Below are 144,179 nucleotides of genomic sequence, written 5' to 3' on the forward strand. Positions count from 1 at the left end.
GTCGTTGTTCGGCCGAAGGATTTTGTTGCCGCAGGGGGGCAGAAAATTCGGCCAGATTCTGTTTTTTTTATTTCAGCATCAGCAACAAAAAAGACGAAGAAAGACAGGCTTATCAAAATCGCTTAATTGATTGATATTCGATTGACCTTTTACCAGGCAAGTTGTTAACTTAATTTACAGCGTGCTTGACATGAAAGGTGCGACAACCGCGAGACGTTGGTCGCGTAACAAAAAAAAACCCTCTGGTTCAACCGGGCAACAGGTATCAGGTATATTTTGGCCTGTCCAGTGCTCTTAAATCTACACGCGGTAATGCTGCAAAAAAATGCACTTCTGGGATCCTTTTGTGCGTCTTTACGGTGTTCGTTCCGATCAGCATTGATCAATTTTTGAGCTGAGGCATGCGGACGAGTTATTAAATCAAGTTGTACGGTGTCTAACCGAAACAGACGACGGACCAACGAAGGAGAAGGTGGGAAGTTAAAATGTGCGACAGCACTAAACGTACATTAAGCATCATAATTTAAAAGCGATATGTACCCGTGTGTTATCATAATTTTACATTTTTATTCAATAAAATGCACTTAATTCTGCATTAAAAGTCAACAAAAGAGCATGAATGAGACTTGAATGACAATCGTAAATTAAGCAAACACCAGTCGAGTCTGAGAATACATGTTGCCTTCATCGAGTAGAACTATATTTTCTCCAATCAGGTTCTGTGAAATTAACAGCGTGAAAGATATTATTCAGTGTTAATTAGAGCATACTAAATATTTGTTCAAGCATTCAGAATAAATCACATACTCTGACAAACAGTTAGTATTCATTATCTATATAAATAAAAATGTAAGGCCAAATGTGTTGCTAAGCGCGAAACCCGAGCAAGGAATCGTCCGATTTGAGCCATCTTTATTTTGATGTATTCTTTTCTGCCCGTAGTTCAATGTTATGGAAAGAAAAATCGGAAAATTTCCGGAGAACTCTGAAGGAAGGTCGGAAAATTCGGAAAATTGATTTCTCATATGTTTTAAAATTACATCATGATGAGCGTTGTCGGTCCATTCAATGTTTGCGATATCGAAATTGATCTTTGTTTGAAAGTGGATTTTCAGATAAAATAACGTACTCCTATATCTTCTATCTTCTATATCTATATAAATAAAAATGGAAGGCCAAAATGTGGTGCTAAGCGCAAAAGTGGTCAGTTGCTTATTTGGTAATTTAACTTTATGCTATTGGTACCGTATTGATAGTAACCTTATATTTGAAGAGTTCCATGACTTTTAAGTCACCCTGTACTTCAGGAGAGTTGTTTTTTGTCTTTATTTAAGAGACTTTCAGCCGTAGGCTGGCTCGTCTTTGCGGAGAACTGTTGCATATCAAAAAAGAATTAAAAATAGAAGTCGCTTTGCCATTTGGCCGTAGTGCGGATCGTATTTGAGGATTTTATCGTTTTTTCGTGAACTTTAGTTATTAGTGTTATTCGACGTGATATCTTCGACAAATCATCAGTTTAGACGACGGTTCTCCATGATTATTATGGAAAGAAAGAAATGGATTATCTCCTAATCACATCACTCACCACAGTAAATACTGATTCTAACCTCCCCAACTAACCAGGTATCCCTTCCTTGATAAACGCTAGGGAACCACGCTTTAGAGGCGACTCTTCTGGTATTCGGGCGGCGAAAACTAACATTCCTTCCCTTCCCCTGGTGACTGTAAGGACGTGGCCGACGTCGTTATTGACTATTTAATGTTCGAATCACCGAAACTTGCTACTCCCAAGCGTCATTCGGTGTGTTCTTTGTGCAATCTCGCTGGTCAATCACGGAGAGCAACTACGAAGTGTACAGTCTACCCAAGCTCAAGCACAAGCTCAAAATAATCAGTGGCGGATAATGACTTATAATGTTCTGTTTAGTAATCGGTCGAATCCTACTAAACATGAAAAAAAAAGTTGAAATTCTGTATAAACACATCTTGAATTAGCGGCTCCGCAAAGCTTATGCGATTGAGCCTTACAAATAAATAAATTGGGAAAAACATGTTCTGTTTACTGAAACTGATAGACCTTATTTCATGCTGCTTTTCAAAAGTTCCCTTCGTGGATTTGAAGTCTCGTTATACGAGGCGTTCTGTGTTTCTTACTACGTTTTGGTACGTATGGGAAAATTTCCATTATGACTTTAGGTGAATAGACCCAGATTATTTTATCATGTACCTACTATTTCAATAATGATTTTTAAAAAATTGAAATAACCAAGATAACGCAAAAAACTATCCCATTTCGCATGTTATGCGGGTTCGAAAACACTAATAAAGCCGAAAACGCTGCCAAATTCACAAAAGCTCTCTTCCGGCGAAAAAATAAATATAAAAATCAATTGCCCTTCTATTATTTCGGACATTAACTGAGAAAATAAACTACAAAATATAATTGAATGGAACAAATTTTACTTAAATTCTACTTTTATTAACCCATCTACAAAAGATATTGTACGCACAGACAGAGTGTCCTTACGGCAGTTGGCCGGAATCTCACCCATGGCCGAAGAAAAAATGGATGTCGGCATGTTCTTTAGCTCGTTCGTGGCCTTGACGAACAACTGCTTCTCCGTTTTAGCTACAAAATAATTGTATTAGGTCCTCCGTTTGACGTTCGTCCAGCTGAGAGCGTTGGGAGGGTTAGCGGTTAGCAAACAGAAAGGTTTGGGATGTAAAATGAAAGTCTAAAAACTGAAGGTTAATGTAGTCCTACGTTAAAATGAAATAAAATAAAATATGAAAACATGATTAAATGCCTATGGAGGATCTGCTAAAAGAAAACAAGGGTTTAAAAAAGATAAAAGCGTTTCCAAGATGACCATACAGATTTTTAAGTTGACGAACGACCCAGTACGTAAAAACCCGATTAAAAAGTGAAATAAATGGTTATGAAGGATTATCGATACATAATCAGAGAAGTCGTTGATAACGTTGACATATCGAATGTCATGGAATTTCATCGAATGTTTTGAGTATGAAAACATGACAGCAAATTTGTTCCAAAATTGTGGAATTTCAAACATAAACGGGGGCACATGGAAGTTCCTCAGGAGTCACTAAATGAAGTCAACGACGATGCAGAATTACCGCAACGATTAAAACGCCGGAAGATACTCAAGAGCGGTCGAACGAACTGTTTTCATCGATTTTCATGGCATAGCGCATCATGAATTATTGCCACGAGGTCAAAAAGTCAGTAAGAAATACTACATACAAGTTCAACGCCATTTACGTGAAACTATTAAAACAGGTATAGCATAGACTTTTGCACCTAGATAATACACCTGTTTGAGAAGACTTTCGAGGATTGAAAGAAGCGCTGGCACAAGCGCAAAATATCTAATGGAGACTATTTTGAAGGCGTCAATATTAATATAGACGAATAAAACATGAAATTCCCGTTAATTTCGAAAGTTCCTCAATTTGCATGTATTTTCAATGCTTCTTTTTCTTTTCGTTTGTTCGCGGAGGCTTTAAATCTTACGATTCATTCGTCTCTGAATTTGCAATACCGATTGCCTCAGGCATCTTGGTTTTCAAGTCTGTGTTAGGGAACAGAGTTCGGAGGAACAAATGTTCCCCCAACATGCATGTATTTGCAATGCCGATTTCCCCAGGCACCTTGGTTTTGAAGTCTGTAGAAGTCTGTAGTTTCATATATTATTTTATTCATTTCCACTGTAATGAATTACTATGAAGTACCCAAAATGATTGATGCAAAACTCTCGTTAACCTAAAGTTATAATCCTACGTCAAAAATCCTGACTTTAAATATGCAAGAAAATTGTGATCTTTTCTATTTTGACTTTTTCCAATTTTATTCGATTAAGATTCCGATGTCAAATAAAACATCCTGATTGTAATAAAAATCAATTATATATGTTTTTGTGCAACTTAATGTAAAAATCGCCTGGCAACAGCGACAACCGCACCCGGCAAAAATACCAGATTTGAAGACATGGCTTCATTTTGAAGACATTTCACTTACTGTAAAGACATTTGGTTTTGTGAAAACATTTTGAAGACTTTATGCATCAGGTAAAGACATTGCAGTATTATGGTGTATTTTACTTCAAAATCTGGAGAATTTTATGCAGTCTCGGGCTCAAACTATTGCAGACTTCACAATATTTTTTTTTAATTTAATTGAATAACTAAGATAAATATAAAAGCAAAAAAAAATAACATCATCACCATAGTCTTGAAATGGAAAACACACGGACACACATACACACAAAAGACAATAATTTCTTCGTTTTATGAAATAATGAAATAATGATGATGGTCACCTCAAAAAGTTTGAGCTGTACGAGTTCTGTTGTTGTTCTTTATGTAACAATTATCAAAATAACCAGTAAGCACATTGAAGTAAAAAACAAAACAAACGGACTGTTTTTATTTCAAACATAGATTCCTAATTGAAGAACAATTTATGTTATCAACTTACGTATTTATTCCATGGCATGTCGAGAGAATTTCCAACCCGGGAATACCCTAGACCGATCGGGAATTGAACCCAATGCCTATGTCGGTGACCGGAATAAATCGCCACAGTAAACAACTGCAACAGAAACAACCGCTTAGAAAAAGTGTAGTAGGCTAGAAATATTTGGCGCGGGAAAAACATCATGTGCCTCACATTTCTATTATAAATTTATTCTCTTGTTCTCGTTTTTCGAAATTTATTCTGAGGACAATGTAATGGGGACGAAGTCCCCATTTGGCGAGGATAAGGAATCGAGGCGGCCCATGCCGCCAAGATGACGCAATCCGAGTCCACCGCCGACCCGCCGTCGGAAGCGGCGGTGTCTCGCACGCAAACCTGGGATCCACTGATTGCCCGGTTAGTTTGAAACATAGGATACGATCCTTTAGCAATGTCCGACCGAGCTCTAGCGAGCGTCGGACGGTATACGTCTGCCCGGGGCGTTACGTTTGCCTGGGGCGATACGTTTGCCCGGTTAATTCTTGTTTTGAAATACAATACCGCGCCACAATATTTATAGCCTACTACACATTTTATAAGCGGTGGTTTCTGTTGCAGTCGTTTTCTGTGGCGATTTATTCCGGGAACCGCCTATGTCAATATTAGCCATGAACTTACAAGGAAAGTCCCGCTTTATCAGATCCCCGGCCACGGTCTGCAATTGAGATCGTTTCCGAGTTCTAGTAGCTAAGCAAACCCAAGCCTAATTCTAGCCAATACTTCAGGCCCATCACTTTACATATCCCAAGGCATGTCAAGAAAATTTTCAACCCGAAAAAATCCTTGACCGATCAGGAATAGAACCCAATACCTATGCTTCACTGGATACCCGACAACGGTCTGTTAATCGTTTTCGAGTCCAGACAGCTGAGCAAACCTAAGCCTAATTCCAACCGATACTTCAGGCCCTACATTCAATCTGGGATATAGACGTGTCAACCTGAATCTGCAATGAGATCTGCCACAACACAGAAAAGTCTTGATATAGAAGATGAATTTTTCACAAAGGAATTCCCGTTTCACTGGATACCCGACAACGGTCCGTTAATCGTTTTCGAGACCAGACAGCTGAGCAAACTTAAGCCTAATTCCAACCGATACTCCAGGCCCTACATTCAATCTGGGGTATAAACGTGTCAACCTGAATCTGCAATGAGATCTGTCACAACACAGAAAAGCTTTGATAAAATTATCTGTTGAGAAGATGAATTTACAAATATTCCGATTGAGCTATCCCTAGCTTACCTCAGGTTTCCACATTAAACCCCTTGGAATGACTTTATTTTATTCGATCAAAAATTCTTTTGCTTTTGTACAAACGTTTCTCTATGTTTGCAACGCGCGCAGGCTCAAACTATTGCAGACTTCACAATATTTTTTTTATTTAATTGAATAACTAAGATAAATATATAAGCAAAAAAAAATAACATCATCACCATAGTCTTGGAATGAAAAACACACTGACACACATACACACAAAAGACAATAATTTCTTCTTTTTATGAAATAATGATGATGGTCACCTCAAAAAGTTTGAGCTGTAGGAGTTCTCTTGTTGGTCTTTATGTAACAATTATCAAAATAACCAGTAAGCACATTGAAGTAAAAACAAAACAAACGGACTGGTTATATTTCAAACATAGAACAATTTATGTTATCAACTTACGTATTTATTCCATGGCATGTCGAGAGAATTTTCAACCCGGGAATACCCTAGACCGATCGGGAATTGAACCCAATGCCTATGTCAATATTAGCCATGAACTTACAAGGAAAATCCCGCTTTATCAGATCCCCGGCCACGGCCTGCGATTGAGATCGTTTCCGAGTTCTAGTAGCTAAGCAAACCCAAGCCTAATTCTAGCCAATACTTCAGGCCCATCACTTTACATATCCCAAGGCATGTCAAGAATATTTCCAACCCGAAAAAATCCTTGACCGATCAGGAATTGAACCCAATACCTGTGTCAGCATTAGCCTTGAATTCACAAAGGAATTCCCGTTTCACTGGATACCCGACAACGGTCCGTTAATCGTTTTCGAGACCAGACAGCTGAGCAAACTTAAGCCTAATTCCAACCGATACTCCAGGCCCTACATTCAATCTGGGGTATAAACGTGTCAACCTGAATCTGCAATGAGATCTGTCACAACACAGAAAAGCTTTGATAAAATTATCTGTTGAGAAGACGAATTTACAAGTATTCCGATTGAGCTATCCCTAGCTTACCTCAGGTTTCCGCATTAAACCTATCTGAATACTTACATTAAAAAAATAATTGTTTTTGCATATGTTTGCATATTTTAGGCATATACTATACAATAGGTTAATTGATCAATATCTATTCAATATATCAATAGATCTTTAGATCTGTCTGATCAATAGATCTTTCAAACGACTACTTCACAAATCGAAGGCTTTCCGGTTACATACTTTTTCAATAATTAGTTCTATGGATATGGTTTAAGTTACAACCAACACTTCTGTGGCTGCGAGGTGTGCTGATTACGCGAAAGGAATGGTTCCTCTCTGGCGTCACCAAATGTGGCTGCCAAAGTACGCTGGTTACGTGAATGGAAAAAGGAGAGGAAGGCCTTTACTGGACGCTTTCTGGTAGTCCAGGTCACCTAGAGCACATAACGAGTCTGAGCCTACTGATGTGATCCGGTGGTACCGCATCACTTGAGGTTTTGGCCGGGCGGAGCCAGATAGGAAGTAGAATGGAAAGCGAAAGGTAGGATTGTGGTGATTTCAATTTTTTTACCGAAATGATTCGGTCTTTTGATACTTACTACAGCTCCGTCCTTCTTCTTGTCATTGGTCCTTCGTGGTGTACTTGACGGGGCTCCCTCAGGCTCCTCGTGGTGTATCCTTCATGGATTTGATATCTTAATGAATGTTGCTCAGAGGGGCGAGATACTGTCACGACGCTTCTGCGTTCGTCGATTAGTTGAGAGTGTTTTATCTAGTGAACATTTTACTCTTTTATACAGGAATTTTCCCTACATTGCCTACTTGTGAGGTCTTATCTACCTCAGAAGGATAGTACATAAGAGACAGAAAAATAATGATTTATTCCCAACTAGACGGGCGAACAAGCGGAAGATTATACGCACGCAGGCGCAAATATGATTATCCTCTGTTTTATTGTTTTTATTTATTGCACTCGTCTTGCAATCTAAACATCCTAGTGCAGCGATAACAGTCCTTTTACGCCTATTTGTTGGGCCTGCTTAAGTGAGCTATTAAGGATTTCTCCCGTCCTTAGTTATTCACTATCGGAGATAGGCTCCGATGCTAAATATATATCACACTCATCGCATACCATCGCATCGCATATATTTATTGCCCTCATCGCATATTGTGTATATTGTTTTGTGCTATCTTCTTATTGTTTTGTTTTACTTCTCCTATCCGGCGGGTTACCGCTAGCCAGAGGAGTTTATGATACGTTTCCTGTACATTTATGATAGAGCGCGGTCTAACCACACGCTCTACCGCTATGCAATGAATCACGCTTGCAAATCGTGATCCTTGCGGCGACAACTTCAAAGTTGAAATAAACAAATTGAGTTATCACAGTTCCGTTTTGGAGAAGAACTGTGAACGGTTTATCAAGCCAATTATCATTTCTTTTTATCTGAACTCATAAAAATTAGTTCGCAGTTGCGCAATATATTCTTTTTTCACATTTATTGAAATAGAATTCACTTCAAATAAAATCTAAGTTTTAGAAAATGCACTATGTAGCACTACCAACTAGAATAAATATTGAATAAGCTACCAAACTTTATTTAAAAGCAAGTTATGAGTTTTAGTTACCTTCGATATGATTCCTTGATGATGATGAACTATTTTGATTTTGTCGTTTTTATAGTTGTATTAGTTGAAAAAAAGTTGCAATTTTTTTTACTTATATCTGTAAATAAAATCAGTTTGTTTTTTTGTGTTTGCTAAACTGATTTCAATGTCGAGAAAAAAATACCTTTTAGATAACTCGTCTTGCTCAAATTTCTGTAGGGGATGGAGGCGGGACCATTATCAATATAATCGCGAAGACCATTTTCGTACCATGTAAAGACATCTGAAAAAATCACCTGGCATCCATGGTACCCGGAGCACGATGAAGATTCATGTGATGCAGATATTCGAAGCTACACAGAAAATCACTTCGCTAACTTTCAACAGAAGAAAACGCTAGAAACTGACCTATGTTATCTGTCCGCTGTAGTAATGATTAAATGTAATTAAATGTAATGATTAATTATCAAATAAAAATTCAGTCTAGAAGTGACATAAGTTCATTGAATATAAATGCTTCCTGGTGGTAATTTCTTCTGAACGACTAATCTTACTAAAACTGCTGGTTAATCCAGTAAATTCCAACGGAAACAACATTGAAGCATGCAGCATAGATATATTATCCAGTATCAACGGGGAGTACACCCACATTCACCAAATGGCTCCCAAAAAAGCAAACGACTACATCGAACACCCTAAGAAAAGCTTTATTCCGATCCTCCCAACAGAAACCAGACCGAAATCGAAAATGAAAGAAAAACAAACCCTCCTCTTGCTCCTATATTTTTCCGCCAGCTGGCCCTGTTGTGTTTTTCTTGCATTTTCAATTTTGTTTTCATTACGCGACGTTATATTTTCGCTCGGTCTTTCAGTGAAAACGAAAACTAGATAACAGGATCCCGAGTGTCCATGCGATAGAACCAACTAACACCCATTGACAGATCCGAACGAAAGCCGAACTATTACATATTATGGTATTGTAGTTATGTTAGAACATATCGAAACAAATGTAAATGACCTGGTGGGATTATCCACCGTGCGTCCCCGTTCTTTAAAATATTAGGAAACATTTTAAAGCTGTTTTCCTAAATTAGTATTGCAATGCAATTCAGTAATGGAACTGATTTATTACATTGATCACAGGTTATTTTAAGACTGATGTATCACTAATAGTGTATCCAAAACTGCGAGACCATATTTATAATGCCAAATACGAATACGCGTGCATTACTTACGATAAGTTATGACGCATATTGGTAACAGAGGTGACTAAAAAACTTGGCCAATCTCTTATCTTGTATTCTTCCGAGATATCCAAAGTAATATTATAAAAAACACTTAAATGTTTTATGTGTATTTCAAACACAAATCGAATTTAAAAGTGCTAAATTTGATACACTTGTGTTGGAGTGTTAATCGGTTGTAATGGTGACAATGAAACTTTTCGCTACAGCAAACACATTCGCTAAAAGATGCCGCAGACAGAAGAATAAATACAGCTTAATTTTTTCAAACGTGCGATACACAGTCATAACTATCATCGGTGCAAAACATCCTCTCGCACTTCGACCCACACCTGTCGCAATGTTTCCAGCGCCGCACAAAGATTGCAGCTCCCCACAGCCCGGCTCCTTCATGTGTGTGCGTCATTCTCGCCGATGGTTTTGTCGCGCGGTTACCTCCGGTCGGCAGGCAGAAGCCGGTTCGCGGAAGAGAATAAAATGTCTAAAATAACAAATCGAATGCGCATGGGCAGAACAAGCGCGTCCAAACGAGCAAAAAAGCAAACAGCTTCGCGGTAGCCGATGATGGCCAAAAAAATGAGCTGAATCTGCTGCACAAAAAAAAAGTGGACATGTATTTTGCATTGGACATATCGACTGCACCCTGAAGATGTGAGTGGAGAGTGAGATAACCACATGGAATGAGAGCGCGAGTACAGAACTGAGATGTGCAAATACCACGATCCATGGGGAGTATTATAGTGGGAGCGATAGCGAAGCATACCTCTCAGAAGGAACTCGCTTCTCCTATCGGTCCAAGAGCACCTGATATTATTATCAACAAGGCTCAGGGTGGTATGCAGCAAAGTAGGGGAACTTAAGGTAAGACGCACCGTGTCGGTAAAATGCACCACCATTAAAAATCATGGAAAACGCCCTAATTGGCAGGATTTTTCTGTGCTTAGAACTTTCTTCTGACGTAGGACTACGTCGTTGATTTCTATATAGAGGGGTAATTCTACGAAAAATTAAGGGATTTCAAATGCATACTACCCAAAATCGTCATTCGATATATGTTATACTATATACCATTAGATGGGAAATTCAGCAATTTTTTTGACTACAACACAAGCAATGAAGATAGTAAAAGAAGTAAACAATTTAGCGAATTAAGTAGGTATGTTTCTTAGATTTTACTCGCAACAAACAACATGTTTGCATACAATTCGTGCGTTAGCCTCCATGGTAGAACTAGTTGGCCAAAAAGATTGAAAGAACGGTCATTGTTGACGTAGGGCTACGTCTAAACGGAGTATATTGGGGGTAAAATGGAAACCTAAACACAGAACATGCAGGAAAAAAAGAAAGATTTCAAATGCTTATAACTCGAACATTTCTTACTGGATCGGGAAGATGTTCGCATCAATTGATAGGGAATTTTTCTACGCATCTATCGCAATTAATAAAATGTCATTTTTCATTAGGAAAATCATTGAATAACTGTAAAATGTTAAGCGTTATCTTAACGCCCCAACTGCCTCGTTTTGATTGGTCAGATTTACGGTTTCCCCAACACAGCCATCAAAATCAAGCTGCCTTGGGGAAATCGGCATTGCCAATATATAAAACTATGGGGACTTTGGTTCTCATGGAAATGTGTTCCCTAACACAGACTTCTAAACAAAGCATAACAATAATATTCAAAACTGGCATTGCAAATACAAAAAAATGTAATGGGTTGTATCTAGGACACGACCGCAGTTTTCGACGTAGAACTACGGAATTATATTATTCAATCCACTTGTTTATCACTTCGGATATTATTTTAGAAAGCATCGACATTTTTTAATATCTTTTTAGCAATTTAATTTTTTTTATTAATTCAGTAGACTCGAAAGAGTCGAGTAGTGTCGAAAGCTATCAGCACTTTTGGTTTATTTGGTTCCACTCGCATCAGACTTTCTCCTTCTCACTCAGATGTTGAAACAAAACTATGAACTCTTTTGCTCCTATATTCCGCTTGAGATGTGATCGAACCCCACAACATACAACAGAAAGGTTACCTTACTGGAATTTGAAAGCATACTTTCATGAAATATACGTCTATCTAAATAAATGCAGGGCATAGCTATATTCAAAAATTCTGGATACTCTTCCATATCCGCACTAGCACAAAAACTTCTCGTATGCTGCTCTTCATTGTCGTAGCACAGCTGGATACAGAGGGCTTCCTCTCCTTGAATCGAGCTGTGCGTGTATGTGTGTGAAATCAGCATTAGGCATGAATGATATCCGCTCGTTGTGTTATGCTAGCTCACTCGCATCTGTGTTTTCATTCTATTCTATTTTTGGTTTCCGCCTCTAGCCCTGAGAAGAGCCCTTGTGGAATGAAGTCATACTCCTCCTTCATCCGACAAGAAAACAATCCTCTCCCGCTCGACGCTCTGCGGCAACCATGTTGCTTCGATGACCACCAAACGAGAAGTGGTGTGGCTTCCAATCTTGGATGGCTTATTTAAACCAAATATGTTGAAAACTGACAGAAACGAATGTATCAGTTGCTCGTTATTGACAGCTCTGTTCGGGAATGCACACAAATTGGCAGAACAAATGTATGGGAAAATGAGAATGCTTCCAGTTTTCATTAATTTCAACCGTTTAGGCATTAGTGGATTGTACTGTATAGTATATCAAACGAATCTTAGAGAATTTCCGATTCCATTGGTGTGTAAAGTATCAGAATTTGTTCGCTGCGGACATAGTTATTAGCGTAAACTTTATTTCACAAAAACGTGACCTGTTTTCTGATTTGGCACCCTTCCTGAAAGACGTAGTTCTACGTCAAAAAGTTGGGGGTATTTTTGTTCCGACTGAAATGTGTTCCCTCAACACGTGGGGAAATGGCATTGCAAATTCCGGCAAGTTGGGAGTATTTTTGTTCTGACTGAAATTCCCTAAGGTCCCCCGCAGACTGCCTTATCGGCCGTCTGTTTAATCAGTACTGACTAGCTTTGACCTACGACGATTTTTTATTGGCCGATAGTTCAATTCGCTCCCAATCCGCTCTCAATTTTGACATCCGACATACACGCCGAGCGAATCACTGAGAATGGGATGCACCCAATGCTTTTGGAATCTCTTTTTGATTTTCCTTCTCCGTTGTTGAACGATGATTAAACAATATGCGTTCGACGTACATGTAAAAATCGAAACTGAATGCCTGAAGTTCATCAAATCAAGCTAATTCGCGGTTCAAGAAGTATATACACTTGAGAGATGCAAACTTCAGAGGGGAATGTAAAATAAAATAATCGTTTGATAATTCTTCCATTCACATATTTTGTCCTAGGACTGTAATTAAATTTACTTGTAACGAAGAACCTAATCTATCACAATGCATGAATTGACCTTACATGGCATTTATTCAATCTTTCTACTAACCAAACAATAATATTGAATTCAATTGAAATCGGAAATTGTTTCATTCATTCAAAAATTTAATCAACACAAACAATTGATTGCTAAGCTAAAGTAGTCCCATGTCAACCTTGCGTTTATATCATAGATATAACCCACCCATTTTGTTTTAAACCGGTAGTTCGCTATGCGAACTGATTCCGAATGAACTGATTACGAGCGAACTGTTTGGAAACGAATGATATGCAGCTAAACTGAATACTTGTGGAAAGCAGATTGTGTTTAACGGAACGTATCAATATAACAAGAACGCGTGGAGAAAACAAAAAACACAACGATTTTGTCATTCACGAGCAAAGTGTATGTAACGCGTGACTTATTTTGTAATATATGCTTAATTTTGAATTTGAAATAAAGATTTCATCATTACAATTGAAATCGATCCTCGAGAAAGCTTTCAATTTTCAATTTAATGTATTTTTTCCACTTCATGTGTTATTTTAGGTTGGGGAAAAATTTATCCATTATTTTCTCGGTAGCGGGCTTAAGTGATCATTATCACGCGTAATATCGATCATACAATTTTAAGTCTCGGCTAGTTCAGAGGCTATTAATCATCCCAAGGTCCACTCTTCACCGTAAACAAAGCGGACTCACGATACTGTAGCTAATAGAGGACTCGATTGTACAATGGTGAAAGTGAAACGCAGAAACGCATCGTTTACTACCCTTATTTTCTCTCGCACGGAACTTTTCAAGAAATACTTCTTTCAAGTACCGACTCCTTATTCACTTTATGATGCGCTATCTTCGACGGTTCGGTAGCCAAGAAGTCCGTCGATCCTCCTCTACTTTCCATTTCGACTCCTTTCTTTCCAATGCTCTTTTTCCTTTCATCTCTCTTCTCGTAGTTCTTCTCTCTCTAGATTTCCTTGTCCTCTTTGGTTCATCATCCTGGCCGGAAACTCGTTGACTCGTTAGTTTCGCATTTATGTATTTTTTTTTTTTGATAGCATCCTTCGTCTTACAGGTGAGTATGGATGTTAAGTGTGTAAGTATTGGTTTATATATTTATTTAAACTTATAGGTTCAAATCTCATTACCTTTTATTCTTTTTTTTCGTTCCGGTTTCACTAGCGAGCAGTAACAGAATCTATTGCTAGAGTTTTTCACCAATAAGGACTAACCCCCCTATGATAGAGACATTATGAAGCTATCTTTGGAGTGGCAAACAAATTTTACAACAAAACGGTGTATATTTGACCCAAATCGGACAATCCGAAGTAATTAAAAATTAGTTTTGAATTTCACTCAAAAATAATGGATTACTTTTTCTCCCAACCTAATATTTATATACTTTCTTTTTATTAGAAAAAAAATCCGGAGAAACTGTGCTGGGATAATTCATTAATGGAATAAACAAATAATTTTCTAGTGGGAAAGAAAATTGAAAAACTGTATTTTCGTTGCTTTCAATTCTTTGTTTCGCTTATTGCGTATAGGTATCATAATGATAATCATTACTGGGATGTTTGTAAAAATTTAAAATGTCGTAACGTGATTTTTTCTCCGATAGAATTTTTATTGAATATGATCTTCCATCGAACCTATGTTGAGTCACAACAGAAAATATGAAAAATTGTCGGGTGAGAAACATTTTTACATACAATTAGCGATTTTTAAAGAAGAAGCACCTTTCCTTTCCTATGTAATTTACAAAAAAATAATTCCGTGCAAAATAGAAAATGTTCTATCTAATCTAACGATATCAATACCAGGACATGAATAGTTGTGAAGCTACCTACGTATATTGGGATCCAGCTAACGCTCAATGTTCAAAAACGGCTCAAAAGAACTGGTTCACTCAGGTGAACGGTTAGCGAATGAGCCATTCATCAAAGTAAACTGCTCTGCTCATCTCTACTCCATGGTTTGGTTTCCTTATTCGTTCTCAAATATTTTTTCGTGACGGACAAGGTGAGTAGGTGTATATCAAGAATTATTCTACATTTTCCGATGGTAATCACTTATCAGGATCAAAGGAGAGGAAATCATTTGGAAGATATCCACACTCTATTATCTATTAATGTTTCGGAAAATTTCGGACATCTTATCAAAAAGTACTAATGGCTTTATTCAACCAAATCTTCTTGTTAATTCCCCTTTCTCTGCCTTATAAATAAGCAGCACTCGTTGGGATCAGTTGACTCGGAATCCACGGTCATAAGATATCTAATCTGCATCACCGGTCGATATAATTATTACAAGTCCCCACAGGCAATGTTTCAGGCAAGTATAATATCTCCGAGGCAAGCTGGCTACTTAAACTTAAGTTTAAGAATGCATTGTAATGGCTTCTTCTCGTATTCAGCTAAATGGAATAAACTAAAGAAAAAAGTCGACTGATCGATTAAATTTTTTGTAAGGACTGGTTGATTAATAAGGATTTATATGTACATTTATGAACATCGATACATGAAAACCAGATAATTTCGAGTGTTACGTGTTGATGTTGAAATATCTATCTATCTGATTTTTATCAACGGTTTACTATTGAAAATAGACAGGATTGATAATTAATGATTCGGGATTCTTTCTGCCAATAAACTCTTACAATCCGTTTGAAGTTCAGTTCAGCTCATATGACAAATGGTTTTCCTAGAGCCACCATTTCGAGTACACTCATACCTCGCTATACGACCACTCTTTATACGGCATTTCGCTATAACGGCCCTCTTCAATTAGGGCATGTTTTCGATTTACGGTCTAAAATGTTTCGCTATAACGGCAAAAAAGTTATTTTCGACGTCGATATACAAGTGATTCTTTATACGGCTTTTTGCTTTACGGCCAAGTTTCGTGGAACGTATCTAGGCCGTAAAGCGAGGCATGGGTGTATTGAATAAGTTAGATCTACAAATTTGTGAACAGTTGCACAATCTCCTCAAAGTCCTACATCAAATTTCGGTCCATGTCTCTAGGCTCAGGCCCTTCTGATTTTTTCTTTAAAAGTACAATTAAATGTATTTTAGCATCGAAAAACTAGCTTCATTAAATAGTAATATATAAAAAAAACTGCATGATTTCATGCAATATTAGCCGCTTCTGTCATAAGATTTTTGAAGCAATTTTCATTTATTTACAAACTTATTTAAATTTTGGAAACTTCAATACACTCTGGATTTTTATCAGAGCTATCGATTGAGTTTGAATAAAAAATTGTTAAAAAATCATTTTTATATCAAAATGCAATTTTCGAATCCATCTCATAATGGGGCACATCACTCCAGTATAGAGATTGAAAAAGAGTCATTGTCAGTGTTATCAGATATTTTCTGCAATTGTCCATTCCAGCAATTTCGCGATTTTAGTATCTGATCACGCCGAATTTTAAATGTGGGAGTCCAAAATCGAATTTCTTCTTTCGGTTTCCATCCTGCAAATTTTTGCCGTGGAAATATACAAGTTTTCCGGCATTTCGCTATAACGGCCCTCTTCAATTATGGAATCTGCAGCTACGGTGAGGTGCTGCCGCTTGTAGTGGTGACATGTTTGATTGCTTGTATCAATTTTGAATTGATCAAATTTTGATCATTCCACCCTTTAATTGTGACGAACAATTTACGCGTGATCGGGTACCACGCCAAAAAAATCAAAAATGTTACTGCATTCCTGGTCGTAAAAAGGTCATCTACTACATTACACAGCACATTTTTTATTTACTTTATTTACTTTTATCATTGGCATAATGATATGCTATCATTCAAACTAGCTGAAACCGAATAGCCCTAACAGTTATGCCGCATGACACACTCCTCTCCAACTATGTAAACGCACAGGTAACTTCGCGGACATACCGCAAATCGCAGCAGAAGGATCTCAGTTCTCCGTGCAGCACGAGGTCCCCCCGCGAGTTCCAACGCATAAAAAGGGGACACCCTTGATGCCATCCGAGACAGGAGAAAGAGTACTGTCGACCTCAACATCTCGTGCTCATTCTCGCGAAATTCGCAACACACTCAGGCGCGGGATGTTTGACGCGTTCGCGGCTCCAAAACAACCATACCAATATTAAAATAGAAAACAGAAATACAGTTTGTAATGTACTCTTTATGCGTTCAGTCGTCGGTCTCCACAGAAACGTTATTATTTTGTTCTCAATGTGCGCCAATTCACATTGCAAAAAGAGCCAGGAGCTGGCACTTTGAGTTTTTCATGCATTTTCTTTTGTGTGTTTGAGAATTTCCCTCCCGTCAACGTCATTCGCTGAGTTTTTCGCTTCTGTTTTTCCAACGTGACTAATGCACAAAGAGTTGCCACGGAAAATAAGAAAACCGTCCCTTGCAAAAGAAAAGTCTGTGGAAAAATAAGTTTTCTTTTGTTCGCGAGTGAATAATTTCCTTTATTATTTTTGGGACCATCGTGGAAAACAACAGGAACAAAAATTAATTGTGTAAATAATCCAAACGCTGAAGAACAGATTGGGAAAAGTTTCTTGGAACTTGAAATATTAAAAAAGGACAAAAAAGAATATATTTCGGATTTTTTTTTTTTGAAATGAGGAAATGAGGAAATATAATCATGCTTTGTAATGTAAGTAACATTACCGGTGGAAGGATCGATCGCTGAAAATTGTCTGGATGTATTTGACGACAAGAAAACAGGATTTGTGCACTCCACTGCAATTCTCAACAATGTCATCGACTAACACTCTCGAAGTCCTCGAGAAATGTGAGAACATCAACAAAGTAACAAATATTCTGTCGCGGAATTTTGTATAGCTTACATATACAGCAAGGATGGAGTGAGCTCCTTCTCCTAGTCTCCAGTGCAATCGGATTTTTAATTCCCTCTCTGTAGAAGCAATGCCATAAAAAATGTGAACGAATCCAAATAACACAATTGTGCAGCTATATTTCTATATTGTTGATTTACTTTCGGTAACTTTCGGCCCATGAAAAAGTTAATCTTTCGGCAACAATTTTATTGAGTTATGAAAAACTGCACTTCCATATAAAATGGACTGCAAAATGTGTAAACGCATGTTTGGAAACATGTAAATAAAGTGAAATAAGGTTTATGGATGTTCAAAAATAATAATAAAACTAAAATTATAAGTGTGTAACAAAGTTCATCTGTAAACAAGCTAAATTTAGCCATTTTAAGCATCTTCAACAGTGTGAACCAAACCAGTAGGACAAAACTCTTATGTGCGAAGCCGTGAATCCGAAGAACGAGTTCAGCAAATATCGATCTGGTGTATCAAGTGGACAAATCAGCTGATGAAAGGAGACGAAGCAGTGGAAGAGGTGAGCACAAATTTGCATTTTTATCCAGAACCTGAATTAGAATCAAAGTAGTGGTACTAATCTCGAGAAAAGCACCAGCATGATGGCTTAGAATTTCATTATTTTTTAATTTCCGTTCATCATCTGAATATTTTAGACATGGCACCTAATTTTTCAAAATTTAAAATGCTACGTTCGCCTACCGTTATTGGTTCTAATTAGCATTAGGTTATTAATAACCAAACGAATGTGGCTCTAGATTCGTTCTACAAAAGAAAAAGGCAGCTCTATGTTCGAATTCGGGATTCAATGAGCACGCAATAAAATCGACCAACATTGAACCAATCAAAAACTAAATATTTGTGGCAATTTTCCCATCATCGACAAAACGTTTTCGCCTAAGGTGTTGAGTTATCCGGTTCGTTATCACCGATAGCGGTTGTGCTTTCTATCCTGAGGCGAATGAATGTAGATTATTGAAAATCTACAGAATGATATTGGGTTAATCAATGAAGGGAAGAACAGTATCGCATATTGTCTTTCAGATTAAACGCTCACGCAACAAATTTTAATAACTTCTACAAAAGTGAACCGATTTTTATTGTAAAAAAACGAAAATAAAGCTTATTTTAGGACATTTTCGATGTGACCACCCCTTTTTTCGATAACGCGTTTTAAACGGCGAACCAAATTCTTCATGCACAACTCTAACATTACGACTTCGATGCTGTTGAAAATCTGAGTTATTTCTTCTTTAAGTTCCTTCAAATTTTGTGACTTATTAACATAGCAACGGTCCTTACCGTACCCCCAGAGGAAGTATTCGACGACGAGAAATTTTGAAATTCTTACCATAGGACAAAGTTTCATTAAGGCTTCGGTTGCTCGAGTAATACAATTTCACTATAAAAACACACGCTCTCGTAAATTGTACATCTTGACAGTAAAAACCATCCGATCAGACTGAACGAGTAGCCGAATATTATCGAATATTATTATATGGGGAATGCAATGTTATCATCGACGGAGCGAAAAAAAAATTATAAGGAGCTGTTCGATTTTTTGCGTTAGCGTTTAATCTGGAAGACCCTGTATTTCAAATACGCGAAAGTGTATTTCATTCAAGGGGCAGTTCTAACATATGATTAAAGAAGTTCTTAAATTGAGCATAATCATGTATTTTGAGCCCTATAAAATGTAAGATTTACAGTTTCTACCGCATAATTAACCTATATCTGTAAAATATACAACGAACAATTTATGGTCAGAATTATTTTTACTTTAAAAATCAGTGATGTATAATTTTGTGAGACTTTGAAAGTGGGACAACATCTATTCATTGTTTTGTAAACTTCAGACAACTATTTACTAAACAATGTGGTTCAATATGTTGTTTTCAAATAAAACACAGCTCCCCGTATAATTCTACTTCGTGCTCAAAATGTAGTTCTTATTTTTGCATGTATCACAAAATTAATTAGTTCGGCGTTCTCCGTCTTCTATCTCTCTGTTTGATCATACAGAACAATCCTTGTTCTTTACATCTACACACTCTGCCACGGGAGCAATCAGTTTAGGACCACCTTCCCTTATATGTTTCAACTCCAGATTCAGAGTAACAACCTCCAAAGAATCACTGAAAATTCCCTGCTCCATTCTCTTGTGCACATCAACTGGAAACAGTCAATTGCAAATTCGATCTCTGTTTTGGTTACATTCGGGGCGTATGACTGTAGTTTATTTTAAGTTCGTTTAATTCGAAATTAATGCTTTGCAATGCCTACTACACATGTTAAAACAATGTTGTACTTGGACACGATCTTGGTTTTCCTGAGAAAGAAACACAAATTGGCATCATGTATATAGTTTATATTAGCCAGGAGCATAATTGATAGTTCGGGTATCCTTTACCCTAATTATTATCTCATTACGTGTGTTTCTTTGCCATTCAATCACTGCGAACGCTCCAATTGATATACAATTTATACTGTGGGCATATATGAATATGTATGTTTTATTGAGATAATAAAGAATCTGATTGAAGATAATGAAGATAATATGGATATAATAATCTTCTTTCGGGAAATAACTCAAATTATACTGTTGAGATACCACCCGGACCAACATCAAAACATACATCCCTGTAGTCAGCACTGCGTATAAACAAGCAGTACTGTCAAATGTTCATGCCATAGGAAACAATTGGATTGAACTATAAGAAAACAAAGTGTTTAGTAGAGACGTGAATTTCCTAAATATTTTTGACGTAGGATTACGTCTTTCGGGAACATATTGGGGTACAAATTGAAAATCGAAAATCGAGCACATCGTGAAAATTGTCCAATTTCAAACGCTGATTGCTCAGTCATTTCATGATGGATTGATGAAATTTTTGCGTCAATCGATTCCGGCACTCCATAGCAATTTTTTACATTGTATGAAATAATATATGTCATGAAACTAACATCAAACAATTGAAAAATCTCAACTCCTGTCCTAACGGAAATACCCACTTATGATTGGTCAAAATTGACGACACATGCGGCGGTTCCCTAACAGAGACATCAAAACCAAGCTGCCTGGGGGAAATTGGCATTGCAAGTACATGAAAGTAGGGATAGCTTTTGTTCCCACCGAAATATGTTCCCTAACAGAGACATCAAAACCAAGCTGCCTGAAGGAAATCGGCATTGCAATTACATGAAAGCAGGGGGAGCTTTTGTTCCTACCGAAATGTGTTCCCTAACAGAAACACCAAAACCAAGGTAACCGGGGGAAATCGACAATGCAAATACATTAAAGTATGAGAAGCTTTTGTTCCTACCGAAATGTGCTCCCTAACAGAGACATCAGAACCAAGGTGCAATGCCTATGCAAATATATGCAAGTCGCAAGCATTTTTATATTGCAAGTAAGGTGAGTGATACTATCAATTCTAGCAAATAAAATATAAATTTGGAACTTTAATATTGGTTGCCTCGTCAAATTTCATATCAATGAGCGATAGTGTGTTGTGAAAAATTTAGCACAAGTGTAAGTGTAAAATTGTACATGGTAGTAGTTGTGTTAAAAATGTTAAAAATTAGAAACGATTCATTTCAATTTTCGTAAATAATATCCAAAGTGTGTTCCCACTCGAGAACGGGTCGTTCGGTTAAAGCTGTCTGTTTTGTTGTGTTCATTTTCTCCCAAGAAATGTTCGTACGGCGAGAAAAATTGGAAAAGTGAAGAAATATTCGAAAAAGAGATTTCCCATATGCTCTTCATATTGTATTAGGAGTTGTTAGTCAAATAAAAATTCGCATTGGGTTGAATAAAAGGTTGAATAAACACTCAGAAAGTAAAAATTATAAAAGAAAATTATCTTTTCCATTTCAAATATGTTTTCTATATACAGTAGAACCCTGATAATCCGCGGAATAGTCGGGCTAGCTCACCGCGAATTGCGAAAATCGCAGATAACGCAATGAAGGGCTAAAAATTAGGTGCAGACACAAAAAAAGATATTTAAGCATCGATACAGAAATCATTAAACTATCCATCTGTAAGGTCGTTCACACTAGTGATAAGATAATGTAAAAGACATGACCAAAACAAAAGAACAAGACCCTACCGCTCACTGGCAAATTCCGGGAAGTTCTATAGAATTACAAGTGAACTCGCTTTCGCGGATCCGCTCGCTGATAATCGAGGTTCTACTGTATTAAAGAAACATGTTTTACTGATGAAAAAAATGGATAATTGTGTTCGGTATTGATTATTATCTTATATTGCATGAGTGAGTTTTTTTTCTTTATTTCATTCTTACATAACACAGGAGGCATCTCGTCTAGGGTTACAGAGGGCGGTTTTCATCATGTCTCATTTGGCATCTTCTTCAGGGTCCCCAAATCATTATCAAAGAGTTCAAATATGAAATTCTTCAAGCATATCCAAAATTAACAGATATCCTAACGGAATCCTACGTCAACTATGCGGTCGTGTCTCGAACACAACCTTCCTGTGACTTTTTCTCGAAATTATTAAATTGCATTAAATGAACTCGATTGCAAGACAGTTACCGCACTATACGTTCGTAGAGGTTTGGTTGATAGATACGTAGCAGGAAAAAACGTGGACTACTCATGTGAGTTCTTTATGAATACTTTTGTAAAACAATACTCACGTTAAATAAATTTCAGTTTTTGAGCTGTTTGTACCACAAGCTTCAAAAAATACAGTTCACCTAAATTCTATCCGAACATACTCAAAAAAGGAGTACAACAAGAAACAGACGTAACCTCGAAGTAGACCCGGACGAAACTGCAAGTAATTGTGCAATATGTTCACACCCAGATCACGACGAAAGTCAAATGGTATTTTGTGACTCATGCCAACGATGGTTTCACTTTTCCTGGGAGGAGTGACTTCCGCGGTAGAGTACGACGATGACTGGAGCTGCCCTAATTGCCTTGAAAAGGTGGTGGATCCTGGGAAAGAAGACATGGATTAAGCGTTGAAAGTCGCTGCTGAAAAACGAAAGCGTATGAGAGAAGATATGGAAAAGAAATTAAAGCTTGCGCAGATGGATATCGAGCTCGAGAATGAAAAACGCGTTATGCAATGGGCGATAGAGAAGAAAATTTTAGAGATGAAGATAGCCACCGAAAGAGCCTTTAACGAGAGAAGGGAGGTAGAACGTAAAAAACTGCAACAAGACTGGGACCAGCTCGTATAACAACGAACGCAAGAGTTGGAGAAGCGAGCGAAGAAGTCCAAACGCAATAAGGCACGAAAAGAGGATATGGAAAATCCTGAAGCATTTGACGTCGGACAGCCAAGTAATTCGACTCCAAAGGCGCAACCTGGAAGCTCACGGGCCCCCTTTGAATCTACGCAGTTGCAGGAAAAACCGAAAAATGATCAAAATGCACGTCTGTTGTGCAAAAAGAAAGGCGATAACCAGCATCATGATGTCGATGATGACGAATCGTGCACATCCGAATCCAATTCTTCTGCACACAGTGACAAAGAAGGAACAGAGAAAGCTGAAACGACAATACCGACGAAATCACAACTATCTGCACGCCAGTTTCTGTCCCGGAAACTTCCAACGTTCACCGGGCGGCCGGATGATTGGCGAATGTTCTTCAGCAGCTTTGAGACATCGACGAAAGCTTGTGGATCCTCTTATTTGGAAAATTTAGCCCGTCTACAGGAGAGCTTAAAAGGGGCCGACTTTTGCTACCCGACTCCGTACCGAAAGTTATGGAGACTCTGCGAATGCTCTACGGACGACCAGAGCAGCTTCTAAATACACTTTTGGCGAAAGTTCGTAAATCAAATCCACCGAAGTCGGACAAACTGGGATCGTTCATTAATTTTGGTGTGCTTGTGCAACAACTCTGCGACCACCTCGAAGCTACGAATCTTGTGGATCATATGGTCAACCCTATGTTGATCCAGGAACTCGTGGAAAAACTTCCTGCAAGTACCAAAATTGATTGGGTTCGATATAAACGACAAAGTGGAAGAGTGACCTTGCGAACACTAGCAGATTTTTTGTCAGATATCGTCTCCGCAGCGAGTGAGATAGCTAGTTTGGTGGATAACACTTCACAATCTTCGGAAAACCGGAAAAACCGAACGTATTCCGTGCCCGATGTGCGGTCATACTAATCACCGACTACGAAACTGTGAGAATTTCCGTAAGCTGAGTGTTCATCAGAGATGGGATGCGGTCGAAAAGTGGCAACTGTGTTCAATTTGTCTGAACGCACATGGAAAACCAAAATGTAAGCTAACCATACGTTGTGCAGTAGAACAATGCGGAGAGCGTCACAACACCCTACTTCATCGAGTAGAGGAGCAGTTTAGCAGCAACACACATGGATATGCAGCCAGAAACTCGATCCTATTTCGCATGGCACCAATCATTTTGTCTAACGGAGACAGATCAATAGAAGCAACTGCATTTCTGGACGAGGGGTCATCTTATACATTAGTGGACAGTTCGATAACCAAGCAACTGAAGTGCAAGGGTACAACACAACCTCTTCGTGTCACGTGGACAGCAGGAGTATTCAGAATGGAGAAAGACTCACAGAGACAGAGTTCACCTGACAATCGCAGCTCGAGAAACGCAGTAAAAGTTTGTTATCCAAAACGTACACACGGTGGAAAATTTGAAACTTCCAGTGCAGACATTACGATTCGAGGAAATAGCAGATAAGTACCGACATTTGCAAGGTATACCCATGATGGATTATGATCAGGCTACACCGATGATTCTTATCGGTCTCAAGCATATTCACTTGTTCGCCCCGTTGGAATCACGTATTGGACGACCAGGTGAACCCATAGCAGTTCGCTCGAAATTAGGTTGGACCGTCTATGGCCCAAAAGACGCAGAGGAAATTGGAAGCTTCGTTGGACAACACTCGTGTGTGGGTCTAACTAATGAAGAACTACACGACCTTCTTAAGGCGCAGTATTCACTGGATGAAAATGGCATCTCCGCTCAAATATTACCAGAATCTAAAGATGAAGTAAGAGCGCGGGAAATCTTGGAAAAAACAACAGTTCGAGTTGGAGAGCGGTTCATGGTACTACATGCTCCCCTTGTTCGGCCATGTATGTGAAGGACAGAAATGCTGAGTACTTCAAGGATCAGTTTCCAGATGCTTGTGATGCGATAATCAACAAGCATTACGTTGATGATTATTTTGATAGTACAGACACCGTAGGCGAAGCGGTTCAACGAGCTTCCGCTGTACGATTTGTCCATTTGAAAGCTGGTTTTGAAATCAGAAATTGGGTTTCGAATGCTCCCGAATTTCTTCGCCAAATTGGCCAACCTGAAGGAACAGAAAAAGTTTGTCTTAATTCTTCGAACCTAGATCGTGTGCTGGGGATTGTGTGGGAAACCAAACGAGACAACTTCACTTTTATCCTCAAAGTGCGGAATGATTTATCTCCATATGTGTACAAAGAACGTGTACCTACTATTTAAACACATCGTGCTAAGCTGCGTAATGAGCTTGTTTGACCCATTGGGTTTCATAACACCGTTTACGTTTTTTGGAAAAGTTTTGATACAAACCCTTTGGAGATCAGGATGCGATTGGGATCAAACTATCAATGAACAATCAGCTGTAGACTGGAAACGCTGGACGAAACATTTGGTGGACGTGGCGAAGGTTGAAATCCCAAGATACTATTTCGGTGATGGTCTGATGCTGGATTACAGTACATTACAGCTACATATTTTTGTAGACGCGAGCGAAAGTGCGTATGGAAGCGCCGGTTACTTCAGAATAATGGCGGGAGAAGTCCCTCGTTGTGCATTCATTCAAGCCAAATCGAAGGTAACGCCATTGAAGCTTGTATCAATACCTCGACTCGAACTAATGGCCGCAGTCCTCGGTGTTCGGCTAGCAGAATCGATCAAAGCAAACCACAACTTCCTTGTAATAGATGTATTCTATTGGACCGATTTTAGCACCGTCCATTCTTGGATCATTTCCGAACAACGAAAATATAAAAGCTTTGTTGCATTCCGAATTGGAGAGATCATCAGTCGATCAAAGCCTTCGCAATGGAATTGGATAAGGGGCAAAAGTGGCAACTCAATTATATCGAGTTTGATTTACGAAAGCGCACTTCAAGCTCAAAAGAAACGTGTTCCTGCTACCACTTTCCGACGTCGTCCTCCATCACTTTGGTGGGACAAGGAGTGTTCAAAGGTCTACCTTGAAAAATCATCCGCTTTCAAAAAATTCAGGAAAACTGGATTAGTGGAATGGTTTCGAAAGTACCAAGCTCTAGAAGCCAAACTAAAAGGTCTGATTAAAGCAAAAAAGCGTGGATATTGGCGGAAATTCGTCAATGGTTTGTCAAGGGAGACAGCTATGAGCACTCTTTGGAATACGGCTAGGAGAATGCGTGGCTGAAACCATACAAATGAAAGTGAGGAATACTCTGACCGTTGGATTTTAAAATTTGCAAGAAAGGTTTGTCCCGATTCCGTTCCTGCACAAAACGTCGTACGCGACATTCCGCTCCAATGCGATTATGAGAAATTTTCGATGGTAGAATTCTCAATTGCCCTCCTCTCATGTAACAATTCAGCTCCGGGGTCGGACAAGATTAAATTCAACTTGTTGAAGAATCTTCCCGACTTGGCGAAACAGCGTTTGCTGAACTTGTTCAACAAGTTTCTGGAGCTGAATATTGTCCCGCATGACTGGAGACAAGTGAGAGTGATAGCCATACGAAAACCCAACAAGCCGGCTTGCGATCACAACTCGTATAGGTCGATTGCAATGTTATCCTGTATTCGTAAATTGTTAGAGAAAATGATTCTACTTCGTTTGGACAAGTGGGTTGAAGCGAACAATTTGCTGTCAAATACGCAGTTTGGCTTCCGCCGAGGTAAAGGGACGAACGATTGTCTCGCGCTGCTATCTTCTGAAATCCAAATCGCATTTGCTCGTAAAGAACAAATGGCTTCCGTTTTTCTCGATATCAATTCAGTTTCCATGGAAATTCTCTCAGAGAAACTTCATAATCGTGGACTTTCGCCAATTCTGAATAATTTCCTGTACAATTTACTCTCAGAAAAGCACATGTTTTTCAATCATGGCAGCTTGAAATCTTCTCGATACAGTTTTATGGGCCTACCACAAGGCTCCTGCCTAAGCCCCCTCTTGTATAGTTTTTACGTCAATGATATGGATGATTGTCTAACTAGAAACTGCACGCTGAGACAACTTGCAGACGATGGAGTTATTTCCATCACGGGTACTAATCCCGCCGTTCTGCAAAAATCCTTGCAAGATACCCTGAACAACCTGTTCACGTGGGCTCTCAAGCTGGGTATCGAATTTTCTACGGAGAAAACTGAAATGGTCGTTTTTTCTAGGAAGCACGAACCCGCCAAATTCCAGCTTCACCTATCCGGTAAAGCGATCAGGCACTCGATGTTTTTCAAATACCTTGGAGTATATTTTGACTCTAAATGTACCTGGGGAATATACATTGCGTATTTGAAACAGAAATGCCAGCAAAGAATCAATTTTCTCCAAACAATAACCGGAACATGGTGGGGCGCCCATCCAGGAGACCTCATTCAGTTGTACAAAACAACGATATTATCAGTGTTAGAATATGGCAGTTTTTGCTTCCGATCAGCTGCCAGGATTCATATTCTCAAGCTGGAGAGAATACAATATCGTTGCTTGCGTATAGCAATGGGGTGTTTGCATTCGATACATACGATGAGTCTCGAAGTCTTGGCAGGAGTACCCCCGCTTACTCTTCGATTCACAGAATTATCCTACAGATTTCTCATCCGTTGCAAGATCATGAATCTATTGGTGATTGATAACTTCGAAAATCTACTCCAACTGACTCCTCAGTCAAGTTTTATGTCTTTGTACCATGATTTCCTTACCCATGAAGTGCACCCTTCACCGGGCATCTCCAACCAAGTTTGCTTCCCATACTTTTGCAATTCCTCTGTCAATTTTGATCTGTCCATGCGACAAAAAATCCATGGAATCCCAGATCATCTACGCTCCGATTCTATTCCGCCGATATTTTCGGCAGAATATGGGAAAGTTAGATCTGATAAAATGTTCTTTACTGACGGTTCATTCATAAACGGGTCCACTGGCTTCGGCATCTTCAATGAATATTCCAGTGCCTCTTTCAAACTCAAAGATCCTTGTTCCGTGTATGTCGCTGAACTGGGTGCGATATACTACGCACTAGGGATCATTGAAACATTGCCCATCGACCATTATTTTATTTTTTCAGACAGTCTCAGCTCAATAGAGGCAATTCGTTCAATGAAAGTTGATAAACGCTCATCTTATTTCCTACAAGAATAAGACATCTATTGAGTGTTTTGGTCGAAAAATTATTCAAGATTACCTTAGCATGGGTTCCCTCTCATTGTTCGATTCCGGGGAATGAGAAAGCGGACTCGCTAGCTAAGGTGGGTGCTTCAGAAGGCACACTTTTTGAAAGGCAAATTGCTTATAACGATTTTTTTCACATTCCTCGTCAGGACACACTCGTTAGTTGGCAGCGCATGTGGAGTGAAGATGAGTTCGGTCGCTGGTTACACACGATTATCCCTAAGGTTTCGACGAAAGCTTGGTTTAAGGGATTGAATGTAGGTCGTGATTTCATTCGCGTGATATCTCGGTTTATGTCTAATCACTACAACCTAAACGCGCATCTCTATCGCATTGGGCTCGCAGCAAACAATCTTTGTGATTGTGGCGATGGCTACCACGACATAGAGCATATTGTCTGGTCGTGTATCCGGTTCCATGCTGCTCGCTCTCAGCTCTCTAGAGCACTGAGAGCAAAAGGCAGACAATCGGATATCCCCGTCCGGGATATCTTAGGTAGCCGGGATCCTGATCTTCTGCTTCATCTATACCTGTTCCTCAGAAACGCCGATGTCAACGTTTAATGATGTTTCCTTCGTTGTGTCCCCGTTTCATATCCCTCCTATCCGATCGATAAACTTTTACTTAGTCGCGGCAATACATACACACACTCTTTACAGATACACGGGCCAAAGGTTGTGCAGTCCACTGATCATTCAACAAGAGCCAAAGGTTGTACCGCTCATGACAACTCTACATGAACTGATGTTTGCGCCGGCTAGTGACCTGGATTCTATCCTGGATTCCTCGAGTCGAGAAGACGCACCACGCTAGATATGGGGTACAGACTAGGGGGCGTTGCTGATTAATGGTCAGCTGCATCCCAATAGGAAGTATCCCGTGTCGGGCACAGGTACAGAGCATTGGAGACAGCAACATCACAATTACGAAAACACTTGTAATACTAACCTCGATCCAACCGCGAGTAATCGGTTACATATTACTAACATAGTTATAAGGCGAACATTGTCGAAATATTGAACTCCCGGCCTCGTCAGGTTGACGCCATATGAGCCTTAATAAAAATATATATTTTGGATAAAAAAAAGGGGCAAAGGCAACGTGGCGGACCATCTAACAAAGTGGAAGGTTGGTCCACACATTGGAGAGGGAAGTCCTAGGTTCCGAGGACCAAAATTTTTATATGAATCAAGTATGGACTGGCCGCAGTAGTTACCAAAAACATCGAATGTACAGGAGGAAATGCGAGCAACGTTTCTACTACATACGATTGAAATTCAAGGATCACTTATGGACGTTTCAAGAATTTCGAAATGGAACGTGCTGATCAGAACACTCGCATGTGTCAATCGATTTATTTACAACATTCGTGCGAAATGCAAGGGCAAACCAATCGTAGTAGTTCCAGCTACATCGAAAATTATAGCGATGGCGCTGATACCGTTACCATCAATTCAAAAATCGTTATCAAGGGAAGAATATCAGATTGCGAAAAGGATCCTCTGGAAAATGGCGCAAGCAGACGGATTTCCAGATGAGGTGCGAGTTTTTACCAAAATCCGGCAGGACGATTGCAGTAGTTCTATGAAAATTGAAAGGAGCAGCAGTTTATTTAAGCTCTCTCCGATTATGAACGAATTTGGAATCATTCGAATGGAAGGTCGAACAAAACCCGTTGAGTTCATTCCATTCGAGCTTCGTTTCCGATTGTACGTCCGAAAGGTCACCTGTGAAGTCACACGTAATTTGAATGAACATTACCATCATAAATTGGGACACGCTGGGCGAGAAGGAGTAGTAAATGAATTGAGGCAAAGATTTTACATCCAGAACATCCGCATGGAATTGAGTAAGGAGATGAAGGCTTGTGTTTGGTGTAAGATAAAACGCTGCAGACCGGTAATTCCAAGAATCCTCCATTGCCAGCACAAAGAGTTACATCAAATCTACGTCCCTTCAGCTTCACAGGTGTAGATTTCTTTGGACCAATTATTGTTTCAGTAGGACGTCGATCGGAGAAACGATGGGTTGCGTTGTTCACGTGCCTGACCACAAGAGCAGTCCATCTCGAGGTCGCACACAGTCTTTCTAGCCAATCATGTTTGATGGCGATTCGAAAATTTGCTTGCCGTAGAGGTTTTCCGCTGGAATTTTTCTCCGATCGAGGAACACATTTTGTCGCTGCGAGTAAGGAAGTGATGAAGACCATTGTAAAGGATTGCTGCGAAGTGTATACTGACGCGAGAACGAATTGGAGTTTCAACCCGCCACATGGGTGGGGCGTGGGAACATTTAGTTTGGTCTACGAAAAAGGCATTGTCAGTTTTAGATGATGGTCGACGACTGACTGACGAACTACTGTTAACTGTCTTGGCCGAAGCAGAAGATGTTATAAATTCGAGACCGTTATCTTACGTCCCGCAGGAATCCGCTGATGGAGAAGCATTATCGCCCAACCACTTTCTGCGAGGTTATCCATCGAGCGGTGCAGAAGGCTATCCAGAAGCAGCAGACGGGCAGTAGCGTTACGTGATCAATACAAACGATCTCAATGGTTGGCCAAAGCATTTTGGAAAAGATGGCTATTCTAACAGCCATCTTTTCCAAAATGCTTTGGCCAACCATTGACTTGCCATTGATCAACAAGAGGAGTAAATGGCACGAAGAACGAGAGCCAATTCAGGAAGGAGAAATAGTTTACATGGCCGACGACGATAATCGTCGGAATTGGTTACGGGGAATTTTCGTGGAAGTCATCAAAGGACTAGATGGCCGCATTAGACAGGCAGTTATACGAACTACGAAAGGAACATATCAGCGACCGGTGGCGAAGTTGGCGGTACCTGAAATTAGAAACCGTAAATCCGGATGTTGCCAGGAGTTTTCACCGGACGTACGGGGTGGGGCAGTTAAGGTACCACCCGGACCTACATCAAAATATATATCCCTGTAGTAAGCACTGCGTATAAACAAGCAGTACTGTCAAATGTTCATGCCATAGGAAACAATTGGATTGAACTATAAGAAAACAAAGTGTTTTGTAGAGACGTGAATTTCCTAAATATTTTTTCTCGAATTTATGAAATTGCATTATACTGAACTCGATTGTAAGACAGTTACCGCACTAAACGTTCGTAGAGGTTTGGTTGATAGATACGTAGCAGGAAAAAACGTGGACTACTCATGTGAGTTCTTTATGAATACTTTTGTAAAACAATACCACAAGTAGTGATGTCTAAATTTTTCATTTATTCGATTATCGATTAATCGTTGGGGAATTTTTATATTCCTATTAATGAATATTCGATTCATTCGAATAATTGGTTTTCAATATTCGATTAATCGAGCAAATATTTATTTTTGTAATAATCACGTATCACGTTGTCATTCTGGTCGCGTGGTCTATCGGATTGTCGATGTTAGAAGGATGGATATAAAAATGTTCGATTAAAAAATTATATAGCCTGATTCTTAACCTAAAAATGCGTCAACCTTGAGAAAGATTCCTTTTTTTATTAATCGCGATTACAGTGGCAATTATTCGATGTATTCATATTTTGATTATGAATTATTCGATACAAAATTACTCGATTATAATTTCAGATATTCGATTATTTGAATTAATCGAACGATTAACCGACGTCTCTAACCACAATCTTCAAAAAATACAGTTGACCTAAATTCTATCCGAACAATACACTTCTGGCATATTCGATAAATACATCGGACTGATCGTCTTAAGTTCACTTTAAGTCACTCTTAGATATGGTACATATAATTTTTAATTGTGAATATGGTTTGTCTAATAAATCACAAACAACTATCCACAAAATGTGATTCATTGAGTGCTAGTAACAAATAAAAACATACACAAATAACATTTTTGAGTTTTTATCATCACCCAAAAGAACCATGTTTTACGCATTTGATGACTTTTCCTTTCAGGCGGTGGCAGTGATTGCAGTTTTCATTGTCGATATTGAAATTTCAATTTTCGAAGACTCTCACTTTACTGCCCATATTTACAAAAGTGACATAATCACAAACACCATTAGTGTTGGGAAAACACATGTTTTTTGTTTTTTTTTTGGTCTAGAACCATAATCATCCACTTTTTCAATGAAAAAATCAGTCCAGTTAAAAAGTATTATTGGTAAAAAGATAGTTCCTCAGATTTTGTAAGTTAAAGTATATTTGTTTGGAAAATGCTTACGAAAATTCATGCGGACAATCAATCGCTTCAATGAACATTTAGTCGCATAGCTTTTGTTAACGCCAGATTGTTTTGTCTGTAGTATTAGTATTTACATTTTCGATAATAGTCAAAACTTTTCCATCGGTGGTAGGACTATTAGATTATTTTTTTTCATTTATGTATTATCTTAAAAATAAGAAATAAGAATAATTCGAGGTCTGAAATAGTTTTACTCACATCAATGGTATGGAGAAATTCCAAATGAAATCGACAAATGACCAAACATGAGTATTTTTGATTCGAATCAAAGTTTGTGTTCCGTTTGGTTTGGAGGAAATATGAGTTTTCCACAGCAATTGTAACATGTGAACATGTTACTTATTTTTGTACCCATAACGTCCGGTTGAAGCAACGAGGTGTATTTGTGTTGTTGGGATTTCAATTCTACTTTGAAAACTGTTCGTGTTTTGATTGTGACAACACGAATAATATGTTAAACGTTTGTATTATGATTTTAAAAAAAATAATATAGCTACGTTTTGTGTTAACCCACATGTCTTCAAACGTAACTCCTGAACATATATTTTTACCATAATGATATGGAACTACGTTAGTTATGCGTTCAAACTGGGATTATTCGAAAACATTCATTTTTAAATTGCTCAAATTTTTTCGAACAAAAAATGTTTGTTTGCACATTGAGCATATGTATTACATTGTTTAGAATGCGTAAGTGGTGAGTCATAAGTAGCAGGATCAAATGAAAACACGTTTGGTGGAAACTTTTTTTCGATTAAATTCTTTATTTCCGAAACCCTCGCCATCATGGCCTGGACACCCACTTTTTTGGCACATCTGATGAAACGGGATTTGAGTTGTTGAGCTGTTGTGGCTTAACAACCATTTTCGTACACCGACTAGAACAGTATGGCCCAATTCGACTCGATTGGCCGCGTCTGGGCTACGTTTGGGCTTCTTTACGTACACATCAATCCAAAGTGGTCTTTGCATAATGGCGCGTTAGAAATATTATTATGATTTTTGCATAACCAAAGGCGCAACAAAGTGAGTTTACTAGGCAGTGTTTTTGGGGTTAACGGGCCGTGGTAATTACATTGCCACCAATCTTTTCAACTGCCTCAATAGTTAACATATTTTCAGAGGTAAATATGTGTTAGTCCTCATATGAGGATTATGTTCTCTGAAATTGGAGTGGATTAGGTGCCTAGTTTCCACGACCTTATAAAGGGTTAAAAGGTTTACGTCCTCCGGCCTGACCTGGTATCGAATCCGTTAACCCCGGCATATGTGATACGCAAAACACTCGACGACAGGGTCCATGCCATAGGCCATATGATAGTTAAATTAGGTATTACCTGGCTAGAAAGTCATTATGACCCTCTAAAAGTTATTTTCTGATCAACAACATAAATTCGAAAAGTTCGCCCCCACAAAATGGTCGTCTATATATTAAAATTAAAAAAATTGATTGGTTTTACTGTCAAAAGTATACTAATGATACAGATAAATTAGGAAATATAGTAAGTGAAAAAAATTTTTACGTTATACGGTTTAATTTACTAAAAGCTAGAAAATAATTTTACAAGTAGCAATTAGTAGTTATCACATCCGTTCCTTCATTAATATTTTGGATTTGTATTTTTAATAAATAACTGTGTTTTACTAGTCAATCCCTTTCATTTGATATACATATTGATGGGGTTCTGAGAAAATGTGTAATCTGCCATTTTCTAGCGACCTCCATCTTCGATTTACATTTTCCATAAATAACTGGGTTCCACTGGTCAAGCCCTGTTAACGCGTTACGTAATTTATGGAACGACTACTGCTCGAATTCATTGTTACATATATTAGACCGTATGAATAAAAACAAAATTCATCTTTACTTTACTTCATTCGAGCAGTCGAGCAGTGAGATTAAGTTTTTACTACGTTTGGTATGAATAAAAGAAACAACAAAGTATTTACTTTTCGAAAATGGATGTTTAGCTGATTTCGTATGAATAAAACAGCATTCATCAAGTATTTACTTCGTAATTATCAAGTATGCTCATGAGCATACTTTGGATCTGAAAACACTTTCATTCGTTTTGATTTCATATCCTATTTATGTTTAATGCTGCTATCTTGCGCTTGAAGTTAAACAAGTTAACGATCCGCATTGATGGCATTGAGCTTCGTTTACTAGTTTAGGGGGGCGTAAAAAAATTTATTGATTTTCAGGCGGAATGAACACGTTTTTAAAATTTAAATTATGAATGAAAAATAACCTTTCCGTACCACTTCGGCATTCTGTTTAAATGAAAATCACTTTTGTTTGCAGGTGGTGAAAAAATCTTGTACGATAATTGTTTTTGAAGACAACTTTATATTATAATGAAAAGTTTCAGTAATAATGTTGGAAATGTATAGACAAAGGGTTAAATAAAAGTCGGAAAAAAGTGTTTTAAGTGATTAAATAACATGATGTGAACATTTTCATTCAAATTTTAACATTTGAAAACTGGCTTCGTGTCTTCTAATATGATAGGTATTACACTAACGAGATAGGGACCCAAACTATTGTCCCTAATTGAAAGTCGCCACCAGACGTCGACACTATTCCTTTTTCATCGCGAATTCACGCTTTGTCAAAAAAAACGTTTTGAAACGAAACCTAAACAATCAGTTGACAGATGTTTGACAAAGTAAAAACTATGTTCGAATTCGAAAATGAAATTAGTAAAATAAACATTTATTCATACGGATTCAAGTAAATACTAGGAAAGTTTACTTTACTTGGAAACGGACAGAATAAGTAAATACTTTTTTTTATTCATACGACCTATTATATCACCGGAAGTTACAATAATTGCCTGTGCAGTAGTTTTCCCGCATAACTATAAAAACCCAAACTGCACAGTAGTCGACCTCTCTTAGTGGTGAATAAATTCGCATACGCAGCACATCGAATATCGTAGTACTTATACTCGGCGAAGCAATAAAGCTAAGTATTTTCGCAAAGCTAATCTAGAATACTTATTTCCAAATTCGCAAAACCCGAGTAATCGCGGTTACAAGCCCTTTCATTCGATACCCATATTGATGGGGTTTTGGGAAAAACCCCATATTGATGGGATTTTGAGAAAATATGTATATGTTCCATTCCATGCCAAACCGATATAGCGGTTCTCAGATTTTCGTCAAAAGTGGTAGTTTTGTTCTTTATTGCAAATTATGAGACCCGTATTTTTTATTTTTTTTTGTTAGGGTGACCATTTCCATTTTAGGGTGGTCCAAAATAACATTTTTTCGCTTTTTTGCCACAAATGACTTTTTTCAAAAATTCTTACCTTTTGAACTACTAAACCGATTCAGATGATCGACATATCAAATTAAAGCTAATCACCTCATCTTTTTTGAAAAAATACTATACCTGCAGAAAACTTGAATCCTGCTCTCGTTATTATTGATTGTATTCGTTTTTTTTGTTTTCATATCCTCGGGATCAAAGGCGCCATAGTTTTTTTTTCTGGAAAGCTGAGAATTTTTCACATAACATATCTCGAAACCTGGGAGGCGTCATGATTTTTCAAAGTTAACAGAGGGTCCAAAAAATCATTTTTCCCTTTTTTACCAAAAATGACTTTCTTCAAAAAATTATTACTTTTGAACTACTGGACCGATTCAGATGATCGACATATCAAATTAAAGCATACTAGCAAGCTTTTTTTGAAAAAAATAATACATTTGCCCAATTAATTAGATTATAATCATATACATCCAGTCTAGTCGCATAGAAATGTTGGACGAAAAATGAAAACATGTTTACTTTGAAAAATCATAACTTAAAAACGAAAAATAATACCTCTCTGGTATTCGGATATATTATGTAAAAAAAAACCTCAGCTTCAGGAAATAAAATGAAAAAATATGGCACTCTTGGTCCCGAAACGATGTAAGCTATAAAAAACAAATATAATCAATAGTTACAAGAACAAAATCCATTTTTACTCAGAGCATAATATTTTTTGAAACAAGACAAGCTCGGCTTTAATTTGATATGTCGATCATCTTAATCGGTCCAGTAGATCAAAAGTTATGAATTTTTGAAAAAAATCATTTTTAGAAAAAATGCCAAAAAATGGTTTTTTGGACCACCCTAGAATGAAAATGGTCACCCTAACAAAAAAAAATCCGCCATTTTGTAACGGCCGCCATATTGGATTTTCAATATCATGAAAGATGTGTTTCAAATTTCAGATCAAGTGGTCAACAGGAAAGCGGTCAAATTTCTATTATTGTAGTACAGCGCTACAGACAAAGTTAAAAAGTAACAAACATACAAACGGGTCAAGCTAGATAAAACCGTTTAATAAATAAGTGCAAATCATAATTATATTAAGTTTACCGAGAGAAAATTCGTTTTTATGATTCGATTATCCGAAGAATTCGATTATCCGAAGTGGAAAAAATCAATACTCCGGATAATCGAGTCCGACCTGTAATAGTTTCAATTGTATTTTTGTGTAACGGATTCTAACCATTTCTTAATTTCGACTAACCTTTAAACTATCTATCGACATTTTTTTACCATTTCAATTTAATTCGTACCGGTGCGCACCCTTACTCCCTTCAAAGGATGAAGTCGTTTGCCGGCACAGCTTTTTATTACGGAGCTTTCTTTTTTGTATGGGTGGGGGAAACAATGTTTTTGTCTGCCTAGTTGGCAACCCCGTCCGTTGACGGTAGGCCAACTGAATATTGAATCACGGTGGGACTTGTTTACTCAGAACTCAAACAGTTTGTGAAGGCTACAATGTTATCCGGCGGCTTAGAATAGATTTAATACATTTATATATTTTTTTGAATTTGGGTGGAGCGCAAATTATGCTTGGAACCAACGGTTGCACGCAGAACGGCAACAGAAAATTCGATATCGGTTGTGTTTGCGACAATCATAGCAATCGCAGTGAATTTTCGCTCTTAGTTTTCAACCGAAGAACACAACTCCCACTGCTGGAAAAAAAATTCTTCCCATCTGGCTTGTTATGTGTTGTACTTTGACCCTCCTTTTAACCCGTAAAATTCACTAATTCACGAAAATTGAATGATCGATCGGAAACCCTAAACTTTCCTAAATTCACACAAACTCTCCCTCGGTAAACAAATTATGTAAATCAATTTGCTTTTTTTATTATTTGGGGGTGACTTTAGAATTGATCGAACTGTTGCACTGAATTGAATTGAAATTGAAGATCGTGAAAGATTCGGTAGCCTTCAAAAGCGCCATGATTAATTCATGGAATGGATTCATTTTTATTTTCGCGAGAACAGTCCTTCGTCAAAACTTATTTTTCGATATAGAATTCAAATACTGCCAGAAATATGAAAAAAAAATCAGTGGTTAGCTTTAAACTATTCTTTCATTTACAGATTCTATCGACTGATTATGATAAAACATCATTTTCGAGTAACATTCACTATAGACTCATTTAGTACGGAAATAATTCTACGAGCAAAAACTCTTTTGAAATATTCCCGAATACGATACTGTACTGAGTACTGAGTTACCAATATTAACGTATATTTGCACCGGAATAAGAGAAGTTCTGGTTCAAGTTCATTTCGCTGCTTGACTATTAGGCGATAGAATATCTTTCCAACATGAAAGTACTGTTATTGCAAAGTTTGTCGCAAAACTTATTACCAACGCAAGTGAAATTGTCAATGCCACGAATCGTTGAAACTGCGTACTCATGTACCTTCGGAAGGATCGCACTCCAAACTGCTTCCAATGGGACAAACCTGATTTGGAATTGCATGGAAAAAGGGACATTGATCGAACGGCGTAACGGATCGCATAGACAATGAAAGATTCTCCAACATTTGTATCAAGTTGCGTTCGACAAGCATAGAGGAGCCAAATGTGTGGTTCGACCTGTAACTGAGATCAAATGCAAATTAACCATTCGGCTTTGTAGGATAGACTACGCCGTTTACTTATGGGGAGTATGCAACACACTCTCAGTTTCGCACTGCAGGTGTTCTTGCACATCATTTATCTCGTAAAGTGAATGTTTTATGCGTGAAAGTTCGTAAGGTGAAATTGTAATGAAATATTGCACATTCTCTGTCATGTCGTTAACGAGATAGTATGCATTTCGAAATGTGCCGATATCATTCAAATCAATAGCACTCGATGTTTGTTTGTCCATCATCAATCATACGAAAATCCGGGAACCCCTTTTAATTTATACGTTTCTAATATTAAATTTCATTTTCCACCGATCATACACACTTGCATTTTCGAAACATTTGGGTACGTGTATGTCTGTCGATATGTGAGCTGGAGTGGCGTCAGGAAATTATTGATTTTACCAATCTCTTTTTGGTCACATCCACAACATGATGAAAGGGAAGCACATCACTGATCCTGCAACTTTTTTGTGCGTATTCGGTATATATTCTATACACAAGCGTTTGTTGTACCCAGGACGAAAAAAAATCTCCCGCTCAAATATTCCCCTTCGTCTCACCGTCTAGCTTTTATTTTATTTCCGAGAGACTCCAACATTTCGATAAATTCCAGTGTCCAGTGCGCCACACCAGCGAGTGGTCTGATCCATCGGACACACCTCTCGATACATTTCGTTCATGGATTTTCCACCGACACCAGGGCTAGCGGGACGTCCGGAGCAGGTGGGAGTACAGGGAGTAAATAAATATAACAAGCTCCGCGCTGATGCTTTGCGCGGAAAACACTTCGTGTGAGCGAATGCGATAAGCAAAAACATTGCTGAGGGGGGTGTTTTTTCGGTACTCTTCCTCCAGTAGAAATGATGAATATAAATTGCTTTTAACCCACAGTTGCATCCATAATGGGTTGTAGTTCGGAAATCATATACGAGTTAAACATAATGAACGTTTCGTCGTGAAAAAATAAGTTTGCTTCGCAGAACACATTTTTTGAGTGCTCATTGGTGATGTTGACTCTTCTGTATTGATATCCAATCATGGTTGAGTTGGGGTTATGAACTTATGCAATACTTGATTTAATTAGATCCTAAATTTTTTATCGATCCCAAGCTTATTGCATCAAATTCCATTATACGCATATCACTTCATGATTTAATAAAACTAGAAGAGGAATATATCTATGATATAACGTGGGACTACCGTTGGCTTTGCAATCAATAAGTAACAAGCACACAGCTCTTAGACATTTCATCTTTCGAATAAAGTGATTATCAAACCGTTCGTTCAGCCGGGAAAGAATTATTTACGCTCAAAGGAGGAATCGATTTCTCATCGGAAATACCCAGCGCAAATAATACCCCCACTCCAACCCCCGACAATTGGAATCATCAGACGATAGTGGCATTCGTGTGCATTCGATAATAGAACTGCTGCTTTTACCAAAAAATGCCGCTCTGTTCAATCCGGCGACAGAAAAGAAAAGGAATTGGAAGAGAAGAGTACAGTGCCTGGCGAGCTAGCGAGATCATTCTCATGTCACTTCGCAATCACAACAAAATTGATATCTTCCTCTTCTTCTGCTTATTCTTGTTGAATTATGTTAACTTTAAACTTTAAACGTTTGCAGTTCAATCGTCTCTAGCCCTGAGAAGAGCTCTTGGGAATAACTCAAACAAAACTTCTTCTCCACCTGCCTTGACAAAGACACTTCATTGTCGTTCGACGCTCCTCAACAAACCGTGTTCATTTCAGCGAACACCAATCGACGTCCTTGAAATGGATTTCAGATTTTTTTGATTTCAATAGTCTGTTTTGAAAGCAATTTTTATGCCATTGAAATAAATTTTCGGGCAAATAATTAAGAATCATAAATAGCGTAGACATTTCATCTTTCGAATAAAGTGATTACACTACCCCTTCGATTAGCTGGAAAGCAATTATTAACACTCAATGGAGGAATACCTAGCACATATCATACTACCCTCCATAATTGGCTTGGAGGGTAGTATCATCGATCAATTGTGGCATTCGTCAACAAATGATATTAAAACTCCTACTTTCATCAAACGATATGGTTTCTTTGTAATGGTGAAATTTTCTCTACACCAGTTTACAGTGTTTAAGAGAGCGAGCGAGACCATCTTCCCCTCACTTTCCAATCTCAAATAAATGGATTTCCGAGCGGGTGCTAGCTTATATAAAGATTGGTGTGATTTCAATAAGTAACAATCATATGAAACTGAGACATTTTATCTTTCGAATGGAGTGATTTTCATACCACTCTGTTCAGCCGCCAAAAAGTTATTAACGTTGAAAACCTTGCACTCTAAGTGTCACGCTCTCGTTTTCGAAACTTTGAACTTACTCCCAGCTTCAGAAATGAAAGACGTAGTCCTATGTCAAAAAACCCCTCTCGTTTTCTTGGTGCACATTAAGATGAGATGAGACAGCCTGGATGATGAAAAATGAATACAGCCGAAGCTGTGATATAGAAAAATACAACCTTTGATAAATAGAATAGGAAAAATCAAACATGACAAAACATATTTTAATGGTGTAGACTGGAAACCCCATAAGCATAACAGCGAAGAAATTAAAGCGAATCTATGAAATGCCTGGCAGATAAATAAGTACAGATGAAGCATAGAAAAATTGTGAAAACATACAATGAGATATAACAATAAGAAATAAATAAATAATAAGAAGCTTTAACATGCATTATGCAATGAATTACCAACAATGAACGAACAACTTATATTGAAGATGTAATCGTGTGATAATTGGCATAATTTTCCTAAACGTGTTACTAAAATAAAAGAAAACTAGAAAAAAGGGAAATTATGAATCACAATTATCAACCACACAACATAATGATTGAAATAAATTGATGACTTTTATTTCAATTAGAGAACACACCCGTATATGTTCCATTCATCCCTGGTTAAATATCAAACTGCCTTGTCACACCAGTGTCCTTCTCGAAATCCCTATCAAATTGCATCGAACGCGAACACTCATTTGCAAATTTATAATTAAATTTATTAGGATTATAATTTATTTTCATGTTCCTACTACCCCGTGCATTATTTTATGTGCGTACTGCCCGGTGTCGACGAGGCTTTGCTTTTATATGTTGTACTACCTGGGATGCAGAAAACACCTTTCCAAATGCGACCACCAAAAAATATATTGATCCCGGATTGTCACTCCCGTGTACAACACGGTAGTATTGATTTTTTCGGAATATTTTTTGTTTGCCCATTTTTTTATCCCTTGTACACCCCCGGATAAAAAAACCTATATACGCGAGAGGAGGAAGCTCAAATTAAAATTTAAAAAAATAAATAGCTCTGCATTATGAGCGAACGCGACGTTAGAAGAACGAGCAACAACAAAAAAATTAAACGTCGAAAGCGTCGCTGTCCTGTCACCGATTTTCCGTATCCGATACGAGCATACTCATTGTTCGAGTGAAATGCAGGAGCACCCACGCATACCGCATCATTGGCGTTTCGAAGAGCGGGGAAAATGCTAATGATGCATCGGTGCATGCATTAATATTAATGGTAAATGGAAACTAGTATGATCGGGGAGAAAAAGAGGGTGACAAGCACGTTAGGCGGCGCGGCGGTAATAAGGAATGGAAATTAAAATAATAACATTTTAATTAGCTGCCAAATATAGAATGCATTTCCGGAAGCGAATTCGAACAGTGGAGATTTCAATCCGGTGGATGATTTTCATAGATATATTGATTTAATAAGTTTTTTTTTTGTTCGAAGCCTAATGTCACGTATAAAACCTGTGTAAAACGAAATTTACCTAAAATGGTCGCCTTCGTTCACCATTGTTTTTCATAATACATGACGGAAAAATCGTAGCCGAGTATCGTAGTGATTATCTCATTGGATAATATGGCCCTAACTTTGGCCCAGCAACACCTAAGATGGCAGCCTCGTCACGGTGGCCTAATCTCGCGCCTTAGGCCGGGAGGTCGGAGTGACCGGTCCAAGGTTGGGACAGTGTCTGGCCGAAATGAACATTTGTATACGGAAGTGTAAGTCGAGACCGGCCGTGTATGAGCAGCAAGCCATCACCCATAAGGAATAGTTAAAGGTTCTGGTGAAATGCAACGTCAGAATGCAGGATGAACAGATTGGCAGGGTACTTTACTTCCCCCAACAAAGGAGGTAAGCGATGACATTAAATATACCTCCCACACCATATTTTCGAAGAAGGTCGAGCTGTTGTTCTAAACGGCCTTACCTTATCGTAGCGCTGCAGGAACTTTGTCCAATGAGACAGAAATTATAAAGAATGTACTATCGCAGAGCACAGTTCTACTAGAGCGGCGGCACAACAAACGAGCTGGATATCGGCTTCATCGTGTTGGGAAGAATGCAGAATCTTGTAATCAACTAGCAGGCGATCTGCGACAGATCCACGGATCAAATCTTTGGATTTTTCAAGAATATCAATAAATTTACGTTTGTTTTTTTTTTGTTTTCTTTAACATAAAAGATTGAACAAAGTTTGTACAGTGGAATTTCAGTGTTAGAGCACAATAAAACGAGAGTGAGGTGACCAGTGCAATATCACATCTCTCCCTCAGCTCACATTTTTCTCCCATGTTCCCTCAGAGCATATCACGGTAATTAGTTTTTTGTAACACTAATTACCGTGATTATCAGTTCTTTTCAGAACTATTTTCCCAAAGGATTTTCCGCTATGAACTTGCAAGTTCAAGCGTCCAAAGATACATTTCCACCGGAGATCCGTTCTCGCGCTATCGATCCAATACACAAAGTGATGCACTTTTGTTCGGTTGAGGAACCGCATCGATTTTCATGTAATTTTCATGGCCTGGTCAGTCATCCAGCTAAGGACAGGGCGACTTGATGAGAAGATAGGACGTCCCGTATCGATTTTTAGTCCATTAACCTTCCTATACTCGCATATAGATCTGACAGACCGAGCATCAATGAGGTGGCTGAATTGAATGACTATCAAAACTGAATGATGGGGGTCTCCGTAGTCACATTGGTTGCGCGTTCGCTTCGTAAGCGATCGATCGTAAGTTCAAAACTCAGGGCCCTCATTGACCATCTTTGTGTTGTTACAGAATAACTACGTCAACGATTCATCCATACAACTGCTCTGCTCTGCAAGAAACGTCGGGCTGCTATTCTATTAATAACTCAACAATGATCATGTCAACTGTCTGCGCTGTCCGGTCTAACTGGACAATGGAAGAACAGAACGAATACTCTTACGCCTAAATGGCTACTGTGAAATGTACTGTATGCAATAGTATAGAAGGAATACTATTACGCCGAAAAGTGGCAACTGTGTTATGTGCTAATTATGGATATGATAAACATGTGACATGTACACGATTCAAATTTGGCTCTGTTACAGCTAAAATGAGCCTTCAATAAACAAATGGGATAAAAAAAACTGAATGAAGTTAAAGAAAAAAATATTTTCTGGAGTTTTTTCACTCAATTATATAATTTTCTTGAACAATCTCGCGAGATCTAGAATAAATCTTACATCTATTATCTTCAACCGCTTCCATAAAACTGTGGCCCTTTCCAGGTTCACCAAACCCTTCACTAGAGAGTTTTTTCAAATTACTCAATGCACTCAAAAGTAATATCCAAAATAATTAAAATCAAATAAATTTTTATATTTTTTTTTTGCCGGGAGCAAACTTTTGTGGATTTAGGAGTGGTTAGGGCTTATTGGTGACCCAATCCGATCGATCATTATCTCCGGGTTTCAAGTGGCATTAAAGTGCAGCACATTTCACCCCAAATGTGAAGAAAGTATTTTCCAACCGAAGGTGAAAATTTGTTCCGCTGCGGTTTCTATAGTCTCCGCCGCCACCAAACAAACGGTTTGGTTCAGATTTTTTGTTGCCGTTCTTCGAAGAATGCTGTTTAGTATAATTTGTGGATAATTCCTTTGAGAATAATGTTTCTGGTAGTGTTAGAACTGTAATTTTGCTAATAAATAATGAAAAATTGCTTGGATATTTAATAAAGTCAGTGTCGCTTTAGACAACAAGCAATCAATAATAAATGTTAATGCATAAGCTGAGAGTTAATTTGAAAATTTTATTGCTTCACTGCTTTAATAATGGTTTGCATCACTCATTTAGTTTGTTCACATTACATATGGACTGTGAAGAAGTATGGAAATAGAAATAAAAATAACAAAAAGTGTTGCTCGTTTTCCGGAACGCTCATAACTCGACCATTTTTCGATAGATCGCAGTGATGTTTGCACCAATGAAATGAAGATACGAGGGTAGGTTTATAAGTAGGGGAGATGGGTGTAAGACGGACATGTTAAGGAAAACTTCAATCGTATCTTTGGAAACTCTTGTTTTCCAAAACATAAAAGCAATTTCTTACAGTTCAATATACTGGTTTTCGAAATAATTGGCCAAATGTTTTATAAAAATGTGTTTTTCCATGTTTTTTACTGAAATTAAAACAAGCCGAAAAGTAGGACATTTTGATCGATGCGGGTATGATGGACATGTAGTGTGGGGGGAAAATGGATAGGTCAATAATATACGAAGCGTAGAAGTATATCGCTCGCGAGAGGAATAATTTCGCTCTCTCTGTGTTTGTGCTTCCAGTAACTGAAATAGAACAAGAAGAGGAAGCAATATAAAAAAGAGTTAAATATTCATTCCTTCACTATCCATCATGCATTGGATGTGATTATGGATGTGACTGTCCATTTGAACCCCACCAGTGTAATTATTTCAATAATTTAAATTTACCACTTACGAAAGAATTTACTTTTCCGTACATACCTAATATCGCTTCTCTGTCAACTCACAAACCGAAATATTTATTATACCATCACCGATTTCAATTTTGAAATTAAACCACTCAAAATGCTTAATATCGGAGCCGAAAAAATTACATCCACACGCGGAATCATGTTTGATTTTCGGTTTTTGTTCCCCTTTTTCATATTTGATCAGTATTCATTATAGGATGGATGGTTTAAATATTCTAGAATAGCATGTAGAAGTGGTTCCAATCAACAGAAATTTGAAATTCATAATGCAACTATACAAATCAACCACCTGTCCATCATACCCCCACTGTCCGTCTTACCCGCGGTTCCCCTAATGCACACACGTTTGTAGAAGACGAACAAAAACAATTAGCACGATTAGATAAAAACAAATTGATGTGCAAATCTTAACCTTGAAAATCATGTATTTATTTTTGAACAAAATCACCATTACTAAGCATTATGCTTTCCTATCAATGTGTCACAAGTTTTTTCATACAGTCACTGAAAAACTGTTCCGACTTTTCTCGAACCCAGGACGCGATAACTGCCTTCACCTCATTGTTAGAGCTACAGTCAACTCTCCCTAACTCGATATCCAAAGGGACCATCGAGTTAGGGAGGTATCGAGATACAGAACATTTTTTCCTATTTTTTTTTATGTCTCAAATTGTCATATATTAGGGTAAGTGTCCCAATTATGGTATGAATTTGAATTTTTGATTCATTCCCTTAAAGTGAAAAAACACCTTTCTCATATAAAAAAAATATTTTTTCCAGAATCTTTCAGGAGGTGATAGACGGTTATATTTCACGAAAAAAATCCTTCTACGCATATGTTAGAATTTCAACGATGACAGACTTATAGAACTTTTTCTTTGTTTCGGATTCTGTTGGCTCAAACTGACTCTACATTGAAAAGTATGCTACGTAATCCGATTTTGTTGCTTTCATTTGAAAGATGAGAAAATTTAGTACAGGATATAGTTGTTCGGATATTCGTTAAAAACTTAATTCTCGTAGCAGTTCGTGGTTGTACAGCTCAAACTGCAATAAGTATTTTTATTATGAGCAAATTTCCAATAAACAACTTAATTCTACTTACAAATTATAGTTTTTCTAATTCGATAGAACTTGTTTCGATTTTCAGCTGTGGCGTCTATACAAAGTCCTAATAAAGCATGACAATGTGCTACTCAAATAATAATGCGCGTTTTTCGTCTGCGCGTTTGCGGTTGTCACTTCGTTGACAGCTTTGGCTGCATGGGCATCGGACCTTGTGCCCAGCGGTTTTAACAATTCCCCCACTCGTAAACCTTGTCTTGAACAGGGTTCCAGGCGAGATTTACTTGACAACTTCACTTCGATCAACGCCAGTTTACTCACTGGTCTTTTAAATACTCCCGTAGAGGTACGCACCATAGCTTGCCGTATGCGCCCATCTCTGCCTTGGATCACTTCTTCGACTTTACCTCGAATCCATCCGTTACGTCCGTGATCGTCTACTACGAAAACTAAGTCTCCAGGGTTCAATGGTCTGGACTCTTCCAACCATTTCGAACGGGCATTTAACGACGGTAAATACTCGTTTAACCAACGCTTCCACGGTCGATCAGCAACAATCTGCGAACGGTGATAAGTATTGCGCAATGCTTCTATTTCGTTAGTTGGTGTAATTGATAGGTTCTCAAGTTCCGACGATATACCACGTAAAAAATGATTAGGCGTTATAGCCTCTCCTGTATCTGAATCTTGCGGCACGTAAACAAGTGGCCTGGCGTTAACTATCTCCTCTGCTTCGGAAATCACTGTGAGCAATATCTCATCGTTCAGTCGTTGTTCATTATTTAGTGTTGACATCATTTCCTTAACTGAGCGGACCATGCGCTCCCACACGCCGCCCATGTGAGGCGCAGACGGAGGGTTGAAACTCCACCGAGTTCTTGCGTTGGTAAAAACATTTGCACATGAAGCATCTATACGTTGAATCTGTTCTTGTAACTCCCTGTTGGCTGCCTTAAAGTTTGTACCGTTGTCTGAGAAGATGACAATAGGTGGTCCTCTCCGTACTACAAACCGACGAATGGCCATTATGCAGGATTCGGTGTTCAAGCGATACGCGACTTCCAGATGAACTGCTCGAACATTTAAGCAAGTGAACAGAACAATCCACCTTTTCTCAGTTCTTCGACCAACTGTGACGTCTATAGGCCCAAAGTAGTCAATCCCTACGTAGCTAAATGGCTTCACGAATGGTACGAGCCGTTCAGCTGGTAGTGGAGCCATTCGAGGAAATTCCGGTTTAGTTTTATGTACCTTGCACCACTGGCAATTCTTCATTACTTGGGCCACACATATTCTTAACTTGGGAATAGAAAATCGTCGACGAAGTTCGTTGAAGACAGTTTCTTTGTTGGCGTGCCCATACCGTTGATGATATGATTCGATGAGTCGGTAGGTTATAATATGATTTCTGGGAAGTAAGGTAGGAAAACGAGTATCATAGGGTACAAAATCTGCTAATCTTAACCGCCCATCCATGCGTAGAACTCCATATTCATCAAGGAATGGACTTTGTTTATACAGAGGACTTGATTTCTCGATCTGCAACCACTCTTCTCGCGACAACTCCTGGTTCTTCGATATGACAGTAACTTCGTCTTTGTAACAGTCTCGTTGCGCCTGTTTCCATAGGATCTGTTCGGCTAGTTCATACTCCTCTTGCTTAAGCGGGACGTCGATGGAACACACTGGACGTTGAACGTATTTAAAAAATTCCGGAATATTTAATGTTTCTATAGGCTTTCGTTGCACTCTACGGCGGTAATTAGAAATGAATCGTATAACACAGCATATGGTACGCACCAAGATATTCCATTTAGATATCCTAGCGACATCGATGAATTGTATGTTTTTTGTTGCTGTATGGAACATATGACACGCCCTCAGCTCTAGGTTGCGATTCGGTGGAGGACGATTATGTATTGGCCAATCTTCTTCTAGATGTTGAAGGAACTCCGGGCCACAGAACCATGGCCCGTCGGATTCCAAAAACGCATCGCTTTTCCATTTTGTAAGAATGTCGGCAATATTCAATTTACTACGTACATAATGCCATTCATTCAGACTTGATTCCTGGGGAATTTCGCCAATACGGTAAGCAACAAACGGCTTGTATTTTCTTGGATCTGCCGCCAACCAGTGAAGAACTGTGGAGGAGTCCGTCCACAGAAAACGTCTCAATACCTTCAGATCATGATTCACGAGCACAGCATTAAGTAAATGAACCCCGAGCGTTGCAGCAAGTAGCTCCATTCGGGGAATGGACAATGGTTCAATGGACCTACCTTGGTTTTCGCAGCCACCAGAGAACATCTTGACATTCCAAGATGAGTGATGCTGAAGTAAACTGCACAGCCGTAATAGTCCTGACTGGCGTCCAAAAATACGTGGGCTTCCAATGTTTCGTGGGGCTGAGGGTGGAGTATCTCGTAGATAACATCTGGGAATTTTTATCTTCTCAATAATGGTAAACGCTGCTCTCAAACGGCACCATTTCTCGTAGCATTCGTCATTCAATTGTTCGTCCCATGTACATCCGGAACGCCATGTATCTTGCAGCAAATCTTTTCCGTGAATAGTATACGGCGACAACAGCCCCAAAGGATCGAATAGACTCATAATACAGCTCAGGACGATCCGTTTGGTAGGTCGCTTATCGGTTGTCATGTACGGCATTAGGTCGCTACGCATCGTCGTTGAAAATGTGAACACATCGTCGCTTGGTCACCAAATAATCCCTAGAACTCGTTCACATAATTCGCTCTCGCCGCTGTTCAGCGATACTTCCTCATTCAAGGTGATTTCGCCCATAGCTTCAAGAAACGCTTTTGAATTTGAAACCCAATTACGAATTTCTAGCCCAGCTTGACGGTGGATGTACCGAACTTGTTGTGCTCGCTCGACAGCTTCCTCCGTAGTGTTTGAACAATCCAGGTAGTCGTCCACATAATGTTTATGAACGATGGCGCTCAATGCCTCTGGAAATCGATTGGCATACTGTGACGCGTTCAGATTTTTAATGTACTGCGCGGATGCCGGAGAACACGCTGATCCAAAAATGGCTACATCCATCAAGTACGTTTCTGGATTAGCCGAGGGGTTTGAACGGAACAAGAAACGTAGGAAATTCTTATCGGCCGTCTTCATTCGAAATTGGTGGTACATTTCGCGTATATCGCCTCCAAATGCCACCTGTCGCTCACGGAATTTCTGAACTACTGCATCAAGCGTGGTTAGTAAATCTGGCCCCACAAGAAGCATCGAATTTAGCGAAACGCCATCCACCTGCGCCGCTGCGTCAAGAACCAACCGAATTTTCTCAGGTTTCTTTGGATTTACAACTACGCTGAGTGGTAAATGCCAGATCTTTTTGGGATCCGCTGTTGCTAATTCTTCCGAGGTCGCTTTATGCGCGTAGCCCTTAGCTAAATAGTCTTCGATTTTCTGTTTCACCTTTTCATGAAGCTCCGGATCTTTCAAGAGGCGTCGTTCCAACCCCTGAAGACGCTTGTATGCCATATTGTAACTGTCCGGTAAGTTCACATCATCCGTATTCCAAAGAAGACCGGTTTCGAAACGATCGCCCACTTTAACCGTAGTAGTTTCTAGCAATTCTCGTGCTCTCCGATCCGCAGCTGATTCAGGAAGCTTACTCACAATAGTCTTTGGTTCTTGCGTCATAAAAAACACACGCATCTTTTCGTGTAATTCCTCATTAGTATAACCGCCGTGATAGCCAACAATCCCCGTTGATGGTTGATTTTCTCTTGGCCCGTAAATCGTCCAACCTAATTGTGAGCGGACAGCAATCGGTTCGTTGACATTTCCCACTCTCGATTCTAAAGGCGCAAGCAAATGTGCGTTGTTGAGGCCGATCAAAACTTTGGGTTCCGCGGTTCCGATGTGATTTGTGGCCAACACACCCCGCAAATGCTGATACTGATTGGAGATTTCATGAAAATCAATTCGCTGTTTTGGCAGGTACAACTTTTTAACCGTATGAGCATCCTTCAAATCTAGTCGGTGACCCGCTTCGCTTTCTACTTGCAATGAAACGCACTCCGACGATGATTCTCGGCGTACTATATTCCCCGTCCATTGAAGCGTCAACGGTTGTGGATTACCATGTATACCCAACTCACGTAGAATATTCTCTTCAACCAGGGTCATGGAAAATCCTTCGTCAAGATAAGCAACAGTAGTGATCGTTCGCGAACCATTATGTAGTTTTATAGGCACAATTCTAAAAATCACTGGCACTTTTCCATCCAGATGCGTATGCAACTGTCCTTGATCGAAAATATCAACTCGTGGATTAGAAACAGCTTCACGATGTACCAGCGGATGATGTTGTAGACGACAATTTCCGACGTTGCACGTGATCTTAAAACGACACCATCCTGTGTGTTCATTCAGACATCGTTCACATAATTTCAAACGCTCCATCATTTTCACCCGTTCTCCCAAACTCAATCGACGAAACTCTTCGCAATTTCTCGTGCGATGTCCAGCCGTTTTACAAACACGACATGGGCTAAACGGCGGTGGTGCAGTAGCATCACTATGCGCATGAATGAAGCCCTTGTCCTTCATCTTTGACTTGTCAGGCTTAGATGAACCTTGTAGATCCACGGCTAAAATCACCTCACTCGCCTCCGATACAATGCCTGAAGCGAAATCTGCGAACGTTCGTAGTGTTGTATTCACAGAAGCACGTTTGAAATGGACCCATTCGCGCTTCGTTGCAGCTGGCAGCTTGTCCACCAGCTCTTGGATCAAGATAGGATTCATTAAATGATTATACAGCTCTGCTGCCTCCAAGTGGTCGCACAACTCCTGTACTGCCAATGCAAATGGTATAAACGTCTCTAGGCGATCGGCACGAGGTGATTCCGTTCTTCTAACCTTATTCAACAACGTATGAATGAGTTGTTCTGGACGCCCGTAAAGCATACGCAGAGTATCGATCACTTGAGGCACTGCTTTCGGAAGCAGCAACCTGCTTCTTACCGATTCCAATGCTGGACCTTTGAGGCTCTCTTGAAGCCGCACTAAATTTTCTACGTCCGTAAATCCGCATGCCTCTGTAGAATTTGTGTAGCTGCTAAAGAAAATTGGCCACTCCTCCACTCTACCGCTGAAGACAGGAAGCTTCTTAGTCATTACTTGTCGGGCGGCGATCTGGGCTTTAGTTGGCGCTGATCCTTTGGACTTCTGGAATTTTACCTTCAACTCGTTCGATGGTGTTTGTTCAGGTTCGATATCCAATTCCTCCTCGCTTGTTTCTAATCGCTCTTCCTCACTGCCATTCGATGCAGAACCATCATGCTTAAACATTTCCTTCAGCTTAGTGGGTACGGGCAACTTCGAATTCGGGATACATCTTGGAGTCTCTTGTATTTCAGGAACAGGTAGATTTCTCCTACTACATGTTGCGGGAACACCGTCAGCACCAGTGTTCATATTGTCAGTCTTCTCATCGCTAGTCTGTAACTTACTTCTGAGTGTTTGGAACTGTGTCTGCTGCTTCACAAAATCTGCTTCCTCCATTAACTGAATACGATACATTTCTCGCTGTTGATCCAGCTTCCTCTGCCTCAATTCCCGTTCATGATCCAGCTTTTTCCGTTGAAATTTCTCCTCCAATTCCAACCGCTTCACATTTAATGCCTTTTCATGTTCGTATTGTTTTTCTCTTTCTAGCATTTCTTCCTCCAAACGTTCGAATTTCGCCTGTCTTCGCAACTCATTAGATTCACTTCTATTGGATAAATCAGATTTGTTTCTTTGGTAGTTTTCCTCCGAGTATTCTGTTTCTTTCTCCTTTTGATTCGGATCCGGAATAACTTCGGATTGATCGTAATTTCCCTCGGGCTCGGATGGCTTCGGACCTTTTGATACACGAGATTTGTTGAATTTGATGGGCACGGTAGCATCAGCTTTCCCCTTTCCTCTTTTCTCCTTCTTGACAGTGCATTTAAAGCACACAAAGTCCCGTTCTGCCACTCCCGGAGATTCGCTTACACAATCCAAATGATACCATACCTCGCAGGAATCGCAAGCAACCATATAATCGTCATCGGGATTGTTGCACTTTCCGCAGCTGTGATCCATCTCAAAAGTTAGGTTATAATTTTTTGAGAAATTGTTCGGATATTCGTTAAAAACTTAATTCTCGTAGCAGTTCGTGGTTGTACAGCTCAAACTGCAATAAGTATTTTTATTATGAGCAAATTTCCAATAAACAACTTAATTCTACTTACAAATTATAGTTTTTCTAATACGATAGAACTTGTTTCGATTTTCAGCTGTGGCGTCTATACAAAGTCCTAATAAAGCATGACAATGTGCTACTCAAATAATAATGCGCGTTTTTCGTCTGCGCGTTTGACAGTTGTCACTTCGTTGACAGCTTTGGCTGCATGGGCATCGGACCTTGTGCCCAGCGGTTTTAACAATAGTAGTGGAACATCTAAATTAGTGGATTAAACATTTTTGAAGTGGAAAATTTAAAAGTTTTGTTTTTATTTGCAATTATTAATTTTATCCTAAAAATTCATACTAAACTTGATTGTTTCTATCAATTAAATTAAAGCTCTCTAACCTCTCTACAATTTGTTCTTTGACGCCCAACTTCTATCTCTCTTAATTTGGCTGCAATATCGATATAAACAATTCCTGATGAAGATTCAATCAAAATCTTCAAAAATCGCGATTTTTAACCCACTGTACTTATAAAAGCCACTTAAATTTCACCTTAATGTTGAAAGGTTAATTTTTTTTCTTGAAATTATTCATATTTGAATTATAAAAAAACTTTTTTTTTCAAACTGTATACAATCGAGTCCTAAATTTTACATAATCGAATCATATATAATCGAGTTTGTATATAATCGAGTCCGACTTGCACGAGGCACTAGGTTAACAAAGAAAATATTGATTAATTATGTTACTTAAACTGAATTGTAACGATCACGCAGGAACTGTTGAATCACAAAGAAATGTTCGAATAGTTTCACAGGAACATTTTCAGTTGATTTCAATATTCCGGACATATTCTTCAGGTTTGATTTAACGTTCGAATTAACATCTCAATAGAACTACTATCTTCAGCATTTTTCTCAGGGTTTTCAACACTTTCTAGTATATCGGTATCTGGCATCAGATCACAGCAAATCACGTTTTGGTCCTTTTTGCACTAATGATGATGATGATGGTCCCACCTCATACCCCTACAATGGTTTGAGCAGGACGATTTATCATTAAGATAATTTTTAAAGTTTAACAAAGCACATCTGGAACCAGTATGCAAAATAAAACGAACTGGTTCTGTTGCAGACATAAATTGATATCATAAGAACATTAAACAAAAGACGGAAACCGAAAAGTAAAGATATAATCCCAAGGCATGTCGAGCAAATTTCCAACCCGGGAAGATCCTTGACTGATCGGGAATCGAACCCGATATCCTCAAGTTTCCACTAGATACTTACACTGAGATCTGCCGCGGTACAGAAAAAAACTCGATATAACCATCTGCTAATACGATAGTTTACAAGTATTCCGTCTGGGCTATCCCTGGTTCGAATCCGGTTTCCACTGAAGACCCTAGAACATTTCATTGTATAACGATTTTCGCCAGTGTTCAAAATCAAGTTATCTATGTCTACCGAAACGCGCGCGTGGCTCAAGCTTTTGTAGACTACTCATTTATTTTTTTTTTTTTTTTCAAATCTAACTTACAACAACAATAATGTAACAAAAATCCATCATCATCAATACGAACATGATAGCTTATGCAAACATAGAAACATTGAAACATTTTTACAAGTTCATAACACAGATTTCACATGTGACAGACACAATTCTTTGAACTCAGCTATTGTTGCCGCTCGTTTGATATTTCTGGGCATCGAATTGAAGAATTTTAATCCTTTATACAATAGTGAATTTTGGGACCTGCTAAATAAAAAGTTAGGTGTTCTTGCATCAATCGCGTTTCTTGTATTATATCTATGCAAATCACTTCCTCGTTCAATTCGATCACACAAGTATCGAGGCAGCATATCATTCAAAATTTTAAAGATGAACACCATTGTCAAGTAATAAATCCTTTGCTTCACAGATAACCACTGTAGCGCGTCCAACATTATGACAGAGGAAGTGTACCTATGACATCTTAAAATTAATCGCATGATTTTATTTTGTAACCGCTGCAATCGCAATAGTTGTGTATTATTTGCAAGAAACAGGATGGATGAGCAGAAATCTATGTGTGGTGAGACGAGTGATTTATATAGTTTGACTTTACTAATTGCGTTTAACTCATTCTTCAAACGACAAATGACGCCGTACTTTTTAGCAACCTTTTTGATGACATTATCAATGTGAGACTTAAAAGTTAGTCTGTCATCAATAACTACTCCCAGATATTTTATTTCTTTAACCCGTTCAATAGTCTCACCATCGATTTCAAAATTACCGTTATATCTGGAGTTTGCTGAAGAAATGAGCATGTATTTTGTTTTATTAACATTCAACTTTAATTGTTTGAATTTCAACCACCGAGCGAGAGAATGAAGATCTTCGTTCAAGTGCTCCGCGATTACATTCAACTCCTTAGCTGCGATGAACAGAACAGTGTCATCCGCGAACAAGTTGATATCACAAAAACGTAAAACCCGCCGCATATCATTAATATATAAAATGAATAAAATGGGCCCTAACACACTTCCCTGTGGTACACCAAGTGTGTTATCGATGGGAGTAGAAATAAAATCGTTGAAACGAGTCTTTTGAGTTCTATCACACAAGTAGCTTTCAAACCATTTGTATGATGTCCCTACAATTCCAAAGCGCTTCAATGTTTGCAACAATAAGGCCCTAGAAATTGTTTCAAAAGCGCGTTTCAAATCCAAGAACACCGCAAAAATAGTTTCTTTAGCCTCGATATTCTCTTTCCATTTTGCCAACACCAGATTTAGTGCGGTCTCACAAGAGTGTCCCTCTCGATATCCCGACTGTTCCGGTATCAGCAAACTGTTATTGTCAATAAATTTCATCAGCTGGCCTTTCACAACAAGTTCTAAAATTTTTTCTAATGTGTGCAACATGTTAATGGGGCGGAACTCTTCGGCTTTATCCGTCCCATTAACTTTGGGGATGGGAACCACAAGAGATTCCTTCCAAACTTCAGGCACGTGCCCAGTTTGCAATGATTCATTTATCAGGCCTAGCAATTCGTGTCCAATAACATGAAAGCAATCTTGTATCACTTTTGCGTTGACATTGTCGATACCAGCCGATTTATGCAAAGAAAAACAAATATCTCTCAACTCTGCAAATGTGATGGGTAGAAAACATTCTAATCTGCAATTGCTGCTTATCGGCTGTATTATTTCGTATGGCTCACTGACCAATTCAATACTTTGATTGATCAATTGAACACTATTCACGAAATAACTGTTGAATTTTTCCGCAATGATTTGTTCCGAATGTTCTTCTGAACCTTCAAAAGTTATGGACCGCGATAAACTATTTTTAATGTTAAGTAAACTTTTTAGTATTTTCCATAACTCCTTGCTGTTATTCTGATGTTGATCGATTTTCCTCTGTATATATTCACATCTTGTCTTTTTCAAGGCTTGTGAATATATATTCCGCGCGCAGGTGTACCTTTTCCAATCGTTTTCTATATTACTTCTACAAAATTTTGAGTACATTTTATCTCGTTTACGTTTGAGACGCAAGAGTGATAAAGTGTACCAGCTGTTCGAATTTTTCAAATTGATTTGTTTCTCAAAAACTAGGCTATTGGTACACACTTTCAAGATATTAGTGAGAACAGCTGCTTTCAAATCCAGATTGTCCGTTATTGCAGTAAAATCCAGGTTTCTAGCAACAAGATGAGACAGTGCTTCCTTTGAATACTTGTTCCAGCACTTGATTTTAACTCTATTTTCTTCACGTTCACTCTGTTCGTTCTCAATATAAATAAAAATTGTCTCATGATCTGTTATTTTCAATTTGGCCTCTATCAAAGAATGAACTGTATTAAAATTAGAGAAAACGTGGTCTATCAAAGATCTACTGTTTTTCGAAATTCTTGTAACTTCTGTTACAGTCTGTTTCAAGTTGTAAAAATCAGATAGTTGCTTCAATTGCTTCGAATTCTGCACGTTGAGCCAGTCAATATTGAAGTCACCAGCAATTACATTCAATTTACTGGAGTCAATGAAACTCTCCCACCAGTTTTCTAAAATTTCTAAAAATCGCTGATCACTAGAACTGGGGGAATGATACAAAATTCCAAAATTTCCCATCTGCATACCTCTTTCAACTGAAATTGCCAAGAACCAATTATTTTCAACAGATTCGTTTAACCGAATGTTGAATTTAATCGATTCTTTTGCGTAAATAGCAACTCCTCCAGTGTGTCTGGAATGTGAAAGGCAAAAAGCAACTTTGTAACCCGGGATGCCATATTGATCAAATGAATTCTCATCAACAATATGAGTTTCAGAAAGAAAGACTAATCGTGGACGGAAATTTTCTACAAGTTGGCGCATTGCCACATAATTTGTAGAAAGCCCAGCTATATTGAAGTACAACATTTCAAACTTCCTATCACATCTTCTTTCCTTGGGTTGCTATTTACTAGAAAAAATGTTGCTTTTTTTCTTTTCTAACAGCCTCCGATACACTGGACACTGTGTACTATAAGCTGGGTGGTTTATGTCCAATTTAAATTTTTGCTCTTGATTCACTTTTAAACAATTTACGCACTTAAACTCAGTTGACGAGCATCCAGATGTTATATGTTGTTCATTACATCTTGAGCATTTATCTTCATTACTACAAACTTTGCTCTTGTGCCCGAATTCTCCACATTTGAAACAACGTAGAACAATAAAGGCCTCAGCAACTGAACACTTATCCCATCCGATGCTTACTTTACGAGTACTCATCAGACATCCATAAGTGTCATGATCTACTTCAATAATCGTATTATATTTGTTGTACTTTAAACGTGGATTTTCATATTCTGCAACAACTTTAACATCTCCAATCTTGATGTCATCATTTTGACTTTTTAAAAGATCTACGAAAACGTCTGAGGAATATCGATCACTCATTCCTAATATCTTCAATCTTGGTTTTAATGGTTTGGGAACAACAGCGCTAAACTTCTCTCCCAGATTACTTTCTATGTTATTTTTCAAGTTTTCAATGTTATCCCCTGCCGCACACTCAACAATAATCGAGCCGTCTTTCCCGTTCCTAAAATTGCTAATTTTATGGATTCTTGGATTTAATTTTTCTTTTAAAAATTTTCTGGTTTCGTCATTATTTTGCGACTCGACAGGTTTAATCACGATAACAGGGCAAACCTTACGTTTTTTTACGGATTTTGAACTCTTTAATACACTTGCATACGAGCGTGCATTGTTTTCAACCTTTTCGTCATTACCATTGTCATTAATTTCTATTTGTATCGGTTCCTCGCGCTTATTCATTATAATTTGTTTTTTCCTACTAGGGCAGTCCGGTTCCGAACCAGCTGTTCTATTACTCAGAGTACGTTTCCTGTTCATCCCAGCTAATTTTTTATCATCGTTACTATTTTCAACAATTGAACTTTTCAATTCTTTCAAATGTTGAGAAATACTGATATCAATACTTCCCATCTTTTGAACTAGCCGTTCATCGAAAGATCTGATCAGTTTCTCCATCTCTCTTTCCATTGCAATCTTTATTTGATCATCGATGTTTTTCTGGATCTCGCTTAAAGAAAGTGAGAGAGAAGAGATTTTTTCCATCTCTTTCTTCACTTCTCCGAAGTCCAGAATATCATCTCGCGAACAATAACTCTTATCCGACAAACATTCAGTACACTTAAACTGAACATTTTCATTCTCAGCTATAAGTTTTGCAGCTGCTTTTGTGAGGGATGTACAGCGCCGATGATATCGAGCGCCGCAAATTCCCCCGCAAACAACTGGATCATCATTGATCATTATTTTACTTTCACACACTCTGCACACACTCATCTTGCATACAATATCCCGTGCAAGCGCCAGCAATAGCTAAGAACAAAACACACATTGAACACAAAGGGACAACCAAACAATTATATCGCTACAGCCGCCACCAAAGCGATAGCAGACCGTAGCGTTATTTTCAATTTAAATGATGAAAACCAGAGTAAATGAAAGCATGCACTTATACTTATCTGGATCATCGGTTTAATTAAACGTTGGACACAACTTTTTTCACGTTTGCACACAATTTCACATACAAAATATTAAATTGAACGGAGCACAATTTCTACACAAGCTACCATGTTCGCAATTCAAATCAATGAAAAATCTAATTATTAAAAGACATTGAGCAATTGAACGGTATTGTACCGTCGACATCGCTCACGACACATTAATTATGCCAGCGGAATATCACTCCCGTCCATGTTGGTTGTGCTTTAAAGTTAGGATTTCCCAGTTTCTGGACAAATTCTCAAGCCATATCCCGAAGAATAGAAGAGGGGTAAATTATTTTGTCTAGCTTGACAAGACAAAAATTCATTGACCGCTCCAGCTTCTCGATTCTGACCAACCTTATATGCTTTTGGTCTAGATACAATTTTCCGTTCCGTAGTAGTGTTGATACCGCACTTTGTGCAATACTGAAATTATTTGCAGTTTCAGACCCCTTCCGACCATATTTTTCGACCTGCTCGATGATGCTCAAACCTTGCGCAATGGTTAGCGTTTTGATTGTTCGTTTGAAAGGTTTCTCGTGGTTTTCCATACTTGAAAAGAAATTGTTTGATGACACGAACACTCCGTCTTCACTTTCAAGGGCAATTGAAATCTGAGGTAATAACGCACAAAAACATGTACGCGAAAATCAATCGAGTTAGGGAGGTGAAAATCCATGGAAAAATGAATCAAAACACATTGAGTAAGAGAGGCATCGGGTTAGGGAGGTATCGTGTTATGGAGAGAAGAATGCTTGTAAAATCGAAGGTGCCACGAAATCCATCGAGTTAGGGAAAATATCGAGATACAGAACATCGAGTAAGGGAGAGTTGACTGTATAATGATTGCCCTTAAGGTATCTCTTGACTAGAGTAAAGTCGTCTCCTTCGACATGGTAGCGCTTCAAAAGATATTCACAGCAATACAATGGACGCTGCAATGGAAATTTACTTGACATGCCTTGGGATACGTAAAGAAATGGGTCTGAAGTATCGGCTAGAATTAGGAACTCCACCTGCGATTGACGGATCTCTATAGTAGCATGTCCGAAAAGAACCTGAAAATATTTAAAACCAAACCATGGTCCAATGCCCCTAGGGAGGATGGTTGTAATAGTTGTTATCCATGGTAAAGAAAGAAATATATAAACTCCTAATCACATCACTCACTTAAGTGAATCCTGATTCTTAACTCCCCCCAACAACAATTACCCTTCTTGATAATCGCTAGAGAACCACGCTATGGATGCTACTTTTCTGACCTTTGGGCGGTGAAGATCATGCAAACATTCCTTCATTTACCATAGTGACTGTAAAGACGTGGCCGGGTTCGTTATTGACTATTTAAAGCTCGATTCACCGAAACTTGCACAATGTGAATGATTTGCTACTCCCAAGCGCCAATTGGGTTTGTTCTTTGAAAAATTTCGCTGTTTTAGGTCAATCACGGTGAACAACTACGAAGTTTACAGAACTTACATATATTTTGGGTTCAATTCCCGATTGCTTTAGTGTCTTCCCGGGTTGGAAATTCTCTCGTCATCCCATGGAATACAAATGTTCTGATAGGGGCTTAAATCATTCTTTCGATTAGTAATCTATGTCTGTGAGATAACCAGTCCATTTTGTAACTATCTACTGTGTCTTCCCGGAAAAAGCTCAGTAGCAAGAGACCCATCGAACTGGGTGTTAGGGTCGGCTTACTACTGGGTAATTGGAGGGGCTTCGCGATCAAAATAAAAAGAGTATCACCTTCTTTTCAAATACTTTTGGTTTTATTTCCTGATGTTTCTGGTTATCCTTTGGTGGTGAGAGAGAGGCGAATGGTGGACGCGACTGTGGTTGGTTGTTCTGCTGCAAACCAGGCGGCGCCGGAGTCCACGGCAAGTCGGCACGTGGAGAGTTGACCGTGGCTGGCGTTGTCCCTCTTTGGCGGCAATCGACAGGCCCAAGACGATACCGGAGTGACACTGCCGAGAGGGGCCCTCTTTAATTATTATGCCCAACCTGGCCAGAAGGTGGTTTTTCACGCTGGTCCTTCACGGTTAGGCGTATTGGTGGTCCACTAGGCCGATGGTGTGCCGGTCAACCGGGAGTTCGTCGAGGAAACTCAGTCCAAACTATTCCACCGAGCTCTTGGACAAACGTCCGTCACACACCACGCCTGAATCTAAAAAACCCCGTTTCGTCCGGCGGATTCTTCCTCGAGCCTCCTTTGTACAATTTATTTCGGTACAGCTCACATTTTCCCCATATTCTCGCTGACCCTCTCTCGCAATCTTAGTCGTATCCTGCAATGCCGACTCGCCACCATTTTCGCCCGTTTTAACAAACATATTTACATACTGATTTTATTTACTTCCGTACTTAACAAAATATACTCCCTACTAAAAAAAAATACAAAAAGGTGACAATATTTTCAAAAACATCAACAATCATAAAAAAACCAACGAAACTGTAACAAACGCTTACAAGTTTCTCTTAAATTTATTTTGCTTACTGGTTAGTGTGATGTCATAAAATAAATACAGTTGTAAATTATTACCAATAAGATAACTCGTCCCGCTCAAACCTTTGTAGGGCAATGAAGTGGGACCATCATCAATATGAAATACATGTTATAAACCAACATTATGTTTCACATTTTTTTCAAGATAAGTAATGTTTTCGCAACACTCAGTTGCGATGTAACATATCCCGTTTATTGACACCGGCAACGTAAAATACAATAAAAATGTTGATCGAATAATATTGATCGAGAATCAATCAAAGCATTCCAAAGGCAAATATGTTCCTGAATAACTCGTTCATATAGTTACAATATCTTGAATGTTAGGCCCTCGTGTGATTAACACAACAAACGACATCCAATCAAAGTCTTACGAAGACCAATTTGAATATACGATCCAGCACATTGCGACTCTTCTCAAGTGTGGCGCTGCAGCGAGTTAAAATAATAAAACATTCTCTAAAGACATATTTAGTATCCACTTATTACTCATGTCTATTTTATTGTTTGCTACTCGTAGGTAGAAGCATTGACGATAAGAGTGCACTCTGCTCAACCATTTATCCTCAGATCCTATAAAGATCAGCTACCTTCCTGTTCATGCAAGGGTTGAGATCTTCTAGGTTTCAATCTGTATCTTCTCTCTACATTTGGCAAAGAGTCCTCTGTGATGAAAGTGCGATCCAGTCATACTATTCAGCCACAATGCATTACGTTCAAAGTTCGACGGCCGCTTTTAAATATAATTTACATTTGTGTTTTCCGGATCTCCACTCGTAAGATAATCAGCGTGTGCTGAATCATTATTCAGCAGAGAACACATTTTCTATGCAGATTTAATGATGTTGCTGAAACTTGATTGACAAATCAGAATGGGTAATAAAAAAGCCTTTGAAAGATTGCGTTCGGGCTCAACAGCAATGAGTTTGTTGGCCTATCTTTCCAGCAGATGCAACGCTTCTGTGGATAAACGTTAGAGGCACTAATGCTAACCTCAATATGCCTATGCAAGTCGAAATATGTACGTATTCAACTATGTCAACGCAAAAACATAATTTCCTCAAAGTAATTTTATGTATCCTCCGACTGTCTGGCTTGTTTTGATGAGTATGTATTCTGTGTGATGAGTATTCGAACAATCATGAATCATCATTCAGCTGACTTAGAAATATTTCACTCAGCACTAAAAAAACCCTACAACACTTCATAAAACCCATGATATCTGAAACAGAGCAATTAACTAGCAATAAGTTTTGTCTAAATTATTAGCGACTATTACCAGTTTGGAACCATCACTGAATTGAATCCTAAATTGTTATTGTGATCTTACAGGAACAGGCTGAACGAAAAGAGTTGATTGTGTCGATCGTGTTAGTGTAAAAGCGAATTCCAAAAAGCAAAAAATATATTCCAGTCAAACAACTTTGCACTTCCCGCTCACGGAGCAGAATTCTATAAGGCGAAAGAAGCTCCACAGCTAATATATCGCGAATTAGGTGCGCATCAGTGTTCGTATGCATTTGTTTGGATTCGTCAGTTTTTATGTTTGTTTCGCAAAAAAAAAGTTTGTTCCATTTCATCTTTTGTTGTTCTCCTTTGGAGGAGCCACGCTCACGTCACAATTACTGGTTTGTTTGTTGGAATCTCTCATTCGACTGCGATTCGTATTTTGCTTCCTCGCCACGATGAACTTTTTTCAGAATTGATCTACTTCAAAGAAATTAGTGTTTACATTTTGATAATAATGGATTGAACCATGACAGGACATGTTTTATATATTCTCATAATATTTTTCTCATATTATATTTCGCTGAATTTATTTTGACCAAACCAGAATGGTCCATATGGTTGAATTCAATGCCGCGAATTGTCTAAATATTCTATGATGCTTTGGAGTTATGTTCTAAACATTAAAAAATTAAGCAGCATAGCTTGTCTTTAGTTTCGTCAGTTAAATGAAATGAGAAAAAAAAGCTAATTGTTTTATTAAAGGTATAAAAGTATCTAAAATTAACATTTTCGGCAAATTATTTCGAAATGGTCCCCCCTCTTCTTCACGCAGAGTCGCAAACACTTGGACCAATCGTCAATCGCTGACGGATTGTTGCGAGTGGAAGTTCGTGGGATAGAATTCTTCAAATTTCGATGAGAACGCCCTTAGTCCAAAGTGAACAATTCAGTGGAATAATCATTTGCGGAGAATAAGGCTAAATAAATAGAAGGCTCACACATGGCTTGAACGCTTCAAGCCATGAATTTTCACGCAAAATATAACTCATAATGTGCTTTAAAACATTTATTTAGACTGTTAGAAGCTTTTGTTTGCGAAGAGGATTGCGCCGAACGCTGGCAACAGTCGCGTTTGAACTAACAGAACATATGGCTATACTAGGTATACGTCGATTACATATTATGTTAAGCAGTTATTTTCACCGAAAACAAAATTCAGATTGCGTTCATCAAGATTCGAAACTAGTATCAGAATAAAAAAGACGGGTGGGTTATGTGTGGGACATAACCGGAGAGACGTAGGACTACACCAAGTGCTGTCAATATAAATAGCTCACCGAATATCCAAGTAGTTTTCCTGTATCTCTTAGCAAAATTACATCTACATACAATGATCCCAAGATATAATCCCCAAATTATACTATGCAGCACCTTTCGCAGAACAGAAACATGAAAATCAGAAATTGCTCTATTGGGATTGTGATGGAACGAATTTTCACCTCCAGATTTCAACCGAAGAGCGTCGCTCTCACTTTGGAAAATGTCTTCTTCCCATCCGGCTTGCAATGTGTTGTACTTTGAAGCAACTTTTAATCCGGAAACAATACACGACATCGTAGAAATTGAATGATCAATCGGAAAGTCCCCAACCACCAACAGGCCCAAAAAGTCACAGGAGGATGGTGTCCGAGACACGACCGCATAGTTGACGTAGGAGTCCGTTAGGCTATCTGTTGATTTGGGATATGTTTGAAGTATTACATCGTTAAACTCTTTGATAATTATTTGGTGGCCCTGAAAAGGGCCGTTTTGTTTGGTTGTTAGGTATTGTTTATTCACTCCACCGAGTGATGATGACAGAAGGATGGTAAACAGTCGTTGGATGGTGCGTATAAGAGAAAAGATACCGGATTGAGATATGATGAAAATCGCTTTCTGTGATCCTAAACGATATACCTCCTGTGTTATGTATGGATGAAATGAAGAAAAAAAACCTCACTAATAGAAGATAATTACCAATACCGAACACAATTATCAATTTTTCTGATCAGTAAAAACATGTTACTTGAATATAGAGAAAACATATTTGAAATGGAGAAGGTAAATTTCTTTTATACTTTTTACTTTCTGTGTGCTTATTCAACCCAATGCGAATTTTAATTGAACTAACAACAACTAATGGATGTATATGGCAAATCACTTTTTCTAATATTTCTCCACTTTTCCAATTTTTCTCGCCGTATAAACTTTCCTTGGGTGAAAATGAACACAACAAAACAGACAGCTTAAACCAAACGACCCGTTCTCGAGCGGGAACACACCTTGGTTTTTATTTATGAAAATTGAAATAAAGCGTTTCATATATCTAGTCATTTTTAACACAACTGCTACCATATACAATTTTACACTTACACTTGCGCTAAATTTTACACAATACACGATCGGTCATTGATATGAAATTTCACGAAACAACCAACATTAAATTTCCAAATTAAAAGTTTTATTTCCTAGAATTAATCATATTACTCACTTTACTTGCAATATAAAAATGCCCCTGACTTGTATATATTTGCAATGCCGATTTCCCCCGGGCACCTTGGTTTTCATATCTCTGTTAGGGAATACATTTCGGTAGGAACAAAAGCTCCCCCTACTTTTATGTATTTGCAATGCCGATTTCCCCTAGGCAGCTTGGTTTTGATGTCTCTGTTAGGGAACACATTTCGGTGGGAGCAATCACCGAATCAATCCACCCTCTACTTTCATGTATTTGCAATTCTTCTTCTTCTTCTTTGTCCTTTAAATCTTACGATTCATTCGTCTCCGATTTGCAATTCCAATTTCCCCCCAGACAACTTGGTTTGGATGTCTCTGTTAGGGAAAACATTTCGTTAGGAACAAAAGTTCCCCCTACTTTCATGTATTTGCAATGCTGATTTCCCCTAGGAAGCTTGATTTTGAAGCTTGATTTTGATGTCTCTGTTAGGGAATACATTTCGATAAGAACAAATGTTCCCTCTACTTTCATGTATTTGCAATGCCGATTCCCCCCAGGCAGCTTGGCTTTGATGTCTCTATTAGGGAATACATTTCGGTAGGAACAATAGTTCCCCCTATTTCTATGTAAGTGGATTGCCGATTTTCTCAGGCAGGTTGGTTTTGATGTCTCTGTTAGGGACCCGCCGCATGTGTCGTCAATTTGACCAATCAGAAGCGAGTATTTCCGTTAGGATAGGAGTTGAGATTTTTCAATTGTTCGATAGTTAGTTTCACGCCATATATAATTTTCTTCATTACAAAAAATTGTTATGAAGTATCGAAATCGGTTAACGCAAAAATTTCATCAATCCATCATGAAATGACTGAGTAATAAGCTTTTGAAATTGGACAGTTTTCACGATGTGCTCGATTTTCGATTTTTAATTTGTACCCCAATATGTTCCCGAAAAACGTAATCCTACGTCAAAACACTCGCAAATTATAAAAATAAATTTATTTTTTGTTATTTCAGATATCACTTTAGAATGCATTGAACCGTTTTGTTTAATTGTGTTAAAATAATTCTTTAGTGAAAAGGTTCGGTGGCTCTGAAAAGCGCCAATGGAATCACAGAAATGGGGCTTACAACACAATGCTTCGCTGCTCTTCAGGCTACTATTATATTGAGAAAACCACTGTGTGTGAGCAGCATTAAGAAAGAAAACAACAGAAGGCAACAGCTCGCTCGCAAGTTGATTCCCAGAAAAAAAAACGCAAAGAGAATAAGCACAACGGAATTAACCGCAGAGAAAAAAGCCTACTGGAAATATACGCGAACACAAAATAGAGCGCACACAAAAAAAACCACATAGATATAAATGTCGCACGGAAAAAAGCGCAATGTTTTTAATAAGCCTCACATTCGCAACAATAGCCAAACATCCAACTTTCTTTAATCAGTAGCTGTCAAAAACTGACAAAAAACGTTTTGTTCATGAACAGATATTGAAAGAGTCAAACTGTAGTAGAACATAATTGTTTTTCCTTACTTTTAATTCAATTTTGACGTAGGACTACATCTTTCATTTCTATACCAGGGTGTAAAATCAAAGTTTCGAAAACGAAAGCGTTACGCCGGAGACCGAGATTTTGAGCGTTAATAGCTCCTAAACAACCGAACGAAATCGTATGATAAACACTTCATTCGAAAGATAAAATGTCTGCGCGTTATATACTTGTTACTTTATCATCCAAGAATTTGTTTCGATAGCCTTAAAATTGCTTTCAAAACAGGCTATTGAAATCACCAATTGGTTTATAAGCGAGCTCCGCTCGGAAATCCACTCAGTTATAATTGAACAGCGATTGGATCATGTTGTCGCTGTTGTGGTGAAGCCAACTTCGTTTATCATACAAGCGCTGATGAACGGTGTCACCAAGAGCCAGTTTGTGTACCTTAGGCCAGAAGGGAATCTATCAGGAGGAAAGTCACGCCACAAACGGTTTCGCTTGAGACATCGGAGCAGCCACCACACACACATACACGCGCGGAACTATTTTCGTTTGGTTGCCATCCAGCATCGAGAAGATTCCGGAAAGATGTCATCGCTGCTGAAAAATAATTAGCAGGAAAGCTTCTGAACATTATTCTTCCCCATCAGTAGGATATTTTCGTATTCAATATTGGATGCGCATGCAGCGGAAAATGTTTCGCATCGCGAAAATCACATAATTTTCAATCGATTATTGCTCAGTCGCTGAAAGTTTCAAACTCAGAGAGTTCATTCGCCTCTAGTTTTCCTTCCAAATTGCCATCGTAAACCACACCTTCTCTCGATTCAATCACGGACCAAAAGCATACTTAAGCGATACTCTGGTGGTGAAACGCATTCATTTTTCGTGAGGACAAGATAACATCGATACTGAACGAACTGAACGAGCTGGAAAAGCTGGACGGCGAGAGATCGAGGGATTCATTACCTGGCCTGACTTGACCTGAAACGCATTCAGTTTGTTTGGAACTGTGAGTGAGCGCAGAAAAGCCGATCCATCAGGAGGAGAAGAGAAGGCGACCAAGAGAGTATCAGCATCGAAAAACATCGGAGACATCGGAGTAGCCGCCACACACACACATACACGCGCGGAACTATTTTCGTTCGGTTGCCATCCAGCGTCGAGAAGATTCCGGAAAGATGGTATCGTTGCGGAAAAATAATCTGCCAGTTCCATTGGAATTGAAAATTACATTCAAGCGAAAGAGTTTATTATGTTTTCTATCCATATAATACTGCGACCAAATACATTTGGTTTTGTGATTTTTCAATCAAGTGCGATCAACGTAAGACCACGTCTTTCGGCAATTTATTAGAGGTGCAATGAATCTTAAGAAGAAAATCCCGCTCTTCGCGCACTAACGATGTTTACTCAACAATTTCTCAAAGAGAAATGGGTGTTGTGAGAAAGAATGAGCGAAAGCAAAAATTATGTAGACTGATTTGATGCAACAGACAGCAATGTTTTATGTATTATACAACTTTCGTGTGATTGCTTCTTTTGCTGAATATTGTGCCTTCAACGTAACGCTCTCGTTTTCGAAGTCCCCCAAATATTCATTTATTCATTCATTCAGATGCATTGATTCAGATGCAACTAGAAACAAATGATCACTAAATCAACGATAGTCCTACGTCACCCTTGCGGTTATACCACAGATATAACCCACTTCCTGTTTTTGACATAGGTATACGCAATGGAGTTTTCGAATAGTCAAAAAGGCAAACAATTTTTCATATACAGTGATAGCTGTTCATTCAATACCTAATCAGAAAACAGGTGAAGTTTTTTATGAAAGAGTTTTAATTATTTTAGCTCTATACTCTAAACCATCAAAATGGTTTGCATTTCAATCGAATCGGAGATTCTCTGAACTTTTCCGGTACGTTATACATAACTGTTCCCTAACCCATAAATGATTAACATTAACATTACATTGGAACATTGGGAGAATATGCATTTTCTTACCATATTTGCATGGCCGAATTCGCAATGCTAATCAGACGAGCGTAAATCGGTCGCCATTCGTGATTTCAAATTACAGTTTTCACAATTCGTCAGTCATCTAACTAACGACCGGACGACAGCAAGGCTTTCGAAACGACCTTTCTCAAAGCCGAGTGTTTAGTTTAATTTTCCAAATTGTTTTTTACGGCTAGAGGCGTATGAACTAATGAGTTTTGAAGCCTCTATATTTCAGAACATCATCATCACCATCATTCAAGTCGTCTCGCTTCAGCTATCAGACAGCTGTGATGGAATAATGAAAGATAGATATTGCACTGTATGGTGCAATTGTGTTTGGTAGAGCGCCACGTCGATTTGCATGTCGTCTAGTGAAAAGTGCCTCTGTATTTTTGCATCACATCATATTTGAACCCGTACTGGAGTGTAAGTTCAAAAATTTTAAAATTAGAGCGTTATGTTTGTGGTTCAAAATTTCGAGAGTTAATCCCACGTTGTCAGTTGGACAAAGTGGTATATCAATCATTCGAAAGATAAAGGTGTATGAGTAATGCTGGTTACTTATTGATCCAAAAACTTGTTTAAATAGGTCCAAACTGCTTCGAAAGCAAATATGGTGCTCGTCCTAGCCAAATTCAGATTCTATTAGACTGTCAAAAAAGTCATGCGGTATTTTTTTGAATTTTCATTTGTTCATAAAATTAGTTACAATCATCTTTTTTAAGTCAAATATGCGCCGTTTTGTTCGATGACTTGTTCCCTACGAGATGCCAACTTCATAATACCCCTGTTATAGAAGCTCGCTTCCTTATTGGCAAAAAACTCGGATAGCCAATTTTCACAGGCCTCTTTTGTGACTAACTTCTGACTACCTAGCTCGTTCGCCATGGACAAAAACAGGTGGTAGTCACTTGGTGCAAGGTCCGGACTATAGGGCGGATGCAAAAGAACCTCCCATCCGAGCTCCCGGAGCTTCTGGCGCGTCACCAAAGAAGTGTGTGGCCTGGCGTTGTCCTGATGGAAGACAATGCGGCCTCTGTTTATCAAAGATGGCCTCTTCTTCATGAGTGCCACCTTCAAGCGGTCCAGTTGTTGGCAGTACAGGTCCGAATTGAGCGTTTGGCCATAGGGAAGCAGCTCATAATAGATTATTCCTTGACAATCCCACCAAACACACAGCAGAACCTTCCTGGCCGTTAATGAGGGCTTGGCCACCGTCTGAGCCGCTTCAGCGGGCTTCGACCACGACCGTTTGTGCCGTTGTCGTAAGTGACCCACTTTTTATCGCCAGTCACCATCCGCTTCAGAAACGGGTCGATTTTGTTGCGATTCAGCAGCGATTCACATGCGTCGATAAGGTCAAAGATGTTTTTTTGCGTCAACGTGTGTGGCACCCATACATCGAGCTTCTTTGTGAATCCAAGCTTCTTCAAATGGTTAATAACGGTTTGATGACTTATCCCCAGCTCTTGGCCGATGCTACGGCTGCTACTATGCCGGTCTTTCTCGGCTAATTCAGCGATTCTGTCGGAATTTTCGACAACAGGCCTTCCGGAGCGTGGCGCACCTTCGACGACCTCTACACCAGAACGAAAACGTTGAAACCATCGTTATGCGGTGGAAATGGAAACTGTATCGGGTCCATAAACTGCACAAATTTTATTGGCAGCTTGAGATGCATTTTTGCCTTTGTCATAGTAGTACTGTAAAATATGTCGGATTTTCTCTTTATTTTGCTCCATATTTGCGACACTATAACTCACGAACGACTTAACCAAACAAAACAGTATATTATAGCGCGCAAAAATACCTTTCCAACAAGCTATAGTATGACTCGATACAATGAATACAACTAGAACTACGCGCTTACAACGACACCTCGCGGAAATACCGCAGGACTTTTTTACAGCCTAATATTATGCAAAAATTGTGTCTGAAATTGACATTATATTATAATAATAAATTTTAGTAGGAATATCTGAAAATTCAGAGGAAATAGGTTAGGTTAGGGTTAGGACTACGCGCTTCATCTAAATAAATAATACCAAGTAGATATTTTCATTCAAATGTTACCAATTGAAAATTGCCTTTTAGCCTTCTAATCTGATGGAGAATTGTTTGGATCCCAAACTCGAATGTCACCACTAGCCATCGCGGATACTTTCGTTGTCTCGGGTTGAGGGCGATATTGACCGTGTAAGGTGGTAAAATATTGATTGAGGTTAGATCGGATGTCGAAAGCCTAGCTGTCACGATATTGACACCTATTGTCAATCAGTTTGATCGTGTAAGGTGCCCATATTGAACAACATTTTATAAATGCATTTTCAGAATATGCAAGAAGCAAGCATTGTCTAGAGCAGAATCAAAGCAATAGCAGATATTTATCAAATAGGAAGTACGTCGTCAGTTTTCATACCGTGGAGATTGTAGGAAAAGTTGATTTTATGTGTTTTCAAATATATAATCGCTTGGAGCCGCACTGTGTAGTACGAGAAAAATTTCGCGATGCATGTATTGTTCTTGCGAGAATAATAATGAATCATGAATCAACCATCTCCAGCTGTGTCCACAAAACAACGTAAACCCATCGGTCCTTCTTAGGTCCACAAAAACATTCGACTAAAGAGTTATTTCTGAAATTTAGATGCGTTTTACCAAACTATTTTATATTCATTTTTGGCTAAAAGGAGATTCTGTGAATTCAGGAGCGTGTTTGGATACATTGATCTAATAATGGTGTTTTGAATTATAAAGGTTTTCTTCTTCAGTTCATTAGCTTCTTACTCAGTTCATTCGCTTCTGGCTTCGGAAAAGACGAATTCAAACTCAATCAAAACAACTCGGCCTTAAGGAATACGATTTAAAAAGTCGTGCAGCCGTTCGGTCGCATGCTGGATGACTGATAAATCGTGAATGACTCATGTGTGATTTTTTCAAATTAATCATACATTTTTCGTAATTTCAATTATTGTTTCAGGTTAAAAGAGACGTAAGGTATTTTTCAGCATTGATGGTTGTGTTCTTTAGTGGTAAACTGAAGATGAAAATTTGTTTCGATGCTACTGCTTCCGTCACGTAGTGCACCAGTGGCCGAGTGGTTAGCGTCTCACATTATCATGCCGGGTGTTCGGGTTCGATTCCCGTTCTGGCCGGGGAATTTTTCGTCAAACAAATTTCTTTCGACTTGCACTGTGGTCACGCGTATTCAAGAGCTTGTCCCTCGGAATACATTCAAGACGTGTTATTTGGCTTAAGAAATCTCAACTAAGTATTAATAAATGACGCTAGTTAATGCATACGTTGAGACGGCAAAAGTTCCACAGGGAACGTTAACGCCTTTCAAGAATAAGAAGAAGCTTCCGCCACCACACATTAGATTCGGTTCGGATTTTCTGTTGCCGTTTTGCGGCTTCTGAGATATTTCGTTCTGCGTTGGAGATGTAATTTTGCTAAAATTACTTATATATATACAAGAAGATCAGTATTGCAGTTTCAGTGCTTAAGACAGTATCTATTGATCCTTTGTCCCGTAGGATGGTACAAAAGATCACACGCACTGTTGTACATGTTAATGCTTAGAAATAATTTGATACTCAACTCAAATTATTTCGCGAAACGTTCGCGCTCCTCACTCAGTGAAATCATTCATTTATCGACCGTTGCTATTAGTATCAAATATTTGTATTAAATAGTTTCATTATTAAATTCCTTTAATCTTTGTTCTCGCTGCTAATGATTTCGTAGTTCTATGTAACAATGCGTCGTGTCTGAGACACCAGTCTTCTTTATTTTTCTTGCGGCCCGCTACCCATGACTAACACGTGTCTGTGGCCCCTATAGAAAAAAAAGGATGAGGACCGCTGCACTAGACTGAAAAGTTTTACAGGTTTGTGTTTTAACATACGCCAATTCAACGGTCCAGTTCGGATTGCTAGGGGGCCACAAATATTTCGGCCTAAAGTTCAAATTTTCTATCAGCCTTCGTTGGATCCAATTCGACGTGTGAAATGACGATCCTTCATGTTGTGAACAGCGTATTGATACTCAGAAAAGTTGGCCTTCACCCAGAGAAGCATTTTGTCCTTCAAAATACCGATATATACTATTAATTTTAACGGCAACATCAGTGAAAACAGGCGGCATTTTCAAACCGTGGGATAATTTCGATGTTGTGATGCAGCACTTGAAAGTAAACGTAAACATATACACTGTCAACAGAAATGAGTCATTAGTTACACAAATTAACCCAATTTTAAAGTTTAAATATTTTCATTTTTTTCTCCTGCCGTACCCTGTACGTACAGATCGGTGTGATTTTCGTCGAATTCGCTCCTGACGATCGTAGTCACTCGCTCAGTCCTTGCTCAACGTTTTCTGTCGGATCTTTTCCTATCATCCAACGAGGAAGTCTAACGGTACCTCCTGATAGTTCGGTAAATGAAATCACGCTTCACTCCCAGGGTTTCGAAGTTATAAAGAAGCACCTGAGCACTCATTCCGAAAACTTTTTCATCACCACAGCACGAAACTCTTTCATCGTTGATAATCAATGGACACAGAATGAAAATAATCAAATAGATCCGTCAATGGATTGTGTAAACATAGTGCGAAATTACACCAAAACAGTGTTAGTGTATGTGCTACTGCTTCACCACACAGCGAGGTAAAAAAGTGTATGATAATATATTGGACACGGTAATAATCTGGTGTCAGATTCGTACTATGAGCTGGATGCATAAGAATATCCCAAACAAGCTCCTGCAGTTTCTTGCGAGTATTATCAATGTGTGTGATCTGGCGTACCGTACAGGACCTATTTAGTAGCTCTGCCGAATAGGAGCAGCTCATAGTAGATGATTTCCTGTCAATCCCTCATAAGAGGCTTGGTCAATCGCGATGCCAAATATGGAGGTTGTATTTCAATGGATATTAGCAATATATTGCAATATCTTCATTTTAATGCAACTATTCATGGTAAGACGGCAAATCACGCAATTCACATTCGTTACACGATACAGATAACCGTATTAAGCTCGTATAACACAAATCACACCACGAAAGCAAGGAAACGTAAAACGCGTTGGGGTAGAGTCTGGAAGAGCAACCAAATATTGGCGTGTCCCGCCATCTGCGCGCTTTTCATTTGCACCCACACATGCACTCTCGCTTCTCTCTTCCTTTTGCATTCTACTCACATCTCTCAGTCACCCACATAAACACTACACACACCAATCAACCAAACACTCTATCCAAAACCAAAAAAAAATGTTAACACGCACAAGGCCACAACTTGACATTCCTTCGCTCATCAATGTATAATTAAGTTGTAATTTTCATTAGCAACGATAACTCCCGAATTGCTGACAGCAACTTAATCTCCTGTTTTTTATGCGGCGAGGGAAATGATACTTCCATATGACGCTCATTCTTTGTGCATCTTCGCGCTGTCATCGTCATGATCATTATTTCAAAGAGTGTGGGGACACGCCAAAAATAACAATCAACAGTAGAAAAGCTGTAGCTATCTATGTGCATGCGATGAGAGTGAGAGGAGTTTTGGCGGTGAACATTTCTCTTTGGATGGGGAGATATCGGCACTTCTCCGCAGAGCGAAGTGAGTAGCTCAGGGACTTGTGAAAAGGTTCAATGTACTAATGCCATGGTATACTGAAGAGTTACACAGAGTTGGAAGATTGATAAACTTGAATTAGCACTCAATAATTAACGAAAACGTATTCTGTCATCAAAAGGAATGTCTAATTTTTGATTTCTCAACGACACCGTGTTATTTCACAATTCGAAAAGTTATTTAATCATTGTACAATGGTCCAGGAGATGCACTAAGTGGAAATTAGCATTTAGATCTCGATGGTAATTCTCTAGACAAAAACTGTCTTCGACAAAGTTGTTACATATGATAGAGCGCTCATTTTCATGTTATCAAAAATAAGGTGACGAAAATTATCGATGAAATAAAAAATATAACTTTCTTATCTTTATAGATAGAGGTAAACATAGTTCGACAATGTTGTAGTCCCAGTTATTTGAGACATCTTTGTAGAACAATTTTTTTTCTATCTCTTGTAATAACAGATATAGCGCCTTTTTTCTAAGTTGCATTAGGGTGATGCCAGGGTGAACGCGACATGCGATGCGATGCGACACTACGTGATTTTTGACAAGTCGCGCGACCAAGCTCCGTTCATTCAATTCTGGCAAAAAAACTATTTCATATGCCATAGTAAACGCGATGCGACGCGACAAGCGAGTTTCTGCGCGACACAAAATCAACCTCGACATGCACAGCTTTTTCGCGCGATGAATACGCGACAAGTGAATGTCAGTTTTATATTTTGTTTACATCATGGCGGAAGAAGATGTGTCTGTGGATGTGGAAGCACTAATCGGAGCTATATTTCAAAGAAGTGCACTTTAAAATCAGAAAACTCGACACTACAGGAACCGGGTTCTTGTTAGTAAGTGTTGGAAAGAAGTTTCGGATGAATTAGGAATCACTGGTAAGTGAGACAAATGAAATTGTTTGAATATATATTGAAAGGATTTTTCGAATTTCAGCTGCCGCAGTCGAGATCTAGGGATCCCGGTGATGACAGCATTTCCACTAACTGGCCATACTTCAGTAGTCTGCTATTTCTGAAGCAACAAATGAAGCCCAGAATCCCGTTGTAAGAACCCTAGAAAGCACAGAAAAAGGGATTGTGAAAAAATGCCGGAAAACTATGAAAGAGATTCAAAATCGAACATAAAGATTATTTATGAATATTTTCTTACCTCAGTGTGATCAAAAGTTTTTCGCCAGGCTCTATTGGAGTTTTAATAAAGTTGGTCTACTTTTTCATGAGAACAATATGTCCTAAAATATATTCGAAAGTTTCGATGCTCATACGGGTATAGGGCCCTATTCCAGAAAACGAGACGAGCAGACGAGCGCTCGTCTCGTTTGTTTTCATATTCCAGAAGCCGAGCTCGACTAAAAACAGACGAGTAGCTCGTCTGGCTTGACGACCGTTTGGGCGCGCTCGTCGATGAATCAGTCGAATCGTCTAGTTTGTTTGATGTGTTTGTTCACCTTGTTGATTGAAAGCATCAGTATTTTTCTGGTCCGCCTTTATTTTCAAAAATTGTTTCACGGCTAAACTAGTATTGCATAAGCAATGTATGTTTTCAAATGCAACCATCAAATTCAGTTCAGTAATTGCAAGATTTTACAGATTTTCAAATGGGCCTCTTCCAAACAACACAACCAAATGTGAACATTGAACTCATATCCAGGGAGTCCGGATGACTGTTTTTAATACTGTTTAGCGACATTCAATCGCGTCCACTCTGGCCACTATGTCGCTTTAAAAATCGCGTTCTTTTCGCGTCGCGTTCGCTCTGGCCTCACCCTTAGGGTCACCATGAAAAAAACGGTTTTCATATTCTAACTTTTATATTTCTAATTCTACATACAAGTTGTCTTCGAAAAACTTTTAGAGCTTACTAATACAAACGTTTTGCGATACAGAACTTGTCAATATCTCAACTTCACTCAAAGTTATTGTTATTTATTCCCAAAAAATACGCTCTCTGCAATTGCTTGTCACTCTCTCTGGGGCAAACATAAACAAAGTTTATTGGCTACATTTCAAAGAACATAGTTCACTCTACATGATGTGTGATTTTAAAAATTATGTTATTTGTCGTGTTTGAGTAAATTAAAATTGAAATCAGGAGTTTTTGGGTAAAAACCATCAATAACTTTGAGTAGGATTAAAATATTAACAAGTTCTACATCGCAAAATGTTGGTCTTGATAAGCTCTAAAAATCGTATGAAGACAGTTTTGATGTAGAATTTGAAAAATAAATGTTAGAGTGAAATTTGTTATTTCAAATTCCGTCAACAAACATTTTTTATGTTTTCCCCAGAAAGAATGGCAAGCAATTGAAGAGGACGTATTTTTTGGGAAGAAACATCAAGAACTCTGAGTGAAGTTGAGATATTGACAAGTTCTGCGTGGAAAAATGTTTGTATTAGTATGTTCTAAAAGTCTTTCGAAGACAATTTGTATGTAGAATAAGAAATATAAAATTTAGAGTAAAAAAACAGTGTTTTTCATGGCGACTCTAACGCAACATATAAAAAAGGCGCTATATCGGTTATTTCAAGAGACAAAAACTTTGTTATACAAAGATATCTCAAATAACTGGGACTACAACATTGTCGAACTATGTTTATCTCTATCTATAAAGATAAGGAAGTTATTTTTCAATTCATCGACATTTTTGGTCACCCTATTTTTGATAACATGAAAATGAGCGCATTCTCATATGTAACAACTTTGTCAAAGGCAGTTTTTGTCTAGAGAATAACTGTCGAACTCTAAATGCTAATTTCCACTTAAATGCATCTCCTGGACCTGGACTGTTATGTAGTCACTCCACATATTTTTTCGAGTACTATTTTTTTATATCACTTTTTATAAAAAGTTACAATATTGCAAAGTGTTATCCAAGAAACTCAATTGACGCGTTTTTTCCAAGAAACTCAATTGACTTCCCAATGTCTTAGTAGAACATCGAATTTCTATAGACAATGGGCTTTCGAGTTCTATATATTTTTCTAAAGGTCAAATTAGCGATGTAAAAATCAGTCTCGTTCAAAACTGGTTGAATGTTAACTGAAATTGTTGGTGGCCGTCACCATATGTAATGGGTATTTTAATAGGAGTATAGTATCTTTAATGGACAGTTTTTTTGTAACATTTGTATTTTGAAAGCTGTATTTTAATTAATTTGATTTGCCATTTCATCTGACACCTGAACATCGCCTGCAAATTGTGCAGAACCATGGACCGTGGTTCATTTCGGGGAACTCATCAAACTCCTCCCTTTTTGCAGTCGACCTAATCGTCTATCAGAGATATGTCAATTAGCCACATTTGAAATGTAAAGAATGCTCGTGTCATTTTCGAAACATGGTTGCATCCTGAATAAGTCACTTTATGGGCCGATGGAATCATTGGTTTGTTTCTATGATTTCATGAAGACGACGCAACACATAGCACTGCGCGTGCCACAATTGATTTATTGGACGAAACGTTCTTCTGATTGATGTTTAATTTTATGCAACTCCTGAAATGGTGTCCAGGATAATGCGATTTTACACCTTTGGATTCTTTTTGGGAGCTATCTAATGTCTCTGGTCTACGTCGATGTGCTTGTGCAAGTGCTTGAAAGATAGCATTCTCCAAGTTATCACTGATATACCCTATGATCAGAAAGTAACTCTATTTGATTTTATTTTCAAAATTATTATTATTATTTTATCTCCTTCAAAATACTATTCATTGTTGATACCAACGCTTGACCCAGTCCTCCATGCTGGTAGGTCGACGAAGAGAATTCCTTTAGTTCCCTAGTCGCATTCTCTTTCAACTCCTCGATCGACTGAAATCTTTTTCCACGAAGTGGCCATATCAGATGAACACGGTGCTTTATCGATAGTATTTACGTGATGTTTAGTCAAATTATTCAGTACAATTCGGGCTCGGTGCGATGGCGCGTTATCATCATGCAACATTCAAGGATTGTCGGCCCACATTTCTCGGCCGTTTACAAAGTAGGGGAAAAGGGGGGAATTTGGACCACCTAAGCAAATCGCCTAATATTTCCAAACCAATACGGTCTAAATAAAAAAATGTCACATTGTATACTGAGCTACACTTGTTTTTTCTCAATAAATAATGTTTAATCATTATATAAAGCTTCGATCTACCAAATATATCATAAAATAAAAGAGATGATTTTTGGACATTAAAATTTTATGCGGGGTGATTTGGACCGTCTGTGGGGTGATTTGGTACAGTGTGTGTTTCATCGAAATAAAAATATACTTGTGTTTATGTAAAGTATTTTGGGATAATGTTACAATCAGTAACAATGTTCTGGGATCGATATCAGGTGTCTAGGCCAGATTCCACAACAGAAAAGTTGGATTGGCACCATCTCGAATTCTGCATGAATCTTTTTACTGTTGGTCGAGCATTTTCAAACACTTTGATGCTTGGTCAAAGAAAATCCGTTCTCGATGGCCTGTGTTGCTCTTTCAAGCTCCTCCTTCTTCTAACGTTGTCTGTCCATCCTCTTTTTGTAATTCAGCGGCATCTGGAATCAATTAGACCAAAAAAAAGTCTCAAACCTGTACGACTAATTCACCCCACAGAAACGTGTCCATGTTACCCCACACAACATGCAAAAATTAAAATGCAATTAATTTCATTTATTGTTATCAAACTTACAGTTTCGCTACATCAAATTGTTCCTCTTCTGTAGGCGAACAGAACTGTGCTGCACGATACATGAAAAGTTCGTTTAATAAGCGGGAAAAACGTTAAAACCACTATCGGAAAACTCACATTTTTTGACGATCAAAGTGCTTGCTGTGTTTATGCTACCGTTTCCCTCTTCTTGTGAAGTTTTACCAAAGTTTTTTTTTACTTTAGGTACATACGGTTCAACAATAGAAGGAAATAACATTATAAAAAATCCAAGTTGAGCCGTAATTTTTGAGATAAAGGGGTGGTCCATATCACCCCATATGACCAAATCACCCCGTGTTACCCTACAGGCAGACACTAATGATCGGATGGCACTAAAACCTGGCCGATGTGGTTCTCAAGGTCGTACCAATATGAGAAAAAACGGTTCCCGCATGCACGGTACGTTTGAATAAAAAAAATCCGGTGCTTTCTGATCATTTTGTACGGCCTCCATTCCTGCAGATAGTCATCGAAAATTGAACTTCACGACTGGACTTATTCAGAGCTAGCGAATGTAGCCATATGCCGCAAGTCAAATTCAAATCAAAGAATGCAAAGAATTGCAAAGTGCAAAAAATAATTTTTCGATTAGACCAAGTTCATAGCAATTAACACCATTTCTCTGCATTTCATACAAAATTTATGTTCTAATCCTCTATAAAAACAGTCTGTCATTTACAAGCATCTAACTTTTCTAAATTTATATTTCTCAGGAATCTCAACGTAAAGAGCTCAACGTTTGAAGATGTGAGTATTCTATTGATTGATACTTTGATAGTATGATAACAAAATAATGAGATTTATCCTATTTCTACTAATACATTTTCCCTTTTTCGCAATCGTATTTCTAAGAAATAAAACACTTATACGCTTAATGCGAATCTCATCATTTTTTCGGAAAAGTTTTCAATTCCTTTAGCGATTTCTTATTATTGTAATCTACACCCTCAATTATTTTTAGCAAATGTTTTGCCATCCTAATTTATTAAATGAGCCAAAAAATAACAGAAAATGTCATGACTCTCAAATACTAGTATAGCATTTGTATAATATATATGGTATAGTAATATGAGATCAATGTGAGCGAGTGAAACAAGAGACATATTGCAAATAAGCACACATTAAAACTTCTCGCATACTTGCCACTTACACGGCCCAGACCGAGATAGATATATATTCACGTTAAGTTCTCCTTTTTACTTTTAGAAAACATTTTCCAACTTCATTTTATAATCAGGTATAATATTATCACGCATTTATGCAACAGCACTAATTGCTACGTGGATAGCGCGGTCGTGCAAAACAGCCTTATATTCTAGCGTGTTTCAGTTCGGGATGTGCTCAAAATGGTGGGATTGCCTCTCAGTACCATCGCACTAAGGTAAGATTGGGTCTAAAGACATAAGAAAAGCAGAAAGAGACGATATGGAGTTATAATCGATGGGAATGCTGTGAAATCGCGGAAAGCTTGTTTATGCTCAATAAATTGAAAACAAGTAAAGCTTGAATTGCAACATTTGTTGTATTCATATTGAACGTAGAACGAACGCTGCATTTGCTATTTCTATTTCATAAAAACATACCCTGTTTTCTGATTTGGCTTCATTACTGATAGACGTAATTCTACGTCGAAAATAGGTAATGGTTTCTAGGGTTTCGTAATGATTACACGTACAACTTAGTTAAAATTGAAGTGACACTAGCTCACCGGGCCACATGCGGTATAGCTGCTCTAAATTATGATTATCATTCGTACCAACATCATCAAAGAATAGATATGCAGATTGAATCAAAAAGTATCCCGCTCCCGGTTCAACTGTGAACATTCGAAGAATATGAACATTCTTACGCCGAAAAAGGCGACATTGTGTTATGATAAGATAGGAATACTCTTACGTCTAAATGGCTACTGTGTAATATACAACAAAATTATTGTAAGATAAAAATGTACACGAATAAATTCGGCTCTGTTGCAGCTGAATTGTTAAACGAGCCTAAAAAACAGATGGGATAGCAAAAAAAATCTTTCCGTCTGAAAACACAAACTCTTGCTCACTGCACCGCTATCAAAAAAAATTCTTCACCCTTCTTCTTGAATGGCACTAACGTTCCCATAACAACTTTTTACTGTATCAACGTAGGTATAACTTGCGTCATTTTTATTAGCAGTACTTAGTTGAGATTTCTTATGCCAAATAAAATCCCTTGAATGTATTCTTAGACGCAAGCTCTAGAATACGCGTAACCACAGTGCATGTCGGAAGAAATTTGTTTGACGAAAAATTCCACAACCGGAACGGGAATCGAACCCGAACCCCCGACATGATAATTTGTGACGCGAACCACTTGGCCACAGCCATTTTTTCACTCTAGTCATTTTTCATTGATGATCATTAGTGAGCTAATTAGGCCTAAAAAATGATTTTTCATTACCAGTTCACAATTAGGTCGTACAATGAGCATTTGTCATCATTCATCGCATTTACTCAGATTACGAATCCCATTTCCCTCAGCTGTTCGAATCCTGACCTCGAGCTGAATATTGCGTATCTGAAAAGTCACTGATCTTGGTCAACATTTTTTTCAAAGTAATATCTTACCGGCTCACATATTTATAGATGTTCACTTGTCCGCTTTATTTACAACAAATTCCTTTGGCCCCATACGGAGATATAACACGACTTGCACACACCGCGATCGAGGATGCTGTTTTATTATTCCGCCTACACACCCGAGCATTTGTTTCTTTTTGTGTTTTTGTGCGAATGCGAACGCAACGAAGACGGCGGCCATCAATTGTCATAACTTGAAATACTTCGTTTAGAATTCCATTTCTGCAGCATATTTGTGCAAAATGCAAACTTCAGTAGAGGATTCTATGTATACTCGTAGAAAGAACACGAGCGAAATTCTATTCCATTATCTCTAGCGTAATCTCTTTATAGCACGAGTTATTGGTGATCGTGTTTTGAAAATTGTTCCCACAAACATTATTAGTGTCATAAATTAAAAGTCAAATTTAAATTAAAAAAAAAAACACAAAACACCCAACCAAATCACTTAAATACAAAAAGAAATCCGCTTAAATCTCTCACAATGTTGCACTTAAAGGGAAAACCACTTCATCCATTCTTTCTGCCAATTCATTGGCCCTTCGGATAAATGACAAAAAATGGCATTCGTTATTACGTTTCAGGTGCTTCTGTCATTTCCAACCACTCTAAAGTGAGACATAGTATTGAGTCCCGTAAAGACATGCTGTAGCAACATTCAATATATTGCCACGCACATATGCAGGTACAAACGATATCTCTCTTATTTTCGTGTTTTTCTCGGACACTATCTTATAAATTTACCTGATAGCCGAATCGTGGTAATTATGTACATTGATTAATGTTTTCCTCTTGTAACAGATTACTCCGATGTCCGAATTTCGTACGCCATCATGATTCGACATCTTGGAGTCGACGGATTAAGTTATTGTGCGCTCAGACAGAGAGGTCAGAGAGAAGAACCAGGTGTAAGAGCAGCGAAGCGCAAAAAAAACATATTCATGAGAAACTAACAACACCACAGAGAAACAGATCCACGCGCTTTCGTGTCCGATCTGGGTTTGATAAATAAAACCCTCAACAGGACAGAAAGGTGCAGGATTAATTGGGCGGCAACTTCAAACGATCGACGAATCCTTGCGCACCATGCGGCATCACATACCGTGTGGATAATTAACAGATTTTTGAGTATAAACCAAATATCGACACTGTAGTAAAAAAGGAAAAAGTATGACGCGTTAGAGCCAGTAAAATTTCATTTTTTTTTTTCTTATAAGGTCTGTTTGGCGATTTGTCATGGTTGCTAAAAACACTTTATATAAATAAATCAGTCAATACCCTGAATTTTTTTTCCAAAAAATATTGTATGTCACAATTTTATTGTGGACACCCTTTACTTTAACTTTTCTGGATAATGTATCCATGTTATTTAATTATTTATATTCAGATGCTGTAGCATCGCAAAATGCTCGACGCATGCAACGATGAAGATATGTCACGGGTAATGTATGACAAGTCGGTTCTCGTGTGACTGCAATAAAACCGTTCAATTGCCTTGAACTTCTACGGCGGCTGCTCTGCTTCTGTTCTTTTTCACTGTCAAGGCTCTTTATTATTCGTTTCAAAAGTAAAATCAAAGCGAAACTGAACCTGTTTATGGATTATACTCGTTTCACAACTGTAGAACCACTCATTTTTTCTGAGTTTCCAGAGATATGTGAGAAGTCGGTTGAATCGAAGTATATAGTGTAGGATATAATAACTATCTTCATTCAAAATACCGGCCATTTGAACTTTATTGTTGTGTTCAGGCGCGAAACAATCAAAAACTAAAATGCCAGTTTTCATAACTATAGAACCAGATAGAAAAACTATCACTCCTTCACAAAATTAACGTCAATTTCACATGAATTACAATAAGTTTCTAATTCGTAGGTCATCTTCAGTTCATAATCAGTTCAAATAACCCATTCGGGGTGGTTTTGACCAAGTAGCACCTTGTTGTAGTGTGTATCCCGTTCCACGCAGAGGATACTGCTAGTTTAAGCTCTTCAAATCACTCACACTGCTTGTAGGCTGCATCTACTATACGTACGATCACTCCTCATAAGTTCTTGATAGGGTTTTGATCTGGTTAACAAGCTGGCCAGTCCAGAATCTGAAGCCCTTATTCATCAAACCATCCCATAACTTTCCGGATTCCGGCTTCCACCTTCCTGTTTCAGAATACAGAACAATGCTCTTCACACAGTGCCGCATTACACAAAGTTTTCCATTAAGCCTTTTTTCAAGCATGGGTGACATGAAACATGAAAAAGTTGTTAGAAAAACTTTTTCCTTGTTGAAGTGCACATGCTCTCAAGTGCTCTCACATGCAAATCGTCAGCAAAACCGAGTTTTTTTTTTGGAACTTTCACTTTTTCTGCTTAAACTTACATTGAACCTTTTCTTTTCGCCTTTACGTTTTAAAAATTAATGTTATAAAATTAATGCCTATTATCGGTAAATGGAGAATAATTCATTTTACGCATCAACTCACATTATGAGCTAACGCCCGAATTTAGGCAAAAAGATTACTCGTTGCGTCGTGGAGGAAGCGAGTGGATAGTGCAATCTTACTATAAATAAAATCGCTAAAAAATAAAGCGCGGTCGTCGTGAACAGTCGTAAACGGTCGTAAATGTTCGTATTCTTGACGTAAACACAAACATAGTGAGAGAGTGAGCAGCTGCGATGCGTTTTTTGTGTGAGAGAGTGTGTGCGTCTGCGGGAGTGTGTTGTTGGTTAGTTGATTGGTCAGCAGCTGCGATGCGTTTTTTTGTGTGTGAGACTGTGCGCGTCTGCGTGTGTACATGTGTTCATTTGTGCGTGCATGTGCGTGTATGTGTTTGTGTGTGCGTTTTTTTAGAGCAGCGAGTAGAGAGTAGAGAGAGTGGAAAGGAGAGAGTAGAAAGGAGAGAGGAGAGAGTAGAGACAGTAGAGAGTAGAGAGAGTAGGGAGGAGAGAGTAGAGAGTAGAAAGTAAAGAGATTAGAGAAAGTAGAGAGTAGAAAGAGTAGAGAGTAGAGAGTAGTGAGAGTGGAGAGAAAGTGGAAAGTTTAAAATGAAGAGCAGAGAGAAGAGAAGAGAGAACAAAGTATAGAGTAGATAGTAGGAAATGAAGAGTAGAGAGTTGAATTTCAAAGTCAAAATTGGAAGAGCAACAATTGATCGCAGAGAAAGAGTAGATGTTCGAGACATAGAGATATTTGGACTAAAAAAGAAACATTGAATAAAAGAAAAGAAAATAAGTTGCGAGAGTCTGTTTGAGTGCAACAGCAAAGCTATTCCAATGACTTTGCGGTAAACTTATTAAAACATTAAAAGAATTGGGCCGCTATCGAAAAAAAAACATACCCAATTAAATCGTTAAATTGTTAACTTGTTTTACTATATTCACTATTCATGTTTCAACCAAAAAATCCAAAAATCTGGATAAATTTCCTGTCTAAGGATATATGACACAACATATATCGCAATAATCATTTTGAGTAATATGCGTTTTAAAACTCTTAATAAATCGTTACATTTTCCGTAGAGTGATCCCTCTCTATAGAAATCAAAGACATAGCCCTATGTCAAAAATCGAACAGATTCTGGATCAGTAAAGATGCCTCTATCGCATGAACCTCGAACAAGTCAAAAACATCTTTTTTGGCAAAATGGCGGCCATTTGAAAAACAAAATGCGGTTTAAAACGTTTTTTCTCACGTTTCCCGATTTATTTAAAATAGTAAAATTTCAAAAATATCATGTTTTAGAGGTTTATGCGATAGCGAGCTGCCTGCAGATTGTATCCATATAAATTTGACATGAATAGGTTCAGTATAACTTGAGATATCGTGTACGCCAGTTTGAAAAAACTAGTATCGAGGAAAACGCATTTGAAGTTCTTTGTTATGGCCGTACCAGGTTCGATACCGCATCACTAACATGGCTCTAGCTCGGTAAATAATAGATTTTTCGATAAGTCCTTTTTAGGGTATATTGTTGAATGCCTGAACTACAGAAATATGAAGGAAAAAAATGCTTTTTTTCAGATTTCTAGACTATTTATTTATTTATTTATTTATTTTATTTTATTCAAATTTAATTAGTAACTTGAGACTTTTGTCTCTTCAATTGTTACACTGATTTATATACAAATGGTGCATTACTGATTATGAAATTATTAATTGTTGCTTTGAAGAAATGAGTTTATCGACTAAAGTGCTCTATACATTTCCTCTTAAATACTGTATGTGAATTTACAAGAGTTAACTCATTTGGCAATGAATTCCAGTGTGAAATGCCTCTCACGAAGAAAGAGTTACCATACGTGGAAGTGAAGTGTCGTGGAATTGCATATATTTTTTAACGTAAACCTCTTAGAGTTACTAATTTTTCGTGTAGGTAGCCTGGGAGTTTTGTCCTTGCAAGGTTGAATAAAAAGATGCAACATCTCATCGGAGCAAATTTACTAAACGGACAACCAATCAGATGATATTGGAGGTGAGAGACTCTGGCAAATCTATTCAGTCTGAAAACATATCGAACACAAGCGTTCAATGCTACTTGTAGTTTAGATTGCGCGAAAACTGATAAGTCAGATAAAAGAAAATCGCAGGCAATGAAGTGAGGCAATACAAGGCTTTTGAAAAGCTTAAGTTTAGTGTCAGTGCTGAGGAAAGATTTGGTAGCATATAATGTACGAAGGCTACCATATACTTTTCCACATTGTTTGAAAATATATTTATCAAAGCTAAAATTAGATTGAATAACTAAACCAAGACTCAAACCATTTGCAACATATTGAATTACTGAGCTATTAAACTGCAGCATTGGTTTGAGAATATTGTTAGATTGTGAGTTGTTAATGAATAATGCATTGGTTTTATTGGCATTCAGCAAAAGTTTATTTCTGTACGACCATTCAAGTATTCTGTCAAGATCCCCATTTATTTTTCTTGAAATAGCCGTTGCTTTATTATCCAGACAGTCGAAGTATACAGGGACGAATGACCTTCGGGTTAAAATCCCTTAAAAATAAGAACAGAACAGTCGAAGTATATCTGGACATCGTCCGCAAAAATGTGTATTTTACAATATTTTTGAACACCAGGAAGATCGTTAATATACAATGAGAATAAGATTGGTCCTAATAGCGAACCTTGAGGTACTCCAGAGGATATTGGAAGAAATCTAGAATAAACACTGTTATTAAAAACGGTCTGACTTCGTCCTATTAGATACGATCGCACCAATGTCGTTGCATGACTCGAGAAATCAAAGTTTTGCAACAGTCAAAAAGTCGTGTCAAAAGCTTTTGAAAAGTCTAGAAGTAATAGGACAACAGGTCGACCCTTATCCTGAATAAGTACTATATCATCAAAAACCTTCAGCATTGCGGTTTTTGTGCTATCGAACTTAGCAGGTTATTTTGTTTTAAATGATGACAAATTTCCGTTTTAATAATTCGTTCAAATACCTTGGACAACGCACAAAGTATACTTATAGGGCGCAAATTTTGGATGTTATTTATGTTTGCCTTTTTTCTTATCGGAATTATTTTAGATTTTTTCCATTCATCGGGAAAACACTAGTAGTTATGATAGAATTAAATAGATGAGTAATCGGTTCAGCCACAAGAGAAATGATTGCTTTCAAAAATTTAATTGGAAGAGAATCAAGACCTACTGCATTGGATTTTATGTGATATAAAGTAATTATAACATCAGTTTCATTGATCGTATCGAAATAAAGTGAATTTCGATTTGTTTTAAATTGATTGACATTATTCTCAGTAGAAATCGAATTTCCAGAAAAATTTCTAGCAAAACCCTCATTTATTTCATTAGAGTCAAATTGTACAAAACAGGATGATTTTGATGGACAAAAACCCAATGTTTTTAATCTTTTCCACAGTTCTTTGGAAGGAAGGTTATTGTCAGCCCAGCTATCATAATACGTTCGTTTGGCTCGACGAATAAGCACAGTCACTTTATTTCGAAGAATTTTGAATAATTTATGATCGTTGGGATCTTTACTATTTTTCCACCTCTTGTAAATCAAATCACGATCAATAATACCTTTACAAATGTAATCATTGAACCATGGGTCCTTAGCTTTATTGGGAACAAATGTTCGAAGAGGAACGAAATGATCATGCAGATATTTAATTGTTGAATTAAAAAAGTTTAGCAATTCATTGGAATCATTTGACCGATAAAAACTGGACCAGTCAAATGAATGAAATGCCTGAAGTAAGCCATCTACATCCATCGAGGATACTATTTCAAAATCAAGTGAAGCAAAAATCAAATCATGATTCGAAAATACAGGTACATCTATTTGATTGAAACGAAGCAACCGTGATCTACGATTGGAAAGCATCAGATCTAATTGTGATGAGCCATTACTATGGAAAAATGTTGGTTCGCAATCAAAGCTGAACATCTTGTGAATGGATAAAATGGATTCAAATCCGGATGTCTTAGCCGAATTGTTATCAAGAAGATTTGTGTTCAAATCGCCTACTAGTAGTATATTTTCGAATTTTGTCCCATAGTGGGACAACAAGGTATCGACTATGTCTGCACAATCAACTTCAGGTGGATTATAAAAGGTGGCTAAAAATATCTTTTCATTGTTGAGTAGAATTTCAATCGCAATATACTCGGAACATGGTGTTCCTGGTGGATATGAAGAAAAATCAATGACACTTTACTTAAGTTTGTCGTTAACATACATCATGATGCCGCCTCCTAGACGCCCCTTTCTATCTTGTCTAATAATGTTATATCCATCAATTTCTAACACAGAATCATTAATACGTTCGTTAAGCCAGGTTTCACTAACACATACAATATCAACCGCTGTGAGCTTTAATATTTGTTTTAATTCATCTAACTTGCAAAGCTTGCGAACACAAATACTCTGACTGTTTACACTACACACAGATAAATTTCCTGGGTGAAGAGCACACTTCATAACAGTCCCCGGTATGCAAAAAATCGTAGAGGCATTATCATGGAAACGACTAGCCATAAGGATTGGAAATAAGCTTAGCAAATAAGAGAAAATAAGTAGGGGGCACTTGAACGATAATAATACATTGCATAATAATCTTTTCAAATTCAATCATAATTCAATTATTCAATAACATGAGCGACGCGAATGTCGAATACAATCAAACAAATTGACCTAGAATACTCCCTTAACAAAAGGAAACTATTCTGAATATTAATAATTGTTGGTTATATGAGTTTATGCAGAATCACTGCCACTCTGCGTACTCCAGTGATGCGGTCGCTTAGCTGACATCCTCAACTATTTCATGCCATGAATGAACAAATTTTGATAAACGCTTGTTCATATAGGAAATAACAAGTTTAAATAACTTTTCATTTTTTACATATTATCTCGTTACAGGAAAGTTTCAGTCATTTAAAATGAACCGCTAACTCAATCAAGGCCCGCAGCTTGCTTTCCCGGCGACCAGAGACTGACTGTGCTTATTCTTGCTGACAATAAGTCAGCAGTCTAGCTCAGATACAACCGAGTCGTCATTGTGGCACAGCTGAAAAATGGCGATCAATTTCTCGGCTTCATTTGCTGCATGTCTAGCAGCAGGTTTCAAAATGCCACGACAGATTATGTACTGTATTTCGCAAGATACCCCGTACGTGCTTTACAAAGATTCACAGGAGGCTGCTGAACGAACGGCTGCTTTAGGAGGACAATGGGGTGGTGAAATTTATCCAGCTTTGCAACAAGGTTCCCAAGGTCATGTAACAGCACACAATAATGGCCAAATTTCCCTCGCCGGTGCAGCATCACATCAGCACCATCAATCTCAACAATCTCAGCAGCACACTCCTAATAGTCCTCAGAATCAGGAGAGCAGATCGCAGCAGCCGGGCAAACAAGCCAACGGCCAATTACACAGTCCAGCAACGAGTCCTTATCCACAAAACAACGGCAGCGAGATGGACAAGGCAATCATGAAGGTAGATAGAAACGTATTCAATCTTCTGGCTATACGATATTTTCTTGCTCTATTTTAGGCTCAAAATATGCAGAATACCATTGCTCAACAACAGAACGGACCACTTAACCAGGTGCAGGTGACCGGAGCAACTGGCTCACCTTCCCAAAATATAGAGCATCCTAATCATCAAACAAATTCAAGCGGCCAAAATCAGCAGAATCAAACGTCCCAGCCTCAGCAACAATCAAATGTCCCAATAACTGGACAACAACAACAACAGCAAACGCAACAATGCTTCCCAGATCCAGCACAACCAGACATAAGTTACTACACACAACGCCATCATGGGCCACAGGCTACCATGATACCATCTCCAGCATTCACTCCTCTACATCATTATCTGAACAAATCAGGTGTTCTCTCTTCGATGCCGGCTGGAATGGAGCAGGGAAATCCACTTGAGCAATACGCAGTACCAGATTTAATTCACGGCAATCAAATTCACCACACACCTTCGAATGGAACGCACAAATCCAAAGGATCGGAACTGCGACTCTTCAAGTGTCTGACTTGTGGGAAGGACTTCAAACAGAAGAGCACATTGCTTCAGCACGAACGTATTCACACAGATTCTCGTCCGTACGGATGTCCCGCGGTCGAGTGTGGAAAACGATTTCGCCAGCAATCCCACCTGACACAACATCTGAGAATCCATGCCAACGAAAAGCCATTCGTGTGTCCCTTCTGTCAACGAGCCTTCCGACAGCGAGCCATTCTAAATCAGCACATTCGAATTCACTCAGGTGATAAACCGTTCGGTTGTCCGTATCCGGAATGTGGCAAAAAATTCCGTCAAAAGGCCATTTTGAACCAACACGTGCGCACCCACCAAGGCGAGCGATCGATTATTGAATATGCTTATTTCTATTTTAACTTCCCTCCTTTTATCCTTTTCTGAACCTGATAACAATTTTAGTTCCTCAAAAATAAGTTACTAAATAAAACATTTTCTTTCCCGTCCATCTCACTGTTCTAGCCTCTATTATATCGGGTTGCAGTATTCAATTGATTTCAAAATTGTAATACATTGTTCTCATAAATTAAAACGAACATTGGCCCAATTGTTTCGGAATGTTTTTCTAAATTACCAAAATTATGAATTACCCGACCCATGGAAATTTGAGACAGCAATGAATAATCTAAAACCAACGGTTTATATATTTCTTCTAACAGATGTCTCCCCGCACCTTATCTTCAAAAATGGCCCACACGCTACACTTTGGCCACAAGATGTACCGTATCCACCGGAACAGGAAGGTCAACCCAAAGATGAGCAAACCTATGGTGAAGAAACATCTCAAGGTACTCCAGAATCGCGTGGTTGTTTCTCTCCCGAAGGGATTCTTCAATATCCATCTTATTTCAAAGATACGAAGGGTGCAAATCATTCGATATTTGGTAACAACTTGCCGTACCTCAACAAATCAACCGGGGGCAAAACAATACTACAGGATGTAATTCAACATGGACGTTCAGCCGGCATGCCTCTCTATGTACGGTGCCCGATATGCCAAAAAGAATTCAAACAGAAAAGTACACTGCTGCAGCATGGGTGTATCCACATTGAGTCTCGGCCATATCCGTGTCCAGAGTGCGGCAAGCGGTTCCGGCAGCAGTCCCACCTCACGCAGCATTTGAGAATACATACCAACGAAAAACCGTTCGGCTGTCCCTACTGTCCAAGGTTTTTCCGTCAACGAACGATTCTGAATCAAGTGAGATCAAACATCATATAAGTTGTATCCTCATTCTACGTGATATTTTTCTCCTGATTACAGCACATTCGTATCCACACAGGAGAAAAACCCTACAAGTGCGCCCAATGCGGCAAAGATTTCCGACAGAAAGCTATTTTGGATCAACACACAAGGACACACCAGGTAGTTGTATAATAATTATTCACAGTTTTACCTATATCAAACCCACCAGCAGGGGATGAAAACCACTTTGATAAATTACTACCGAATAGTGTATCCACCCGTACAGTTTGGTTACATTCCATGTAGCGGTTACAATTATTGAATTAATTAAATAATTGCAGAATATCAAAAGGGTACTTTTTTTTATGCAAACAATTTTCTGTCCAACCATTTAATTAACCAAACCGAATTGAACCAAAATAAATTTCATCAAAGATCGACTTTCTTTTTAAGTAGTAGGTAATAACCTGATCAGCATCCTATTTTTTGGGATTAATAGAAAAGAAAAAAACAGCTGGATGCACAGTAAGGTTAAAAACATTGATCAAATTCCATTAGTTCGAACGTAACGTTGCATTCAAGCATTTTAATAAAACCATTCCCGTGAACGTTTGGAGCCATTGATTGTTAATATTCACTATAATGCCACAGTTATTAATGACTTTCCCCTTCAATCGCACTAATGATAATTTTATCGGAAATATACACTCCGTGCGATCATTCTACCACATTTCAGAACAATGCAACCGTCAATCAAAATAACGCCCCGATCCTGGTGCTTGTCGCGAACAAGAAATAAGTGTGTGGTAAGAAAGAATTATGATATTTTACAATCATTGAGATGAGAATGAGTATGCAAAAGTTATCCATCAACAATACGAAGCAACGGAATACATACTTCAGCAAAAAAACCAGTTTCAATCAGGTTCGACCAAATCAATCTTTGTTATGCCAAACTCGCAATTATATTTTTTTTTAAATTAAAACAAAGAATTTATTGTCTTGTATTACAGTCAGTTTCGTAAGGGCTTAAAATTAATAGCGCTATAAGTTAAATTCAAATATTTAGCAATGCCAATGCTATATTTTTTGGAAAAAAAAGATCTATAATTTCACATCAGCAGCATTTGAACCTTACTGGAAAACGCGCGCTGTCTGGTCGATTACTTACTTGTTTCAACCCAACAAATGAAATCCCTGTTAAAAATTGCTAGCTTTTGATAAAACACTATCAAAATGTGCATGGTTTACTCGCGAAAACAAATGATTTGAAATTATTGCTCTCCAATTACGACTACAACATCTTGGTGTTCACTGAAACATGGCTCTGTGATTCAGGGATAACACCTGAATATAGTAGAATCCGTGCATTATGACTCCGTTTATATTGACCTACAGCTTATTATGACGTAATTACACAACGAAGTTTAATTTCATTTAAAACTTTTTGTAAAAAAAAGTCGGATATAATGTCTTCCTTTACAGTGACATGTTGCTCTTTATGGTCCATTTTTAATAAATTATGTCCGGTTGTAATAAGAGACATTTTTTCAGAAATCGCTTTGTATGAAGTCCACTTATTATGACGCATTTGTCAATTCCCTTTGATGTCATTATAAATGGATTCCACTGTACTTCTTATCTCGATGTGACCGCAGCGAACTTATCAGTGAATTCTTGGGAGACGAAGTAGCACTTTTTGCCGTTAAACTAACTTCAACTGTATCTCGATCTCACCATCAGATTGTAGTCAGCTTGGGCAAGTCATTTTTGATCGCTTCGACGATACTGATTTTACTATGATGCAGCAAGATAACAACCATTCAACTTTGATATGGCAATCCGACGAAGACTTGAATGGGTACATACCAATTAACGTATCTTCTGAGCAAAAGCCAACACTCACTGATTCGCTGCTTGTATATGGACTACTAACTTAATTCCGCTTCGATTGTCTTGAGAATTTAGCCTTCGTTAATGTGTCAAATGTTATAGAAACAATTCAACTTTCTCAAACACTTTCTATCTGTCGTCTTCAGTGCAGCGACATCCGAGATGTCGAATATCGATTTTGTATTCACGTGATTAGTGGCAATCTTTTCCGCATACTCGTTGATATCGGAGTACCAATATTAGCTTTCACAGCACATATCAACGACATCTAATCTGAAGTGTGATAGAACTGCTCTCAAGGAAGTCGATCATGGAACTCAAGTTGACTCTATGTACGTAGTCATGGGTTATGCTTTCGACTGAAGTCACCGAAGAAAATGTTCATTGAAGACCTTAAATTCTAGCTATGTGAAGTGACACAACGAGCACATGCTGTGGTGCAGTAAAAATGGTGAGAATGAATTGACGATGAACTTATCGTTTCGACACAACCAATTATTTGTACCGTTTGTGGTAGTAACGCGTTGAAACTGGTCGACTCCGTACATGCGTCGTGCTAGACTTAAAATTGCAGTTTCAGGAGCCCAATATCAACTAAAGTGGCTAAAACGTTTGCGGTGCTTGAATTCATTCCGAAACTGACATTCCAATGCATTAACCCTCGGAACACTTTTTTGCAATTTGGTTCGAAACATCCTGGAGTATGCAATTCCAATCTGGGCACCAAACCAGGCGACTCATGCTGCTTAGCTTGAGCGAGTACAAAAAATCGTTCGGTATGCCTCGCCACAGTTTCCATGGAACGACTTCTTGAACATCCCAGTCTACGGTTCACGTCGCAAGACCGGCCCGGAAATGAGCAGCGTTGGAGTCAAAACTTAGCCCAAGTTCTGTTAAATCGTGTGAGTAACCCCAATTCCGAGGTATCCATGCAAGAGTAATTTATAAGATACTCTGTCGCCCTCACTGTGTTTCAGCAGGTACCTGACACAGTGGTATCGGTATTATGCTACCGACCAAATGATATCGGTATAAGGCTACCACTATGACTAGAACGCTTCTCTTGGCTACGCATCTCACAGGATTGGGTATCACCCATTCAAGCCAGATGCGAGAATATTACAGAGAGTGGCTGGGCTTTCTCCTGGAGAGGCGAGTGTGATAACTTCTGATAATCAACGCTGATTCAAAAATTACGACCTATGTCGGTATCACCATACAGATGACTTCACTGGATAAGATGAGGCATATCAAGGATAATATCAAGGCCCACAAAGTGTGAATTCATCTCCCTTAATGAGAGAGTAACTTCACTTTTTTGTAATTCTTTCCTGCTTCTAGCAGCACAGCATTACATGAATATTGAAATATCAATCATCATCGGTTTCGAACATCATCTCCACATACCGTGTGTGGCTGTTGCGCCACATACACCTAATACGCAGGCTGACGATACGTTATTCTGCCTTGCATTCCACCAAACAGGGTCAACGCTCTGTCTGTTGAACAATCATCTTCTCAAGACACACATCGGTACGAGAAATGAACCGAGAAAAAAATTAAGAGATGATCTTGAATGATGGGCCGATAACACGAGGTCCCACTGCTTGTATCAATTCCAGTAGACATTTGATCAATCAGGGGCATAACCCTAGTGTAAGAGGTGCTAGAGCTTGAAGAGGTTAAGTAAGCCTTATGTTGATCATACCGTTTGGATAAGAGGTACTGAATGTCTGCATTCTATGGGGTTTACCTAACGCTGCAAAAAAAAAATGTTTCAATGACTGGATTGTTCGTTGGAAAAAGTGTATTGCTCCAGAAGGGACCTATTATCCCTCCTGTACTCGGTGGGGCTGCCATACGAATGAAATACAAATTTCTGCATACCTCGAAAACCAACCAAGCAAATTCAGACAAATTTGGCATGTGGAGATTTTAGGGAACAAGAAACGATTCTTTGGCATGTAGAGGTTTTAGGGTGCAATCAATATTTCTATGATCGTTAGACATTCCTCCCCTTCTCTAAGGGGGGGCTCCCATACAAATGAAGCATGAATTTCTGTATAACTTGGTATAATCAAGCAAATCGAGCCAAATTTGGCATGTAGAGGTCTCTATCGTGAATCAACATTCCTCCCCTTTCTGTAAGGGGAAGAGGGGGCTACCATACAGATGAAGCATAAGTTTCTGCATAACTCAACAACTAATCAAGCAAATGAAACCAATTTCGGTATATGGAGGTTGTAAGGGCCATTACACGTTTCTATGGTTGTTTGACACTCCTCCCCCTCCCTAAGGGAGAGCTGCATTACTCGAGAATCAATCACGCAAACGGAACCAAATTTGGGATGTGAGGGTTTTCGGGTACGAGAAATGTTTCTATGTTGGTATGACACCCTTCCCTCCTTTGGTATGGAGGGGTTCCAAAAATTTGAACACATATTTCAATCAAACATTCCAACCAAACATGACAATTGAAAATTTTCGAAAAACTAAAAAAAAGGGAATTCCCATATGTTCTACAGTTTCATAGTGACAAGCGTTGTTAGTCCATTTGATGTTTGCGCTAAGAGAATTGATCTTTGTTCGACAATCATTACACTAATGAATTCCAACTCTCATCCAGAAAAATAAACAAACCCGCTGTGTTGGTGCCACTGAAAAGGATTGATGGGCATCTTTCGAACGAAGTGATTTTCATACCTCTTCCTCCAGCCGACAAAGAGGTGTTAACGCTAAAACCCTTGCATCCCAAACGTAGCGTTATCTTTTTTAGAACTTACACTCAGTACAGATACAAAAATGATGTGATACAAAAAATACATGCAGATGGCATGAAAAACGAGGTGGTGCCTCCACCCGACAAAATTGCATCACTGTGTGCGTTATATATCTTCCATTCTTTCATTCTTCTTTGTATCTAGCAAAACCGCGGTGTGTGATATCAGCATTGAGAGAGTATTCTGGCTGGAGCGAAACTGTGACTAAAATAATGATGACCATGGTTCGAATTGAAGAGGGATTAAAAATTCTCCGTGCATTCGCCTCTGGCCTTGAAAAAGCCGATTTGGAAAACTTAACTCTCGGCCTTGAGTAAGATCATTTGGAAAGCCTCGCTGTCGTCTGGTCGCTAGTTGGGTGATTGATGAATCGTGAATGCTTTGAAGTTGGAAATAATTCGATTATACTCAATAAATTGAAAAAGGATAAATTGCATTATTTTCTCTATCCACATTATCCGTAGAGCAAACGCTACATTTACAATTTCATAAAAACATACCCTGGTTTTTACTTGGAATCATTACAATCAAAGTATTAAAACTAATAAATAGTACCAGAAACGTTATTTATATATGTACTGTATCACCATCTTAACTCTTTGTGGTCGTCTGTCTGCTCTCAGCCACCATACCTTTTTTACCGTTCTGGTCGTTTATCTGCTCTCAGCCACCACAGCAAGAAACCATGCTAATCTTATATTTTACTCAACCAAGTATCAGTTTATGCTTTTCCTAAACGAAGAGTGATGTCTAGTGAACCTGTTCACGAATCAATACGGTGCTCCTATAGGTAATGGATAACGGTACTCAGCATCAAACAAAGCAGTCACCCACACAAGACAACGCACAGTGCGTTGGATGCATAGAAATGTGGGACAATAATGATAAAATGGCAGAATTTAGCCATTGTAACACTTTGGAGTGTTACATGTTCACAGTATTAGAACTGCTGTTTGCATAAAAGTCTCATTTCTTTTGAATAATCGCATAACTGTTTGAAGCGACAAAATCTTTGTTTATCTAAAGGGCAAAGTTCTAATCATTTCGGAGACGCAAAAATCATTATTTGAATAACTACTGGTTTAAATTATGTTGAAGTAGTTTTAAAAGCAGAATAATTGTTTGCATGAGTGTCTTATGTCATCTGAATAATCTCATGTAAAAAAATCTTTATTAAAAGTGAAAAGTGCTGATCTCTTCGAATACACATTGTTGACATTGATTACACATTTATTGCATCAATGGCAAAAGTGTCTCATATTCAACGGATAATAAAAATAAAATTTTGTATTGATTATATTTCATTTGATTTACTCTTGGAGACTGTTTCGAAAGATTTCACACGAAGACGAAATATAAAATATTATTTTTATATAAAAACATTACATTGAAACACATTGTTAAGTTAATACATGTATATAGTTCACAAAAAAATAAAAAAATGTTTATCTTTCGTAACCTTGCATGTATCACTGTTTTTTCATAGGGAAAATAATTCCGACCAGTACGACACCCATGCTCAAATTTAATACGACCGCAAAGGGTTAAATTTGCTTTCTTAATGTCCAAATACATAGATAAAATTACTCGGGCTGGAAATTTTATGTTATACTTCATATATCTTTAAAATCGACGTCATATCCAATTCTAATATCTTTTGCTGCATTTTTTTTTCTGATACAGGGAGATCGACCGTTTTGCTGTCCGATGCCAAACTGCCGTCGAAGATTTGCCACCGAGCAAGAGGTTAAGAAACATATCGACAACCACATGAATCCTCACTCGTCCAAATCACGGAAAATGGCCACAATGGCAGCGTTGAATAACAATAATAACATCAACAATCACAATAACAATAACAATAATAATAGTAACAACAACAATAATAACAACATTGTTGCAGAGCAAAAAGTTTCCCCTAACTTCGTAATGGATAAACAAAATAATCCTGTTCAGCGCATGGCACCGGTGAAACATGAATTATATTTTCCACAGTGCTATGGCCCGCCATTCAATCAGCCCTTCATTGGGGATACAACAGTTGTAACTGCCAATACAACAACTGCAGTTAATGGCAGTAGCAGTGGAACCCACCCCATTCTACCACCAGCAGTTTCAACAACTAATCCCGTCAATGGGTCTAATTCTAATCCACAACCAAGCCATACAACGTCAACCATAACTGCTGTTCCAGGAGCAGGACCTGCAGTCATAGCGACTCCGGCGCCACAAGCCGTGGTAGCACAGTGACATCCATTGCATGAACAACACCCTTCGGGTGTTCGACATGCACTTCCCGTACCACTTGGACCACCGCCTCCGGCTCTCATAGCAATTGATCGCTGAATAGTTCCGCGATATTCTAGAATGAATAATGGGGACAATGTCAGCAAGGACATGAACAGGGTATTCTGTGCAAATTTTTCACTAGGAGACGAGCGACTACAGGTGGAAAGTGAAAGTAGTCATGTGAATGGACTGCAGCATGACCAAGGAAACTGTGATATTTATTCTAAAGTCACAACCATCCATGAATGCACATCCAACATTGAAGGGGAAACACTAACGAGGGATATCATTGATATATATAAAGAAAACGAAACCAAAGACTGAAATGGCTAAAATTTCACGTTCAACATGAAATCAATCGTATACGAGAAGCGTTTTTCTGTGTTTGTGGAAAAAGGCAGTGAAAAATTTGCACGCTAGCTTAGAAAGAATCCCTTCAGACAATGTATGCCGAATAAGCAAACCGTACAAATGCATTTATGAAACCAGATGCAATGAACATATTAAATTGGTGTGATTAGAACTAGGGAAAAAGTCATAGTGGGAATACCCATATTCCCTAACATTTTAATGCAACTCTGGCATAGACTCTGACCACAAAATGAAACATGAAAGTGCGGCTGTTACCAGAAAGATAATGCCAAATTCACTTAAAAATACAAATAACGGCCCTTCTTCAGACTCCACTGGATCCAAAAAGCATTACACCATGAAAACATCTGAGAAAAAAATAGATAACTACAATATTTAACCCAGTACTGTTTAAGAAACAAGAGTGCCTAGCTGTTGTACATCAAAAAATGACCATGCGTTTCCTTTTCGATACGGAACAGGAATGTGAACTCCACTTTCGATACGGGCCATTAGAAAAACAACAGCAAAACAGAAATGAAAAATACCTCCACGATAAACAAAGAAAAAGAATCGATCATAAATGAGAAACTAATTAAGAATAAATCAACCGAGAACCTAAACTATAGGTATACATAACTTCCACAACAACAAACAGATGGTGCTATTTTTTATTAAAACTTTTTTAACAGTGCAACACATTATTAAGTGATGAAACAACAGAAATAGTTAATTGATTAATACAAATAATAACATGAAATAGAAACAACAAGCAGTTAAAACAAGGTCACAATAGGATAATTAATTTTCACGAACACGTTTACACCAGATAACAATAGTTGAAACAGTAAACAAAATAGGGTAATGTGAAATGCAAACAAGTAATGTTCGTATTTCCATTGGGACAAATCATATGGAAGTGAACACATACAACACAAATAGTTAAATGCAGGAACGAAGACTACAATCAAATATTTACCAAGGTTTATGTTTTATCATACATATACAAAACAATAAAACAAACAGTGCGAACAGTAGTGAATGTGACAGGCCGAAATCAATGTGTACTGTGTAGAGAACAAATGCTTTCATTGGAGCACAGAGGTATTTTTACTATCTACAGCATTGTTTCCTTATGGTTGATACTCGCAAAACACACAAGCATACTCACGGACGTCGGACACTTTGCGGCCGGCGAAATCTTTTATACCAACTCATTTATTTACAGGTGATAAGTGATAATCCTACGTTGTCTATCTACATAAGAATAAGAAATCTAATAAGAGATTAAGCATATGGTACAGGAGAGTACGAAGTGGGGTTACACAGGCAAATGCAAACGTTCAAAGGAAACGCATGATAAGTTGTAGTTGGTAATGGATTTGTCTAACAAAGTGCGCGAAAACAGATAGTAACTAGTAAGATATCAATTGAAATGCAATTCGAAAAGGCAACATGGACAGTAGCGTTCAAAGATTCAGCCCGTGACATTGGAAACTTTAAAATGACTAAATCCCCTTACGTTGATGACGAAATTCATCTCCTTTCAAAACAAGTTCCTTCAGGTGTCATTCGATAATGTATGATAATGTATCCTATATGTTTTAGTAACCCCAATTATATCCCCAAACTTTCTCACAATCACAAGGACAGTCGCTTAATCACTCAAAAACTGATGGCCAGCAAAAAAAATGTGGCATTACGATCTCTCTCATGACGCACATAATAAAGTGCGATTCACATACAACATCCACGTCGCGTTCACGTTCCGTCACGTCACGTTGCGTCAATTATTCTTCCATGGAATTCCTATTGAAGCATTCACATATACCAGCAACGGCATGTCGAAGTTCCCGTTGCAGGTGTATGTGAATGTTTGCATAAGAACTGCTTGGAAGAATAATTGACGCAACGTGACGGGACGGAACGTGAACATGACGTGGATGTTATATGTGAATCGCACTTAACCACTCGTATGCTTGTTTCGAGAATCAAATCAGCTTCTGCGCTTAGCTCAAGATTAGTAAATTCTATTTCATCGTTGGGCTAAAACATTCGATATTCCCAAGAAACTGGAAAGTGGCTCATGAAATGGGATGATAAATTATTCACCTCCATGAAAAGGCAAAGGCAGTAAGGATAGTGGGAGCAAAGTGTTCACGTGAGACGAAGGACGTCTCCTGCTTGTTTGGTAGTATAACTATTGACTATTGACACCGTATTGATAGTCAACCGTGATTTTGTGCGTTTCGAATTTAAGGAATTTCTAGTGAAATTTTTTTGACCTGTTATTTTCTACGAATCAACAGTTTTGACGACTGTTCACATATTCTAGGAGAGGTGAACCTATTTTGTTCAATTTCAGCAATTATTTCGCATAAACATTATTTTGTTGTTTGGGGGCAAAGTGGTCAGTGGAGTATTACTACTGACAATGTTCTGCTTTCAAAAACTGATATACCTTATCACCTTCTGCTCCCACCCACAACAAATATACCACCCCAACCAAAACCAAGCCTCATTATGGAACACGTTGTGTTTCCTACTACGTTTTTTACGTATGAGAGAATTTCAATTGCGACTCTAGGTGAATAGGCCTAACTGATTTCATACATGTACCTACAATTTCAATAATGATTTAAACAAATTTGGACAAGAAAACACGCATAAATCTATCCATTCTAGGCATGATATGTGCGAGTGACCACTTTCCCCACCACAGGTGACCATGAAAAGTTTTCAAAAACGAAGAACATACTGACGACGTTGTATTTAAATTAAATATATACCGCTGCTATTCTTTTGCATATAACAATATAATAATTTTGCTAATATCATCAAACATATGCCCAAATTAAAAAAAATATCTGAATACGAAAAATGAATAGCATTCATAAAGATGTGTATATTCCAGTAGATTATTCACTGGTTTAAGTTTTTTTTTGTAAAAAGAAAAAAATGTATAAGTGGTTGTTCCATATGCCTTCATACCGACACATTTCGCCATCTACATTCGCCGCGTTCAGAATGGTTATCTACCTTCGCAATACTTCAAATCTTGGGTATATGAAGACCACGTGCTTCAGTATTCCGTTCAAACTACAGCATTCTGGGCATAGAGATGCCGTTGCGTTGTCTAAAACAACCATTATTTAACATAAACTGTATCAAGTAGAAGTTCACTTCTCCGTGTTTAAGGGTTCATCCAGGTCGAAAGGACCGGTATGAGTTTGTGTGTCCACCTTCCGTTCTCAGCACTATTTCATTTCTGCTGCCATTTGGCTATCGACTCCGCTGCCATCAATTTCGGGATGTCTGGCTCTACTCCGCTGAACCGTATCTTGCTGCTACTGGGTCCAATGTAATTTGGCATGATTCTGGCCATTACGTTGATGGCCTTTGCCGCCTCCTCACAGGAATAGTCGACATAGAGATTAAAGTTTAGCCGTTCGTCGATCAAGACTCCGAGATATTTTACTACACGCCTCGAGGCGATGGTATGACCTCCAACAGAGACTTCTGCCCACAGCACTACTCCACGATTACTCACTAATAGCACATCGGTTTTGTGATGTACCATCTGGAATTTTTTACCTTCGATCCAGTCGTGTACATTGTCTCACTTGCCAATATTTCCACTTCCTGGAACGCCTCGCCAATTACCGTTGTTACGATATAGTCCGTAAATCCCACAACCTCCAAACCTTTGAGTAGCTCCAGCATTAGCACGCCGTCATACATCGTGTTCCGACCTAGGATGGAATCTTATGGAACTCCCGCTTATATATTCTTCAGTTTCTGTCCCCCGTATTGTATACCACGATCCGATTCTGGAAACAACTCTTCAGAATCATGTAAAAGTATCGAGGCACCTTCATTCTCGCCTCGACGGTGGCCCCCCCAGCTGGCGCTGTTGAAAGCATTCTTCACGTCAATCAAAATCACTGCGCTGAAAAGATGTCCTCTACGTTTTTGTTGTACCGACTCCTGAGCTATCTCGATAACTGTCCGGATAGCGCCCACTGTTGGCTCTCCTTTTCGGAACCCGTACTGTATTTTTAACAATCCATGATTAACATCTTTACATTTCATCAGTCTGTTGAAAATAATCCTCTCCATAAATCAGCAAACATATAAGCCTATACAATGATGGATCTCCAGGTGCTTCCCCATCCCTCAGCCCAAGCGTGAAAGTCTCCTCCGGTGATAAACGACTTTTATTCGATAAGCTTGTCTGTGAGTATATCCATTTGGTGGCTACTGCTCCGATGACCCTGAGATGCATAGCAACTGTATATGAATATTCCATTGATTTTGACGATCACAAAACCTTCCTATGAGCTACCACTTCTTGAACGCGAGGAACTCGATACGGCTGGACTCATTAACCAGTAAAAAAAAAATAGCTCCACGCTCCATTTGACAACTGTCATAGTTTTGCTTATTCCTCTGAAGACTTGTGTTATGCATTCGCTGCCCTTCTCCCGAACGATGCCGATGAGTAATATCCACGATACGGCACTCGCAATGCTTAAACAATACTCACAATGCCATGAGCCGGAACGTGGTATTCAACATCCTTCTATTACGATGTATCTTCAAATCCAAAGAAGCCACTTCAAAATACATTCAAGTTGTGTTATTCGGTATAGTAACTTACCTAGTACTACCCAGAGTAAGGAAACTCTTCCTGTTTATATACTTTTTAAAAAAGAGTTTTATTAAATTCCTAACCTACTTATTCCCTAGCCGACGTCCAGTGTGAGAAAAGAGAGCGAGCCACATGGCTGTGGCCTTTTTATTATTTCATTCTGCTGGGTATGCATATCGCATACCGCTGACGATGGATGTGCCGCGTGGCGTGGTATACCGGCTGGATTTCCTAACGGCTCCCCTTTTAGTCGAAAGTCGTCCTCGGCTTTCCTCAATTATCTTGCTGCGGTATGAACTTAACCCTCGGTTTCTTCTGAATATATTCATCTACAATGTCCTCCATACTACCCGTTGGCGTGTCTCCCTTGATAACGATTTTGGTTCTATTGCATGGTGGAAGTATGTTTTTGATGACCAAGGTGAAAATGATTCCAAGGATGATTAGAGTTGTAACGGAGAATGAACCAAGGGATATCCACTTGAAGGTGCGCAAACTTCCGTGTATGTTTGTCGTCGTCAAGTTGAGCTTGTGCAGGTGTTCTCGATGATTTAGATGAAGTTTCTGTAAGTAGTCTAGAGGCATACGATTGATGATTTCGGTGGCGTTTACCTTTAACCCGGTGGTTGGAATAAAAGACGTTGCAGGTCCTTCAGCGTCGAGATTTGTATACTCCTCTCCATTTAGGTGGATAGTACATCCGGAGAACTGAATTAAGAAAGATCCCTGCAAGTCTTTCGTGTGTTTAAAACAGCTTGAAGACATAGTCATGTTTGCATCATTTACAACGATATTGGCGTCGTTGATTTTCTTTACAAAATTTTGACCATACGTTTTCTCAACCATACATTGGGCAGAACTTCCACTCATTAGTTGTTGAATGCATGCTCCTGCTACTTCTAACTGCGACTCTTGGCAAATGTAAAGTCCTCTGGTTTTAGGACATAAATTTTGCATATGGTAAGATTTGGGTCCTTTTAGATAGTAGTTTGAAGATAGATGAACACGTGTACCATTGGTTATGACTGGTTCGATGTAGTGTAGCTCATAAATGACATCCTTAATTTTTGGAACTTTTAAGGTGTAGATAATTGAATGTGAGGTTCGAAGAACATAAGCGCTGGCGATATCCAGAATAGTGCCGAAGGAATCTAGTTCGAAATTGTTGCTGGTGAGAAACTGTTGTGCTGCGAAGATTTCTTCTGGGCTGATGAGGCGGCTGCTTGGTATATCAAACCTAGCTAAAGTTATAGCCTCCTCTACTATCTCTGAATTCTTGATGAGCTCAGCTAAATTAAATAAAAGATTAACTGATTCAAATCCATCCATTGTTTCATTATATGACTTGTAATAGTCGGTAGCTAGCAAAGAGATAGTTTTTGTTAAGTTATTGATTCTTTCTTCAAATTGCTTGTTAATTGCTGTTTGCTTATTATTTTGTTCAATTAGTGTATTGGTAGTGGTATTAATGATTTTCAAATCTTCGGCATCCGGGCTGCCTGATATATATTTCCAGGCTTTTCCTAGGGTTTCCCATCGTCTGAATCGTCTAATATTTGGCGTTTTCAGTTTTTCAAAAGTTATTAACAATTTTTCTTGTTTAGATTTTATAAGTGGGCTCAGGATGTGTCTATGTGTTATCTTTTCATTTGCAATTACAATCAGTTTTTCAATAATGGATTCAATAGAACTTACATTTACACGGTGGATAATTCTAACATAGTTATGGCTTATTCTCGCAGGTCCTAATGACACAACAGCTAGAGGGTTTTGATTTAAATCGTGTATGCGTACATCGCAGTGTCCGCCCTGGAGTAGTAGACATAGTCTGGAAGGAAGATCATATAAATGAGGGGTTTAGATAGGAGATCTTTTGATGCTTTTCTTGTGAATTTTGATGTTTGTGTCGTCGGTCACTGTCTTGTCCGTTTCAGTTTTGATGTTTATGAGTCGATATCTGTGTCCGTGAGGCGTTGGATGTGCTTTACATTTTACTAGTGCTTGTCTATTTACCAGTTTCTTGAAATCGTCCTTTGATATTATGGGTAATTTAGAATTGTGATTATTTGCGTCTAGGGATATATTGTCTCTAGCGGTCTGAAGTGTTTTGTTTTTCGAAAGGTTGATTTCGTCAATGTTAAGGGACGATGAATTTCCAAATATTATTTCTTTAGGTGTGAGTTTTGTCGTCGTATGCTTTGTCTCGTTATACAGGGTCGTTACCAAGACTAGGCCCTGATAAAGTGAAAGATTTTCTATTTTGTCTCTATTCGCCATAGACATTTCGAGCAATGTGTTGTGGAAACGTTCCACAATTCCGTTGCCATTACTGCAACTCGCGAAATGAAGAGATATACCAAGTTTGTGTAAGAATTTGTTAAATTTTGCATTTCTAAAACTTGTAGCTTGGTCACAAGTGATCATTTTTGGTAGGCCGAAACTTTTAAAGTATTCAGTCAGAGTCTCCATTAACTCATCGGCAGTTTCATTTTGAATCTTGTAAATTTGCGCGAACTTTGAGAACGCGTCAACGAGGGTTAAAAATTTTTCACCCTCTTTGACATAAACGTCTATGAAGACATTTTCAAACGGTCTTTCATAAATTCTTCTACCAATCGGGATTTTGAACGGTTTTCGTTCATATTTGGCAAATTTGCAAGATTCACAGTTTTGTACAAATACCTTGACCTTAGATAACATCCCTGGGAAGTATACAGATTTCTGTAGCTCACTGTATGTGAGTTTCCATCCTCTGTGGTTAAAATTATGACATCGTTTGATGAATTCCTGTTGGTCCGCTGATGACATCAAATCTGGAAGTTTGAAATTGGAGAAGTTAATTTTTAAGGTCTTGCTAAATGTGTTATTAATTATCCTTCGACACGACAAAGAAATGTCGAGTGGCGCAAAGATACCGTTATTCGTTGTTGGATCCAGATAATCCTTCAAAATCCTTGTTAGGTCTCCATCTGAATATCCATTTCTATGAAAAATGTGTCTTACTTGACCTGGAAAAGTATTATATATTATATGTGGGCTCTTAGACTTATCCTTAGTAATTTTTAATATAAGCTGGTTCTTGTATTTGTTGATAATTTCTGGACCATATACTTCGTGATTTTCAAAGCATTCGCTTTCCAACGTTTGAAGATTGAGTTCCATGCGGGGAATCCTGGAAAGCCCATCCGCGACTACGTTTTGCTTTCCTTTCTTGTAAATGATTCGAAAGTCGAACTGTTCCAGATAAAGCCATTGTCGGGTCACTCTTCCAGTGGCGTCTGTCAATTTTAGCTCTTTTGTTAATGGTTCATGGTCCGTGTATATAGTAAATCGTCTACCATAGAGATACGGCCTAAACGTTTTCGCGGCAAAATATATCGCTAAAAGCTCCTTTGAAGTGGCTGAGTAATTCTCTTCAGCCTTTGAAAGAGTTCGAGAGAGATATGCAATAGGTCTCTCTTTACCATCAACCAGTTGCGATAACACTGCCCCAATTGCTACGTTAGAGGCATCCGTAGTCACAATAAAAGCTTCGTCAAAGTTTGGATAGTGTAATAGCAAATCCTTAGTCATTATATCCTTTAACTGTTTAAAGGCTGTTTCGAAATCATGAGTTACATCAAACGTTTTACCTTTTCCGCATAATTTCGAAGTCATTGGTTTTGCAATGGATGCAAATTTTGGTATGAATCGGCGGTAGTAAGATACGGTTCCCAAAAACGATCTCAACTCCTTCAATGTCCTTGGGATTGGCCAATTTTTGATCGCCTCTACTTTCTTTGGGTTTGGTTTAACTCCTTGAACAGTAACGAGGTGCCCAAGAAATTCAACCTCTTTGCGAAGAAACTCCGACTTATTGCACTGTACCTTTAAATTGGCTTCTTTCAGAGTTTGCAAAACTTTAGTGATATCTTGCAGATGATTCTCCAAGGAAGGGGAAAAGATAATGATGTCGTCCATATAGACGAAACATCTGATACCCAGGTGTTTCCTCAATACAGAGTCCATCAACCTTTGGAAAGTAGCGGGCGCATTCTTCAACCCGAACGGCATGCGAATGAATTCGTATTTGCCATGATCTACATTAAAGGCAGTCTTGGGAATGTGAGCTGGTTCCACTTCAATTTGATGGAAGCCGCTTGCTAAGTCTAACACGGAAAAATATTGAGCTTTTCCTAATCTGTCAAGGATCTCGCTGATTTCCGGTATAGGGTATCGGTCAGCGGGTGTGACTTCGTTTAGCTTGCGATAGTCAACCACAATCCTATATTTCTTTTTGCCTGAATTGTCGTCTTTTTTGGGTACGACCCAAATCGGAGATGTCCACTGTGATGAGGACTCTTGAATAATCCCGTTGTCTAACATCTTCTGAATCTGTTCAGAAACAATTTCTCGAAGGTGGTATGGGTACTTGTATGTACGCTGATGGATGGGTTTTTCATTAGTCGTGTTTATAGAATGTTTTACCTCATGAGTGAAAGTTAACCTTTCGCTTTCATTGAAAAATATGTCTTTGAATGGCTTCAGGGTTTTAACCAGTAGGCGGATTTCTTCTTTGTTTAAATGATCGGCAGGAAATTTTAGTTTACCTGTACTGCATTTGTCTTCCAACAAGTAAGGATCATTATCGAATGGTTTTAAGTTGTGATTTCTTTTCTTTCCATTTGCAGACAGAAATACTGTTGCCCTGTTATCCTCGGCTACATATAAGCCAGGATTTACAGTGACATTTGAGTTGATATCTGTTTCATGCTCAATTAAAAATGTGCCATTCGATGTAGTACAAATCTCACCAAGTTTTTCACGACACTCGTGGAAATTTATGTTTGAAGGATAGTACTTTGTGAAAGAGTACTCTCTGTTACCAATTTTTAAAAAATGATGTGTTGTATCAATGATTGCGTTCATGCGCGCTAAATTTTCGTAGCCTATAAGGCCATCGAAAAATGGATGAAATTTAAACACGTGGTATGGCAATTTTTCACTGAAGGATTCTGCAAACAAATTAGCATGTACAACGCTATCTATTACAAATTTACCATTTTTGTTTGTTACAACCGCAGGATTAGATACCTTGCTAGCGGTTTTGACATGTTCCGGATTTATATACGACTTATTGGCCCCTGTGTCGACCAGAAAGTTTAAATAACCTTTCGAAGTCGTAAAACGAATGTATGGTATAAAATTCAAGTTCGAGAGTTTTTCAATCTGACCACGTGAAAATTTAGTTCATTGGATTCCACTGCGATATCTGATTCGTCGTCATCGTCATCGTCATTGTCATCGTCCGAGTCATTGTTCACTATGGCGCTTTGCGCTCCATTTGATTCATTATTATTATGCTCAACCCACGCTCTGTATTGCTGATATGGTTTCTTATGTTGTTGTTGTTGTTGTTGTTGTTGCTGTTGCGGTGGGGGTTTATTAAAATTTAATTTACTTTGGTGTGCTTGATTTCCGAATGCTTTTGGTTTTACCGTCCCCTTTGCGCGTGTCTCGGCGTTAGCATTAAGCATAACTGCTGAGTGTGCTTCATCGAGTGTAGAAGGTTTAGAATTTCTAATAATGGACGCAAGTGGCTCCCCTATATTGTCCAAATATTTTGAGACTGTTATCATCTCGATAATTTCGTTTGGTGAGAGCGGGTTCATTTGAAGATTAGCCTTCAACTTAGTATTGATTTCTTTAACCTCGTTAAAGAATCTCGAATTGTTTTTGTCACCTTTACGGATATGGAATAAAAGTGAAAGGTTAGTAGTAAAATCTCTTTGGTCACCGAAGTTTTCGACCAAAATTTTCTTAATCCCCTGTAAAGTACTGGGATTCCCGTTGGCACATAGAATAGTGCGTGCCTCACCTTTAATTTTGTTTCTTATTGCTCTGAGATAGAACATGTTTAATGTGTCAGGAGCACCCTTTCGTCCCTTCACTTTAAAGGTATCGTATAATTCGTCAACTTCTTCCAACCACGAGTTTAATTCTCGTTTGTTGCCCGTGAACTCGGACAAATTTTTGATGGGATCTGGCAGGCGATAAAGATCGTCATTCTGCCCCCCGGCGAGCATTGTTTTAAGCTCCTCAACCGTGTTACGGAGCTGCTCAATTTCACTGCACTTTTCGTCTGGCATTGTTTCGGTAGTTAAGTATAATTAAATGTGTGTACTTACACGATTATTTCCAGCATTCGATATGCTGATATGTAGGCCCCGAGGAGGCGGGCAATAGTTGTCGTTCTGCTAGGGGCGATGTCCAAGCGATGCTCCAGAATGATTATTCGGTGCTGCTGCTGGTGATCACTACTAAGCTTTCACTGTCACTTTGTCACTTTTTTTCTAAAACCTCCTGATGGGTATCCTACCGGCTGCGCCAGTAAGGAAACTCTTCCTGTTTATATACTTTTTAAAAAAGAGTTTTATTAAATTCCTAACCTACTTATTCCCTAGCCGACGTCCAGTGTGAGAAAAGAGAGCGAGCCACATGGCTGTGGCCTTTTTATTATTTCATTCTGCTGGGTATGCATATCGCATACCGCTGACGATGGATGTGCCGCGTGGCGTGGTATACCGGCTGGATTTCCTAACGCAGCAAACATTAAATCGCATAACAAGCGTATATATAACATCATATGCCCTAAAATTTGGTTGGCATATAATGCGCCTAACTGGCATATGCATGCAAAAGTGGAGGCCATATACATACATGGCAAATGCTTACCGAATTTGTTTGGATGAATATGCAACTTTGACCGGCTATAATAGCGACTTGTGCCATACTCATATACGATTTATTACAGACATAGAAAAAAAAACAAATGGCGCAAAATATTTTCGTGAAATGTTTATTATAGCCTCACGAATCGCCATATGTGAGTATTTATGTTTGTAGAAATAATAATTGTTTGATTGACTTGTGTTGGGAGTGGAATTGAATGTTTAAAATGGCACAGGTTGATGTTTGGTGAAAACTGCTCCGATATGGGTTCGAACTCCGGTCGTCTGGATTATCATCCACCAGCTATCTCGCGCGGCTATCTGCAATTTATTTCAACAGCGGTTAAAACTTTCGAGTGCATCAGCATTTCATTGACATTTCAATATGATGTAATATGTCCTTTATTAGGATCTAATATGATTTACTGTTTCATGATTTTCTTCACCATGCAACACGATTTACTACAGTACTGAATCGATTTAAATTATACGCTTATACGACACACAAACTGCATCAGCGTAATATACGTATATGATGCGGGTTAAATATATTTTACGACAATGTACATCATAAAATTGATGTTTATTATACCGATATGCGACTTAATTTGATAATGGTATATAAAATCGAGTTTTTACATTTTATGCGATTTCAAATATACACGATACATACTTTGATTGATATTATATGCGATTATGATTTATTCGGATTCTTGTAAGACTTGGCACGTGCAAAATTATACGATTTAATGTTTGCTGGGTACCTACGTTGAGAAGGCAAAAGTTCCACTGGGAACGTTAGTGGCATCCAAGAAGAAAGGAAGAACGTCGATCGTTTCCATAGTATAGTATCGATCCCCACTTCTCTTCTGTTTGAATAATATCTCGGCTTTCTCGACCACTCGCCTAATCGTTCGCTAACTGGTTCTGGTTTGACTGGTCTGCTTTTCAACTGGGCGAACGTTAACTGGTCCTTGGACCAGTTAAAAAGTAGAATTTCGTAAACAATCGACGCCATATTCAAATGGAAGATTTGCTGTGAGGGGCATTCGAATGTAATTTGAAATGTTATGAAAATTGACATTATTTTCGCATGACAAAATCATTGATTAAATTACAGAAAAAAAATCCTCAAATTATATTTCATACCTGTTGTCGCACTCAATGCGAAACTTCAATTGGAATCCCTTTGTTTATCCAATTTCATGATCAACGCGAATCAAACAATTTATTGAAGTTCCCCTCGATTTTATTTGACGTTCAACATGCCAGACCAGTTAAAACGCGAATGTCGATAGCTGGTCTTCCCTTTTCGCTCAGTTAGTGAATGTTTACTGTATATGGAAAGCATCCGCGGTTGACTTTCCGTTCTGGAAATCGAACTGCTTGCATGAGAAACCCTAATTACCTTCGGTCAACATTTTTAATTTTCAGGCTGTTAGCTCTGAAATCGAATATTTACAATAATTATGTAATACGCAAGTTAAGTAGTTCTAGTGGAATATTTCCATATTGCAGCCCCTCACTGGTAAACTACTATTCTCGCACCTATGGCCACCTTTTCCGCTTTACTGTCACACAGTATCAGTTTTCGCTTGGCCATCGTGAATAAAAATCGCAATAAAGAAAACTGCAGTTTATTTCCCACGTTCTAGTTTTCCCGAGTTTTTCGCTGAATATCCCGAACTATTTAACGCGTAACGCGTAGTTAAAGAGCTCTATTGCTTTATATCCGATTAGAATAAAAGAGACACAATTTACTTAGTGTTCTCGCTACAAAGTGTTCCCCGCCAAAATCACATATATGCGGAAAATCACCCCAGCTAGAAAGGCTCTGGAGAATCCCGTCTCATAAGTATTCGTACCCATCACTAGCTTTTCACTTTTCGGGACACGATTCCGCGGGTGCCATTGAACCAGCGCGGTGATTACTAAGTGCCCCAATTGTTCTTTGGTTCCAATTTCCTCGACATACGTTGACGCACAATATCTATCTAAAAATTTCGCCATTTTATCAGGGTTCATGTCCGAGAGATCGCTGTCTGCACAATGTTCTTTGACGTATATCTCTCTGTCGGAAGGCTTGGTATCCCGTGTTCGATCGTAACTTTTTGCCGTTTCCTAGAACTACAAAATCACTAGCTTTTCACTTTTCTCGTCAAATCTGCAGATAATGTTTTCCCTCTTCAATGGACTGCAGAAGATGACATCGGTTATAGATTCACGACCGTTTTTGGAAAAGTTATGATGGTACTCTCACTCGACAGCACGTGAAAATTTCATTAATTTTTCCGATCTCGAAATTTTCATATGAATTTGAAACCACTTCTTGAAAGGAGTACCTATATATAACTTGATCGCAGCTATACCTGCCCTGTTCGCTACACAGTTAACATTATCTGGAGGAACTCGATACGACTCTGCATTGATTGCAACTCCGCATTTTGTTTCTGTAGTTTACGAACAGGTTACATGTGATTGAGGTTGATCTGGGTTATTTTCACTACCGTTTGTCGGCCATCACGATTGATTCGTACAGACTCTTGAAACATGACCCTCCTTGTCAAACTTTCTGCACAGCTCAGATCGGTTGGGGCCACAACAGATTTTCGTGTGATTCCCAAAACCCAGACACTTGAAGCATAGCCCTCAATGAACACACTGACTTTGATTTTGCTCGTCTTCTCCAGTTTATTTTACACTGACGACGAGAGTCATATTGAAAGTCGTCTGCGTGCCACCAAATATTATTGATGTTTCTCCCAGGTCACACTGTACTACTCCCCTAACGACGAGTTTCTTGGAGGCTAAACTCCTGACCTCTACAAACGTACCAAGAGACCTTCAATGATTTGCTGAGACGAGAACAGCTGAGCTATAAACCACTATTCATTTTTGTAAGTGTCACCCTTTTTCATCCAGGGAGTAAGATACCAGGCAGTGTCAGTGATAAGACTTCTGGTTTCTGTTATAATTTCCGAACAATCCATAGAAACCTTTATTGATTCGTTGAAAGTTTGGATGAATTCTGACTAAAGACAAATGACTGACAATGTCAAATTCATAGAATCAAAGATGGTAATATTGAAGTATCAAGAATTTTATTATCCTTATTTATCTTTAGGGAATTCAAGATTCCCTTGCCCCTACAAGTTCAGTATTTGGTGTAAATTAATGATCAAGCTGTTTTTTTTTCGAAAAAAAATCATGATGTTTATTTAGAACGAAATTGCGTATACAATTGATTGTTTTCTACAACTGTGCTTCAAACACTGCGTTCGGCAGCCTTTACAAAACACTATATTGAGCTATATTGAGTGAATTGTATACAACGTTATTACGGCTGTCACCGTGTGTGTAGAATCCGGAAGAGTTCATCCGTCGTGACAACTTTGATGAGCTCGGTGTTATTATGAATACCACGATACTGTCACGTCACGGGGAAAAACAAGTATATTTGTTACTTGTGTTTTAGATGGTGAAAGCTAGTCACGCGGAATGGAGTAAGTTTAATTTCGGATTTATTTAGCTTTTTTGCTAACATTTTGAATCTTGTCTTGCTTTTAGAGAAAAAAAAGATAAACAAACAGCAATTTACCCGCTTGGTGGTATTTTTAGAACGAAATCCTGACGTATCCAGAGAACGTAAATTTGTTTATTTGGATTCGATAAATGCTCTATGGGATATAATTGAGGACTAAAAATGTAGCTCCCGTAGACAAATTGAAACATGGCGAAAGATCTAATTTCGATTGCCCTAAATCAATAGAAATTTTTTGTTTCTATTTTAAGGATTAGACTAACAGAGAGTTGCAACCCCATTAAATGGCAATGGAGGCCACTGGCCCAAAACGATAATTATGATTGATTATGTGAAGAATTGATTTGTTGATATTTTGAATATAAAATAATAACTGTAATGTTTTTCCAACATTGCAGAGCTGGTTTTTGTAATTCAAACATTCGCAATTGGTGGACAAGACCCGAATCAGGCGATAGTTACATCGAATAAGACCATTGATCTTTTGTTTTAACGTAATAGATATTTTCAACGATATTGTTTTGAAGACATACTTTGAATGAAAGAATATTTAAGTTTCAAATAAGAAAAAAAGAATCTATCATTGCAAAGCTTCAAAATTAATAATGTTTAAATTATTCTCTAGTTCTTTTCCATTATTTTGATATTCTTCTAAAGAAAATCTGAATCATTTTCTGCTTTTGGCAAATTCCTTGAAACTCATCAGATGTTCCATATGAAAATTATGCTTCTGACCGACGCTACTGACCAGTTTCTGTTTAAATAATTATATGAAACCTAATGTCCCGTATATCAAATTACACGAGAATGGGAAGGATAAGAGGATTAAACTTCAGAATCCCAAATGGAGGTAGCTAAGATTATACTGATCATGAGATGAATAAATTCGGGTTTATTCTGGGATATAGAAGATATTATTATTCATAAAAATTGTAGAAACGGTTCTTAAAAAATGATTCTAACGTTGACCTATACTAAATTCTTCACAATCTTCAAACGAGTAAGACAGAGCTGAGTACAAGAGTATGCGAGATATCGATTATTAAACTCATGATTGTCATGCCTTATCTCTAGAGTAATTTATAGAAAGAGGAAATAAAACTACATTCCCATATGTTCAACAACTACATTATTCAAGAGTAACCAAGTATTCCTCCTCATCTTTGAACCAGCGTTTGAAGCAGCAAACTAACGCACCAAGCAAATGATTCATAGAATGAGTCCGAATAGTTGGCATTGAAATACCGAAAGTGTCGGACAACTTAGCCTTGTGGTTTTGATCGAAACCAGGGCTGTGGAGTCGTAGAAAAATTTCCCGACTCCGACTCACCCACATTAATTAGTACCGATTAGTACCGATTTCGTCCAAATTTGTTCAAATCATATTTGAAATCATAATGTTCCGCATAACGAGGCTTGGTTTAGTTGCAGTGGCCTATTTATCCAGGGTCCAAGCCATAAAAGGATCCTTTTCAAGGGCACAATGTGATGCGGTTTATCATCTTTAGCGAACAGAACATTGTAAGTCGTTATTCACATATGACCACTTTGCCTCCAAACATCAAAGTATTTTCTATGCTAATTGATCGCTGAGATTAAACAAAATATGTGTTCACCTAGAATATGTGAACAGCCGTTAAACTGATGATTTGTCCAATACATCAGATTGAATAAACTAAATTTAACGAGAAATTCCTTATATACCATGCGCAAAGAACTACGGCCTAATGGCTATCGAGAAAGCAACTTCTGTTTTTATTTATTTTTTGACATGCGACAGCTCTACTGAAGTACGTGGTGACTCAAAAGTCATTAAATTCTTCAAACATAAGGTGACTATCAATACGGCATCTATAGTCAATAGTTATACTACCAAACAAGCAGGTGACCACTTTGCCCCCCATGACCAATTTGTCCTCCCTACCCCTATATCGTGACTCTCGTCTTATCGCAGCTCTCCGTCTTTCAATGCACAGCGCAGACGCATTCATTTCATTCATTATCAATCATCTGTGATTTGATATGATCCAATAAATTAGAATGGCATTACCAGACAACATCCAGTTTCTATCCAATCGTTTTTAGATATTATGAAATTTCTTGTTGAGCCACTGCCCATCTTGAAGTGTTGAAATCAATTACAAAGAGCTTTTCCCTGAAATCAGCTACATCATACACATTCTATTGTACTCATTTTGCTAATCGAATCGATGGTGTACAAAAAAAATTGCACAGATCAAACTTCATAGCATAGAAGTTGCAAATCCAAAATGCGTCTAGGAAAAGAGATTGTTTTCAAGTTTTGAAATACTATTCCTGTGCCAAGCACTCATTTCCAATCCTCATTTCATTTCAAAGCTGTCTGTCACCATTTTCATGGAAATACATACCTACCCCCATTTCCGTAGTTGTGTTCTGTAACGTCCTGATATTGTTCTCCGCAACATTAACGGGGCTTTTCTTACTTGTGTTTTTAATACGGTTTTTATCTTCTGGCACTACTTGTTTTTTATCATATCTCGGATTCACCGAGAACGAAGATTACAAGAGAATAATAAATGTAATGTGTTTCCTCCAACTTTCCTCATTTCTTGGAAGCCATCATATATATTTTATGCACTCCAAAAATATTGGAACGACTCGATGTCAGTGCCACATCAATCATTCTAAACTACATGAATAGCAAGTAGAAAATATATAGTTTGTAGAAGTGAGTACAGATTTTAGAACCATATTCGGATGATTTTTTTATTCTTTTGGAATATGTGTATTACGTTCAATCTTTTCGTGAGAAATAACTTTCTGATCACACACACAAAACTGATTCAAGAAACATTTAGGAAAAAACAAATGAATTAAGTAACCAAAAAAGAAAAACAAAAATTAATAAGACTAAAGACTCGTGATATCTAACATTTAGGCCAATTTTATCAATAATTCTATATTACTCTAATTATCATTATCAATGACTAAATGAAAGAAACTTTTCGTATACAAGCTGAAACTTCAACGAATGCAGTTCGGATAAAAGACAATCCAATCGAGCTAGATTGCGACAGAATGGAAAAAAAACCACAACAAGCGTGAAGAAATGTCACATGTACGACATTAAGAGAGAGAGAGAGAGAGAGAGAGAGAGAGAGAGAGAATATAAAAACAATCGCTCTCTGGTATTGAGTTTTCCCTGTTTAGTTTAAACTATTTTTAATTCTTGCTAGAAATTAAACGTAGAGTCAAAAAAAAAGAAAAACTGAATCTGTGATACAAAAATGCTCTAAATTAGTGGTTTTATTTTTCCTCTCGGACAAATTATTGTAACCAATTAGTTGAGAATTTTGTTGATATTGTAAAGATTAAAAATCAAACCGTTTAGGACAAATTTTATATACACTCAAAACGTATCGCGAGTCATCATAGGTATTTTGGAATGACCGAAAAAAAGAATAGGAAAAGTTTAGGCAAAAGAGCAAGAAAGTGATGTAATCTGAACCAGTTTACAAAAGTTTATGTTCCATTTGGGAAATAAAACAACATGACTTCATTTATTTTTCATTGAAGTGTCGTGTGCCATAGATACTAGAAGTTTCCATTTTATAAAAATAAATATGATTTCTTTTTTGTTTTGTTTTACTAGTTATAGTGCAGAGCGAAAAAAGTAATGGTTTATGGTAAAATAAAGCATAGTTGTAAGGCCGTAATGATAGGGAAATTAATTCTAAGCAATATATTTGTATACTTCTTTGGGGATGGAGACATACACGAATAAAGTGAATAAATTTACTGTTTTTTTGGATGTAGCAGAGTATATTTTCAAGAATGCTCTAACATTTACTAATAACTTGAAGCATTTGCATGTTCTAACGCATTAACATTCGGAGACGGAACACAAAATGGACATACTGCGTTTGATACAAAGCGTAATGATTAAGAATATAGCAATGTTTAGCTATTTATGTTTTTATAATAATTATTGACATGATTTTTTCGATGATCAAGTATGAATACTACGATTTTATTCGAATTCAATGTTTTATTCACGTAATTCATAATTGGGATTAATACAGATCACTTACTATGCCATTAAGTATTCAAATTCTAATCTTTTTATGTAGATCCTTGCAATTCAATACAAAAAACTCAACCATACAAATGTTATTCCTTTGGTAGTTTCACAAATGTTTGTGTTGCTTTCGTTACCTATCCGTTCGATTACGTGAGAACGAGAACCATCTTTCACTAAGATTGTGTTATTTTCAATAATCGTATTCGCGTTTACGGCAATGAGCTTCGTTTACTGGTTAAGGAAGAAGGGCCCGAAAACTTCGAAGGTGAGAAATGAAGACCGACTCTTCTCTGAGTAGTTTCGCTTCGACTAGAACTGCTGCGGCAGTTGCCGTCAACAAAAAATGGATTGACTAGAAAATGAATTGACTAGCGTTGACTAGCGAGGATGACTGATGAACAAGTCCAGTCAATGGTTGTTCTAACTGACGCGACTAATGAATACGAATCTGCCTCTTCATTGAACTGACTTCAATCCACATATCTACCCCCCTATTTTGACGTCCATATAAGGAGGAACGAAAACTTGATTTCTGATGCAAAAAAGTAATAACCCCATCAATGAACGGTTTATTTTCTACCCATCGCGAACTCAAACCAACAAACTCAAACAGTTATCAGGAATGCTGTAAGGGTTAGTATTAGTAAATAGCGTACAAAATAACGCACATACACTGCACGATATTTTATACGTGTGAGTAATTTTCCTGGACGACACAAACAAATCTAGCTCACCTGTAGCGTACGTCAAACAACGTTGAACTAAAACATGGATGCATGCATACGTGATAAATATGAGAGAGAGAGAGAGAAAAAGAGAGAGAGAAAGAGAGAGAGAGAGAGAGAGAGAGAGGAACGAATTCGTTCTGGGGGAAGTCATTTGCAAAATGCAAAATGCTGAATACGGATATAGTTGGCTAGATAGTCAGCTGACTATCCTCAGTTGACTATGACTATGCCGAGCCCTGTAAGGGAGAGTCAAAGATAATAACTGATTTTCAGGCGTGATGAACACGTTTTTAAAACTTGTTTTTACTAGTGGTGAAAAAATCTCATACGAAAATTGTCTTTGAAGACAATTTTATATTATAATTGAAAGTTTCAGTAAGAATGTCGGAAATGTATAATGGGAAAAAATGGGAAAAGTGATTTTTTGGACCACCGGTTAATTTTGAAAAACCATATCACAAAATCGACAAAAATAGCATCTCTGATATCGAGATATGTTGAGGAGCTGAGGACTTTTAGCTTTCAAAAATGCTTAAAAAAATACAGCGCCCCCTAGTCCAAAGCAATGGAAACAATAGAAAACGACTACAATCAAAAATTACGAAAATTGAATCCATTGTTTTTGCAAGTTCAATATGTTTTAATGAAAGGCTAGTTCATTGGCTTCAATTTGATATGTTGATTTTCTAAATCGGTTCAATAGTTCAAAAGTTATGAATGTTTGAAAAAAGTCATTTTTAGGAAAAAGTGGAAAAAATAGAGTTTTCAGACCACTCTAGAATGGAAATGGTCACCCTAACGAAAAAATAAAAATACGGGTCTAATGATTTGCAATAAAAAACAAAACTACCACTTTTCATCGAAATCTGAGATCCACTATATCGCTATAGTACCCATTTACACGTCCCGAATAGCTTGTATGACAGTGCAAACAATTTCAGAAATATGAATTGAAGAAACCCTCTTTTGCATGTTATTTTCCAACCAACTAGTTACTGTCTAAGCTGATTCGTATGCTAACTTGCACTGTTTGAACTCGGTATGAGTCCTTTTTGAACGGTGTCAGTTTCTGCTGTAGCAGTGAAACCGGTATCGAAATATTTTTTCCCTCTATTATATAGTGACTTTCAACACATTTCGGCTGGTTCGTAGTATCGAAAAATGACACATCTTTAACAACGAAATTTGACGCCCGATTTGTAGACTGAAAAATAAAGTGCCGATCTCATCGATTTTTTTAAAATTTCTTTCATTCATTTGTTTCAAATTAAAGTAAACACACTGTAGTTTTTTTTTGATATCTTATTTTTTATTTTTTTTTAAGTTTTACTTATGAAATACTGAAAAAAAATGTTTTACTTGAAGAAAAAAAATCATTTTGTTTTGAGAGAAAACGGTAACAAAATATATTCACTTGATTTTGGCACCTGAGAAGATAAATTAAAGTAAAAGAAAAATCATTTTTGATAATTGATATGAGCCTTCAGGACCTGCTACAGGTGCATCGGCGTGTTCTCCACCAGTTTCTTTAGGTACTATGAATCCAGCCCTTCCCAGGCGCACCCCAGGGATTCAAAACAGCTGTTTTTATTGGGAAACTGAGGATATTGGGAAATACGATATATGATATATGAATCTGCCGTAAAATTTCATGAGGCCACTTCACCCTGTGGAAGGTTCAACCCGATGTAGTATACAATTTCTATCACTTTGGGGCACTTGTGATATATTTTCGGAATGAAAGAACTCAGGCACATTCCACTAATATAAATATCACTATATTCTTAGTTCCGTCCTCGCGTGCATTCGACACTTGTTAACTTGATTGGTTGGAAATGTAAAAGACCTGTTGCTTGCATTCGACATGTACTTTTTATAATGCTTAAACTAAAACTCTACACAAGGTAGCTTCTATTCTAGAGGAGGAGGAGCCAGCAAGGAAATATGTGAGCGCGTTCGATTGGTTCGAACGGGTCAATACGGAGAACAAAAGGGTAGTGGTTGTTTCTGTGTGTTGTCATTTCACACTTGGTTGAAGTGGGTTAGTTCTGCATAATGTTACGCTGCAAGGGTGAGCGGTTGTTATTTAATATTATCGTATGCAGCTGTGAGCTTGTGACATAAAAATGCATTTGGCCTACAAACATGTATGACGATAATTTATGGCGTGGGAATGAATTTGTGGGAATAGGATCGTTGGGATTTTATGACAAGTGGGAAAGGATAATGGTAATAGGTTATCCCGCTACACCATCCCTCTTTGGGAGAATGATGTAACCGGGTGGAATCATTTATTATTATTATATTCATTATTATTGGGTGTTATAGCTTCTCCTCTTACATATGGTTATCTAGCTATATTTACAGGTTGTGATAAATTCGTAAATTTAATTATATAGTGTATTTAATTTATAATAGTTTTAATTTGTTCTGTGATGCTTATTGTATAATATTTGTATTTAATGATTGTCGATAATTATGATGATAATAACAGTGATGATTTTAATAATAATTATAATTGGGAAATAATTGAGTAAAAATGAACTTAATCTCTGATACGTACCAAATTTCTAATACCCCCTTCCCCCTAACGGAGGAGGGAATTATAAGTAATTAATCTATTTTTATGTACAGTATGAGTGTTTTGGGTTTTCTCATCTAATAATGTCGCGTTTGGGTGATTTATTGATATGACCTTGTATGGTCCTTGATATACCTTGTCTAGTTTTCTTCTGTTTTCGTTAGTCATCATAACTAAATCATTCTCATGTATTTGTATTGGGTTTGTATCTTTCTGCTGATCTTCACGACGCTTTTGTTTGATTCTGTCAATTATTTCTTTTGCTGATTTTGTTGCCGTTTTGAGTTTGAATTGTAATTCTTTATGATATTGCTCGATATTGTATACGGGTTCAATGTGTGATTTTAGGTTGTATGGCAGTGTTGCGTTTCTGCCGAAAACTAATTCAAAAGGTGTGTATGAAAAATCTGTATGCGGAGTGGTGTTGTAACAGAATGCGTAGTAAGGCAACCAATCATCCCAGTCGCTCTGCGATGGGTTGATGAATTGTCTCACGTATTCATTAAGACAACGATGGTTTCTTTCTAAACTTCCGATTGATTGCGGGTGATAGGGGGTAGAAAATTTTTGTTGAATTTGGAGTAATTTTGAAATATTGTCAAATAATTCATTCTTGTATTCGGTTCCTTGATCAGTTTGAACAATTGACGGAGTACCGTATACGAGAATGCAATTTTCTATAAATGCTCTCGCTATTGTGGATGCTTGTTTGTCTGGGGTTGGTTTTATTATTACATATTTGGAGAGGTTACATTGGATAGTTAATGCATATCTATTTCCTGAATTAGATTTGTTAAAAGGTCCGATAGTGTCAATAGATACACAATCAAAAGGTTTTTCTGGGGTGGGTATTTTTATAAAGTTTTCCTTGGTAGTGGTTTTGTGTTTATTTTGTTTGCATTGTATACAATTTCTAACATATTCATAAATTTCTGATTTCATTTTGTTCCAGGAATAGAGTCTACTGAGCTTTTTATATAATCGATTGGCACCTATATGTCCTCCAATTGGTGCATCATGATAATTCTTCAGGATTTTCAATTTTTCTTCTTGGCTTTCTATCACACGCTTGGGTGTGTAGAGCACTATTTGCAAGTTTTTTAGCGAGTCGTTACAAGTCTTCTTGAAGAATTGAACGCTGCATAATTGGAATATCACGCTTGATAACGCTAGAGCTATCGCGCTTATTCTTAATTTTTTGGCCATATTTTCAACTTTCTGTAATAGATTCCCTAAGGTCTCTTTCGAGTTGCTTGCAATTTTTGTATTTGTCGACATTAATTCTTTGAATCCTGTTTTATTTTTAATTGCGCATTTCATATTATTAAATTCATTCTCGCTAGCGTTTTCATTATCTTCGAGTGCGCGTCCGCATTGAAGTTTGGGTAGTTTTTCCCATTCGGTTGGTTCAACTGCCTCGTATACTTTGAGTTGATCAGGCTCATTGACATCGAGTACAGTGTTATTATTCAAATGTTCGTATTCCGTCTGATTCATATTTTGTTCTTTTCTTGTCATTGCTCTCGTTTGAACGGCTAGGACGTTTATTGTTTTCAAAGTTTCAGAATCAATTGCTATTCGTGATAATGCGTCGGCAGTTACGTTTAGTTTTCCTTGTACATATTGTACGTCAAAATTAAATTCCTCTAAATCTAGTCTCATTCGTGTTAATTTGGAAGATGGATTCTTCATTGAAAAAAGGTAAACAAGCGGTCTGTGGTCTGTTTTTACCGTGAATTTTCTTCCGTATAAGTATGGTCTAAAGAATGTTATTGCCCAATGAATGGCAGTAAGTTCCTGTTCAATTGTTGATTTATTTGCTTCACCTTTGGTGAAGGCTTTACTTGCGTAAGCGATCGGTAATTCGATTCCATCGCAATCTTGGGCCAATACTGCGCCACAGGCAGTCTTTGATGCATCGGTTATTAGTGTGAATTCTTTTTTAAAATCGGGAAATTGTAAAATTGTGGGAGAAATCAGTGCTGATTTTAAAGAATTGAATGCTTGCTGACATTCAGAGCTCCAATCGAAGACTGCATTTTTTCGAAGGAGTTTGTTTAAGGGATGCGCAATTTGGGCAAAATTTTTAATAAATCTTCTATAATAGTTGCAAAAAGCAACGAATCGACGGACTTCATCCGATGTGTTTGGTGTAGGGTAATTTAATATGACTGAAAATTTTGATTTATCTGGTTGGATGCCAGATGCGGATATATTATGACCTAGGTATGTGACATCTGGTCTAAAGAATGAGCATTTTGCGGGGTTAAGTTTCAAATTATATTTTTGGAGTTGTTTAAAAACTTTTTCCAAATTACTTAAATGATGATTTATGGAACATCCGACTACTATAATGTCGTCAATGTAAAGGAAAGCACACTCTGGTGGTAAGCCGCTGAGTGCAATTGTCATCATTCTTTGGAAGCTGTTTGGGGAAATATTTAATCCGAAAGGTAGTCTATTGAATTCGAAATGACCGTTTGAAGTAGAGAATGCTGTTAGTTTTTTGGAATTTTCGTCAAGTTCTATTTGGTGGAAACCTGACATTAGGTCTAGAGTAGTAAAGTATTTGGCTCTTCCTAAATGATCGAGTATTTCATCTATTCTTGGAAGGGGAAATTTATCTGGTGTAATTTTTTTGTTGAGCTGGCGAAAGTCTACCACTAATCGCCACTTTTTATCTTGTGTATTAGATTTTTTTGGCACTAAAAGTATAGGGGAATTATATGGAGAGGTTGATGGTTGGATGATTCTATTTTCTAACATATTTGATATTTGTTTATTTATTTCTGTTATTTGGGCCTCTGGAGTTCGATAATTTTTTATGTAGACGGGGTTTTTGTCGTTGAGTTGAATGTTTTGTTTATAAAAGTTGTTGGTAGTTAAGAAGTCATCTTTTAAAGCGAATATTTCGTTATAGTTTCTGCAGAGATTTATCAGTTTGTGTTGGGCTTCACGGGGAGTGTTAGTTAGATTTAATTCTTCAGTTAATTTTGGTATACGATTAGGGTTGTTAGTTGTGTTGTGGTTGATTGTAAAATGTGTTAACGGTTGGGTTAGTGGCTTGAAATTTTTGGGTAGAAGTATTTCAGACGTATTGGTATTAATGATTTTAACGAATTGTGTTTTAGAGTTAACTATGGAATTTGCGCAAAATACTCCAGGTTTGATTTCTTGAGAAATTATGACAGTGTCTTCTTTTATATGTGGAATTTTTATTTCTTTGATAATCTGGCATCTGGGGGGGATGACTAGATGATCGTCCCATGTGTCATGGATCGGTACTTCTAGATTAGTCTCATTGAAGAAAAAGGATAGTAACCATGTCTTCAAACACAGATTACATTCATATTTTGTTAAAAAGTCTTTTCCTAGAATGCCGTCAGCTGTAATTGGGAATTGTTTATTCACCAAATGGAATTGGTGTGGAATTTTATTATTTTCTATAAGTAGACTAGTGTTGGTACTACCTATTGTTTCAAGTTTGCCTTCGGTCACGCCGTTTATTATGCATGTATTATTTTTGTTAATTTTCTGGGTACGTTTGATCAAATTTTCCTTTAGGATTGATATATCTGCCCCTGTATCAAGAATAAGAACGCATGGTTGTTCGCACATGCTTAATTTAACTATAATAAACATTGAACAAGTAATATTTAGGTTGAAAATATTTGATGTTGATTTCGGTTTTCCTCCTGTTCTTCGTCCGACAACGCGCGGAGGTTCGCAGCCGGGTTTTCGGAGTTTTCCGCAATTCTAATGAAATGTTGCGGTCTGTTGTAATAGTTTTGGCTGCCATTGCCCCTAAAGTTTCTGTTTTGGTTAGGGAAATTCTGTTGATGATATTGGCGATTTTGGTTAAAATTTTGGTTTTGTTGAGGTTGATTATTGAATCTACCACCTCTTCCTCTATAGTTATTAAAATTTCTACCACGATTGTTCTGGTTGAAACGGTTAGGATGCGGGTAGGGCGGTTGTCGCTGCCCGCGATTGTAAATAAGCACATTTGCTGATTTGGTTGTCAGCGATTTATATTTATTGACCTTCTCCACTGCGTCAGCTATGCTGGTGAAGGCTCCCGCACGTAATATAGTTTTTAATTCAGGGTTATCAATGCCTTCGATGAGGGCATCGATTCCTGCTTGGCAAGCGAGTTTTGCTGCTCGTTGCGGTGGTGTCTCTTCCTTGATGTGTAAGTCGATGAGTTGTTCGGTCAGCTCTTCAACTTCCTTACATAATTCGTCTGCTGACTGTTTTTTTATAGACTTCAACTTCGCTAATATGCTGTCGGCGCTAGTCTTTGATATACATGTAGTTTTTAAATTTGTTAGCAGTGAAGGTATATCCACGCTATTATTAATTGCTCTTCGGGCCTTTTTGTCGAGTCTGGTCAGTAGGAATTGATATACCAACGCTTTGTTTGCGCTGGGGGAGATCTCATTTAGTAGTGTGGCTGCACTGATGAACATATCGAGTCCATCAGGTGAGCCGTCGTAGATTGGCACCATTGCGGCTGCCTCTTTGTAATCGAATTTGGACATTTTCGGTTTTTGTATTCCAACAACGAACAATATCGCAAGAGCTACTTCTTTGAAAGATTTTTGTTTAATGATAATGTTTATTTTATTTCTAATATCTTGATATATTAGATTAGCATTTTCGGCAAGCAATAACAATTCTTCAGCCTCTTTATTGTGTACGAGAGGGTCTACTATTGTTTTAATATCTTCAGCTAATTTTTCAGCTTCTGCGAGCTTGGTTCTCAATGTAGCTTTTCTTAACTTTTTAGTTTGCTCGGATCGCAGTGATTTTGCAATTACTTGTAATTTCTGTATTTTGTTTTCTATTAAACTTGCCATTAAATTAAAGGCGAAATTTTTTTATTTCTGTTTTTGTTGATGTCTACAACAAGTAGTCTTACAGCTTAGCACATATTTTACATGAACATTTTGTGTTTTTTTTTTTCATTAACAATTTTTACTTCAAAAATTTTTTTTTTCATATTTTACATCTTATAATTGACTTACCATCTCTGTCGGCGGTATCCTACTACAGTATCAGTAAGGCTGAGCTTTGTGAAAGGTGTCACATAGATGGTTGCTCCATGGATGTCTTCAATTTTGATATTGAAACCTCTTTTCGGCTGCTTCGGGTGTTGCTTCCTATATTGCCGCCATCCGATTTTTTCCACTAATGCGATGTGTTCCGCTTGGGCCTCCGCCTGGGCCAAGATGTCCTTGATGTTCTCGTTCCACATGTTTAGTTTTTCCAATGGTCACTAGTTCGTGTAATGAGTTTCTATTGGTTCGTTCACATGGGTGGTTAGCACAGTTCCGTTTATTAGTTCACTTTGGTCTAGTTGGCACGTCTTCGTTGATTAGTTCACTTTGTTCAAATTTTGAAAAAAAAATAGTTCACTTCTGCCCTTTATACCTGGTTGAGCTGTGCCGCTCTCACTGCTCGGGAGGCTACTCTCTCCGAGTGATTCTTATAAAACGTGTGCATTAACCGCACAACACCGTAACCTAACGCAGCACCAGCAAGGATGCATAAAGCAATTGTTTGCGGTGAACTCGACACTGGGGCGCTCGACACTATCTCGTCTGCCGAGAAAAAGCCCATTTTTGAACGTTCACTGTTTCGTCAAAACAAAAAAATTGTTTGGTTTCACTCATAGCCGAAGATTCAGGCTAAAGTCTCGGTCGCCATGTGGAAGGTTCAACCCGATGTAGTATACAATTTCTATCACTTTGGGGCACTTGTGATATATTTTCGGAATGAAAGAACTCAGGCACATTCCACTAATATAAATATCACTATATTCTTAGTTCCGTCCTCGCGTGCATTCGACACTTGTTAACTTGATTGGTTGGAAATGTAAAAGACCTGTTGCTTGCATTCGACATGTACTTTTTATAATGCTTAAACTAAAACTCTACACAAGGTAGCTTCTATTCTAGAGGAGGAGGAGCCAGCAAGGAAATATGTGAGCGCGTTCGATTGGTTCGAACGGGTCAATACGGAGAACAAAAGGGTAGTGGTTGTTTCTGTGTGTTGTCATTTCACACTTGGTTGAAGTGGGTTAGTTCTGCATAATGTTACGCTGCAAGGGTGAGCGGTTGTTATTTAATATTATCGTATGCAGCTGTGAGCTTGTGACATAAAAATGCATTTGGCCTACAAACATGTATGACGATAATTTATGGCGTGGGAATGAATTTGTGGGAATAGGATCGTTGGGATTTTATGACAAGTGGGAAAGGATAATGGTAATAGGTTATCCCGCTACAACCCGACATTTCCTCCTCCATATTCATCGTGCTTTGGATATGGCGCTCAGATCTGCGCCACACACGAACCGCCGAATTTTGATTCGTCCTTCAAAAGAGCTGTTTTCCAGAACTCTAGGGGTTTATCAGCATGCTCCTCAACAAACTTATACCGTTTGGCTGATAAATGGCGGTTATCAAATAAATAAATGGAAACATATCAAAAACAAATCGATTTTCGAAGTGGCGAAGTGTGTGATGACGATGCACTCGTCTTTACCGCACTCGAAGGACTTCTTCGCTAGATGATACTAGCAACCGAAAAGCACGCACTCCAAAACTTGTGCACAATGCACAATAGAACCACGCGAAAAGGACAATGTCCAGTGTCATCGACCGACCAACGAAAATGAGGAGACCGTACTGTGATATTGAACGTATATTTGGTAAAAGAGCGTCAAGCTTTACAAAATGTGTTGCTTTTATAGTGACCGTCGGCTATCGGTCATTTCTCGTTATTCTAATTCCCTCTCACACTGGCTTAGAATATTTGAATTACAGTTCATTTCATTTCGAGTGGTACCTTACGAGTTGGAACGGTAGGATGAACTAACAATGTTTATGGATAATTCCAACAGTGTGATTGGGTGGTGGCCAATTAGTCCTCGAATGTGCAAGTTGAGAATCAAGGGTCGATTCTTCTACATTAGCATCATCAACGTCACAGCCCACACCTCGGGAGTACCGATGATGACAAGGATGAATTTTACGTGCAGTTAGAGCGTGAATACGATCACTGCCCAAAACATGACATTAAGATCGTCATCGGGGATTTCAACGCTCAAGTCGGCCAGGAGGAGGAATACAAACCGGTAGTTGGAGGGTTCAGTGCACACCAGCTGACCAACGAAATGGGCCTAAGACTTATTGACTTTGCCGCCTCCAATAACATAGCCATTCGTAGTACCTTCTCCCAGCATAAACTCCTACACAAGTACACCTGGAGGTTACCTAATCAGAAAAAAACACAAATCTACCATGTTCTGATTGACTAAGATCCTAAGCGCCAACGTTGACTCGGATCACTACCTGGTGATGTTGAAGATGCGCCCAAAACTCGCCGTTGTGAACAACATTTGGTACCGACGCCCGCCTTGGTTGAATCTCGTTGAAAACTTTGAAGCGTGTGAATTCGGCATTAGGATAAAAATTTTGAAAGCTAAGAACATTTGCTTTGCAAAAATTCATTAAACTGGACGTGAACCCGTATTTTTTATTAAATGTAAAAGTGTTTATTTTTCTTCATGTGACGTGTGAAAATTGAACATATGTTTTCTACTGAATCGTAGAGGATTCCATTAATCCAAAAACTCATGACATACAAAATCTTTGACTGAATATTCTCAATTTTTTCTTATGGTTCTCTTGTACTCCGTCATAGTTCTTAGAAAACCAAAAGCCAATGAGCCATTGTATCTATTACTACCTCCTGTCAGTATCTCAATTCTCAACGGTACTACATTCCATCGTTAGATTGAATCTTCACTACGACACAATTTCGAAAAAAAACATCGTCTCGTACTTTTCATCTACCATGAGTGAGCATCCTTGATACTTCGTTAGAGCCTTGCTGTACAACTTCCAAACGTGTTGTGGCCACTAAATTCTGTTCCGGCGTTCGAATCTGTTGTTTGCTTGGACGAAAAGAACGATAATCTTCTCGCGGACTAGTTTGGTTCGACATCAGCATCCGAAAGTTCTGAAATTCAGACATTCCAGCACTGTTTATGTTGTTTGTGCCGGATGAAAATTCATCCTAATTCAACCGTGATCATCATTCGCTTCAGAATGACTTCGAGTAGAAATATAATTCCTGGGTTGTAAATCAATACATTCAATATTACACGAACATTTATCATAACAACACAAACAGCGCATGAATCACCTAAACGTTCATTAAAAACGTCAACATATCCGTCGCTGATGTCAGATTTGCTGTATTGTATGATCGCATATCTCGGAACTTATCGAGTACCCCTCGTGCAGTAGTGGCCACCGATACTGAACGCGAACAACAGTATACTCATTGTTATAACATAACATTGTTCATTGTTGTACTGAATCGGTTTCCTACTTCAAAGTATAACATCAATAAAACAAAATGTAATTCAATTATCATGACATGCAAATGCTTCAATCCACAGACAAAACTTTAACGAATTTCCTTTGCAGTTAAGATAACAGTATCAATCGAATTGGTTCACACAAGCAGCTGCATCAGTGATGCATGTATCCGAAAATTTCATAGCCAAAATTGTGTAGGATCTGAATTCCTTATCATCGTTCATTCGTCTTCGTGTAAAAATGAATGACATCATAATTTCACTTTTTTATTTCATTGAAAATGAGGAATAAATAAGACTCTGGAAGGTGCAGTAGACACGAATGATTAAAGAATATAGAATTAAAGTATGTTCCATAAGTAAGGGCATTCGCTGAATAACAAAATGCACAAAGCACTGAGCGCTTTTCAAGATATTAAATTGGTGAAAATCAATAGCAACCAATAGCGAATGTTCTTGCGCAACAAGCGTAGAAATATAAAGTATTTCATTTTACACAGGTAAAAGCATTTCTTGATTTTTTGTGTATTGGAAATCACTATTAAAGTGAATAAACAGCTTGATAGTAGAACCCATGATGAAGAAATTTACAATATTTTTAACGGAAATCAGTCACCACAATACAGGGCAAAGTTTCATTACTAATCTTGATTTAAATATATGTATCAACGATAAAACCAGCAAATATGTGTGAATATTATATTTTTGATGAACAATGTTGCGACAACAAACATGTGGAGTGTGCCGATTATTGTTGTTATATTTATTAAAGTATATAATAAATCCACGCGACACAAAGAATGGCGAAGGCGTGAAATAAAATATGCGAATTTCCTGATAACGAAGATGTTATTAAAGTGATTGGTTGAGTTGAATTTAGCATTATTTAATTTGTTAGCTACCTCTCAATAGCAGAGGTATACACAAACGACCATACAATTGCTATTGGTATAATTTACCGGGATTCAATTGCAATAGCTACCAAGTATGAGAAACAGAACGATGTTAGTTTCTGGGAATTCACCGTTAACAACATTCTCAACCGCGGCTCAATCGCATTACCACTAGGATATAATTCATTTCTCTTTTTTATCTCCCTATCATTTCATATTACTTTTTTCATGAGAAACTGTTTCCTCAAAAATCAGAAACAGAATCCAAGACATAAACCAAGATATACAGTAGTGCTAAATTCAGCACATAATTATTCATTGTTTATCTTTCTATTTAAAGTTTATTATTCAAAATCATTCAGTTGACAGGCTCCAATTAACATGTTTCATGAAGCGGGGCTGCAAAAGTACACTCGTGAACTCCTAAAGTAGCAGCATGATAACAGGATCCAGAATTACTGAAAAGAGTTATCAATTGTGATGTAACCAGTACCACCCATCGATCCAATCCAAAATAAAGTTCATGCTTGTGTCCTTTTTTTCGATTCCAACAGCACTGTTTCATACCTAGAATGTTACTTCCATGTAGCGAAAAATTCAAATAATACCATTTCGATAAACAGACTCTTTCATAGACTTTTCATAAAATTTCTGTGTCATACCCAAACTACAAAATCGTTCGTTTCTCATGCAACCACACAGTGCCACATTTAATAATTAGAATACCACAAAGCTAGCTCAAAAATCATCAGAGGCGATTGGAATGATGTGCTGATCGCTGAAACAATCAGAAAATCATATTAATTGATCCTGATGATACTGTATTTATAAAGCAAAGAGGAAAATAGCCATATATATGATACAAATCAATAGTTCAAAATAGTAATAAACAACAGTAAGAGAGCAGATTTTTTTTTAACAGGAACAATGAATTATTTAATTTTATACCACCTTAAACCTTTATTTGAAACAACAACAGGAAGCATCGCAACAAAAATATTGTAAATTTCAGGCCAGAGATCATTTCGAGAATGTTCGGCTCAAATCCTTCTGGCAATAACTTTGGAATGTAATGAAACAGATTTACATACACACTGTAAATCGGAGAAAAAAAAAACAACATAAAAATATATTAAATAAAAGAAAAATACACAATTTGAAATTGAAGAATCTAAAACGTTCATATGAATAGTTTTACATGGTATAAAAATTACATAAAAATCGCACGTTAGTACATTCAGATGTATCTTCATTGAGGAAAAAATGATTGTTGTAATTTCACTCTTTCTAAACTTATATCTAAATTGGGAAAAAACAAGTATAACTATGATTAAGATACCGAATGAAGTTTATGGTAAAATAAAACTCTTGTAAATAATTTCTGACGTGTTTATAATTATGATCCCATCGTGTTAATCTGGTTGGATCTGATCGTTGATCAAGAATTTATGTTATTATTGAAGCAATAGAAATCCTGAAAAACATGTGTACGATCAATTTTACATATCAATTTTAACATGCAAAAGTTTTGTCACTAAATGGTACTTTAAAATTTCTAACAAGAGCTCGCAAAATGGTGAAAAAGTACGGTCTCTCAGTACCATCCGCTTTTTGTCGTATCTTGCGCTTCGCGATTTCAATCTGTTTCCCAAGGTGGAATCTGCAGTCTGCATTGATGTGACGTAGCTACTCGGCCATGAGATCCATTTTTACAGCTTAGGTCTAAGTATTTAACAGCTGTTGCGACACTGGCAACATGGCATAGCAGTGCAAGAATACAAGGTCACAATAGATATCCATAATCTATTTCCTGTGAATTCTCATTCCATACAAAATCGTTTACCTTAACTGACAGAATTGACAGAAGAATTCCAAGTAACCTTATATTGGGATCCGACTCGTGTTCATAAACTTGAAAGATTCGGTAACATATCAGAGACTGTCCCGATACCATGTGGACAGAAAAAAGCACGATTTTCAATACCCACTCCCCTCCTTGGAAAAGCCTGGATATTTCCTACACACCTCCCTCTGTTGTCCAAGTGATCATTCCTCCTTTTTTTTAAATAGTCATGAAAATAATTGCATTGCGCTGAAACTCTATTCGAAGTTTGTTTCTATTTGTTATTCTATGTTTTATCGGTAAAAAAAATTCCCTTCTTTGGTTCTCTATTCTCTCATTTTTCTCCAGCATTGTTCGGGAATTTTTTGGTAGGAGAGGTGGGGGTAAAACGGACATATTAAGAAGAACTTCAAATATATCTTTGGAAACTCATGTTTCCCAACACTTTGATGCAGTTTCTTGCAATTCAATATACTGTTTTTCTACCTAATTGGTTAAATTATTTACAAAAAAGTGTTCTTCAATGTTTTTCATTGAAATTAGAACAGACCGAATAGTACAACGTTTGAAAATTTTGTTGCAGTCAATTGTGGTATATGTGCTGTTATTCACTCAATCAGGAAGATTGTTCGACTGATGAACGATGTTTGAATCTAAGTAACTTTATATACATATACAGAAGTACTCTCAAAATACCTGACTTCAGGTACAATCTAGGCATAACGTAAACAAGTTAATTGTTTTTATACCTATAACGTCCGATTGAATCAACGAAGTTTGTTTGTGTTGTTGGGATTCCAATACTAACTTAAAAAAATTTTTTGATTGTGCAACACGAATAATATGTTAAAAGTTTGAATTTAGATAAAAATGATTTGAAATATCGCTACGTTTTGTATTATGCCACTAATGTGACAATAACTTAGAAATTTTTTTTTTTTAATATCTGAATGACTGCCTTCGGAAGCAGTTTGATAATCAGATTTTTTGTTTTGTCGAGATTCATAATTTGTGGCTAAAAATGATTGTTAACATACAAAAACTCGAAGTTTCGAAAATTCATAAAAAATCGATGTTCCACAAAGTTCGTCAAAGATAGTTTTACCATCTTGGACTTATTTTTCAAATTCTCTACATGACTTCTTTTTTATATGAAAGAAATAAAAAATACGTATTTTAGATATTGAAATGAAAGTTTTTTTTTGTAAATAAAAAAGAATATTAATTTCTATTATCAGTATATATTTTTTCGCGTTTAGACATCAATTCTGTATCACTCTTTCTAAGACACTACTTCGGTACGACTCATAATTTTTGAGATATGAATTATCAAAAATTTCTCTTACTTAAATCGATACGCTCTTTCTTACTTGAGTCAAAAAATTCCCAATTGCTGTGGAAAAGGAGAGGAGGAGTGAATGTTGCATTGGTCATTTTCATCTGGAATTACAAGAGTGGACAAAATCGTCTAAAGAAGTAGCCGAAATGTTTTAATCGATTCAAGCTCGACACATGTGATCAGCATCTGACTGTGAACTGAAAACGTCGATTCAACAATATGCCAAATTTCTACGGCGAAGTTTTCTACGGTTAGAGATACCAAGATTCCGAAGGCATTTGAAGGCCGCTGAAATTAACCGGGACAATGTCAATCATTAGACTGCTCTGGATTGGTTACAGTTCATCGTTATGAGTGACATCCAAGAATTGCTTTCAGATATTACAGTGAGTTACTAACTTCTTACGTTTCTGTTGCATATTGTGGAAGGGCCTCATCAAAGTTTAAATTAATTAAAAACTTGCGATCAACGATGGATCAGGCATGCTTAAATGGGTTGGCTTTATTGTCATATGAAAATCAGTGTACCGTCATCAAATTGATTACCGAGGCGAAATTAATCAAACGTTCTAATTAAAATAAACTGAATTTTCGAAGATATTATTTAATTAATTGAAACACTGTAGATTCTTTTCGTCAGTGATTCTCATCGAATCGCTCATCAAATTGCATAAAAATTTATTGCATTTTAATTGCATTTTCGTTTCCACTTTCAAGCATGATAAATAAACATATTTTCAACACATCAAAACGATATTAATAGACGATAATCATTTTAATTCGAGTGTGAAAAATAAATTTTAGAAAAAAATCACCATGAAAGACGGCTCAGTTTTTTCAGAACAAAATGAACTGATTTGGATATGACAAGTTTCCTTTGAAAGATCTTTGTAAGTTTTATTGTAAATTTTCAGGGGTCATAGATTCCAGAACCCAAAACTTCCCAAAACCCACTTTTTGGGATGTCGAACTTCATTATCTCCCAAAAATAGCTTATTTGTGATGAATTCAAGTCTATATGACCTCGTTGACGTAACTCGGATATGTTCCGGATTAGGTTTCCGAGGGAAGTAACCACTTTATGACCAGAATCAAATCTCATCATGCGACATATCGAACTTCGTGTTTTGTCAAAACTAGATCATAGGTGACCATCTCAAGGGACTTTGGCTACAGCAGGATAACCCGGATGGTCTCCGGATGACCCGAAGGTCAAACATCAGAACGAGATATTAAAAAAGCACGACTGCGCCCTTAGGATTAAATCAGGTTTTGTACTCTCAAACCCTTGAATTTCTATAATGAGCGAATTTCTATACATTTTCGTGCAAAAAATGGAAAAAACAGATTGATCAATTTCACCCTAAAGCTATGTTTTCCACTTAAAATTTTCCAAACTAACGTGTAGGGAAATTTTTCAACAAAAGATTTTATTTATAGCGACCTTAGTACCAGTACTGGTTTTAAAAATGTCTGGGTAAAAATTAGACAGAAAATATTGGAAAACTACCTAAAATCACAATTTTTATTGTCATATGACCAATTTAAATTACGACTGATTTTTTTAAAAGAGCGTATTCAAAAGCATTGATCTTTCTTAAAAATCTAGATGTTTGATTGAAATATGATGTTTGACAAAGTTATTGGATTTTAAAATCAATGAACTATTTAGGAAAAATAACATTTTAAATACACTGTTTAAAAATCTTACTCAAAAAATAAATTTAATATTAAAAACGAGGACGAACCGCCCACGGCTGCATGATTTTAGGGGTGCAGAATGAACCGAATTCATTTGATGAATTTGGAAATAAAGGGTGTGTCACATCAAATTGCATTACGGAAAAAACGCTGTAGAAATTTAATTTTTAGGAATTATATCTTCAGCTTTCGCTTATAATCAAAAAGAGTGTATAGATCACGTTGGCCATGCTTCACTGTAAATTTTTCGTAAATTTGGAAAAATGTCGTCGAACGAAAAAGAGCGTCGTGAATTAATCCTGTGCACTCATTTCGAGAATCCGGAGTTGTCACATCGGGACATCGGTAAGATGCTGGGAATCGTTCAATCCACGGTCAGCAGAGTACTAAAACGATACTTCGAGGACCTAACCATCGACCGGAAGGTGAAGAACGGCAAAAATGGATGCTCCGTCAGTGAAAAAGATCACAAGCGCGTAGTTAAGCAGTTTAGACGTGATCCGAGAAGTTCGGTCCGGGATGTCGTCAATAAGCTGAATTTGTCAAGTTCATTCGTCCAGCGGACCAAGCAGCGGGAGGGCCTGCGTACATACAAGGTTCAGAAGGCTCCTAACCGCGACGAAAGGCAAAACATGGTGGGGAAGACGCGAGCCCGAAAGCTGTACACCGAAATGCTGACGAAGCCGCATTGCCTGGTAATGGACGACGAAACCTACGTCAAAGCGGACTTTCGTCAGCTGCCGGGCCTGTTGTTCTTCTCCGCAGAGGACAAATTCAGCGTTCCGGAGGAGATTCGCAAGCAGAAACTATCCAAGTTTGCCAAAAAGTACATGGTGTGGCAAGCGATCTGCTCTTGTGGAAAGCGGAGCGCCCCCTTCGTGATGACCGGCACGGTAAACGGGCAGGTTTACCATATGGAGTGCCTACAGAAGAGCTTACTACCACTATTGAAGCAGCACGAGGGCCCGACCATCTTCTGGCCGGATCTCGCTTTGTGCCACTATTCAAAGGACGTGTTGGAGTGGTACGAAGCCAACGGGGTCACCTTCGTGCCAAAGGAAATGAACCCGCCCAACGCGCCGGAGCTTCGCCCAATAGAGAAATATTGGGTGATTATGAAGCAGGCCCTCCGGAAGAACCCAAAAGTTGTCAAATTGGAGGCGGACTTCAAGAGAAAATGGATTTCTGTTCAAAAAAAACTACAACCTGACGTTGTACAGAACCTTATGGACGGGGTAAAGAGGAAGGTGCGAGCATATGGGCTTGGGCTCGAAGTATGAATAAAAAGAAAATGCCAAAAGTTGTTTAATAGTTTTTATTTTACTGTCTAAAATTTTCAAAAGGATCGGTCTACTGGGCGAATTTCTACAGCGTTTTTTCCGTGATGCAATTTGATGTGACACACCCTTTATGATTGATTCCAATTCTGGCATGGGGGGGGCGGTTTTGTTTGCAAATCGACTCTTCCACCCTGGGTGTGAATGTTTCTACTTTAATGGCGGCGGGGAGGCGCAAATCAGCTCTTTCGCCCCGGGTGCGAAAGCTTCACTTGACACCACTGATTATCTTAGGTGTACCGGTAAGTTTCCTCGGTTTAACAACAAATGGCGTAGCTTGATTATTATTCCAGTGAACCAAATTTCCAGACATTCGTTGGAAAGCTATTGTCATTGCGCGTCTTTTCCAGTATATGACGAAAATTTGAAGCGTAAACAACATAGTTTTTTGTTTTTTGTATCGAATCGTTACTGGCGATGAAAAGTGGGTCCATTACGACAATTCTAAACGTCGAGCACGTATGTAGTGATCCTCGATTTTTGAAATTAATCGTTCATCAGCTAATAGAATACTTTTCAGCAGTTTGTTATTCGATACGATTAATCGCCCCAAATAATCGAATAATCGATTAATCGTCTGAGAGAACGAATTCGTTAGACTAATATTTCTCATTTGCTAGAAAGCCATCTGGAATCAAGAAAGTGTTCATCCCTCCTGAAAATCAATTATTATCTTTTACGCTCCCCTAAATTCGTAAACGAAGCTCAATTCGCGTTGACGGCATTGAGCTTCATTTACCAGTTAGGGGTGCGTCAAAGATTATGATTGATTTTCAAGATAAAACTGCAGCGGCCGTACGTTTTTTTTCTATGGGTTTGGATCGATTAATCGACGTAAATTATTCGTTCGCTTCGATTATTGGCTGCGCAATATTCGTTCGATTAATATTCGATTTCCGTAGGAAGTATTCGATTAATCGATTAATCGAACGATTATCGGGGGTCACTAAACGTATGGATACCCCGGCCATGCATGAACATCGTCAGCCGCGCGGAATATTCACGGGCAGAAGGTTATGCTGTCAATTTGGTGGGACCAACTGGGTGTGGTGTACTATTAGCTGCTAAAATCGAATGAAACCATTACGGGGGACCTCTATCGACGACAATTGATGCGTTTGAGCCGTGCACTGAAGGAAAAAAAAAAAGACGGGTGGGTAATGTCGGTGACATAACCGGAGTGACGTAGGACTATACAAAGGGGACAGCTTTTGCTAAATATATATTTTAAATATATTGTTTTATTTTCTTCTCCTACGTGAATTCCTACCTATCTACCTGAAAAATGGATTAGTTTACTGTTTACTCTTTATGAACATGTTGGGGGTTCTGAAAAAAACCTTTGGTGTTGTGTTTTTGCGTTTTTTTTACAAACTTGATTCTTGATTTTTTTCTGAAGGCTTTGTACTTATTAAATGTTCAACGTCGGGCATCTTTCGGCGTATACACATATCTTACAATCAAAATGATGGCTGTGATAGGGAATGCACAGGTGGTCATCAGCTCGTTCACTATCATATATTTCACTATTGAGCACATTACCGTACCTTAAGCTGTGGTTTCGGAGACGAATGAATTGTAAGATTTGTAGTCTCCGCAAACAAAGGAAATAAAAAGAACTGAGGTTTTGGAGACGAACTCTACGATCTGTCGAGAAATAAACGAGCTATAAGCGTTCTGAAAAACCTACAGTAAATATAGGGACGGATGACCTTCGGATTAAAGTCCTTTAAAATAAGAACAGAGCAGCAGGAAATACATAGCTCATCGTGTTGCTCCTTAGTTATTTCTCTATGCAATGCAGATGTAACGTCAGTCAATTTTCAACATCAGTTATCAACCAACGAAAGCAGTTCTTGCTACCGAGAAAATTCGTTAATGCCATCAAGCATTATGTGTTGTAATGTGTTGTAATTTGAAGCCACTTTCAATTCGGAAACCATGCATGGGTTTGTGAAAACTGAATGATCAATTTAAAAGTCCCCAGCCACCAATAAGTTCAAGAACAAGCATAAACAAAAAAACTGTTTATATTATATGTCATATTATGTCACTTTAGAATGCATTGGTATTGTGAAAAACTTTTAATAACTCTTCTTTGAATGGTTTAATGGCCCTGAAATGCGCCGTGTTTTACGGTGGCTTTGGTGTTGTGTTTTTGCGTTTTTTTTACAAACTTGATTCTTGATTTTTTTCTGAAGGCTTTGTACTTATTAAATGTTCAACGTCGGGCATCTTTCGGCGTATACACATATCTTACAATCAAAATGATGGCTGTAATAGGGAATGCACAGGTGGTCATCAGCTCGTTCACTATCATATATTTCACTATTGAGCACATTACCGTACCTTAAGCTGTGGTTTCGGAGACGAATGAATTGTAAGATTTGTAGTCTCCGCAAACAAAGGAAATAAAAAGAACTGAGGTTTTGGAGACGAACTCTACGATCTGTCGAGTAATAAACGAGCTATAAGCGTTCTGAAAAACCAACAGTAAATATAGGGACGGATGACCTTCGGATTAAAGTCCTTTAAAATAAGAACAGAGCAGCAGGAAATACATAGCTCATCGTGTTGCTCCTTAGTTATTTCTCTATGCAATGCAGATGTAACGTCAGTCAATTTTCAACATCAGTTATCAACCAACGAAAGCAGTTCTTGCTACCGAGAAAATTCGTTAATGCCATCAAGCATTATGTGTTGTAATGTGTTGTAATTTGAAGCCACTTTCAATTCGGAAACCATGCATGGGTTTGTGAAAACTGAATGATCAATTTAAAAGTCCCCAGCCACCAATAAGTTCAAGAACAAGCATAAACAAAAAAACAGTTTATATTATATGTCATATTATGTCACTTTAGAATGCATTGGTATTGTGAAAAACTTTTAATAACTCTTCTTTGAATGGTTTAATGGCCCTGAAATGCGCCGTGTTTTACGGTGGCTGGTTTTGCCACCAAAGCAGTCTGTATAAACAAACTTTTTCTTTCTTATACCTGCTGCCGTTTTGCGATTGCGTTTGCCGCTCGCTGAAACTAGTTGTTGCCTTGATGAGCGCCGAACCGAAGCTGCTCTGTTCTTGATGCGGGTTTTCTGATTGTCGTGAGCAGCTTTGCAAGCCAACTCGAGCACTCCGACGGTCGAAACTCTATAATCGCTGTTAGGTATACTGGTGCTCCGGCACCAATCCGTTCGGCCTAGTTACCCTTGCGGAGCAATCAGTGAATGCGACCAACAGGGAACTGGAGACCTGCACGGTTCGAATGAGACTTTGCCTTTCCCTTAACTTGTCCTCCTTTGTTACGTCCACGATGCCGATGCCGTACAACCACACGGGTTTACGGTTTGAAAGAAAATAAGATATTTTTTTGGGGTCCGCGCGTTTTATACTCTAGCGGTACACACTCACAGGATAGAGACAAATCGGCAGACTCAGCCAAAGGGGCGAGTCCAACGAGACGAACAAATGAGCGTTAAAAGTCAGCGATGGAAAAAAAATACATTCATTACGATTTGTTCTCTCGTTGGATTCACATGCAGGCTACAAAGGGTCCTTTTCAGGATCACAAAATTATCTTCAATCTAAAGAGTTTATTGTTTTGTTATCACTCGATATCCCCATCTTGTTCGGCTAAACCTTCCTGTTTAGCGATTTGTTGCCACTCGCCACAGCTTTCACAGTTGGAAAATTTCTTCCCATCCAGCTTTGTGACATGTTGTACAGTAAATTACATTCAATGGGACGTGCCGAAGCACCACTCAGTGTCGCATTGGAGGCGATTTTAACCTGTAATTGAACATTTGCGATGACAGTGGTACAGTGTCGACTTTCAATGTGGGGTCATAATTTGGATCTCTATGTTTACAAAAATGTCCAACTAAATATGTCGCATTACATGTCCGTCCAATTAGCTAAATGTCGAACTAATTGTAAATTACTGTACTTTCAATCTGGAAACAATTTAAGAATTGGTGAAAATTGAATAATCAGGAAAGTCCCCAACTATCAATAAGCTCAGAACAACTGCCAAATTCACATACTCATCAGATCCTGGCAAACAAATTATGAAAAAATCAATCTGTGTTTTATTATTATTTTGGATATTATTTTAGAAAGCATTGAACTGTATTTCGTGAACTCTTTTTTGAAAGGTTTAATGGCCCTGATAAGCGCCTTGTTTTATGCAATGGTTCCAATTTAGAAAACTTTGTACTCGTGGTTTTGAAAAAAAACCATTTCGAACGCCCTCGATGCCGCCTTGTTCTGGATTTGCCACCAAAGCAGATTGTATAAAGAACAAACTTTTTTCTTCTGCTACCAGCTGCCGTTTTACGATTGTGTTTGCCACTCGCCATTCGCTGCAACTGCCTGTTGTCTTGATGTCCACCGAACCGAATGTGTTCTGTTCTGAATGCGGGTTTTCTTATCGTCGCGAGCAGCTTTGCCAGCTAACTCGATCACTTCGGCGACCGAAACTATATAACGCCGGCTAGGTGGACTGGTGCACTGGTACTAACGCGCTCGGTCTAGCTACCCTTGCGGAGCAATTGGCGAATACACCTACGGGAAATTGCAGACCAACACGGTTCGAGCGGGATTTTGCCTTTCCCTTCACTTTTCCTCCTTTACCATGTCCAGACATGGCTGCTTGGGTTGGTTTGTTGATGTGTTGTGATACGAACCGATGTGGTGTACGGTTTGAATGAGAATGATCGTTACGGCAGCGGAGCGGGGATTTTTAAGCTGACTGGCTGGCTCGAGAATTACGCATGTGTGAGACTGCGACCAATGTTTCGTTCATTTTTTTTCTTTTTCCTTTCCAATCGTGCTTCATTCTATTTCGCTGCTGCTCTGGTTGCCCGTTTTGGTCGGTACGATTTGAGGAGCACAAAATGGACCAATCAAAAATGGGCACATAGTGCATTTGGACAATGCTTGATATTTCACAATTATTCAATTATTTATCTCAAGAAAAATGAAATATTATTCGTTATGGTAGATGCGTAGATATATTTCCTATCAATTGATGCAAAAACCTTTGCGATCTATCGAGAAATGCTCGAGTTATAAGCGTTCCAAATCTTGCATTTTTTCCTACTTGTTCAGTGCCTAGATTTCCATTTCACCCCCTGTATCTTCCGGTTAGACGTAGTCCTACGTCAAAACGGCCACAATACGAGCAAAGACACGATAAAGTTATTTTGCAGCACGACAATACTCGGCCGCATGTTGCAAAACCGGTCAAAACATACTTGAAAATGCTGAAATGGGAGGTCCTATCCCATCCGCCGTATTCTCCAGACATTGATCCGTCCGATAACCTCCTTTTTCGATCGATGCAACATGACCTGGTTGACCAGCACTTCTCCAATTTTGATGGAGTCAAAAATTGGATCAATTCGTGGTTAGCCGACCGTGAATTGCCAGAAAGATGGGAAAAAGTTGTGAATAGCGATGGGCAATACTTTGAACATAAAATTTGTAACCATTTTTGCAGAATAAAGCATTAATTTTTGAAAAAAAAAACAAAAAACTTACCGGTACTCATATTAATCCATACGTTTATATTCTATTTTTTAGAATTCCAGTTAATTATAGGATGCACTCTACAATAAATATTGAGTCCCACTAGTTAGAACAATCATAGTACAGGAAAACCAGTTTTTGTGCGGATTTTTTTGTGGGATTTTTTTTTTGTGCGATTTTTTTTATGTGCCGTTTTTTGTTCTTGTGCGGTATATGAAAAGAAGCATATTTGACGAAGTTATCGATAGTTTATATGCATCTCAGTGCGAAAAAAAGCATATTTGCGTCTAACTTATCCACTTCTTAAACCATTCCCATCCTTTTATCAAATGCTCTAAGTTACGCATGACATGATTTCTAACGGCGATTTTTTTGTTCGGTCCCTATTCACCGCACAAAAAAAAAAGTTTGCCTGTATTCGATATTTCAGTAGAACAATGATAACAAGGTTAACTGGAGGGATGACACCCAAGACATCCGCTCCGGGTGTCACCCGCTCACGCTACGCCACTGAGGGATCTCAACTCATAGTTTCCATGGAATTCGTTCTGGATTTTTGTTATTAAATCCGGTTCAGTTACAATTCCAGTTCATCAAGTTCATCCTATAATTAACTTTCCACCAAATATTGAGTCCCACGAATTTAAACAATCATAGTACAAAAAATTCGCTCCAGAAAAGATACTTTCTTGGGTATTGATTGAAAATATGACGCATGTTTGCCAAAAACAGAAATTGTATTCCGTTTCCATTTCATTTTCCATTCCGTATTAAATTTTTGACGCATTATTCTGTAATCCGGTCGTAGTCGTAGTCGGTTATGTCGAATATACGGGAATATTCTTGTGATAGATTCACGAAGTTTTGATGAATATAATGTTATTACCCTATCAATGGTAAACTAAATGGATTTTCGGAATATATTCAAATAAAACGACGTGAAAATAGTTTTAATAATATATCATATTATATTGGTGAATTTATACACAAGCTTTACCTACGAAAAATCTGAAGACTTTGCTCGCATTTAAAAATACACAATCTCAAAAAGGACAATCCGAGCAGCATCGATTGACCCATAAATTCCTTTTCAGCTCTATCACATCCTTCGTAGACTACACGCAGGCCAGATGGAATAATCAACTCTGATTGTTGTTCGTTTAATTGACTTTCGTTAGGCCCAACTCTATGCTCGATCAACGACCGAACAACACCTTCTGCTGATATACGTTCACTGCCAACGAATATTCCGAAAAGTCGAGCAGAGGAATATTGTTTCATGAAAAATACATTACACTCCTTAAGCTCAACATCATCTGTAGGACGACTTGAGAGCATTAGCATTATCATAGCGATCAGCTGGGATTTTTGGACATTAATGTTCGTTTGGAGTGCATTCCCCATAGCCATGGATTGAGCGACAGCCGGGTTTTCCACAACGTAGACGTCAGCCTCCGGAATCAAGTGATTGAGTTGCGTAACGTTCCGAATCAGCTCGCTAACGTGCAGCTTCCGATCTGGTATAGCGAAACTACTCCAGCCCGCTAATACGGACGGTTTTTGTCTCTCAATTTCAAATTTTGCCCAGGTGATAAAATCCAATCCTATATGCAGAGAAACGCAACTCTTGATTCTAGGAACCACATGCACTGGAATAACGGGAGTCGTGAACTTGACATCTTTTTTTGCCGGCTTGGTTTGTGTTGTTTCCACACTCGGGCATTTGACAATCGAATCACAAAATTTTCGTAAAACGTTTATACCGAACCCATCAAGCTCCAACACATCGTCGAGAGTCATGAAAGATCCGAACTTTTTGCGCCAATCATCTATTTTTTTCAACCGATATTTAGATATATTATATCTGTAAAAGTCAACAGTTGATAAATAAATTACTTTTAAAATAGTACCGTGATTACTTGTATAATTGTTCCACATCATCCTTATTTAATGTATCTAGAATTTTACGTGTTTCATCTTCACTGTACATACACGGGAAACCGAGTTTCGTTGTACTTTTCACGTAGATATTTCGCACATTCAATACAGTGTTACTTATTCTCAGTTTTCGACCAAAATAAAGAAACGTTAACATATTGAATCCGTGAAATGTTATCTAATAATGACTCTGCCACAAAAACATATCAAAACTATTATTTAATCTCAGATTTTTATAAGAGACACAGGAATATTTAAATTGATTCGAACTAGCTTTATGTCAATAGTACCAAAACAGAATGCGTGAATTCATAATATTATTAGGAATGATAGGTATCCCCTCCGTAGGTTGCCCTGGAACATAACATTATTGTTGTCATCAAGACGTTAGTAAGATGGTACTATCTATCAAAATTGCTGTCCAGCACATGAGCAGGATTAGGCCACGGTGATACTGCCTGCAGCTTCTTAGGCTGCACGAAACGCAGACAATCGTGAGAAGTAAACAACTACATAGAATTGTATTGGTGTGGTTACATTGCTTCCCACTTGCTTCGTTCGAATTCGCTAGCTTCTCTTGAACAAAATTGTTTGTTTCTCTTCGTCAGTTATCACACAATCAAGTTTTCGTGCATAGTGACGTCAGTCGTTGTGTTTATCTTTGATTGCCCACCGCATCAATGTAAAAATGCTATTTTCAGGAAGTAATTTATCAATTAAAAACGTACATTTTTGTACAGCTTCCACTGAAAATGAGGCTA

The 144,179-nt window shown here is 38.0% G+C and overlaps 5 protein-coding genes across 7 annotated transcripts in view; 1 reads left to right on the forward strand and 4 right to left on the reverse strand.

Annotated features, from left to right (window-relative positions):
• Positions 1 to 13,838, reverse strand: part of LOC129766139 (myb-like protein I) — a gene marked incomplete at its 3' end in the record, with an annotated part of 74,786 nt that extends 60,948 nt beyond the window's left edge. Inside the window, 1 exon segment of the mRNA XM_055766605.1 lies at positions 13,758 to 13,838. Within this exon segment, the coding sequence (XP_055622580.1) occupies positions 13,758 to 13,838 (81 nt within the window).
• Positions 13,839 to 17,087: 3,249 nt separating this feature from the next.
• LOC129771315 (endothelial zinc finger protein induced by tumor necrosis factor alpha-like) lies at positions 17,088 to 116,216 on the forward strand. 3 transcript variants are annotated; one of them, XM_055774835.1, is made up of 8 exons: positions 17,088 to 18,288; positions 79,256 to 79,289; positions 88,543 to 89,120; positions 89,178 to 89,994; positions 90,335 to 90,463; positions 90,530 to 90,876; positions 90,940 to 91,044; positions 97,218 to 116,216. In XM_055774835.1, exons 3-8 carry the CDS (start codon positions 88,698 to 88,700, stop codon positions 97,782 to 97,784), a joined length of 2,388 nt encoding a protein of 795 aa, XP_055630810.1. In that variant the 5' UTR covers positions 17,088 to 18,288; positions 79,256 to 79,289; positions 88,543 to 88,697; the 3' UTR covers positions 97,785 to 116,216. The 3 variants fall into 3 exon arrangements, with proteins under 3 accessions (XP_055630810.1, XP_055630808.1, XP_055630809.1); XM_055774833.1 differs by having other exon boundaries at positions 90,335 to 90,876; XM_055774834.1 differs by having other exon boundaries at positions 90,335 to 90,876; positions 90,940 to 91,041.
• On the reverse strand, positions 30,984 to 48,915 carry LOC129766140 (uncharacterized). Its single transcript, XM_055766606.1, has 3 exons — positions 48,510 to 48,915; positions 46,512 to 47,912; positions 30,984 to 31,012 (listed from the first exon to the last, which is right to left on the reverse strand). The coding sequence occupies exons 1-3, from the start codon at positions 48,913 to 48,915 to the stop codon at positions 30,984 to 30,986; spliced, it is 1,836 nt and encodes a 611-aa protein (XP_055622581.1).
• LOC129766141 (uncharacterized) lies at positions 48,949 to 52,338 on the reverse strand. Its single transcript, XM_055766607.1, has one exon. It carries the CDS (start codon positions 52,336 to 52,338, stop codon positions 48,949 to 48,951), a length of 3,390 nt encoding a protein of 1,129 aa, XP_055622582.1.
• A 26,235-nt stretch (positions 116,217 to 142,451) lies between the features above and the next one.
• Positions 142,452 to 143,717, reverse strand: LOC129768805 (uncharacterized). Its single transcript, XM_055770694.1, has 2 exons — positions 143,400 to 143,717; positions 142,452 to 143,344 (listed from the first exon to the last, which is right to left on the reverse strand). The coding sequence occupies exons 1-2, from the start codon at positions 143,573 to 143,575 to the stop codon at positions 142,474 to 142,476; spliced, it is 1,047 nt and encodes a 348-aa protein (XP_055626669.1). The 5' UTR covers positions 143,576 to 143,717; the 3' UTR covers positions 142,452 to 142,473.
• Positions 143,718 to 144,179: the final 462 nt, after the last annotated feature.

Source organism: Toxorhynchites rutilus, chromosome 2 (assembly GCF_029784135.1).
Source record: "Toxorhynchites rutilus septentrionalis strain SRP chromosome 2, ASM2978413v1, whole genome shotgun sequence".
In the NCBI taxonomy this organism is placed as follows: domain Eukaryota; kingdom Metazoa; phylum Arthropoda; class Insecta; order Diptera; family Culicidae; genus Toxorhynchites; species Toxorhynchites rutilus.

Excerpts from the sequence above, each read along its gene's own strand:
- LOC129766140 (XM_055766606.1), bottom strand. The coding sequence starts at position 48,915 with ATGCGTAGCGACCTAATGCCGTACATGACAACCGATAAGCGACCTACC. Across the intron at positions 47,913-48,509 it reads TGGTGGCTGCGAAAACCAAG|TGTGTTCCATCGACGTCCCG; the intron begins GTAGGTCCATTG and ends TTCAACGTCCAG. Across the intron at positions 31,013-46,511 it reads GATCGAAGTGAAGTTGTCAA|GTACCGCCAACTTCGCCACC; the intron begins GTAAATCTCGCC and ends TTCTAATTTCAG.
- LOC129766141 (XM_055766607.1), bottom strand. The coding sequence starts at position 52,338 with ATGGATCACAGCTGCGGAAAGTGCAACAATCCCGATGACGATTATATG.
- LOC129771315 (XM_055774833.1), top strand. The coding sequence starts at position 88,698 with ATGGCGATCAATTTCTCGGCTTCATTTGCTGCATGTCTAGCAGCAGGT. Across the intron at positions 89,995-90,334 it reads ACACGTGCGCACCCACCAAG|ATGTCTCCCCGCACCTTATC; the intron begins GCGAGCGATCGA and ends TTCTTCTAACAG. Across the intron at positions 91,045-97,217 it reads ACACAAGGACACACCAGGTA|GGAGATCGACCGTTTTGCTG; the intron begins GTTGTATAATAA and ends TTTCTGATACAG.
- LOC129768805 (XM_055770694.1), bottom strand. The coding sequence starts at position 143,575 with ATGTTAACGTTTCTTTATTTTGGTCGAAAACTGAGAATAAGTAACACT. Across the intron at positions 143,345-143,399 it reads GATGTGGAACAATTATACAA|ATATAATATATCTAAATATC; the intron begins GTAATCACGGTA and ends TGACTTTTACAG.